General features: G+C 41.2%; 2 protein-coding genes across 2 annotated transcripts; both read left to right on the top strand.

Moving 5' to 3' along the window:
• Nucleotides 1–2,821: 2,821 nt before the first annotated feature.
• On the top strand, nt 2,822–79,658 carry LOC129694163 (low-density lipoprotein receptor-related protein 1B-like). Its single transcript, XM_055630884.1, has 50 exons — nt 2,822–3,766; nt 4,408–4,776; nt 6,207–6,329; nt 6,404–6,520; nt 10,223–10,342; nt 11,672–11,809; nt 13,614–13,785; nt 14,829–15,047; nt 20,383–20,501; nt 20,573–20,712; nt 22,963–23,104; nt 23,431–23,574; nt 25,012–25,134; nt 25,840–25,962; nt 28,288–28,659; nt 30,922–31,044; nt 34,751–35,035; nt 36,944–37,069; nt 37,811–37,982; nt 38,600–38,824; nt 39,679–39,797; nt 39,878–40,017; nt 41,371–41,512; nt 43,300–43,422; nt 43,784–43,906; nt 44,317–44,685; nt 44,925–45,047; nt 45,858–45,974; nt 46,056–46,181; nt 50,102–50,288; nt 50,865–51,089; nt 51,981–52,099; nt 52,180–52,319; nt 52,865–53,006; nt 55,341–55,490; nt 58,360–58,482; nt 59,617–59,739; nt 61,041–61,415; nt 64,587–64,790; nt 64,867–64,989; nt 66,468–66,785; nt 70,308–70,479; nt 71,538–71,759; nt 72,326–72,444; nt 72,517–72,656; nt 72,926–73,067; nt 74,030–74,176; nt 76,622–76,729; nt 76,984–77,064; nt 78,707–79,658. Exons 1-50 carry the CDS (start codon nt 3,646–3,648, stop codon nt 78,787–78,789), a joined length of 8,298 nt encoding a protein of 2,765 aa, XP_055486859.1. The 5' UTR covers nt 2,822–3,645; the 3' UTR covers nt 78,790–79,658.
• Nucleotides 79,659–85,217: 5,559 nt separating this feature from the next.
• On the top strand, nt 85,218–99,574 carry LOC129694154 (very low-density lipoprotein receptor-like). The gene is given in 15 exon segments (XM_055630875.1): nt 85,218–85,248; nt 86,291–86,410; nt 87,815–87,937; nt 89,854–89,976; nt 90,451–90,819; nt 91,658–91,780; nt 91,858–91,971; nt 93,899–94,018; nt 94,101–94,226; nt 94,630–94,801; nt 95,078–95,302; nt 95,619–95,737; nt 95,808–95,947; nt 97,965–98,106; nt 99,408–99,574. Coding segments are annotated over 15 exon segments (2,214 nt in total).
• The last annotated feature ends 10,306 nt before the right edge of the window (nt 99,575–109,880 follow it).

The following is a 109,880-nucleotide window of genomic DNA, read 5'->3' as shown; positions in this document are numbered from 1 at the left end:
TGTCCAGATGGCATGCAATTGATTGAAAATGGAAATCGGTGTATAAATGGTAAATAGTACAATTAATATGAATAGCATTGGATGTTACGGCTTGGCTTCCACCAGGACAATGGGGAAAGTGCATGAGAAATCAATGTGCAATTGAATTGGAATATGGTCCCTTATTCAAACAAACTTTTGGGTGTAGTAATTGAAGGCTCTCATAGATAATTTATCATGCTTCAGTGCCTAGGACATTAAATACTCCAAGTTTAAGTCTGCATCTGGATGAGAAACTGGCCTAACTTGAAGCATAATGGACTGCTGATCTTTGTAAGCTGTTCCAACAGTTTGATGTAAGCACTGTTCAATAGTTGAGCACTGGTCAAATTGTGGGCTGGGCCAGTTTTTGCTGGGAGCATACGATATGTGTAAGAAGGAACTGCAGTTGCTGGTTTACACCGAAGATTGACACAAAATGCTGGAGTAACTCTGCGGGACAGCATCTCTGGGGAGAAGGAATAGGTGACGTTTTGAGTCTGGTCCCTTCATCAGATTCTAGTAGTCTGATGTTGGGTCTCGACCTGAAACATTGCCTATCCCTTTTCTCCAGAGATGCTGCCTGACCCGCTGAGTTACTCCAGTACCTTGTGTCTATCTTCACTGGGATTAAATACTTTGGGTTGACTTGGCACGTGCCAAGGTATTATTTCACAACAACCATGGTCATTGTATTATTTCAGGAATCGCATTAAGATCTTGTTGGAAACCAGTCATGTTGAAGCCTGGAATCTGAATTTCCTCTATTTTTAAGCAGAATTAATTATTTTGTAGATGGTCCTAATATACTTGGTATTGGTCTCTCCACAAATCAAATTTGGAAATGGCTGCATTTTAAATAAAAATTAAACATTAATTATTCATAGCTTTTTTGAAAGATAGGCAAAGACCTCAAAGACACTTGGTATTGGTCTCTCTGCAAAACATGCAGAATCAAATCTTTAACTATCCTGAAATTTGGAAATGGCTGCATTGGTTGGTATAAGATTAGATCACATGGGATCCAATTGGAGAAATAGCTGAATGGATAGCACATTGGCTCCATGGAAGGAAGCGGTGGGTAATAGTGGAAACTTGCTTCTCGGACTGGATGCCTGTGACGAGTGATGTGCCTCGGGGTTCGGTGCTGGGCCTGTTACTATTTGTCATCTACATCAATGATTTGGTTGAGAACGTACAGGGCAAGATTAGCAAGTTTGCTGATGATACAAAAGTTAGTGGTTTTGCAGATAGTGAAGATGATTGTGAAATATTGCAGTGGGATCTGGATCGATTGGCCATGTGGGCGGAGGAATGATTGATGGGATTTAATACAGAGAAGTGTGAGATGTTGCATTTTGGGACGTCGAACAAGGGCAAGACCGACACAGTAAATGGTAGGAATCTGGGTAGTGTTGTAGATTAGTGGGATTGAGTAGTACAGGTGCATGGTTCCTTGAAGGTCGAGTCGTAGGTAGATAAGGTAGTCAAAAAGGCTTTTGGCACTTTGGCCTACATCAGTCAGAGTATTGAGTATAGAAGTTGGAAGGTCATGTTGCAGTTGTATAAGATGTTGGTGAGACTGCATTTAGAATATAGGCACCATGCTATAGGAAAGATATTGTCAAGCTTGAAAGGGTTCAGAAATGATTTACGATGTTGCCAGGGCTAGAGGGTGTGAGCTATAGGGAGAGGTTGAGTAGGCTGGGTCTCTATTCCATGGAGCGCAGGTGGATGAGGGGAGATCTTATAGAAGTATACAAAATCATCAGAGGAATAGATCGGGTAGATGCACAGTCTTTTGCCCAGAGTAGGGCAATCGAACACCAGAGGTCATGGATTCTAGGTGAAGGGGAAAAGATTTAATACGAATCAGAGAGGTAACATTTTCACACAAAGGGTGGTGGGTGTATGGAACAAGCTGCCAGAGGAGGTAGTTGAGGCTGGGACTATCCCATCGTTTAAGAAACAGTTAGACGGGTACATGGATAGGACAGGTTTAAAGGGATATGGACCAAGCACAGGCAAGTGGCACTAGTGTAGCTGGGACATTGTTGGCCGGTGTGGGCGCGTTGGACCGAAGGGCCTGTTTCCACTGTATCACTCTATGACTCTATGTCACTTGTGTAATTATCCTATCAAGTGAAAATATCCTTTGTTGCCTTGTCTATTAAATGAGGTGCACTCTGGTGTGTTCTTGCAGCCTTTGTTTTTAAAAGGTTTTGTTTGGGGAATGTCTGGGAGGGAATCTTGACTACACACAGCTGTAATTCACTTAATGGATAACGTAACCAGTTTCATCATGAGTTGCGATATGTATGCAGCTGAGAGGTAACGTAGTACCGGTGGAATTGAGATGAAATTGGTTTAGCCAGAATGCATAGGATGACTATCTACCTAGATTGAGCAAAGACACCAGTGGGGAAACTCAGTAGGTCAGACTGAATCTGGCAGAAACTGAACAGTTGACATTTTGGCTTGGGACACTTCCATTTCCCTACACAAATGCTGCCTGACCAAACTTACCTGCCTGTTTTGTAAGTTAAAACCGTAATGCTTTATCCAAGTATTTAGTGGAATGTTTCCTCTGTTAGCTTCAAACGCCACTTGTGGGGCATCGGATTTCATTTGCCATAATGGGCAATGCTTACCTAGTAAATGGAGGTGTGATGGTGATGTGGATTGTCAAGATGGATCTGACGAAAGCCCAGCACTCTGCAGTAAGTTTCTTGTGCTGTCGCAACATATTTTGTGGCAGCTCACAATTTTCAACTTGGGAGAAAGAAAATATTTAACATTTTTGATTTCTGGGGTAATTCGTGCTATTTTTAATCGCATTCATTTTTTACAATTTAAATTAATTTGCTCTTTCAATGGTTTTATATGACTACTGTTTGACGTTTGATTTTTAAAATCCTTCCCAAGCTCTTCGGGACAGTTCAACCATGTTAATGTTTGGTTTCTAAAGTTTGTTGGGTCCCTTTGACTCCAATTATTATTGGCTTGGCTGCCAAATTTTCAGGTATAAAAAAAAAAAGTGTATTTATTGCTAGAAGCTAACGACCCATACTTTCACCTTGTTTAGTTTATTTTAGAGATACAGTGTGGAAACGGGCCCTTTGGTCTACCGGGTCCGTGCCGACCAGTGATCCCCGCATATTAACACTATCCTACACACGAGGGACAATTTTTACATTTAACAAGCCAAATAACCTACGAACCTGTATGTTTTTGAAGTGTGGGAGGAAACCGAAGTTCTCGGAGAAAACAGACGCAGGTCACGGGGAGAACGTGCAATCTCCGTGCAGACAGCACCCGTAGTCTGGATCGGGCCGGGTTCCTGACGCTGTAAGCGCTGTAAGGCAGCAACTCTACCGCTGCGCCACTGCGTCTGTTGACCAGCTCCAGTGAGACTCTTCAATGAATTTAATGTCTTCAAACTGAACACTAGTCCTAAATCTAGATTTCTAGTACAAGGAGATGAAAGAAAACAGAGGACATTGAATTTAATAAAATTTTCCTGTATATCACTTGGGAGATCGGATTGTAACTTAATGCATTTGACAGCATTTTGAGAATGGGTTTGGTCCGTACATCTACGTTTGTTTTGTGTTGCTCACTCTAGACATGGATACCTGTGCTTTTGATGAAATCCACTGTGGCCCAAGGTCATTTAGTTGTATTCCAGTCTCTTGGAAGTGTGATGGAGAGAAGGACTGTGAAAGTGGATATGATGAAGAGGACTGTGGTAAGTAGATTTAAAATTCTCCATGACCTCTAAACATTCACAGTAAATGTTGCGCTCGTAAGCTGATCTGCACCAGATCTATTCAGTATATTTCTCTTGTTGGCCAATGTTTCTCCTATAATTAGTGGTGGGTATTTGGAACAAACTTCCAGAAGAGGTAGTTGAGGTGGGACTATCCCAACATTTAAGAAAGAGAGAGACAGGCACATGGATAGGACAGGTTTGAAGGGATATGCTCCAAACGCAGGCAACTGGGACTAGTGTAGCACAGACATGTTGGCCGCTGTGGGCAAGTTGGGCCAAGGGGCCTGCTTTCACACCATTACTCTATCACTCTATAATTATATCACGATGTGCTTTCTCCATTCATTATGACCTTTTGGGGCTCCTGGGCTTAAGGAGGTGCTTTGCTATTTCTTTACCCTTGTGATTCACTGGCTAGGTTTTATCCTCTTTATAGAATCCCCCTCCAGGCTATAGTTTCCGATCCCTGACTATTTGGTACTTTCTAATGTGTAGCCCCAAATCTTCTGGCAGGCACTAGCGATTTAAAATCGCTTCAAAATGTTTTATGTCCATGCACAAGTCTTCAAGAAACTTGATTGTGTAGAAAGATCAGTTAATGTTTTAATGTTTTTCAGGCAATCTTTCTTGCGGTACAGATGAGTTTACTTGCTCCATTGGCAGATGCATTTCTGTGGCCTTTGTATGTAATGGTGAAGATGAATGTGGCGATGGCAGTGATGAACAGGATTGTCCTACGCATTCCTGTGCTCCACATGAGTTTCGTTGCACAAATTCTGAATGTATCCCTTCCAGTTTGGTATGTGACAGCCGTGTAGATTGCACTGATGAATCTGATGAATCGTGGGCGCAGTGTAAGAATATTCTTGCTCCTGCAACCTGCTCTCCTGATGACTTCCTTTGTGGTTCTGGTGAATGCATCCACCATCGCTGGTACTGTGATGGTGATACGGACTGTAACGATGGAAGTGATGAAGTCAACTGCTGTAAGTGGTTTAACTTGTATTTTCTTTGAGTGGTAATGACTAGGATGACCCATAAATTCGAGCTCAAGCTGAAAATATAAATAGATTTGTGCCACTGGAATTGATTCCTTTTTTAGAATTAAGTGAACACATAGGTAAATTTAGCATCACTAAAGTGGCAGTCCTATTCCTGTTGTATAGTATCATGACTTAAGGTCATTCAATATATGCTGGCTTCCAGAAGAACAGTTCCATCCCCCGTAGCCCTAGGTTATTTTCCCAATGCCTATCAATTTTGCTTTGGCTCCCTGCATTAACTGGACACTGCATTATCCTTTAATTTACCAGTGCATCGAAACATAGAAACATAGAAATTAGGTGCAGGAGTAGGCCATTCGGTCCTTCGAGCCTGCACAGCCATTCAATATGATCATGACTGATCATCCAACTCGGTATCCCGTACCTGCCTTCTCTCCATACCCTCTGATCCCCTTAGCCACAAGGGCCACATCTAACTCCCTCTTAAATATAGCCAATGAACTGGCCTCAACTACCCTCTGTGGCAGAGAGTTCCAGAGATTCACCACTCTCTGTGTGAAAAAAGTTTTTCTCATCTCGGTTTTAAAGGATTTCCCCTCTATCCTTAAGCTGTGACCCCTTGTCCTGGACTTCCCCAACATCGGGAACAATCTTCCTGCATCTAGCCTGTCCAACCCCTTAAGAATTTTGTAGGTTTCTATAAGATCCCCCCCCTCAATCTCCTAAATTCTAGCGAGTACAAGCCGAGTCTATCCAGTCTTTCTTCATATGAAAGTCCTGACATCCCAGGAATCCGTCTGGTGAACCGTCTCTGCACTCCCTCTATGGCAATAATGTCCTTCCTCAGATTTGGAGACCAAAACTGTACGCAATACTCCGGGTGTGGTCTCACCAAGACCCTGTACAACTGCAGTAGAACCTCCCTGCTCCTATACTCAAATCCTTTTGCTATGAATGCTAACATACCATTCGCTTTCTTCACTGCCTGCTGCACCTGCATGCAGCATTACATACAGCATTAGAAGAAGCCCTTCAGCCCATAGCATTAATACTGACCACCATCTGTTAGTTTGAGACAGTTCGACACTAGTCAGTCTTGAAGAAAATGATAGAACTGGCTCAATGATTACATTTAGTTTAACTCTCATCACTTCTTGACTTGAGAGATACTCAAATTACACTAATTTATAATATGAGGCTCATTCATCAGTTGAGCTTACAATTAGTTTTCCTTATGGCAGAATATATCTGACCTAGGTTAAATGGTGGGGTATTGTAGGTAGAACGGCCATCTTCAGTATTTTTGCTCTGTTCTGGATTTGGTGGAAGTGGGGTGCACGGTTGTCAGATGTACCCAGAATTTGATTCTTATTGTTGAACAGCCTGTATGCAAACATGTTTTGTATTTTTAGCTTCTCTGACATGCCGACCAGATTACTTTCAATGTGGTGATGGCAGATGCATTTCACAAAGCAAGGCATGTGATGGGTTTAAGGATTGCTCTGATGGTAATGATGAGCTGAATTGCAAGAATGGTAAGTATACAACGCAACTGGACACACGTTAACATGCTTCTCAAAAATTCTGACATGCTTTATTCCCTATCAAGAATGCACAGGTCCCAATGACTTTAAATGTCAAAGTGGAGAATGCATAGATCAAATCAAACTCTGTAATCGGCATGCAGATTGCAAGGACTGGAGTGATGAGCCTCTCCAGTTATGCCGTAAGTATCCTCATACAACTTTTATACTTTCTCTCAACCAGGAATACCAACTCTATCCTCTGCATTGCAAGACTTTGAAACTATCTTTATCTGCACGCATCCTACTTAAGCAGAGTCTGAAGAAGGGTCCCGAACCGAAACGTCACCCAATCCTTCTCTCCAGAGATGCTGCCTGTCCCGCTGAGTTACCCCAACTTTTTGTGTCTACTGTTTAAACCAGCATCTGCCTCTTCCTACACATCTAAATCTACATGTCCTAAACCTCTCAAGCACTTTTACCATCTATGATGTACTTTAGAAGTGTATTGTACTTTGTCACCCCAATGCCTGAGCTACAATTGCAAGGAATAACAACAATCTCCAGATGCTCCTAGCCACCCAGTTTTATTGGCAAATCCAATGATTCCAAAAATGGATTCTCGGGTGAAGCGAAATATATAGGTGCAAATTAACGGTTGTAGGCAGTGTGGCTTTATCGGAGAAATGTGAATGTAAAATGTTGACTTTGAGTGAGGGTTGGTGAGAATTTGGTCATCAAGGTTGAGGGAGCAGCAACTTTTCTAACAGTCAGACATTAAGCAACCTTGATCTGACAACCTGATATTGTTGCCAAAGACTGGGTAAAAAAAACACATGTGAGGAACTGAATTGGGCAATCTATTCAGGTTATGGCCTATTTTAGTTTTGGTGATACAGTGCGGAAACAGTCCCTTCGGCCCACCGAGTCCGCACCGACCAGCGATCCCCACACATTAACACTACACACACTAGATATCATTTTAGATATAATTTATTACCACACAACCAGGGTCGGTGGGAATTTGGGTTGTCAGCAGCGATACAATAATAAAGAACACACAACCACACAATAAAACTGTAACAATAACATCCATCACAGCATTCATCACTGTGGTGGAAGGCACAAAATTTGGCCAGTCCTCCACCATTTCCCCCCCGTGGACAGGACCAGAGTCCAAAGTCAGTCCAGGATCAGCTCTTCCTCATCGGAGGACAATTTACACATATACCAAGTCAATTAACCTACCTACCTGTATATCTTTGGCATGTGCGAGAAAACCGAAGATCTCGGAGAAAACCTACATGGTCAAAGGGAGAACATACAAACTCTGTACCGACAGCACCTGTAGTCAGGATCGAACCCGAGTTTCTGGCACTGCAGGTGCTGTAAGGCAGGAACTCTAGTGCTGCACCACCATGCTGTCCACCTGTAAATGTGGTTCTCGTTGGTTAAGGTCATTTTCATTTTGATGTGCACGATGCTGATTAAACTGAATAAACATCAGCGTTGCATACCCATTTCTACTCTGGATTTGTCTTGGGCATCAGTTTACCTCCATGATTCGTATTAGCAGTGTCACCTTGAGCATACAGTTTGTTCATTTAAAGAAATTAAAGGCTCTAAACTAGACGAGATCTGATTGGAAAGCTGAATTTGTCACAATCATAGATTCCATTTGCAGAGTCAATTTCACACAGTTACAGGAAGGATTGTCATGGAACACATTTCGGTATGTGTAGGAAGGAACTGCAGATGCTGGTTTATACCAAAGATAGACACAAAAATGCTGGAGTAACTCAGTGGGTCAGGTAGCATCTCTGGAGAGATGGTGTTTCAGGTCAATACCCTTCAGACTGGCAGACACATTTCAGTCTTCTGTTTTGTGAAATAGCCAATGCAAATGTGCAGGTTATCAAAGTTAGTGACCAGTTCCTGGGGATAGTCATCCTCTACCTGGAAGTCGCGTTGGAACCTGTTCAACAAAAAAAATGTCCTCTAAAGGGCCTCACCCACTTTGGCGTTATTTGCGCGTCATTTACGCGACATCATTTACATATCACGAAGTGACATAATTTCCGAGTCATGCGCACATCGTAACGCGCACCTGACGCGCATGGCGTGCATTATAGATACATAAATACATATAAAATAGGTGCAGGAGTAGGCCCTTCGAGCCTGCACCGCCACTCAATATGATCATGGCTGATCATCCAACTCTGTATCCTGTACCTGCCTTCTCTCCATACCCCCTGATCCCTTTAGCCACAAGGGCCACATCTAACTCCCTCTTAAATATAGCCAATGAACGGGCCTCAACTACCGTCTGTGGCAGAGAATCCACAGATTCACCACTCTCTGTGTGAAAATTTTTTTTCCTCATCTCAGTCCTAAAAGATTTCCCCCTTATCCTTAAACTGTGACCCCTTGTTCTGGACTTCCTCAACATCGGGAACAATCTTACTGCATCTAGCCTGTCCAACTTTAAGAATTTTGTAAGTTTCTATAAGATCCTGTACGCAATACTCCAGGTGTGGTCTCACCAAGACTCTGTACAACTGCAGTAGAACCTCCCTGCTCCTATACTCACATCCTTTTGCTATGAATGCTAACATACCATTCGCCTTCTTTACTGCCTGCTGCAACTGCATGCCTACTTTCAATGACTGGTGTACCATGACACCCAGGTCTCGCTGCATCTCCCCCTTTTCCTAATCGGCCACCATTTAGATAATAGTCTGCTTTCCTATTTTTGCCACCAAAGTGGATAACCTCACATATATCCACATTATACTGCATCTGCCATGCATTTTCCCACTCACCCAGCCTATCCAAGTCACCTTGCAGTTTCCTAGCATCCTCCTCACAGCTAACACTGCCCCCCAGCTTTGTGTCATCCACAAACTTGGAGATGTTGCCTTCAATTCCCTCATCCAGATCATTAATATATATTGTAAATAGCTGGGGTTCCAGCACTGAGCCTTGCGGTACCCCACTAGTCACTGCCTGCCATTGTAAAAAGGACCCGTTTACTCCTAATCTTTGCTTCCTGTTTGCCAGCCAGTTCTCTATCCACATCAATACTGAACCCCCAATACCGTGTGCTTTAAGTTTGTATGCTAATCTCTTATGTGGGACCTTGTCGAACACCTTCTGAAAGTCCAGATACAACACATGCACTGGTTCTCCCCTATCCACTCTACTAGTTACATCCTCGAAAAATTCTATAAGATTCGTCAGACATGATTTACCTTTCGTATGACTTTGTCCAATGATTTCACCACTTTCCAAATGTGCTGCTATCCCATCTTTAATAACTGACTCTAGCAGTTTCCCCACTACCGATGTTAGACTAACTGGTCTGTAATTCCCCGTTTTCTCTCTCCCTCCCTTCTTAAAAAGCGGGGTTACATTAGCTACCCTCCAATCCTCAGGAACTACTCCAGAATCTAAAGAGTTTTGAAAAATTATCACTAATGCATCCACTATTTCTGGAGCTACTTCCTTAAGTACTCTGGGATGCAGCCTATCTGGCCCTGGGGATTTATTGGCCTTTAATCCATTCAATTTACCAAACACCACTTCCCGGCTAACCTGGATTTCATTCGGTTCCTCCATCTCCTTTGACCCCCGGTCCCCTGCTATTTCCGGCAGATTATTTATGTCTTCCTTAGTGAAGACGGAACCAAAGTAGTTATTGAATTGGTCTGCCATATCCTTGTTCTCCATGATCAACTCACCTGTTTCTGACTGCAAAGGACCTACATTTGTTTGAACTAATCTCTTTCTCTTCACATATCTATAAAAACTGACTGCCCAAGTGGGACAGGCCCTTAAGTCCTTAACAGAATCTCTGGCTATGAAGATTGTCAACAGTGAAGTTAAAATGTTTTCTTTTTTTGCAGACTTAAATGAATGCTTGGAAAACAATGGTGGTTGTTCCCACATTTGCAGAGATTTTGTCATAGGTTATGAATGTGATTGCTCTTCTGGCTTTGAGCTGATTGACGGAAAAATCTGTGAAGGTGCGTTAATTCTTTACATTCGCAGCACAAGGTGACTTCTTTTAAACATGACTATTTGGCAATCCAGTAATTGGATCATGCAAGGCATTGATGTTCTGAATATGCTGGATATCGGGCAAAATTCAAATCCAGTAAGAACAAGTTCATCAATGTGTTCACAACCTCCACTAAAATCAGAAGCCATCCATTAACCAGAAATACAACTGATGTAAGCATTAGAACTGGCCAAATGCTGGCTGTTCAGCAGATGAGCAGGTTTCCTGCCTCTCAATCCATGTTTAATGAAGTTATTTAAGACATTTGGTGAACACCAAAGTTCCCTGAGTAGCAACTTGATCCATGCTGTGTGCTGAGACCAATGACAAGTCAAGTTTATTCGTCACATACGCATACGAGATGTGCAGTGAAATGAAAAGTGGCAATGCCTGCGGATTGTGCAAAAAACTACAAAACAGAATGGATCAGAATCAGTAATTGCATATTTGTGGGAGAAAAAAAAAGAAGAAACAGCAATTTAAAAAGACACAACACAACAGTAAATTGGTTCAGTAAGTTAGTCCCTGGTGAGAGAGTTTACAGTCCTAATGGCCTCTGGGAAGAAACTCCTCCTCATCCTCTCTGTTTTCACAGCATGGCAATGGAGGCGTTTGCCTGACCGCAGCAGCTGGAACAGTCTGTTGCTGGGGTGGAAGGGGTCCCCCATGACCTTGTTGGCTCTGGATTTGCACCTTCTGATATACAGTTCCTACAGGGGGGACGAGTGTAGTTCCCATAGTGCATTTGGCCGACTCTCTGCAGAGCCTACTTGTCCTGGGCAGAGCATTTCCCAAACCAAATTGTGATGTTTCCAGACAAGATGCTTTCCACAGCCGCTGAGTAGAAGCACTGGAGGATCCTCAGAGACACTCTGAATTTCCTCAATTGCCTGAGGTGGCAAAGGCGCTGTCTTGCCTTGCTCACCAGTGCGGCAGCACTGGAATATACTTGCATCTATTGTCACTGAAATTGGTTCAAAATTCTTTAATTCACTGACAAATGCAAAGTGCCTTTTGTATGGATAGCAGTAATTCAAAGGCAGCACTTCCTCCTGAAACCAGAAAGGTCTAAGTTGGGAGATGTTCTTTGGTGTCGTACCTTGTGGAATACATTCTAATGTATTGGATTGAAGGAAGTTTTCAGAAATAATCTGATAGTTGGTAAGCATTTTGTATTTGCAAAAAGTCTGTATCTTGTGTATTAAATTTGTTAACAAACCCAGCGTAGTTTAATTAATAAAAAATACTATTCGGATGTCTTAAAAAATTATGAATTTTGTTTTCAACTCTACAGATATTAATGAGTGTGAAAATCCTGGCATCTGCAGTCAAATTTGTATTAATTTGAAAGGAAGCTACAAATGCGGATGTTTTGCAGGATATCACTTGGATTCTATTAATCAAGTCTGCAAGGCAGTAGGAGGCAAGTATTGTTAGCTTTTAACCAGTAATGGCGATCAATAGTATTGTGCCCCACTCGTGTAGTTATTGCAGATTGAGAACTGGCCTGAGATATTTCTGATATGCATGAGGTGGAAATTGTGCCCTTATTCCCATCATTTCATGCAACATGCCAATTTGTTTTAAACTTGTAGACAATGGAGTTTAAATTAGTTGGGGGGGAAAGGTCTTGGACTAAAATTGAATCAACAGGTTTGAATTTAACAGCTGCGGAAGAGCATTTTATATGGGCAAGGCTTGTTACTTGCAACATTGCTAGGGTGTATAAATATTTCACTAATTTTGGCTTGAGACTTTAAAAGCAACTTCCAAGAGATCAATTATACTAACTGTTGATAACTGTTCATTTTAAATACTTTAAACTATTCTAAAACTAAAATATACATAGCACTTTCATCCTGATTTCATTCATCGAATCAAAGTTGGTAATGAAGGAAGGGAAAACCTAGTATGGGCACCAAACTAGATATTGTAAGCAAATGCAGTTTGCTGTTGAAATTCTACTAATTGAATTGAAGCTTGTACTTTATGTGGAGCATGTCTGAAAGGTTCATTCCTAATCTGTTGTAGAAGCTTTTTAATCAGATATATGGCTCAATTATATTTAATTATATCTCTCTGGAGCTGCACTTGAACAATGACTGACAAATTGTTTTTGAAACTTAGCAGCTGTTTCAATGGAAAATAATTAATTCATGATCTCTCAGCACTACAATTGTTTTGCTACCATGTCAGAATGGGTGGTGTAAAAAAAAAAACTCAGTCCAAAGAATGACTTGAGTTCAACCGAAAGTTAAGGTTGGAAACTCCAGCTAATGCCCAAAGAGAATGTTGCTAATAATGGTATGATCCTTGAGTTTCAAAGGACCTACTTGGAAAAGTGCTGGAGGAAACAAGTGCCAGCGCAAGTGTCAGAGATGGAGAACTAGTGAAGTGCAGTTCATAAATGTTAGGAGCAGAATTAGGCCATTTGGCCCATCAAGTCTACTACGCCATTCAATCGTGGCTGATTGATCTTTCCCACTCAACCCCATTCTCCTGCCATCTCGCCATAACCCTGACACTCGTACTGATAAAGAATCTGTCAATCTCCACCATTTTTTAAAAAATATATAAAATAAAAATATTTTTTTAAATCAATTTACTGCCTCCACGGCCTTCTGTGGTAAATAATTCCACAGATTCACTAACCCTTGAAGATTGAATAAAGGGTTTTGAAATGTAATCATCTGATGTTTTGTTTTTCCAATGCAGAGTAGACCATTCAGTGAATACTAAATGGATGCACTAGATTTGGAGAGTTCAAGTAGATCATTGCTTCATTAAAAAACACTGTTTGAATGTCTGGATGGTAGGAAGGGGTGAGGTCAAGGGTGGTGGTGGAGGGGAAAGACTTGGTCGGTGGAGATGGGAGAGCAGATCCACAAGTAATGAAGGAAAAGGTATCCGCAATATTTGCATGGAAGGTTTCAGTAGAAATTACAAAGGATGATCTGAGCTTGGAGGCCAGGACCCAAAACACTCTTACTCTGTCCAGGAGTAGGTGGTAAAATGTAGTTGAGGGTTCAGCCAACTGTAAGTGTGGTTAAAAGAATCTCTTCAAATAGTATTTTTGTGGTTACTATGACTCTTGGTCCACAAAAAAATCCACCTACCCGTTGATTGTTGGGCCTCGAGCTTACCAACATTATTATTTCCGACTTTGTGTACACATTAAAGGTTGTTCCTGAATGTACTTTGTATTTGAAAAACAACTTGAATGTGGTCCTGTCCAGGCAAGGAACCTTCCTTGATCTTCACAAATCGCTATGACATCCGGAAGCTAGGATTGCATAACCAGGAGTACACACAGGTTGCTACACATCTGAGAAATGCTGTAGCACTGGATGCTGATATTGCAGAGGGGAGAATCTTCTTGGCTGACGTGGGTCAGCGGGCTATCTTCAGGTAATGAGTTCTGAAATTACTGCAACTAAAGGTTACAATGCCTAAGTTTGCATTCAAGACATAGAAACATAGAAAATAGGTGCAGGAGGAGGCCATTCGGCCCTTCGAGCCAGCACCCCCATTCATTGTGATCATGGCTGATCGTCACCAATCAATAACCCGTGCCTGCCTTCTCCCCATATCCCTTGATTCCATTAGCCCCTAGAGCTCTATCTAACTCTCTCTTAAACCCATCCAGTGATTTGACCTCCACTGCCCTCTGTGGCAGGGAATTCCATAAATTCACAACTCTCTGGGTGAAAAAGTTTTTTTTTTTTTTCCTCACCTAAATCTTAAACGGCCTCCCCTTTATTCTAAGACTGTGGCCCCTGGTTCTGGATTCGCCCAACATTGGGAAAAAATTTCCAGCATCTAGCTCGTCCAGCCCTTTTATAATTTTTATATGTTTCTATAAGATAACCCCTCATCCTTCTAACTCCAGTGAATACAAGCCTAGTCTTTTCAATCTTTCCTCATATGACAGTCCTGCCATCCCAGGGATCAATCTCATGAACCTACGCTGCACTACCTCAATCACAAGGATGTCCTTCCTCAACTTAGGAGACCAAAACTGTACACAATACTCCTCCAGATGTGGTCTTACGAGAGCCCTATACAACTGCAGAAGAACCTCTTTACTCCTATACTGAAATCCGCTTGTTATGGCCAGCATTGTTCCTTGTTCCTTTGTACTTGGCTAATATGTTCATATTCAGAAAGCAAAGTTGATGATTAGTCTTTCCTGATCTTAACCCAGTTTTGGAATGTTCAATTAAAGTTTTGACTATTTAATATTGCAATAAAACTCATGTTTCTGAATGTTTGCCCTTTAATTTAAGGCTACAAGTCTAGATCTGCAATTCAGTCTGCAGCTTAAATTTTAAAACATCATTTTGTGCATGTAAAAACATGATTATATTTTAACGATACTATTGAGCTTGATCCTGGCGCTAATTAGGCAAAAGCAACTAAACTTCATGTTTTGTTTTACTTTTCATCCTTAGTTTGTCCATGCATGAGGGAAAAACTGCAAGTGCTTCAAGAATTCTTGATGTTGACATTCCAAGGGGCATTGCGGTGGACTGGATCTATAAGCACATTTACTGGACTGACCATGGTGCTAAAACTATATCTGTGGCCTCATTTGATGGCGTTCAAAAGAAGATACTCTTTAACACAAGCCTAGGAGAACCAACGTCTGTGGCAGTTGATCCACTGTCGGGGTATTATATCTTGAACATGTTGTCTTGGTATTTTTTTAAAAGTCATTTGAATCTCAATGGTTTATTTCGGGATGGGTGGGTGCAATTGGGTGAAGGGGATATTAAAGCAAACAAAGTGCAAGTAGTCATCACTTTATGGGGAGTTATAGGTTATTTAGTCTTGTTTGTCCATCATTATATCCATGTCGCCTCCCTACCAACCAATATGAAACAGTTTTCATACATGTCTGTTTCCAGGTTTTGTATATCAAGTCATAGATATATATCAAATATTGATCTAAATTAATTTCTCAAAGGACTACTATGCCAATCGAGGCCAAATGTTTCCTTTCCTGCTAAACACTGTTGGCATTGATTTAATAGCATGGTTGGAATGGCTATCTCATGTGTTCACTCAGACTAGATGAAAGTTCCATTGCCTATCCAGGTCCCAAAAAAGTCTCTCTTCGTGCTTCTAATGGGTGTAAAATGAGGCTAACTGCGTGAAGATGGGGGTAGAATGCCAAGATTAGGCCTAAGGGGTTGGACAGGCTAGATGCAGGAAGATTGTTCCCGATGTTGGGGAAGTCCAGGACAAGGGGTCACAGCTTAAGGATAAGGGGGAAATCCTTTAAAACCGAGATGAGGAGAACTTTTTTCACACAGAGAGTGGTGAATCTCTGGAACTCTCTGCCACAGAGGGTAGTTGAGGCCAGTTCATTGGCTATATTTAAGAGGGAGTTAGATGTGGCTCTTGTGGCCAAGGGGATCAGAGGGTATGGAGAGAAGGCAGGTACGGGATACTGAGTTGGATGATCAGCCATGATCATATTAAATGGCGGTGCAGGCTCGAAGGGCCGAATGGCCTACTCCTGCACCTAATTTCTATGTTTCTATGTTCAATATCCCTGGTATGGGTAACAAAGCAACAATTTTGATATTCCATATACAATGTAGGTTCACCATCAATTTTCTGGCAACTGATGGTCCAGCACCACATTTAATCCTGACAAAATGTGAGCCCCCCCCCCCAATCTCTCCAGAGGACCCCCTGAAAATGTGGCACATGAGCAGAAGTGGCAGCCAATCTCGATCTCATCAGGACTTGATTAGTACGAGTGTCGGGGTAATGGAGAGAAGGCAGGAGAATGGGGTTAGGAGGGAGATATAGATCAGCCATGATAGAATGGCGGAGTCGACTGGATGGGTTGAATGACCTAATTCTGCTCCTATCACTTATGACATTAAGATTTCCGTGGCTGGTAGGTTGAATTTGCCCCCTGTGGCCGGGGCTCTGGAACTCCAGCCAGAACTGGTGGACCCGTTCCCATCGCTTACTTCAGAAACCAAATTTGCGGGCCGATATCTTGCCCCTTCCCCCGGTGTCTAGGCTGCCCATGCAAGAAATGCAAGTTATGCTGCAATTTTATATCGAAGTCACCTGACTGACTACATGAAGAGCCCGCCAGTCTGCATGCGCGTCAATACGTCAACGCATGGCGCGAGGTTTGGCTGGGGGGGAACGTTGGTCTCCCCAGCGGTAAGTTTAAAAACCTTTTAAGTAAGTGCAAATGTGCACAGGGAGCGTTTTGTGTGATGTAACTCCAACGTGTCTCTAGGTTTTTTACTATGGAAAAGCCTAGGGCAAAACCAAGACAGGCCGCTGTGAAACCGGCAGCAGAAGACTGCAGGAAGCCGGAGGCCGCCCATTTCTACCTTGGTCTCTGGCAGCTCTGGTCTGCACAGCTAGCTCTCATTCGGCTCCTAAAGGGAACAGCTTGGCAGCTCCGAAGGGGGGAAAAACCAAAGCAAAATCGATGAGACCAGTCCTGTCGGACGATTCAGGCCAGAAGGATGCTGCTCTCACATCTATGACAGATGTGATTGGCCGTTTGTCTCAGTTGGAGCATCTAATGGTAAAGATGCTGGAACATAATATGCTCCGTGCTATGGAGGCATACACAGACAGTTCGACTCAAATGCCTGTGGCAAATCCTGGTTGCTATATTCCTCCTACTCGGTTGAGGAGAGTGTTGGAGATCAGTATGCAGCTGACTCGGAATATGAATATGTGCCTGAGTCCCATGCTGTAATGCATGATGTGCGTGAATCGCATAAGGCAGAGTTGCCCGCACTTGCCTCTAAATTTGCTGTTGTCTCGGGGACGGGCAAGCCACTTCAAGAGGAGTTGGCCAGAAGCATCAGCTACCTCACTTCCCACCAGCTGAAGGAAGAGATTATGGTGGAAATGGCTGGGAGATATCCCAGTCCGGAGAATTGCAAGACCTTGAATGTGCCCATAGTTAACGCCACTATTTGGGAAAACATCGGGTCCAGTGCGTGATCCAGAGAAATGAAGCTGCAACGGATCCTGAGGCTATTGTCCGCAGGTATTACGGCCTTTGCTAGGTCGGTGGATGAGGTTCAGCTGTCAGAAGCTCAGCAGGATGCAATGGCACTGCTGTGCAACGCTCATTTCGAGATCAACTGCTTCCGAATAGACAGCATTAAGCCAGAATTGAATCCCAAATTCGCACATTTATGCAGGACCAGCAATATTCAGCCTCCTAAATTCCTCTTCGGAGAAGATTTGAGTAAGTGGGTCAAGGACTTGCAGGAGGAATTAAAAGCTGCTGGCATGATCAAGGCATCCTATATGGGCAAGACTCCCCTCCTCCGGTGATATCACCCCTACGCCTCAACCAGCAGGAAGCGGTTCTCTGAGGCTGGTGGGAATTTCAGATTTGCTCAGTTTAAACCCAGTCGCATGTCTTTTTTAGGCCAAGGCCCATCTCGCCCATCCTGGAAGACGCGGCAGCCTCAGTTCACAACAGCTCAAGCTTTCAGAACAAAGGGGAAAAGACCGAATCGAAATTAGGGTCTGCTGGCCCTGGTGTTAAACCACCTAGAACCTTTTGAGGTAGGTGGGTCTGTTTCCATCAGTCACATGGGGTGTGCGGAGGAATTACAAGTCGGTGGCAGGTTAAGTCTGTATTTGCACAAATGGCGTCAGATAACCTCGAACCCGTTTATATTGCACGGTATAATGGGTTTCAAAATTGAGTTATTGCCGAATTCATTTCCACTTAGACAAGATACGCCGAGTCGGGCTTATACTCGCTCCTAAAAAGACACTTTGGATATGCAAGCAGAAATACACGCGTTGCATAAAAAAGGAGTAATTGAGAGATCAGTTCATGAAAAAGATCAATACATCTCTAACATATTCTCGAGGGAGAAGAAAAATGGTGGATGCTGTATCATCCTTGATTTGGCAAACTTCAACTCGCATGTGCAGTATAGACATTTTAAAATAGAGAATTTCCATACTACTAAGCAGCTAATTTCCGACGGTTGCTTTATGGCATCCATCGATCTCAAGGATTCATATTATTCGGTTCCGATTCACAAGGATCACTGGAGATATCTGAAGTTTAGTTGGATGGGGCAGCTGTGGCAATTTAAGGTGTTACCTAATGGTTTAAGCTCAGCCCCTCGGTTATTTACCAAACTGCTTAAACCAGTGATTGCCCTGCTTAGAGCTGAAGGACATATTATTGTGGGCTATATAGATGATATTCTGATCACCGGGAGAACACTGCATCTTGCTAAGCTAGCTGTTTCAGCTGCCAAGCTCAATTTTGAGAATTCGGCAGGTGGGGGTTTATCCAGCCGCATGGATCCATTATCGGAATCTGGAGCGTGCAAGGTCAAATCCAAATAGATGAGTTGATTCAACATTGCCCTGCACTAGTAAACCGAACAAGGAGGAGTTACGCTTTAGGCGTAAATATGGTATCCATTATCTGGAAATGCTGGCAGCATTTTATGCCTTGAAACCTTACTGTGGGAAGCTACATGATGTGCATATTAGACTTCAAATGGATTATCAGTGGCATGTGTTAATCACACAGTGGATGTAATCACTGCAGCTTGGCGTGATGGCACTAAGAAGCAGTACGCCTCGTATATTAAACAATGGGAGAACTTTTGCATCAAAACGCATATAAGTTACTTTATGGCAGATATAGCTGATGTGTTGGAATTTCTTTCAACCTTATATTTTGTGAAGAAGTTAAGTTATAGCGCTATTAACACTGCTCATAGTGCTTTGTCATCATATTTAGTGCTGGGCTCTGGACACCATTCTGTGGGTTCTCACCCACTGGTATTTTTAAAAGAAATCTTCCTAGGCCCAGATATCAGGAGGTATGGAACGTTAATATAGTATTAAGACTGCTTTGCAGTTGGGCACCAGCTGCATCATTATCTTTGCCCCAGCTCACCTACAAACTGGTCATGCTCATGGCGCTCATTTCAGCACAACGAGTTCAGTCTTTACAGAAATTGAGGCTGGATAATGCGGTTATATCTGATAATAAAGTAACCTTTTATATAGATTAATTAATTAAGCAGAACAGATCGGGTGCGCTAGGCTTTAAATCTCACTCTACCAGGTCTGCAGCTACTTCGACAGCGAGTAATATGGAAGTTCTGCTGGATCACATTCTTGCGCCAGCAGGATGGGCCGAAGTGCGAACTTTTCAGACATTTTATAATAAACCAATTACCAGCCCTAGTTTATTTGCTAGCAGAATTTTAAGTTGTGTTAATTGAATCAACTGGTTATCCCTGATGTGAAGGGACAGTTTTTTTCCATTAAAGCATGGATATGTTTAAAAATTAACATGCTTTCAATGAAGTACGTTTCTTCAACCATGTTTGGAGCAGTGTGTCTGCATGGAGACTGGTTCACTGCATGAAACCACAGAGCTTTGAAGGCTTCACAGAGTCACTCACGTGACTTCGATATAAAATAGAAAGATAAAACGAGAACTTACCGTTTGAAGTTTGATCTTCATTTTATGAGAAGTTGAAGTGAGGGAACACGTGCACTCCACTCCCAACCCTACTTCTCATAAAGATCATTTGGTAATTCTAAGGTCTTTAATCTTTCTATAGCTTAAGTTCAGCAACTAGTCTGTGGTTTCATACAGCTGCTCTGAAGATTGGTGCGCATGCAGGCTGGTGGGGTCTTCACGTATTCCCTCACATCAACTTCTCATAAAATAAAGATCAAACTTCAAACGGTAAGTTCTCGTTTAATCTTTCTAGTTTAATTTACATTTGATAATTTTGTTTCCAGAGTTCCGTGGTGTTTTAGAAACACGGAGAGAGATAATTTGTGGTTCAGAGTTGTATTGTTTTATCATTATTGCATGACATCTGTTGGTCCAGCAAAACATAATATTGCCAGGCTCTGGAACCAATGGTGTCGGAAAATCACTGGTGTACTTGTATAATGTGTTCATCTTGATTAAATTTCATGGCAAATGTTTTTGCTTTGCTTTGCAAGGTTTATTTACTGGTCAGATCTTGGAGAACCACCGAAGATAGAAAAAGCTGGCATGAATGGCATTAATAGGCAGCCTTTGGTTACCACAGAGATCGAATCACCAAATGATATTGCACTTGGTAAGTGACTGAATAGTTTTCTCTCTTCCCTTTTAATTTTGGCAAATGGTTAATAATTTTCTTCACCACAGATCTTGTGAAAAGCTGTCTCTATTGGGTTGACTCAAAACTGCACGTACTGGCAAGTATTGACTTGGATGGACAAAACAGAAGAACGGTGCTCTTCTCCTTTGAATTGCTTGGTCATCCTTGTGCTGTTGCAGTATTTGAGGCAAGTATTGAATCAAACAGAAGTTTGGGTCTAAATATGTTTAGGACATTTGTACATGTGTTGATTAGTGGTGATGGGTGTCAAATGCTGGAGTAACTCAACAGGTCAGGCACCATCTCTGGTTAAAATGCACAAGTGACGTTTTGGATTCGGACCCTTATTCGGACTAATTAGAGTGGGAGCGGGGGGGAGATCTGGAAGCAAAACAGGACAAATTGGGACTGGCAGCAGATGGCTTTGGGCAAGGAGGTTCCCTGATGAGCTGATTATTAGCTAGAGACAGGTGAGAGGCTAAGAGGTAGTTGTGAACCGTGGAACTGGTTAACAGACTTTTATTGGATGGTGGAGGGAGGGGATGAGGAGAGGAAAGGTTTGTAGAAGTTGCCTAAGATCGAATAATCCAATGTTCATACCATTGGGCTGTAAGCTATCCGAGTGGAATATGAGGTGCTGCTCCTCCAGTTTGTGTGGCCTTACTCTGGCTATAGAGAAGGCCTGGACAGAGATCAGTGTGGGAATGGAAAGTATGGGACATTCCCATACTGATCTTTCTATCCTGGGCTGCCTCCATTGCCAGAGTGAGGCCACATGCCAACTAGAGGAACAGCACTTGGGTAGCTTGCAAGCCAATGGTATGAACATTGATTTCTTCCATTTTAAGTAATTTCTACAACACTGACTGGCGGCATGGTGACGCAGCGGTAGAGTTGCGGCCTGACAGCGCCGGAGACTCGTGTTCGATCTCGTCTATGGGCGCTGTCTGTACGCAGTTTGTACCTTCTCCCCGTAACCGCGTGGGTTTTCTCCAAGACCTTCGGTTTCCTCCCACACTCAAGACGTATAGGTTAATTGGCCTGGTATAAATGTTAAAAATTGTCCGTAATGTCTATAGAGTAGTGTTAATGTGTGGGGGTTGGTACGGACTCGGTGGGCCGAAGGGCCTGTTTCCACACTGTCTCGAAACTAAAGTAAACTAAACTTCCCCTTCCCTCCCACTACTAAAAGTCCGTTAACCAGCTCCACAATTTGCAACTATGTATCCGTCTTGGCCTTGCAACTGTCTCTAGCCAACAACCTGACTATTGGAGAAATGCCTTGCCTAAAGTCAACTATTGCTGGCCCTGATTTGTCCTGTTTTTTTTTCCCTTCACATCCAGTTTTTCCCCTTGCTCTCCCCTACTACAATCAGTCTGAAGGATCCCAACCAGAAATGTCACTTGTCCATTTTCTCCAGAGGTATTGCCTGACCCACTGAGTTGCTCCAGCATTCTGTCTCTTTGGTATAAATCAGCATCTGCAGGTCCTTTTTATTACATGGTGTAGATGAGCGATTGGCATGGACAGGAAGGTCTAGTTTCTGTGCTACCCAAGTGATTGTGCCAACACTTGTAATGAGGACATGGACTATACGCCAGCTTATCTAAAATCCAAGCTTAGTAATTATTTTACTGGTAAGCTTTAGTCTTGCCACAAATTAAAGAATTTGCATGATTCACAATATTTTTTAAAATCGTACACAAAGAAATAATGGGCAGTACAAATTGAATGTTATCCTGCCATGTTTGTAAATATTAAGTGCCATATTTTTGAAAGTTTATAATTCAAGGATGCAATAACTATGACAAGAACAAAGCACTTGCACAAACTTCCAACTAAAATCTATCAATGGCTTGCATAACTTGCACTTGAGGTTTTGGGTCACTTTCTGCAGGGAATTTGGAAACATTCCTTTAATGAAAGTAAGCAACGTAGTGTGGTATTGGATGGGTATGAAGTGTTATCTTGAAATGAAGCAAAGACCAGCAGTTACGAGATTGCACCTCTGCACTTTAGTCCATGGGCATCATCAACATCTTGTAGAATGACTTGCTAAGCTATTCAATCCAGCCATAAATTATTGTGCGTGACAGGCACACTCCTAGTGGTTTAAAAGCAAAGCTTGAGTTAATCTTGATGTTAGAAGGATGGAAGGATAATAAGAAGTTTGAGCTGAAGCATTTTATGAGCTGAAAACATATCTTGTAAATGTGGATAGCAGGACTAACAATGACTGGCAGGGATGGTCAACACTAGGATGGAATATTAGGTACCATTTCTGGTGTAATTCTGCTTTACATTTTATCTTTCTAGTTGAGCTCTTTAGCCTACATTTACACAGAGCTTTGTTTATTGCTAGAGATTTTCTTCAACTCTTGTGAATGTTCTTAGCTGTCTCCTTTGGTCTGAATACAATGTTGTTGCATGTTTCAGGATCGTGTATTCTGGGTTGATGTAGTAAATGCAGCCATTTATGGAGTTGACAAATATACTGGAGGAGATGTGGTGACTCTAGTTTCCAACCTTTATCAGCCTCAAGATGTCATTGTTTATCACCCATTAATGCAGCCAACTGGTAAGAAACCTGTCCCAGGTCCCTGACTGTTTTACCAAGGTTATTAACTGGTACAACATCTTTGGCACTGCTGTAGCAAAATTGGGATTGACAAAGTGGATGATTTTGAATGATCAATTCAAGAATGTTCATAGCAATAACCTCATATGGCTGGTATTATTTAAAAAAACTTGCTCCAAAGAGGTGAATTCTGCCTCAATGCAATCAAATATTGAATATTTGTATGGTCTATAAAATGGGGTATTGATATAATATACACCCCTCCAGAGATGACGCTTATATTTCTAATCACAATTACTGACATTGAAATGTTCTTGCTCCCACAGGCAAAAATTGGTGCAATGAGGAACTGGAGAATGGAGGTTGTATATACCTGTGCCTCCCTTCTCCACAGATTGATCAGCTCCCAAAATACACCTGCGTCTGTCCATCTGGAATGGATGTGGAAAATGAAAGCCAATGTAAAGCAGGTGAACACTGGTTTGAAGTCTGCACATAGAAACATAGAGAATAGTTGCAGGAGTAGGTCATTTGGCCCTTCGAGCCAAATATGATCATGGCTGATCAGCACCCCATTCCTGCTTTCTCCCCATATCCTTTGATTCTGTTAGCCCTAAGAGTTATATCTAACTTTGCACACTGCTGCAAAGGAGAAATTTAGTGGAGGAGAGTTCTGTGATGATTTCCAAAATTGGCAGAAGAAAAGATCAAAAGCTTTAGTTTAATTTGCATGAAGGGAAAGGACATTAAAAGTAAATCAATGGATTACTGGCCCAGTGAGATTTAGTATGAACCAACCCAATTGAGTGGTTGCATTCTTAAAAATGAAATTGTGAGCTGAACATCCTCTATCTTGCTTTTTCAGTTCTGAAATTATTCCAGGATTCCTGCAAAGGAATTCAATATTCCAGCTTTAGTTGGATTCAGCTTTTGCGTTGTTCAATAAACCTGCCTGATATATGCCTGCCTAAGACCATCAGTGGTGCACTTGGGTTAATAAACTGAGCAGTGGTACTCGAATGTGTGGTTTTATAATACTTCACAATGCATTCTCTATTGGGAAGATATTAATCTTTGACAAGGAAGACTTTATATGCTATCTTAAGTTTGCAAGTGCATTTAAAAAAAAGACTTCCTATTACTCTGTAGCATATGCTCAAGCATCCTTCAAGAGTATATTTTTAACAGTAAACTGGGCAAAATGAATGAAGTTACAAGTTGTTGATGGTTGGAGAAGGTCAGATTAATTTTGTGGGAAAGAATGTATTGTGGAGGAAGCAGAATGAATAGTGTAAAATGCTTACCACACCTGTACCCCTTCCAGATTCCCTAGGAATAAAAGTTGTCCACGTTCTAGGCACCAGGAGAACTGCAGATGATAAAACCAGGTTCAACCCACTTCATGAAGCTGGCATTGGGCAACAGCATGACTTGTTGACCACCTTTGTTGGGATTGCTGCTGTCAACAGGGTGGCCTTTTGCTCAATGTCATAATTTCTTGTGCAAATATTTCTGTAATTTCAAACTCTGCAGATGCAGCAAATCTCTGAACCTAAAGATCTGGCTTCAATAAACTAATTGAGAAATTACCACTAGCTAAATTCTGCAAGTACTTGTGTTGGTTACTTTAAAGACTGCTTATAAAAAGCTGTGAACACTTAGTGAGGCTGTGTTACTGAAATTGAATATAATTGTCGACATCAAACTTGAAGATTTTGCAAGACCATTCTGATACTTGTAGGAACCTAACTGTAGATCAATGCATAAACCCTACTTGTCAATATACTAAGCACTAACCTTGATAAATTAATGTGCAAGATCTGTTCTAAAAATGTTTTTAACTGGGTCAATTTTTTTGGTCAAGCATGGTCAGCAGAGCTTTAAAATGGCTTTGTGTTTTTCGCTAGCAAATATTACCTGTCATGAGACTGATTTTCACTGTAATGATGGGCAGTGTGTACCTAGTAAATGGCAGTGTAATGGCAATTCTGACTGTGACGATGGATCAGACGAGGCCCCAGAAATCTGTCGTAAGTTTTTGATCTTATTTGTATTGTGCAAGTGTTTCTCTTGGTAATCATTGAAATATTCACAAATTTATTGAAAGTTGTTAAAATATTGTTAAAGTAAATTGTATACTTTTAAACTATAGTTATTCTTTTACACAATCTTGGCGCAAAATATTGCATTTGAATTGGACCCTGTCCATGCAACTTTGTTTGATGAATGAATTACTGTAACCTTTTGCCTGGGAGACTGGTGTATATATCTTCTGAAAACATTGCTCAAGTTTTTGGATTGGAAGTATGGGTGCCTGCAGTAGTATAACATTTGTATAGTGAACTTCTCTAATAGCAAGCAGGCAATAGTGTATCTTGTCACACAAGGTTTAACTTGGATTTTTATTTCTTGCAAGAAATGAAGATTTAACTTTTATTGCTAAAAATACCACTATGGCCCAGATTTGGTTGGAATTAGAAATGATTAGTAACTGCTTGTAATCTTTCCTTGAAGTACGTATGTTTTTTGTACTTCTGGGTGAACCTGATACTGGCGATGTTTGGTCAACTGTCTTCTGGATAAATCATCAAAGTATTTAATATTAAAGCTAATGCTGAAACACTCAGCAAGTCAGGCAGCACCTGCAGAAAGAAATTGTTAATAATCCCTTGGATGGAACTAGTTTGTCTTTAACTGTACGTCTCTGGATATTGGCTAACTGCTCTTTGTTTTAGATTTGAAAACCTGCCGGATGGATGAAATCAGTTGTGGCAATGACTCCCTTCAGTGTATTCCTGTTGATTGGAAATGTGATGGTGAAAGAGACTGCAGTTCAGGCAGAGATGAAGAGAACTGTGGTAAGTCAAAAACTACTGACCTTAAGTCACTCTGACACTAACTAGAACTTAGCTTACAAGTGCTTGTTAAAATCACTGGAGTGAAGAAAAATAATTAAACAAAATCTATACACTTTGGGCTAATTAATGCATACTGTTTTAAGGCATAATATAGCAAATGTATATCATGGATACAAATTATACCAATGGTTTCTCACAAAATGGCACCCAAGCTGTATATTACTGCACCCAATTACCACATTAAATTGGTTTACTCTAATACCCTCCTCTTGAAAAATATCCCCCCCCCCCCCCAACCAAAATTGGAAAAGGACAGGTAGTTGGAAGATGAACCTTAATTCAGGGCTGTAGTTGAAACTAACTTTTAGACAATAGACAGTAGGTGCAGGAGTAAGCCAGCACTGCCATTCAATGTGCTCATGGCTGATCATCCACAATCAGTACCCCATTCCTGCCTTCTCCCCATATCCCCTGACTCTGCTATTTTTTTTTTTTTTTTAAATAAGACGAAAAAATTCTATCAACATACTTGTTTTCAACATCTTGGACAATCTGGAAAGCAAACATGAATTAGGAACTGGAGTAAAGTACTCAGTCCTGCCAGCCTGCCTTGTCATGAGGACATGGCTGATCAGCTATGCATTCGCAACTACTCACAAGAACCCTTCACTCATTTTGTCCTTTTTGATGATGAGTTTCAAAGACTTGTGACCCTCAAGTCACATGTCTTTTGCTTTGCATGGGTGACACCTTGAATTTAAACACCAAACCATTTTTCCAGAGGAAATATTGTCCTCATTTGCCCTATAAATTGCCTTCAGGGTCTTGTTTTAATCATGTTGCCTCTATTCCACAGTTTGAGTCAGTCTAATCTTCTAAATATTAGGCCAATCTTCTAAGCTATTTCAGCCATCCTCATGAGACTATACAGGAGCATTCTCACTAAAGTCCTCTAAGTATGCCCTCCCCCTTCAAATAACACGTATCACTTTTCTTATTTACCTGATGTACCCACAGAGTACCTTTTTATTTTAATCAAAACCCTCCATGTGAATTCTGCAGTCTTGCCATTTGAATAACATGCTGCTTTTTGCATGCCACTATGGACAATTTTACACTGTCCTGGGTCTCCTCCATTGCCAGAGTGAGCAACACCGGAAATTGGAGGAACAGCATCTCATATTCCGCCTGGGTTGCTTGCGTCCGGATAGCATGAACGTTGAATTCGCCCAGTTTTGCTAGCCCTTGCTGTCTCCTCCCCTTCCTTAACCCTCGAGCTGTCTCCTCCCATCCCCCCCGCCCTCGGGCTCCTCCTCCTCCATTTTTCCTTCCTTCTCCCCCCCCATCAGTCTGAAGAAGGGTTTTGGCCCGAAACGTCGCCTATTTCCTTCGCTCCATTAATGCTGCTGCACCCGCTGAGTTTCTCCAGCATTTTTGTGTACCTTGGACAATTTTACATGTGGCCTTGTATTTTACCATAGCTTTGCTCTCTCTCAACTAACCTATTTGCAAGGTGGGTAGAATCTGTGGATAAAATGTTTCTGGTCAATGATCTATCTCTAGTCTGAATGCGAGTATGTTGAGTTCACTAGTGTGGAGCATATAAAGGGATTTGTGATGGGGTCAAGACCATGGTTGTCTAGAATATAATATATATATATTTTGACTCCATTGAGTTCAGCTAATAGACAAGAATAAATTAGGAACTGAGGTGCAAAGGACAAATGCTGGCAACCTAATCAGAATACTGGAAAGAGCCCTGATCTTCAACTTGCTTTCCTACTAGTCAGAAGTTTAGTTTAGAAATGCAGCACAGAAACAGGCCCTTCGGCCCATCGGGTCCGCGCTGACCAGCGATCCCCACTCATTAACATTATCCTACACCCACTAGGGACAATTTTTACATTTACCATGCCAATTAACCTACAAACCTGTACGTCTTTGGAGTGTGGTAGGAAACGGAAGATCTCGGAGAAAACGCATGCAGGTCACGGGGAGAACATACAGACAGCACCCGTAGTCGGGATCGAACACTGGTCACCGGCGCTGCATTCGCTGTAAGGCACCAACTCTACCGCTGCGCCACCGTGGCCTTTAGCATTTAGTAGGCATGCCTTTCCTTAAACTTTGGAAAAATTGGGGCTTGCCGTGCAACACGTTTTATATTTTGTCAACTAGAAAGACTTGTTTGTCTTTCCTGTTAACCAGGTGATCTTTTATCCAAGCCGATTGGACTGATCTCAAATTTCAGATTGAATACCATCAAAATTTAGAGGAAAGACCTATCAACAATACACTAAGTTTGTATCCATTATCTTGTTTCAGGCCACCTTGCATGCAGTCGGGAAGAATTTACCTGCTCCAGTGGAAAATGTGTTTCCATCCTATTTGTCTGCAATGGTGAAGATGATTGTGGTGATGGAAGTGATGAAAGAGACTGTGTTCCATCTCGTTGTGGCCCACATGAGTTTCAGTGCAATAGTTCTGAATGTATTCCCTCGGGTTGGGTATGTGATACCAATGCTGACTGCAATGACCAGTCTGATGAATCGCCTGAACACTGTGGTTATATCGCCCTTCCCCCTGTGACGTGTCCTCCTGATGAATTCCAGTGTGACTCTGGTGAATGCATTCACAGCAAGTGGCACTGTGATGGTGATACAGATTGCAAAGATGGAAGTGATGAAATCCACTGTGGTAAGTAGCTCTATTATGCCATGTATTGGTCCAAATTGGTTGTGGCTGCCTCCCTGTTATGGAAGGAAATTGTAATTTTAGCTCCCCTGCTGATAATAATATGGTGAAAGATGTGTAATTGATATGGTAATATTTCGAACAGTGCTGGAGAAAACTAGTCCCTTTCAGTTCTAACTTGGCTTGTTTCCACAGTGCATTCTTTATTCAGCTAATTCACTATTTTGCCAAAATGACCACAGTCTTCCATGGGTCATGCAACACCTGAAGTAATAACTTATGGGCTGCTCCTTGGTATCCCCAATACCCCCTGACCTCTGAATTTGGCCATCTTTCGTTTCTGCAATGTTGTATTATTTTGCAATTGGAGTATCAATTTAATTGATCTTCCTAATAGCATTGCATTTGGCACCAATTGTATTTCCACCTTTTAACATAAAACATTAAAAAAAATAGCAAGGGAGGACATCTACCTTTCAAGCCTGCAGTTATTCAAGATGCTGACTTGTCGCTTGCATCTGAGAGAGAAGTTTGATCTGCTTTCCAATGTAAACTCTTGCAGGTAGCCCAGATGGAGGTCATCACTGATGGGACTAGAATTAGGCCATTTGGCCCATCAAGTCTACTCTGCCATTTAATCAGGGCTGATCTATCTCTCCCTCGTAACCCCATTCTCCAGCCATAGACAATAGGTGCAAGAGTAGGCCATTCGGCTCCTCAAGCCAGCACAGCCATTCAATGTGATCATGGCTGATCATCCGCAATCAGTACCACATCCCTGCCTTCTCCCCTTATCCCTTGACACTGCTATCTTTAAGAGCTCTGTCTAACTCTATTGAAAGCATCCATAGAAACAGCCTCCACCGCCCTCTGAGGCAGAGAATTCCACACTCAACTCTCTGTTAAAATGTTTTTCCTCATCTCCGTTCTAAATGGGTTGCCCCTTATTCTTAAAGCCTTCTCCCCATACCCTCTGACACGCATATTAATCAAGATTCTTTCCCCATTTAGAAAATAGTCCACACCTTTATTCCTACTACCAAAATACATGACTCCGCACTTTGCTACACTATCTGCCCACTCTCCCAACCTGTCCAACTCCTTCTGCAGAGTCCCTGCTTTCTCTACACTGCCTGCCCTTCCTCCTATTGTCACATCATCGGCGACAAAGCCTTCAATCCCTTCGTCCAAATCATTAATATGCAAAATGGAGAGTAGCGGCCCCAGCACCGACCCCTGCAGAACTCCAATAATCACTGGCAGCCAACCAGAAAAAGCTGCCTTTATTGCCACTCTTTGTCTTCTACCATCCAGCCAACCTGTTCCTCATGTTAGTATCTGAAACTTGTTTCTGAACTTCCTGAAGGCAGTCTTCAGTCACTTAGATTTGGTTGTAACAGGCTCACAAGCTTTTGTGAGAAGTTGGGTTATATTTCAAATTTAAACCAAGTGAATTTTGTAAATGTTGTTTCTTGTTTCTGGTTAAACAATACAATTTTCTCACTTTTGGAAAACTAGTGCCAAACCAAGTTTAATGAGCACCATAATTTTAGCTTATCTGGAGTTAGTGATCTCTGTCCCCAGGGAGGTAAAAGTTAAATTAATTTTGAGATATTAGAAAACTCAAGGTGTTAAAGGTTTATGGGGAACTGTCACAGAAATTGAGGCCAGCATGATCATATTGATTGGTGGGCAGGCTTGAAGCCATGTAGCCTACCTGCTATTTTGTTCTTGTATCAGGTACCGAGGTCTAGTCGGAGGTTCAGAGGGGATAGAGCCTTCTCTGTTGCTGCTCCGGCACTCTGGAACACCCTGCCGTTGCACATCAGACAGGCCCCCTCACTGTCCATCTTCAAATCCAGTGTTAAAACACATTTGTACTCCCTGGCTTTTGACCATGCCTGAGGCGTTGCTTCTGTTTGTGGTGTTTTTGATGTTTCTTTATTTTACATGTCTTTTCCTACTATTTCTTTTGATTGTTATTTTTGGTGTGTATTAACTTTTTTGTCAATGATTAGTGATGTACAGCACTTTGTTGCAGCTATGTTTGTTTTTAAAGTGCTCTATAAATAAAATTATTATTATTTATTATTTATCAGTTCGACTTTAAACAACAAAGTTGGCCTCTGGATCTGAAACTAGGATCTGAAACATCGTTGGATCTATTGGAACTAAACTGTTTCAGTTAGCTATGAAATTTCAACCAATTAGTACCTAACATTGCCTTGCATAGGATGATCTTGCAAATGCTCCATTTGGTTTCAGCCCCGCTAACATGTGGACCAGATGATTTCAGCTGTGGTACAGGTGGCTGTGTACCTGGAATTAAAATGTGTGATGGCTTTAAAGACTGTATTGATGGCAGTGATGAAGCCAACTGCAAGATTGGTAGGTTGCTAATGCACTAAAATAACAGCTATTGTGTCTATTGATATCTTAAAACTGAATAATATCTTCTGCAATTAGATTGCACTGGCCCAAATGACTTCAGATGTCAAAGTGGAGAATGCATAGATATGTCTCGAGTTTGTAATAAACATCAAGATTGCAGGGACTGGAGTGATGAACCTCCTAAAGGATGTAGTAAGTATTACATCGGATTTGGAATGAAATTTCTGTTTTTAGAGTTGCCAAGTGAATTTACTCAAACTAGGTCATCTTTACATGCAAATGCTGTTGGGTTAAGATTTCCATTGAAGCTAAAATTAACATGCAGTAAATTATATTCTAAGCAGCAGGCTTTCTCTAAATATTCCACATTAAGTTGCAGACAGTTGTATTCCAGCCTCTAATTGTTGCCATTCATTTTGCATCTGTGCCCAGAATAAATTAAAGATGCTTGAGATTGCTGCTTTTTCCAGCATTACCTTTTGAGCTCGGTTTTGAACTATTTGAACAAGATTAATTGGAACAGAAGTTCTAGAATCCTATTCAACTCGGCCTGTTACAATAAATTTTGGGTGTTCTTGTATTGAAGCTCTTGCTGCATAAAAACGCTTCTGTCAGGCTGCTCATAGACTGAAGCCTTATGTTCAACACCATCCTCTCCTCCATACTTGTTATCAAGCTCAGGGAATTGGGTCTCAACATATCCCTTTGCACCTGGCTCCTCTATTTCCTTATCAGCAGAGCACAATTAGTGTGATTTGGCCACATTTCCTGCTCAAAAACCATGAGCACAGGGATGTCTAAAGGCTGTGTACTCAACCCCCTGGTCTACTTTCTCTATTCCCATGACTGTAGCCAGACAGTTCCAACTCCATCTTTAAATTCACCAATCACTACACCACTGTTGTTGGATTCATTACAGATGATGATGAATCTGAGTATAGGAGGGAGATCGATTGTCTGGTTGGAGAACGTCCTAGCTCTCGATGTCGGTAAAACCAAAGAAGTCTGAGGAATTACAAACCTGACTTCATCAATGGGTCAATGGTCACCAACTTCAAGTTCCTGTGTGTGCATACATCTGTCCTGCACCCAACACATTGATCCACACAAAGCTCACCAATGCCTCTACTTCCTTAGATTGAAGAGATTTGGTATGTCAACAAACACTCTTGAACGTCTACAGGTGTTGTTAGTGAGGCTGTTGACTGATTGTGTTATGGCCTCGTTCAGCAACATAAATGCCCAGGAATGAAGGAGATCACAAAACAGTGGTGAACTCGGCCCAGACCATCATGGGCACTGACCTCCACACCTTCAAAGGGATCTGTAATAGGTGATGACTCCAAGGCAACCAGCATCATCAAGGACCGACACCACTCTGGCCATGTTCTCATTTTGTTCCTACCATTGAGAAGAAGGGATAGGAGCCTGAAAACTAATGTCCAGGAACAGCTTCTTCCAAACAACCACTGGGCTAATGAACACACTCCAAACTCCAACTAAATTATAAACTGCCATGAATGCATTATGACTTTGGATTTTAATTTTACCATATTGTTTTAATAAACTTTTAGTTTACCTACTGAGTATTGTTTACAAACCTGTCATGCTGCAGCAAATAAGAATGTCATTGTTCAGTTCCAGGACAAATAACAATAAAACACTCTTGACTGATCAGCCATGATCATATTGAATGGCGGTGCAGGCTCGATGGGCCGAATGGCCTACTCCTGCACCTATTTCCTATGACTGCAAGCTGTAATTCTTGGGGGGTTTTAAACTATAGGTTCTCCATATTTTAATCTGAAATTGATTAAAAATGAAAAATGTGAAATCCAAAATCTATTGAATCCACCAAACATGTATGCACAAATACTTTCTGCCCAATTTTTGTTGCAAAATGCTTATCCCAATCATTGGTCTCTGCATCAATACCAGGTGGAAGGTTGCTTATATTTGCAAACCTTTTGGACCTCCTATCAAATCCAGTTAAAAATCTTTTTTTTTTTTTGTTTTATTGCTCTGGTTGGAGGTTGCACTAATGAAGACTTTTTGCATGTCAGAACAAAATGACTTTTTGGGGTAAATAGATGGTTTTACACTTCTTCTTCTTTTCGTGTCTTTGAAGCTGGTTGGTTATATGACAGTTTCCCATTCCTTTACATAGTCCTTTGTGTTTTTATTGAACACTGCAAGATCCTTTGGGCTGCACTTGTTGGGTAGTAGGGGGCAGACAAGGCAGTGCTGCATTGTATGATCCTCTTCTCCACATTCACAGGTGGTTTGGCCAGTTTTATAGCCCCATCTGGCCATGGCAGCTTTTGATCGCCCTGTTCCTGTTCTCAGGCGGTTGAGCATCTTCCACTGGACCCATGGTGCTTCTGAGCCCGGAGGGAGGGCTTCAGAAGGAGGGATACCCATGTCAGTAGGAGGGGGGTCGTCCTCAAGCCTTTTTGTCCATAGTTGGAGTCTGGTTTCTTCCCGTGATGCTATTAGGGGCTGGACATGGCTAAGAAAGCTTCTCCTGGACTTCAGCCGTTGGGCCGGGGGTACACGTCCGTAGAGGAGGTGGCGTTCATCACTCGTGGCCTTGGTCATCTCTACTGGGCTGGTGACTTCCCGTCTCACATCAGCAGGGGCAATGCCAGCGAGGAGGTGCAGGTTGTTTATGTTGGTGGGCTTCAAGCAGCCAGTGATTGATCGGCAGGTGTTATTCAACGCTGGGTCTAGTTTCTTGGCATGGGATGATCTCTCCCAAACAGGACACGCATACTCCGCAGAGGAGTAGCACAGGGCCAGAGCAGTAGATCTTAATGTGTGTGCTGTGGCTCCCCATTTGGAGTTGGTCAGCTTCCGGAGGATGTTATTTCGGGAGTTAACTTTCAGTTTGGTGTTTTTGACGTGTTCCTTATAGGAGAGAGTGCGATCCAGTGTTACACCGAGGTAGACAGGGTTGGTGCAGTGCTCAAGAGGTGTTCCAGACCATGTGATGTTAAGGGGTCTGTTTGCTTCCCGGTTCCTGAGATGGAACGAGCAGGCTTGGGTCTTCGCAGGGTTTGCGTGTAGGTGGTTGCGCTCGTAGTAGAGGTGTAGCTCATCTAGGGCTGAGGTGAGATTCGCTTCTACAGCTTCAAACGTACTCTCTTGGGATGTTACACAGAGGTCGTCGGCGTAGATGAACCGCTCAGTGTTCTGGTCCATTGGCTGGTCATTGGTGTAGATGTTATATAGTAGTGGAGCCAGCACACTACCTTGAGGCAAGCCATTCCGTTGTCGTCGCCAGCGACTTTGCTTGTTGTTAAGGACAACATAGAAGCGCCTATCTTTCAAGAGGGCTCCGATGAGGTCCGTGAGTGCCAGGTCTTTGGTATTCTCCAAGATCTTTTTTAGAAGGAGGCGGTGATTCACAGTGTCATACGCGGCAGACAGATCAACAAAGATGGCTCCTGTCACCAGTCCTTTCTGGAACCCGTCTTCAATGTGCTGTGTGAGATTCAGAAGTTGACTTGTTGTGGATTTGCCAGGTCGGAATCCAGCTTGTTGAGGGATGATGGCTAGTTCAGCGACTGGGGCAAGCCTGTTGAGGATTAGGCGCTCAAACAGCTTGTACGGGTGGCATAGCAGGGAGATTGGGCGGAAGCTCTTTGCATATGTTGGATCTTTACCGGGTTTTAGAAGAGCGATGATTTTGGTTTTCCTCCAGATCTTTGGGATGTTTCTTGTCAGCATGCAATTGTTCATCAGCTCAAGGACCCACTTCCGTGTCAGAGGTCCAAACTGCTTGATCTCCTCTGTGAAAATATTGTCCAGGCCGATGGCTTTGCCAGTCTTGAGGGCTTTGATGCTGATATTGAGCTCTTCAAGGGAGAATGGCTCAGTCAGTCCGGTGTTTTGGGAGAACTGAAGTCGGTCTGCCTTTGGTCTTGGCTGTTTGGTGGTGGATTTCCCGTTGAGCAGCAACTGATATGCAACTTGGTTGGCCCTGGTGGTATACTGTTGATGTGTTGGTGTTGATGGGTCATTGCTGATTTTTCGGATGAGGGTCCATGCCTTTCTGCTGTTTTTTGCCATATCAGTTGTCTCCAGTAGAGTTTGCCATTTCCGCTGGTGGCATTCTGATAGGGAGGTCATGAGTCTCTCACCTACTTCCATGGTGCTTTCAGCAAAGGGGTCAGATTTGTAGAGCTGTTGGTATTGCTCATCGCTGTTTAGAGTGTCAAGGCCGGGGATGTATTGAGTGCGGCAGCCTCTCGGGATGCTCTTCCGGGCTGCCTGGTGCACTAACCTGGTGAGGATTTGGTAGTTTTTGGGGTCCGCTGGAAGGTGGGCGATCTTCCCTTCAAGATCTTCTTGAAAACCAGGCCAGTTCGCTTTCCCAAAGTTGAATCTTCTCTGGAAAGGAACTGTGGCTGGGGTAACTGCAGCATTGACTGTAAGGCCAATGGGGCCGTGTTGGGTTTTTGGCAGTGGTTTTACACTAAGGGATTGGAATGGGATTTAAACTTAGTAACTTTTCTACTGCTCTAATGTAAACATTAAGTTTGTTCTTTCTGCTATTAACGTAATGACAAATTGTTCTATTCTGATCTGAGGTGGATGGAAATCCAATATTTTGATGGATTCGAAATTTGAATTTGTAATACTGCATTTCAATCAGTTGTCTGATTGCAGGATAATGATGAATTTGACCTTTCCATAGCACAGCAACTCATTTCATTTGGTATGTCATTCATCTTTAAGCATGTGCTTCCACATCGGTGCAGTGATTTACTGCAGCAAGTTGAGTCTTAATAACGAAAGAAAAGATTATTGTGCACCTTGAAGGATAAAGGCAGCATCTGGAAGATTACTTTTGGGTAGCCCTATATCCTTATTTGAAAACTTGCACTTTCATGCTCCCTAGGTCAAAATCTTATCCAATAACAAGAGCAGAGTAATTTAAGGAAGGACGGTCTTGCTGTTGAGGGAGTGCAGCATAGGTTCTTAAGGTTAATTCCCAGGATGGCGGGACTGTCATATGATGAAAGAATGGAGCGGCTTGTTTTCACTGGAATTTAGAAGGATGAGGGATTATCTTGTAGAAACAAATAAAATTATTAAGGGATTGGACACGCTAGATGCAGGAAACATGTTCCCGATGTTGGGGGAGTCCAGAACCAGGGGTCACAGTTTAAGAATAAGTGGGACATTTAGAACTGAGACGAGGAAAAACTTATTCACATAGAGTTGTGAATTTGTGGAATTCTCTGCCTCAGAAGGCAGTGGAGGCCGATTCACTGGATGCATTCAAAAGAGAGTTAGATAGAACTCTTAGGGCTTGCGGAATCAAGGGGTATGGGGATAAGGCAGGAATGGGGTACTGGTTGTGGATGATCAGCCATGATCACATTGAATGGCGGTGCTGGCTCGAAGGGCCGAATGGCCTACTCCTGCACCTATTGTCTATGTATATATGTTACTGAGGATGATTTGAGATAGTTTACTGCAGACAACTTGGACAATTTGCAAATGGTGACCTAGCCGGGAGCTGCCAACTTGAATTATTTAAATAGGACTCATCATTAAACAACAAACTATCCCAGAGTAGTTTGCATTTGGCCTGGATTACCAGAATTTCCCACCAGTTTTGAGGGACGTATAAATGCACATTGCATCAGGAAGAGCAAGTGAGCAATTACCTGACTTTATTGTTTCTGCAGATATAAATGAATGTTTAATGAACAATGGAGGTTGTTCTCATACCTGCATAGATCTCTTCATTGGGTACAAATGTGGATGCCCTGTGGGCTTTAGACTGTTTGCAAGGGACTGCATAGGTAAGTTGTTTGTGAACATGTTTTTACAAAATTTCAACGTCTAAAAAGAATCGAGTCAAACAACGTTTATCTACCTTCAGACATTGATGAATGTCAAACTCCTGCAACATGCAGTCAAATTTGCATTAATTTGGAAGGAAGTTACAAATGTGAATGTCATCAAGGATATCGAATGGATCCAGCTACTGGGATTTGCAAAGCAGTTGGTAAGTGCAACTTAAACTGATATAGGTAGCTTCAAATCCTGAAACTGGCCTTGATCAACATCAGTTAATTTGTTGTTTTAATTTGTTTCTAGCTATGGATAGTTGTCCATATTTGGGCAACATACTATTTGAACAATTTAAGTATTTGATACAATTTAGGTGCGGGAGGAAACCTTGTAATATAAAGTTCCATGGGGCACTGTTTCCATTCACTGGAATGATTGTTTGTAGCAGTTGATTCATTTTAATCCCTTTTTCTTGAATTGGACAAATGTATTGATCTTCAGGGAAGTCAAAATAAGCAGATGGTGGTACATGTCCAAATTCACCATGTTATGGAAGTTGTAAGCGCTTACCCAGCTCTTTGAATTTAAGTTTTTTTTTAACTTGGGTTGACTCAAACCTGATTTTTTTTTTTTTTATTTTTTTTTAAACTAGCTTTTTGATTATAATTTCCTATTTTCTACCTTAGTGTTAAAAGTTCTTGAGCTTTTGTTCTTGCACAGGATGAACATTACTTTTAAACAAAGATGCTTAGCAAATTAAATCTGCTATCTGGTTTAGGGCTGGCTAAGAATCATGCTTGATATACATGCAACGTTGTATCTACCAAATTACAGTTCTAATACAGCAGATTTGACTTTCTAATTTTTAAAAATGCCGTTTGACCTTTCATGCACTTATCTACATTGGTTTGCACAGCATCAAATCTTTAATTCAATTATTTTTAAATTATCACAGGGAACGAGCCTTATTTAATCTTCGCGACTCACCATGACATCCGGAAGCTGGGTCTACGTCACCAGAAGTATACAGAGTTGGCAGTGCAGCTGAGAAATGCTGTAGCACTGGATGCTGACATTGCAGAACAGATTATCTTCTGGGCTGACTTGGATCAGAAGGCTATCTTCAGGTATTTAAACTATTGAATCCTAGACAAACACAAACTTGTATTTATAGAGCAACCAGATGGAACTTTTGGCATGAATCAAGCACTGGTTAACGTATAGTGGATATTGAATTTTATTTTACGAATGACCATCAGTTTATCTCCCTCCTTAACACCCACCCCCCTCCCTACCTGGTGTGGCACAGCTATCCTTGACACTCTTACAGACATAAGAACTGCTGATGCCAGGGTCTTGAGTAAAGCAAAGCGCTGGAGTAGTTTAGTGGGTCAGGCAGCATCTCCTGTAGGGCATGAATAGGCAACTCTTCGTGTCGGGCAACTCTTCGGGTCAGTCTGAAGTCGGGTCCTGACCCGAATCATCACCTATCCGTTTCCTCCAGAGCTATTGCCTGACCCGCCAAGTTACTCTAACACCATTGATTACTCAATACTTTGCGTCCTTGACATTAGTGGTTTGATTCTCAAGTAGTGTGTTTGTGTATTATGTACAATTCAATGTCAATTTTGCATGTCTTCCCTTTAATTGCTTGCATAATAACAAAGTGCTCTTTATGCAGAAAAACAATTGTTCATTGAAATTATTCCTATCTGGTTTAATCTGTTTAAATTTTCCTGTTTAGTGCACCCATCAATACATGGGAAAGTGGAGCTGGTGTTTCTTTGGTGGTCAGGAATATAGACACCCCCATGGGGATTGCTGTGGACTGGGTTTACAAGCATCTCTTCTGGACTGACCGTGGTACAAAAACAATATCTGCTGCTACTTTTAATGGGAGCAAAAGACTAACCCTCTTCGATACTGACCTGAAGGAGCCAAGTTCTATTGCAGTTGATCCGCTGTCAGGGTACAGACCTTTTCACCCATAATTTGTGCTTGAATGCATTAAACGCAATAATTTTAAAATTTGTAGTGAAATTTGTTGGCAGCTGTACTTGGTATACCAAACTTGATTCTACATTGATCAGTGTGTAGAATGCAGCATACAAATAGGGAAAGGTGGACATTGTACTAGAATGTGTGTAGAAGTCAAAAACAATAGCACTCATACTTTAGCTGATTGCAAATGTGTCTGAATTATATTTAAAAAAAAAAAAAAAAAAAAAAAAAAACCTAACCTAGTTTTACCATTTGATCTGACTACCAAACCATATGCTCAAATGAACATGTTGGCGTAACTTCCAAATCTACACTGAAAGTAATAGTGTAACCCTTAACCGAAGATAGACACAAAACGCTTGAGTAACTCAGTGGGACAGGAGAAGGGTCTTGACCTGAAACATCACCCATTCCTTCTCTCCAGAGATGCTGCCTCTCCCGCTCAGTCACTCCAGCTATTTGTGTCTCTATTCAGTGTAACGCTTAAGTTCCTGTAAAACTTAAGTTGGATAAATCAGAGGTGAATTAAGTTGCTGCCAGTTGAAAGCAGTGATTCCCTTGAATTTAATGGGTCACTCATTTAATATTCAACTAAAATGTTTTGTTAACAATTCTTTCAGTTGTAGAGCAAGCTTCTACATTTTTTCATGTAGATACTTGAAGTGGCTGGGCTCTTTATCCATGGTAAAGAATGCTCAAGGACTGAATGGCCTGCTCTTAATGTATATAAATACGTTGAAGTAAGGTGCATCTTTCTGAATTTGTGCAAACGTCAAATGTTTGATATTTTAATATAGAACCATCTTCTGATATGCTTTATAGGTTTGTTTACTGGTCAGACTGTGGTGAACCAGCAAAGATAGAAAAATCAGGAATGAATGGTGGTGATCGCCAACCTCTGGTTACCAAAGAGATTCATTGGCCTAATAGCATTGCACTTGGTGAGTGTTTCGATGAAACCGACTTGTTTTAGGCCTCTGCATTGACACCTAATGAATGTGCTCTTGCCCTCTCTTGCCAGATCTTGTGAAAAGCCGTGTTTACTGGGTTGATTCCAAACTGCACACATTGTCCAGCATTGATCTGCGTGGTCAGGATAGAATCACAGTGCTGCATTCGCGGGAATTTCTTGCTCATCCTTTGGCACTTTCTGTATTTCAGGCAAGTTTGAATGTTGGCAATCCTGTGTGCTAGTGGGGGATTGGGTCGAGATGTACTATGCAAAGTAGATTTTTGTGAATAAATACTATATGCTTTGTGTATAACATTTTAGGCTAAAGATATTCGAAGCTTGTTATAAAATTGAAGCATCATCCACTGCAAATAGTGATATGTAATCTCTTTCTACTAACTATGAAAGTCATTGGAGCAATAACAGACTAGAGGAGTGTTTAAGAAGGAACTGCAGATGCTGGAAAATCGAAGGTACACAAAAATGCTGGAGAAACTCAGCAGGTGCAGCAGCATCTATGGAGCGAAGGAAATAGGCAATGTTTCGGGCCGAAACCTTTGGGTCTGAAGAAGGGTTTTGGCCCGAAACGTTGCCTATTTTCTTCGCTCCATAGATGCTGCTGCACCCGCTGAGTTTCTCCAGCATTTTTGTGTACCACAGACTAGAGGAGGTTGTGTTACATGGCTGAAATTGTGGGTTATCTTTATTTTCTCACTTGAAGGTGTGTGTTGATATTGGTTAACAACAATCTAGTTTTTAAAAAATGCCATGTTTTGCATCTTCAAATGACTGCTCTGAAGGCAGCACTGTTTCTGGACCAAGACCAGACTTGAGTTGGCAATGATATTGGCAATGCCTCCCTGTGGGGAGGAAGCATAAGTAGGAGCATTAAGCTGTCCAGAGCCAAATGTTCCACTTCTAGAAGTAATCATTTCATTTATTTCAAAGTGATTTGAAGGGTCTGTCTTTGACCTTTAAAATTGTGCAAATTCAGTTTGGAAAACCAATTGGCATGCTGTGGTTTTCTGACAATTGTATGATGGGGTAGTGCTTTAAACGGTTCTCTGGAGGTTGTGATTTAAAAGTAACTCCAATACCATGTTGTGATTTGAGTGGAATTTGCAACTAGAATCGTACATTGAGCAGACAAAGTCAGAGTAACTCAGGCAACATCTCTGAAGGATAGGAATGGGTCCTCTGACTCTCAGTCTGAAGAAGGGTCTCGACCCGAAACGTTATCCATTCCTTTTCTCCTGAGATGCTGCCTGACCCACTGAGTTACTCTGGCTTTTTGTGTCTATCTTCAGTATAAACCGGCATTGGGAATATATTCCTATACATCTTGTACATTGAGCAGTTTGGTTCTTGCAAATGTCTTCATTGTGTAGCCCCTTAATGATCTATGCACCATTATTTTAACTTAATCTTAAGCATTCTGATTTTGATCTACGTGGGTAATAAAACTTGTGCAATAAACTATTACTCAAGTAAATTTGCATGTACAAGGTTCGCTTGATATTTTGGATAATGTCCTTGAAGTAACTGGAAAATGTCTTCTCTAGGATAATGTCTTTTGGATTGATAGGAAGAATGAAGCCATCTATGAAGCTAACAAGTTCAATGGACAAGACCTTGTAACGGTGATCTCTAAGCTGAATAGACCTCAAGATCTTATTGTTTATCATGATTCAATGCAGCCATCAGGCAAGTGGTTTATTATATGCAAAGTCCAAATGAGAATTGATTTTGATTTTAAATGGGCTTTGGTGAGGATTTTAGACCTCAACTGGACTAAGTGGGACCCGTTGGGTCCCAGCATCACACGGTAGCGCTGGTCACCAACGCAATATTCCACCTCTCCACCAATTCCAATACTGCTCGCCAGTGGGGGGGGCTGGGGGGGGGGGGGGGGGGGCTGTCTGTTGCGGGCTGAAGGTACTGGTTTCCAGAGGGCTAGTATAGACATTGTGGGCCATATGGATGCTTAGGCAGGCATCCAACTGTTGCAACGATTTTAAAAGCCAAGCCAAGGCAAACAATTGGGCTGCAGACACTCAACAACCAAAATTCATTTGTGAACACAAACTTGTTAAAAAAGGAGAGGCAAACAATTGGGCTGCAGCCACCTGACAACCAAAATTCATTTTGTGAACACAAATTTTTTTAAAAGGGCTGCGGCCATTTTACAGCCACATCGAGGGGACTCATCGTGGAGTAAACGTGCATTCAGTGTTATTCGCAGCTCAGAGAGCCGTGACCCTCTCGCTTCTTGGGTCTGGCAAAGACTAAGTGAGGCATGACACTTCCTGGTTTTATAGTTCCTCCTCCTGCCACCAGCGGGGGCAGCAGAGAGAATGGGGAATTTTGTAAAAACATTAATATCTCTCTAATGTTTCATCGACGGAAATAATCCTCTGCACTCGTATGGCGGAGGGGGGCTCTGAACGAGGTGGCCAAAAATGACGGCCGTGGGTGGCGGCGTTCTCTTGGAAATCGCAGCACAGTCGGCCAAAAGCGGTCAAGATCAGAGATAGTGCTATCCTATCTTGCTTTGGTTTGTAGACATGGCTGCAAGAGCACATTATTCCTTTAATTTGTTACAAGTTATGGGTGCATAGCCTTTTGCTAATATAACTAAGTTATAAATAGCCTGACTGAATAGTTTGTCAAATGCTGTAAATTGGCTATAATCTTAATGTAACGGCCAATATCAGCAAAACATTTTGTTGGGCAATACCTTGAACTTTGGAAATGTTCGGTTTGCTATATACTGCAAATTAAAGTGGTTGGCTCTTTTGTAGGACGAAACCGGTGCAAGGTGGATTCAAAGAGCAGAACTTGTGAATACCTGTGTATGCCTGCACCTCAAATTAGAGTTTATTCAGAAAAATCTACCTGTGTGTGTCCTTCTAGCATGATACTGGTAGATGGACATTACTGTGGAAGAGGTAAACGAGTAATCTACTAACCACTTGAAATTTAACCAAATGTAACTGTAATTCCATGAAATCCCCTACCAAGGAATGTCACAGAACATAGAGCACAAAACAGTACAGCACAGAAATGGGCTCTTCATCCGGCAATGTCTGTGCCAAGCATGATGCCTTGATGTTTGCACCTGATCCATAATCCCTCTTCCCTGCATGTTACAATGTCTACTTCCATTAACTTTGTTAATTGGACCCCTTGTCTGTATTCATCTTGCCAGGCAATGGGAAGCAGTACTGGTAACACATAGACGACTTCAGTGTAATGTGAAGAGTTGTCCACTCATTCTGCATAACATGCCGCCTTCCTATTTGTAGCTGAATAGCTTTGACTAAATTATCTTCATCCACACTCCTATTCAACTTGGGCTCCAAGCAAAACTTAAGACCCACTTCACAATTCTAGGAACCAAAATCCCTTTGAGTGTCATTGGTCATTAGTTGTAGTCTGTGGAATGTATTTTATGGAATAAATGTGGATTGAATGCTTCTGTATGTCTTCAGCTATTGTGACTTGCACCTCATCTGACTTTGTATGCCTCAGTGGACAATGTGTGCCTAACAGATGGCAATGTGATGGTAAAGCTGATTGTGAGGATGGATCTGATGAAAATTCAGAGACTTGCCGTAAGTATTTTCCTAAATGTACCTATGTAACCTGATTTTAACAGGGTATTGTAAAAAAAACACTTTTTTTTTAAATGCGGTGTTCAACTTTTGGTGATTTACCGGTCTTGATAGAAATTTGACAGTGACATCTTAAAAGTGCAGTTAAATATGGAAATTTGCTGCCAGTGATTCCTCATTTCAGCATAGTTTTGTCTTGCTGTAATCTGTAGTTTTAAATTTCCAATTGATTCTTACTGTAAAATCCTTAATGTGTTTCATGAGGTGTAATGGTGATGTCAAGGCCAAGTGCAATGTTAAATGATGCAAATTGCTTTTTCCATCTGATGTGCATGTTCATACAAATGGCTTTTTATTTCAGACAAAGAGATTTGCCAAATCCATGAAACCAGCTGTGGCCCTGGATCTCATCAATGCATTCCTCTTTCTTGGAAATGCGATGGAGAAAAGGATTGTGGTAATGGCAATGATGAGGAGAATTGTGGTAAGGACTTGGAATAAAACCTTAGACACACAAAGCTGGAGTAACTCAGCAGTGTCAGGCAGCATCTCTGGAGAAAAGGATTAGATGTTGTTTTGGGTTGAGACCCTTCAGACTCAAAGTCCAAAACATAGTTTGATATCCAAGTGTCTGGTATTTAGTGTAAAATTTCCATTTGTGATTTTAAATGTAAATTAAAGTAAAAATGTTAGAAAAGCATAATCAATGAGGTGGCAGCTATTTTTTTGAGTAAATGTTTTGAGTCTGACCTTTTGTCACAACTGTAAAAGACAGTCACTAGTGAAGGGGGTCGGGGTGCTAGCAATGTAACTGTTCTTTTACTTAATTCTAATTTTGAAATTTTGAATTACTCCATGATAAAATTACACTGCTTTTCTAAAAAATTGTTCCAGGTATTCTTTCTTGCAGTCCAACAGAATTTATCTGCTCCGGTGGCCGATGCATATCCAAAGCTTTTGTATGTAATGGTGATGATGACTGTGGTGATGGAAGTGATGAGAAAGGTTGTGCTCCACTTTCCTGTGGCTCGCATGAATTTCGCTGCAATAGTTCAGAATGTATCCCATTGAGTTGGGTATGTGATGGCAATGCTGATTGTGTTGATCAGTCTGACGAATCCCTGGGTCGGTGTGAACACATCCATCCTCCTCTGACTTGCTCTCTGAGTGAATTTAAATGTGGTTCAGGTGAATGCATCCATACTCATTGGATCTGTGATGGAGATACCGACTGCAAGGATGGAAGTGATGAAATTAATTGCCGTAAGTATTTAAGTATTTTGGTATTTAAGAACAGTTCGGTTCAGGAGAAACTACTAGCTAAGGGGGTGGGAACAAAAAGGTGAAAACAAAGCAGGGAACAAAGACTTTGGTCTTGCTGCAGTTTGTGTTGAGACACCAAAGTCTGATTTTTGGATGGGGTTAACTTGCAGTGATTTTGATTTGGATGTAATGTTTTGAACTTGATGGAATGCCCACATTGAGCTAGTTTTATTTTGCAGCTCCTCGTACGTGTCGACCAAATCACTTCAGATGTGGCGATGGTGTCTGCATTCAGAATCGCAGGAGATGTAACGGACAAAGGGACTGCCCTGATGGCAGTGATGAAACTGGCTGTCAAAGTGGTAAGTGCATAACTTATTTTGGTAAATTGTAAGATTACCTTTTATTTTGCTGCAATAAACTTGCTTTTCTCCAGCTGCAGAGTGCACAGGACCCAACGACTTCATATGTGGAAGTGGAGAATGTATTAATATAACAAAAGTGTGCAATCAACATCAGGACTGCTTGGATCGGAGCGATGAGCCTACCAAAGAATGTAGTAAGCAGTGAACTGGTTATGGTGCAAAGCTTTAATTGCTGGTGTTCTGGTTTTAAACATTCCCCAACAGTTCAATGCACTTGACACACAGGAAACAACAAGTGCTTTGACACTCCATAAGTTAAATTCAATTAATTTGTGCTTTTTACCAGATGCTCTATGGTCTTGATTTTAACTCTTGTTCTTATCCTTGAAACAAGTAGATGTTGGCATTGATTAATGCAGTTAAGTGTATATATTATAAATTTATTAAAAAATGAAATGTATCATTACTAATTACTCGTTTGGTGTGGGATTTTGAAATTATCACTGAGCATTGTTGGAAGAGTTTGGATGTAAATTTTGCCTGAACTGCCCAGATGAGCGCATAAATGATTATTCACTTTTTTTTTATAATTTAGTGCCCAGCTCTACAATATCCTTTCATCAGTGAGGAGAAATGTAGAGCAGATGGCAATTGGATCCTTTGGAAGCCTTTTGAGGTTTACCTATAATTCTCCGCAGTATTTAATGGTTAATAATGAATTCCCCTGTGGAAACTTCAAAGAGCAATTTTTTTTTGCTAGTGATTCATCAGGGAGATTTAGTGTGTTAATAGAAAAATGTTTTTCAGATGTAAATGAATGCCTGGTGAACAAAGGTGGCTGTTCTCACATCTGCAAGGATCTGGTCATTGGCTATGAATGTGATTGTCCTGTAGGTTTCAAATTAAACAAGACAACCTGCATTGGTAAGTTGGCTCTCATCTCTTCCACAAGTGATTGGTCACCCATTCTATAAAACTTAAAGGCAACTGGTGTTTTAATCACAGATGTTGATGAATGTGGAGATCCTGGAATCTGCAGTCAAAAGTGCATCAATTTGGAGGGCAGCTTTGTGTGTGAATGCCAAAGTGGATATCGTACTGATCCAGTCAATGGAACTTGCAAAGCTGTAGGTAAGTGTTAATTTAAAACTCAAGGAATAGTGTTATTTAGAGATGCTGCGTGGAAACAGGACCCTCACCAAGTCCATGCTGACTAGTACACTTGTTCTATCCTACACACCAGGAACAATTTACAGAAGCCAATTAACCTACAAATTTGCATGTCTTTGGAAAGTGGCAGGAAACCGGAGCACCTGGAGAAAACCCACGCGATCAGGGGAAACATTGAAACATAGACAATAGGTGCAGGAGTAGGCCATTCAGCCCTTCAAGCCAGAACAGCCATTCAATATGATCATGGTTGATCATCCAAAATCAGTACCCCGTTCCTGCTTTTTCCCCATATCCCTTGATAACTTTAGCCCTAAGAGCTAAATCTAACTCTTGAACATCCAGTGAATTGGCCACCACTGATTTCTGTAGTGGAGAATTCTACAGATTCACAACTCTGGGTGAAAAAGTTTTTCCTCATCTCAGTCCTGAATGGCCTACCCTTCATTCTTAAACTGTGACCCCTGGTTCTGGACTCCCCAAACCTTGGGAACATTTTTCCTGCATCTAGTCTGTCCAATTCCATAATTTTATACATTTCTATTCTCCCCTCCGACCCCCTCTCGTCCTTCTAAATTCCAGTGAATACAAGCCCAGTCGACCCATTATTTTATCATATGTCAGTCCCGCCATCCTGGGAATTAACCTGGTGAACCCACACTGCACTCCCTCAATAGCAAGAATATCCTTCCTCAAATTAGGAGACCAAAACTGCACACAATATTCCAGGTGTGGTCTCACCAGGGCCCTGTACAACTGCAATAGGACCTCCTTGCTCCTATACTCAAATCCTCTCGCTATGAAGGCCAACGTGCCATTTGTTTTCTTCACTGCCTGCTGTACCTGCATGCTTATTTTCAGTGACTGGTGTACAAGGCCACCCAGGTCTCGTTGCACGTCCCCTTCTCCTATGACGTTCAGATAATAATCTGCCTTCCTGTTCTTGACACCATAGTGGATAATCTCACATATTTCTACATTATACTGCATCTGCAATGCATCTGCCCACTCACCCAACCTATCCAAGTCACCCCGCAGACTCGTAGCATCCTCCTCACAGCTCACACTGCCACCCAGTTTGTGTCATTCGCAAACTTGGAGATGTTACATTTAATTCCCTCATCTAAATCGTTAATCTATATTGTAAATAACTGGGGTCCCAGCACATAACCTTGAGGCACCCCACTGACAGGAAGAACATACAAAGTCCATGCACCTCACCTGTAGTCAGAATCGAACCAGGGTCTCTGGCGCTGTGAGGCAGCAACTCTCCCACTGTGCTGCCCAATAGTAAACATTGGCAGTTTTAGATTTGCACTTCACCAAAGATGAAAACTGTATTGGTCACAATAGGCTTGGTGGATTTTGTGACACAACCACAGGTGCTTGAATCTGAAGCAAAAACTGCTGGAGAAACTTTGTTTCTTAGACTGAGACCTTGCATCAGAAATGGCCCGAGTTCCTCCAGCAGGCTGGTATTTGGTGTTTTTGGTATTTAGGCTGAAAGTTGCAAGTTGTATCCACAGCAACAGGAGGAAGACAGTGCCAGAGTAGCTCAGCAGGTTAGGCGGCATCTCGGGAGAACTTGAATAGTTTTTAGAATTAGATTCCTTTATTGTCATTCAGACCTTTCGGTCTGAACAAAATTATGTTGCCTGCAGTCATACACAGAACCAATAAAAACAAAACATACAATAAACACAAATTAAACATCCACCACAGTGAGTTCACCAAGCACATCCTCATTGTGATGGAGGCAAAGTCTTAGTCTCCGTCTCTTCCCTCCTTGTTCTCCCTCTGCGCGATCGTTCAGAATTCTGATCTGAAATATCACCTATCCATTTTCTCCTGAGATGCTGCTGCTCCTGCTGAGTTACTCCAGCACTGTCTCTTGTAAACCAGCATCTGCAGTTGCTTGTTTGTGCGTTCCGCTGCAACAGGGCGCTTCCAACTTGTAATTGTTCTGTTTTGCAGAAAACGTTCAATCCTATTAATCTTAGCACAGGTGTACTTGATGATCAGTACCCTTAAAGGGGCTGTCCCACTGCGGCGACCTAATCTGTGAGTTTAGAAGAGTTTGGCCTCGACTCAAACTCTCAGCATGGTCAACACGTGGTCCTAGGAGGTCCTATGAGGTCACGTGTATGTGTGTGTTTTTTCCAGGCGAGTGTCGAAGACAGTTGCTGAAACGTTGTGTCAGTGGGCCCCATAAGTATCAAATAGTTTGCAAGGCCCTTAAGTAAGTACATTTATTGGCCAAGTATTGGCATACAAGCTATTTGCCTTGGTGCTCCACCCACAAGTAACAACATGACACAGTGACAGATACGAATGACTTGGAAAACACTAAACATTAATAATAATAAAACATTAATGAAAAAACACCATTGATCAAGCATATGAACCAACAAAATAGCTTGCAAGTAAACAAAGTTTTAAACCTCACTGGCCAGAGCATCACTTGTTCTCTCCCCCCCAACTCCTCAACCCAAATCTATTTAATTTGAATCTATTTTATGCAATTTCTGCTTTATAGTAGGCTATATTTGATAGACGGATCCAAGAGCTACAGAGTAAATTAAGACGGATCCTTGGTTAATATAAATACATATCCTGGACTAAAAATCACTTTCTACAGCATACCTGTGCTGGATTTCCATGTTTTGCCTACAGTTGGAATTTTGGCCAAACTAGTGTTTAGTGGGGTAGTTTTCTGTCCATATATCAACAAATCAATGCAGAGGGCATCAGTCCCTCTTCTGATCTGCCATTCATATGCTAATGACCGATCTTTTGCCTCATTTTCCTTTTGGCTCCTGTTAGCTTCTCTGAGATTTGAATATATTTCGAGGATCTATGGTAGACTAAAATACCAAAGCTTTACATTGCTCAAAAATAACCTCTACTGAGTAAGCTAACACATTGTCCCATATTTTATTCCAGCTTTATGATGCAGCTTCATTCCTCTATTGATTTTTTGTGTCAACTAAGAGTTTATGCTGGTTCTACTCATGTAGTCTTTCACTAGAATAGTCAAACCTTGAATAATCGGTGCAGTGCTCATCTTTATCCACTGTAAATTATATTATTAACCCAGCCAACATTCAGCTCTCTGATAACATTGAATGTTAGGTAAACATTTCCTCAGTTTTGTACAACTTCTGAAATGGCTCTTGTCATAGGCAATTTTCAATATTTTTCGGTAATCGGAGGGCATTGCTTTTGATCATTTCTAATCGCTAGATTCCTGGCCTACTGACTAATTACTGACAGTTAAGCAATTTGGCTATCTCTTGAATTATCACTCTGCACAAATTGGTACCCCATCTGAGAATGACTCTGACTGTGGGGGAAATGTCCTCTTTAGCAATGCATACTTTGCCTCCAAGATCAACACTAATTTTGTCCATCTGTCCCCTGGCTTTAACTCTATATTAACTTGATTCAAACATCAGCATTTTCTCATTCAGTACAGCAAGGATTGACATTTCATAAGGTAAAGGGTTAATGTCACAAAATAGTTAGCTTGCAATGTCTTTGAAATGAACTTTACCCATCACGATCTTTTGAGGAATTATGCAATTATGCAAATGTTTTAGGGGTACATCAGTCTCCAATTGCAAAACAATATAGGAATAAATACCTCGGGCACTTTTCAATATTCTGTAAAACACTTTGAATTTGCATTTCAGTTAACTGATGTCTGCAGAGCAAGTGGAAGGTCTTTGGGACTAAAATTTAACAACCAATTTAATTTAATTTGCCACTTCACTGATTTCTCGAGTTGCTTTTATCTGTATTCTCAAAGGAGAAAATACTTTGGTCCCAAGGTGAGTGTCAATGTATTGAAGCTTTCATTAGACAATTTTCTATATTTAAAGATCTACGTTTTGCAGGTGAACAACCTTACTTGGTCTTCACCAATCGCCATGAAATCAGGATGCTGGGATTGCGTCACAAAGAGTATAGACAGGTGCTTGCCCACCTGAGAAACGCTGTGGCACTCGATGCTGATGTTGCAGAGAAGAGAATCTTCTGGGCTGACTTGGGAGAGCAAGCAATCTTTAGGTAATTCAATGCAAAATTCATCTTGATGACCTCTTGTAGCTGTCTGTGTGCAAAACTGTCTCCAATTTAGAAACACGAGCTGAAACATTTGCCAATACTCTGGTATGTAGCCAAAATGGTTTAGATTTGGTGCACATTTCGATATTTAGTTTATTGAAATTTGTAACAAAGTAATGTTATTGGTATTTTAATTGTACTAATCTTGAAGTTTTGTATTTAATTTTGGCTAGTATTTTTTAATTGTCATATCCATGATGTAAACTGACCTGGACAATATTCAGTGGCACGTCGGTAAATAAGAAACTGATTGCATTGGCTTAAATTTTTCTCCTATTCTTGAGCGGGTAGGGGTGAGTCAATTGTCTTTAATTATGGAATGGAGTTTTAACAAAAACAAGCTCCATGTTAATGGTGCTTTCTACACAATTATGCAAACAATTTGTGTTCATTCATCTACAGATTTGGGGTGTTTAAAGATTTTTTTTAATGCACATAGTTGGTGGATGAATAAACATGATCAGCTTAAATTTTCTTGATGTTTGTATGAAGTAATGATTTAATCATTAACTCCTTCAGTATGCTAATGGGTGGCCACAAAGGAAAAGCTGACTCTTCCAGAATTGTAAACAACATTCGTATTCATGTGAGGATTGCAGTGGACTGGATTTATAACAACATATACTGGACAGACATGGGTGCTAGAACCATTTCTGTGGCAAGCTTTGATGGAAAAAGCATGAAGACTCTGTTTGACAGCAACTTGAGGGAGCCAGCCTCTGTAGCAGTTGATCCACTATCTGGGTATGAAGCTTGCTTTTAATATACCATATGATATAGTACAGTGAGTGGGCCAGATGAATATTCTTTTTAATTAAAGCTTTTAGCTCTGATAACCAAATTCTAATTATGCAGAGTGAATATTTAAAACTGATTTGCAGCACTTTTGTACTTGTTACAGGTGTTTACAGAAGCTGCTGTATTTTGTTTCTTGGCACATTTTGTATGCCTCTTTAAATATTTCCAATTACATTGATTCTGATCACTGAGGTGAAACATTTTACCATCCATTTTAATTTCCCTCCATAGTATTGAAGCAGATTTGGTATTAACAATCAAGCTAATTAATGCATCTGAGAATTTGCCGAAATATGCAAATGTTGAATGTTTCTAAATGAATTGCTGCTAAACTGGCATAAATATGATATTGACCAAATAATTGCCTGCACTGTAACCATTGACTCATCATTTCTATGACAAGGATGCATGCAATTCCAGCTGAAACTAAAATGTGCCCTAATGCCAGAGCATTGTCTCTATTGACACAGGAATAAACAGAATAGCAATCATCGTCGAGCCTTCCCCTCGAGGTTTTCTTTGATCTATAGCTATTTTGGGCATATTTCTAATGGAGGCCAACAAGTCTGTTCTATTTAAATCATGCTAAGCTGGAGAATGTATTCATTTTGATTTGCATTGGAGTTTAATGTATTTTTTAGAAAACTTGAGCTGAGACATCTTGCGTTATGTGTGCAAGCACCAATTTAATCTTGCAATCTTAAGACATTGCAAAGTACAGTTACTGTTAAAAGTCTGCCTAGCTAGACGGGGTACTTTAATTTTAATTGCAGTACAATATACTAAATCAATTATGAAGTATTGATGTGCTCTTTAAATTTGCACTTTATACTTAAGGTATATGTATTGGGCAGACCGGGGTGAACCAGCAGTAATTGAAAAAGCAGGAATGAATGGTATTGATCGCAAACTCCTTGTGACCAGAGGCATTCAGTGGCCAAATGCCATTGCAATTGGTGAGTAGATTTGTATGTATGAAAGTAGACGTGAGAGTCCAAACCTTGGAGCCTGGTTTATTTATTCCAACTTGCCACAGATCGTGTGAAAAATCGACTTTATTGGGTTGACTCAAAGCTGCACACATTGTCAAGTGTGAACATGGTTGGAGAGGATAGAAGAACTGTGCTTTCTTCACATGAATATCTTGCTCATCCTTTTGGTGTATCCATGTTTGAGGTAGGTAGAACCCGAGGTAAAGGAGAGCAGTTTGAATTTTGGTAGGAGCAGAGGTGATGGTATTCATAGTAAATTGAGTGCCTTGTTTGGATGCATGAGACTTTGGCAGAAACTTGCTGCCTTCTATAGGAACACGGGTGCAGGTGATCTGTCAATGAAACTGCCACTACAACACATGGACAATGGTCCTTCTTCTCTTGGCTTTGTTTGCAATGTGTGCCTGACCATGGCTTGCAATAAAAACACAACCTGAAAACACTTGTGGTCTTTAACCACAAATCCTAACTTTTTCATTCCATGTTTGTTGCCTAACCTGCACTTCCAGCACATTGTCTTTATTTTAGATTTCCTGTGACTAGTGTTTCATTCATTGTCGGAATTGAATTTTGTCCTAAATATGGCAAATTCTGGCTACAAAGTCCATAAATGGCTAGGTTATTGCCTGTTATTTGGTGCAAAGAACAGAACTTGCCATTTGACAAAGGTGACTCACGGTGATGAATTCATTGTATTTGGTTGATCTGAATGTTGAAATCCCATTTTAGGATGATATCTTCTGGACCGACTGGGAGCATAATGCTGTATATGGAGCTGACAAATTCACAGGCGAGCATCTGGTGACTTTAGTCTCCGACTTGAAGGAGGCTCAGGATATCATTGCCTATCATGCACTAGCACAACCACCAGGTAGGATGCTTGGTACTTTCTGGAAAAAGATTCATGGTAACGCCCATGGTAATTATCCTGTGGTTGGATCAATTCTAGTTGAACAATAATGGATTAGAAATATGCTGACTTGATAAGGACATTTGGGGAGGGGTTGGCCGGCGGCCACTGCGGAGGGTGCGGCTGGCGGTCCCTGGCACGTCGGGGAGCGGGTTCCTCGGGAGTTGGAGCAAGTTTGGGCCGGAGTTGCCACTGCTTCTCCTCGCTGGCTGTGGGGATGGGGCCGCCGGTGTGCCCGGGCGGGGATGGGACACTCGGGCGGGGGGGGGGGGGGCATCGCGCGGTTCAGTGGTGGTTCAGCAGCGCTTACGGAGCCGGGGACCCGGGGGCGATCCTGACTGCGGATGAGGCATGGGTCTGTGTGAGCACACCAGCCGAGAACATCTCTCCCCTGGCTCCCACTCGCATCTGCCCCCCTCTCTCACTATTACACCCCACTCTCCCGCTACCTGGCACCCCCTTTCCTCAGATTAAATATTTTTACATGTAAATTATGAATAAAGATAAGAATTTATAGACCGTTTATACAGCCAACGCTTTTTCTTTATGACTAATGACAAATCGCATGATTCCATGCGTTTTTCGGAACACTGAACACACTTACTGTAGATAGAAGCAGTGCTATTAAGTATATGCTTTGTTGTTATGACTGCTATTGTTTTGGGACAGTATGTTCCTAATTTTCTCTTTCAATCATTACTTGCTTGACAGTAGCCATTTGTCTATGACCGTGCTGTGATAGCCACAGCAACCTTTCAGTAGTAGAGCAGCATGCTTGAGCAGGTTGTGAGAGAACATGGGCCCCATTGGGATGGAGCTTCCAAAGGAGCTTCCAAGCCACCTCAAAGGGTATTTTCTTTCAATTTACCCAAAACCCATTGGGCATTCTAAGGCTGAAAAGTGATTTAGTAATATCATGCATCTTTCTGGAAACTCATCTAGATTTAATTCAGTCATGTCTTTGGGATTAAATTACTATTTAGGATGTTGGTGGGCTGGTGATGATGCCAATGCATGTTAAGGAGACATGATTAGACTCTGCTGATTGTTGCCATCTGACTTGGCAGTGTTCATTTTTAGGATGGGTTATTATCTGGACTGCGATATATATTTTAAGCTACCTGTATTAAAACTAGGATAATACAGGCAATTTGTTGTGTATTTGTGATAAACGTGCTAAGTGGCATATTGTGATTTTTTTTTTAAACCTTTTAGCAGCACGGATGCTGCTTGCATTTTAATTTGAATCATAAAGCTATTCAGCTGCACCAATTATGACTGACCTTTTGTTTATTTGTTAATATGCAAATGAATGGGTTTTAATTAATTTAAATTACTTCAATGGATCAATTTGTACCACATTCACTCGTTTCAAAAAAATCAATTTGAGCAAGAATCTCAAAGATAAATGAAACATCGATATTTTATGACTTAAGCACAAGAGGTTCCTGGATGGTAGTCACTGACAACCAAAGGGGAGGGAGAGAAGGGGTTGTGGCACCCATGAAATAATAATGCAGTGTTCCCATTTTGACCAATGTGCAAAGGAATATATGAAATGTCAGTAAAATCTATTGTAAATTTAGATTAGTAGCTGCAAGATTAGTTTCCATTTTGGTGTGGAAAAGGGGCGCTGAATCTGGGTATCACTGACAAGACTGCAATGTATTGCCCTTAATAGTGGCAAGTTGCTGCAGGCCTTTTGGTAAAAAAGACTCTCACACTGCCAGTGTTCTAGGCTTTGGACCCAATGAAAGATGGTAAGTTAAGATGTGCTGCTTGGACTATGATCCACATTTGAATCCCTCCAGTTGGTAGATTCATGGCATAGGGAAGCAGCTATTGGAGCAGCCCAAAGGAACATCTATAATGCATTTTTGTGGATGTGCGCCACTGTTCACTGTTAGATGTCGTATCGATCAAGCAGGTTTCTTTTCTGGGTGCTTGAGAAGCACCTTTAAGATATCGGCAGATAAGTAATTTGAAGCATGATGCTGTCTCTCTCTTAAACTATAGAATTTGTGCCTCCCCAACTTTGATCATTGGTGACTTTTCCAGATGCTTGGATGGCTTGCTGCCAATGCAATTTAAAGTTGAGGGGAGACTATTTGTTGCCATGAGTATTGCCACTTCCCCATGCCGCAATGTTCATCTTGTTGCATTCAGTGGTGGACTGCTTTAAGTGGCAAAACTCACCATTGGTCAGCATAGGTATTTTCCAAATGGATGCAGATAGTTGGGCCTAGGATTTGCTTAACAGGATTGCTTCCTGATTTTGACTTTTAAACTCTACAGGCAAAGATTGGTGTAATGAAAACTTGAAGAATGGAGGATGCACATACATGTGTCTGCCAGCTCCTCGGATAAACAGTCGCTCTCCAAAGTACACTTGTGTGTGCCCATTTGGGATGGAGTTGCAGAATGATGGACAGCTTTGCAGAACAGGTATGAAAATGGTTTTCCTGTTCAGATTTCTGCAAAGAATTGGGGGAAACTAACGGTCTGTAGCACCCCTTGTTTCATGTCTCTAAATATTGATGGTCAACCATGGCTAATGCATCTAGCAAAGCATCAAAATTAACATTAAAAGGAAGAGTTTTCCTCAACCATGATGTTTGAACTGAAGATCACATTATAGATGTGCTGGTTTTCAATAAACACTGTGAGACTGGATGGAATCTTTAAATAACAGGATTTGGGAAACTGAGAATTTCATATCCACCAAATCCTGTTATGTAGTCTCGAGCAGTTCTTGACCTTTGATTCCGTATCACTTATCAATGTGTTTTGGTCCCCATCGCTTGGAGTAATGTGGACTGGGATTGTCAATAATTGTTCCTATAGCAATTAGTCACAACCAGCACAGTATTCACCACTCAATACATCCCAGATTTCTATGGCTCGTGAAGTCTGGAATATACCTTGGTCCATCCATGTTTTGTCTCTATTTGGAGCGTAGCTGGAATTTCCAGTGATCCACTGAAGAATCCATCCCAATCCTATACCTGACAAACCTAGTATCAGATTAGAATTTCCATTCCTTTACCATGTCTGACAGGTATAGGATATTCTAATCCAATGGATATTCCAGCTAAAATTGGAAGGAAATAGAAGTAAGCTTGTTTTTTAGTGTAGTTAACCATTTTTTAAGCAAGATTAGTTCAGACTTAATGGTTTGGCATGGGTGGAAATGCTGCCCCAGCTTTGGTCCCCTAATTTGAGGAAGGACATTCTTGCTATTGAGGGAGTGCAGCGTAGGTTTACAAGGTTAATTCCAGGGATGGCTGGACTGTCATATGCTGAAAGAATGGAGCAGCTGGGCTTGTATACTCTGGAGTTTAGAAGGATGAGAGGGCATCTTATTGAAACGTATAAGATTATTAAGGGTTTGGACACGCTAGAGGCAGGAAACGTGTTCCCGATGTTGGGGGAGTCCAGAACCAGGGGCCACAGTTTAAGAATGGTGGGTAAGCCATTTAGAACGGAGATGCGGAAACACTTTTTCTCACAGAGTTGTGAGTCTGGGGAATTCTCTGCCTCAGAGGGTGGTGGAGGCCGGTTCTCTGGATACTTTCAAGTGAGAGCTAGATAGGGCTCTTAAAGATAGCGGAGTCAGGGGATATGGGAAGAAGGCAGGAATGGGGTACTGATTGGGGATGATCAGCCATGATCACATAGAATGGCGGTGCTGGCTCAAGGGGCCGAATGGCCTACTCCTGCACCTATTGTCTATTGTCAAGGCTTCCTTCTGGGGATGGACCTCAGCCTGAGGTCTGCTCGGCCTCATTACCTCGGGGTGGGAAGATAGGTTGGTTTGTTTACTCAAATGGGAACAGTTGGGTAAATACAATTTTTACCATGAAGCTAATATTCCTAACCTCAGTGAATGCGCATCATTTAATTTTGCCCACTTTTTAACTTGGTGTGAATTGGACCAACTTGCCTATTGTTTCATTTACAAGTATATTCAAGTTAATGGTTATTTCATATTTCAGTGGGAGATTGGATTTTAGCAGCAGTAGCATTGGCTCGGGTTTTAATCTGCCAGATGCCTAAAGCAAGCCAGATCCAATTAGCATCAATATCACTGACGTCTGGCCACCAAATAGTGCAGTTCAAGCATGCTAAATATTGCAAAATTATACCCATCTCTAACTTATGTTAGTGACCATAGGCATTCCTTCTCTCCAGAGATGCTGCCTGACCCGCTCAGTTACTCCACCATTTTGTGTCTACGAACCAATAAAAAATATCTTCAGTCAAGTTTGGGTGTTTCCCAAAAATCGGTCACGATTGCATAACAATCCGAACTGAAAAGTGTTGGTCATTGCTTGACACCTCAGAAGCTATACCTCTAATCTGAAAAAGCCAATGCCTTCACCGTGGCATGGAAGCCAATCTATAAAGAAATTTGCAAGCAATTTCCTTGAGATAACCAGGCAGAGACCAGCAGCCATGGATTGTTCTCTTCCAAGGATCCTTGCTATTTGGAGGAGGGTATGGAAAGCAGTCGCTTGTAAAGTAGCTGCAATGACCTATTAAAATACTCTTGTGTGCTTATCCAGTGTCAGTTAATCAGACCTGCTCTCGTTTCATACCCAGCAGTAGCTTCAGAGCAAGAAGATGTTAAGATGACATGTTTAAATTGGCCCACTATCTCAATTCATCTTTGCTCTCTACCCTGGGCTGAGTCTGCTGGTAGAATGTATGGTCAAATGTGTTGCCTTCTGACCTTTGCATTTCAACGTGCATGGTAAATTATATTTGCTATGCAATGACTATTGGCCAGTAGCAAGTAAGATTGAGTCCTTCAATATCCAAAATTTAGTTCCATATGGAGTATTTGAATGAAGATCAGCAGACATGTGATATTTTGCAAGTTTCTATAATTCCCTCTGAACCTTCTCTACCCAACCCCACCGTGTTCTAAATCTGCTTCATGTGGTATGTGCAAGTTGATTTGTCCTAATTTTGAACCTTATCCTTAGAATACCAAAAATTTGCCTGAAACTTTCTATGAATGCCACCTTAGCCCAGTACTTATCAAGCCAAGCTATTCAACTACAGCAGAAGAAAAGTTTGGTAGTCAAATCTGTCATCTTTTTTCTTTTTTCATTAATGACCATTCTTGCATCGGCTCAATCTAATGGAGTAAATTATTGGGGGGAGGGATAACTAGGTTGAAGATTTTGCACAAAAATCATGAAATAACTACTGCACAAATGCATTGCTGAGGAATTGCATATATGTCAGTAAAATTAACTTCTAGTTGTATTGGATAGCATGAATGATTTGCACGTGTCTATTGTCCTAGCCAAAGCACATTGTGCTGCAACAGAATTCCAATGTCAAGATGGGCAATGTATACCACGTAGATGGCAGTGTGATGGTAACGCTGATTGTCGTGATGGATCTGATGAAAGTCATGAAGATTGTTGTGAGTACTTCATTTTGGTATAATTCCTAGCTCTCATTTAAATTTTTGCTATTGTGGATTTATTAACATTTTCCGTAATTAATCTGTGTGGACTAGGTGACCTGAAAAGGGTTGAGATTTACAGAACAATTCCACTGGTGCTTCCCATTGCTGCTGACATCTGTCAAACTGTCCCTGATTTGCATTTCTTTATTCTTAAATCCACCCAAATGAAGGACAACATTTAGGAACCTCTGCTTAATGCACTGAAATTGCCCCAAACATCATCCCGATGCTTTTTGGCTACTTCATCTCTGGTAGTTTTTCAACACGGTGATCGTAGTTCGACATTGAAGACTCAGGAATGTGTATTCAATTTTCAAGATATTTTACAAGTTGCAATTGCCTGACATTGGTTAAACTAGGGAATTGGATGTTTTTGAAATTCAGCTATTGAAAGGGTCTTTTGGGGACTGATTATCCCTGTCCTTCAAAAATCAGTTCTGATATTCCAAAGATCTTGTAAAAACTATTTATAGTTTAGGACGGCATGGTGGTGCAGCGGTAGAGTTGCTGCCTTAGAGTGCCAGACACCCAGGTTCAATCCTGACAGTGTTGTCTATACGGAGTTTATACGTTCTCCCCATGACCCACGTGAGTTTTCTTCGGGTGCTCCGGTTTCCGCCCACACGCCAAAGACGTACAGTTTTGCAGGCGAATTGGCTTGGTAACAATTGTGTTGGATGGTGTTGGTGTGCAGTATCGCTGGTTGGCATGGTCGCAGTGGGCTGAAGAGCCTGATTCTCAACCTAAATAACTGAAACTTTTTAAGTATTGGTACAATGTATTTAAATTCAAACTTAATTGATTGCACTCCAAATAAGTAGTTTAACTGAAACTTGGTACTTATTTTATCCACGAGTAGTTGCTCTACTCAACAGCCAAAAATCTGTTGCCTCCCTTTGATCTGGTATTTTGTTGGTTCACATGCTTGATCAATGGTGTTTTATCATTAATGTTTTATTATTATTAATGTTTAGTGTTTTCTGAGTCATTCATAACTGTCACTGTATGCCATGTTACTTGTGGGCGGAGCACCAAGACAAATTCCTTGTATATGAATACTTGGCCAATAAACTTACTACCTTATTTCAGATCTGAGAAATTGTCCCACTAATGAAATCAAATGTGGCCCTGGTTCCCTTCAATGTATTCCGGCTTCCTGGAAATGCAATGGACTGGTAGACTGCGATGATGGTAGTGATGAAGAAAACTGTGGTAAGTTGGTAAATTTTCTCATCTAATGCAAGATCTCTTTACCTGGTTCTTTCTTCCTTTCCTGGTTTGTCCTATTTAAAATCAAGGTTGCACAATCAAACTTTCTGGCACAGCTACTTCAGTTATGCAAAGTGTACTTTCAAATTGTGCCATTTGAAATTCAACCCATTGTGTTAAAATGGTTCAGTCAAATTTGGGGATAAATAAGAAAATGATCTCATACAGAGTTTGAATATTTGGGTTGTGGACATTGAGGATGGGTAGATAGGCTAAAACCTCAGTAAAATGGTGAGGCTGAGTAGTTTGCAAGTCATTTAATGTCTTGTTACATCTACATGGGACAGTCCTGTAGAGACTAGTTTCATTTAACTTGACGGGGAGAACCTTTATTGCTGAACTGCCAGTCAATAACAAACTTTGGCATTAAGTTTTATTTTGTAATGAAACTGTATAATCTATTGTATTTAAATATTCAGTGCTAAAGAGCAAGGTATTTGCAGACATTGTCTAATAATCGAGATGGCTAGAGAATCTATTTGCAAACGGAAACATTCTCCAATAATTGAGAGGGGTAGATAATTTCAACTAATAGCTCTGCAGATCTGTTCAGGCTGCTTCCACCACCCCCAACACATTTCCTGGTAAATGTAGCAAAATGATTGGATTCCATGCAGCGCAGGTCAAGAATTTTGATTTTAGTTGTTACAGGAGTGAGTTCTGATATTTCCACTCTTTGCTAGTAGATGGATTCCACATCATAATGACTTAACACATGTAATCTACTTTAAACTTTCCTTAAATGTGTTTGAAGACTAACTGCCACTTAATACATCAGTTGAACTCATATCCCCCTTATTTGAAGGCCCTAGTATCTCTAAGAAAACAATTATTTAAACTTTGTTCTTCCTTTTTGAGTTAAAGAACATAAACTCAAATTGATTCCTGGCATGAGGGGATGCTGCTTCCACCTCCGAGCTTAGAATAAATGTTAATCATGCGAAAATACAGAAGAGGGTCTGAGCAAGCCACGATGTGGCAACTGGAGCTGTGTCTGGGATTGGGGCCTACTCTTGGCGTGAAGGATGGCCATTTGCAGACGAGGTTGGATTTCCTATCACAGCTGGATTGTTTGACTGACTTCCTGCTTGATCATTCATCGAGTTGGTTTTATCATTAGATCTTGGAACTGATGAAATAGTATATGTAGAGGGATGAAGTTACCATTTATGTTCAATGGTAAAGCAGTTTAAGGGGGTTGTAGTCTGCATTCCTTAAGTGCGAGTTTCTTTTTTCTTTTTCAGGTCTTATTACTTGCAGCTCGGGGGAGTTTACTTGCTTGAATAGCAGATGTGTCTCAGAGGTGTTTTTATGCAATGGTGAAGATGACTGTGGTGATGGAAGTGATGAAAGAGACTGTACTCCACCAATATGTGGCCCACATGAGTTTCAATGCCTTAATTCTTCGGAGTGTATATCCTCGAGTTGGATATGTGACCAGAGTGTTGATTGTATTGACCAGTCTGACGAATCTCCAGCTACCTGTGGTATTACAGCAGCTCCAGTTGTCACCTGTCCTCCAAATGAACTCCAGTGTGGTTCGGGTGAATGTATCCATCCACAATGGTACTGTGATGGGGATACTGACTGCAAGGATGGAAGTGATGAAGCAAGCTGCCGTAAGTGACTCTTCAGTTGTCCTGATTCTTATTGCATTTTGACCAACAAGTTGGAGCATTAAAGAATAATAGAAATCGTGACACTTTGATTGCTGTAGAACTACCATATGTACGGTAGGCCAGCACGGTGGCGCAGCGGCGCAGTGGTAGAGTTGCTGCCTTACAGCACATGCAGCACCGGAGACCTGGGTTTGATCCCGACTACGAGTGCTGTCTGTATGGAGTCTTGTACGTTCTCTCCGTGATCGCGTGGGTTTTCTACAATATCTTTGGTTTCCTCCCGCACTCCATAGACGTACAGGTTCGGTGTATGTGTAAATTATCCCGAGTGTGGGTAGGATAGTGTTAATGTGTGGGGATCACTGGTTGACCCGGACTCGGTGGGCCAAAGGGCCTGTTTCCATGCTGTATCTCTAAACTAAACTAAAGCCAGTTTCTAAACTCAAGTGCTCAGACCATTGCACTCGTTGCCAATTTTCTTTCTTTCTCTCTTGGATGGATACATGTAGTGAGGGCTTTCTGGGTAAGATTCTGTGCTGCAACATCCCGTATTTTTGGTAATCCAAGAGTTCACACAAAGGGTGAAATGCCACAATCTTACAACATTTTGTCTCTGTTTTCACACGTTATGCTGCGTAATGTTTTGATGCATGATGTGTAAAAACAGAAACTAGAATGTTAGTTGATTTAATACAAGGAAATGTTGCCTACAATCACTTTTATCATTTTGTCAGGCCCCATTGTTTCAAACCTGCTGGTTGACATCAGTGGTACAGTAGTGTTTTCTAATGCATGGCTGTTCACTACATTTGTGACATGTAGGACTCAATCATTATACTATTGCTGGACTCTAGGTGGGAATCCAGACCTAGCATAGGATCTCAGATCCATTTAATGTGGATTGTGAGGCAAAGAAATTGAGTTAATTTTAAATCTGAATAATTTAACTGCAGTTTTACAGCTTTAATGTATGAATGTTAGACGCTTGAATGGTTACAATCGCGGTTACAATCGCAGTTCCAATTCCAGTTTGTTTTCTGAAAAGGTTGAGTGTTTTTGGACAATGCGTCTGCATGCCTGCCTATGGCTCCAGCGGCTGGAATTTGAGCTGCATAGGGCCACCTTGGCATTTTGTAGCAGGACAAGAGAAATCATGCCTCGAGCATTTCTCCCTACCATCCCCCCCCCCCCCCCCCCCCCCCCCCCCCCCCCCCCCCCCCATCCATGGAGGTCAGTAGGTTGAATTTGGCACCATCAATACCCCAAGACAAGATAGGTGGGTTGGATTAGGATAGGTGGGACCTGTTAGCATACTGCTGCATGCCATTATACATACATTGAAGTTATGGAGGAGAACGGAAAAGGTAGGTATGGTGTATGTTTTATATGTGGATTTTAGCAAGGTTTTTACAAGGTTCCTCATAGTAGGCTAATCTGGAAGATTAAGATTTATGTGATCCACAATGACTTGGTCATGTGGATTCAGAATTTGCTCAGTCATAAAAGATAGAGGGTTGTGGTGGAAGGAAGATATTCTGGCTGAAGCTCTGACCAGGGATCTGTGTTGGGACCTCTGCTTCATATGACCTGGATTTAAATGTAGGTCATATACCACAGAGGTCCCAACACAGATTTAAATGTAGATAGGTTGGTGAGCAAGTATACTGATAACACCAAAATTGGAAGAGTTGCAGGCAGTGAAGAAGGCTGCCAAAAGATACAGCAAGATATAGATCAGCTGCAGAAATGGGCAGAGAAATGTCTGAGTGTTTGAGGAATGCAAGTGTAATCTATTGCACTTGGGGGGGGGGTTGAATGTAAAGGGGAAGTATATAGGTAATGGCAAGGCCCCAGATGACTTGATGATTTATGCAGAGAGAGATTGACGTGGAAAAGCTTTTCCCACTGAGAGTAGGGAAGTTCAAGGGGACATGACATGAGAATTGAAGTTTAGGGGTAACATGAGGGGGAACTTCTTTACTCAGAGAGTGGTAGCTGTGTGGAATGAGCTTCCAGTGAAGGTTCGTTTTTATCATTTAAAAATAAATTGGATAGTTATATGGATGGGAAGGAAATGGAGGGTTATGGTCTGAGCGCAGGTATATGGGACTAGGGGAGATTATGTGTTCGGCACGGACTAGAAGGGTCGAGATGGCCTGTTTCCGTTCTGTAATTGTTATATGGTTATATGGTATATAGGTAATTGCAAGGTCCCTGATGACATTGATATGCAGAGAGATTGTGGTGTTCAAATTCATAGCACACTGAAGGTGGCAACACAAGTGGATAGGGTAGTAAAGAAAGCATATGGTATGCATGTCTTCATTGCCAGGGGCATTGAGTATATGAGTTCGGAAGTCATTATGCAGCTCTATAGGACTTATTTAGTTAGATCATATTTGGAGTGTTGTGTGCAGTTCTGGTCACATCACAGGAAAGCTGTTAAGGTTTTGGAGGGGTTACAGGGGAGGTTTAGCAGAATGTTTCCTTAATTAGAGGGTTTTAGCTAAAAGGAGATTTTGGATAGACTTTGATTGTTTACTCTGGAACGTTGAAGATTGAGGAGAAACTTTATCAAGAGTATATAAAATTCTCAAAGGCATAGATAGGATAGACAGTGAGATCCTCTTTGCCAGGGTCAAAATGTTCAACGTTAGAGGGCATAAGATAAGAGAGGAAAGCTTGATGGAGATGCACTGGGCAAGTTTTTTAGGTTTTTTGTTGCCAGGGATGGTGATGAAGGCAAATATGATAATGGCATTTAAGAGGCTTTTAGATAGGCACATGGAAGTGCAGGGATGTAGATCAAGTATAGCCAGATAGGCTAATTTAACTTGGCATAATGTTTGGCACAAACTTTATGGGCCACAAGACCAGTTCCTGTGCTGTATAAAATGGTTACAGAATTCATTTCTGCCAATTGGTAAAGTACAAACTGGTAATGGCATGATGGGAACAACATCTGGAGCTACTGGTAAATTGAGCTGTCTTGTAAGTGTAATTTAAGGTATTTTTTCTGATTTGCAAATATATCAATTTTAAATGGAACAAGCAGATTTTTAGCTCTGGAGAAATCCACTGGATATTGACCACAAGGCATGCTCTCATTTCCTTCAAGTTTTTAAGTCGAGTACAACGTTATCTTTAATATCAACCATTTATCCCTGTGAGAAATGAAGACAGAAAATTGTGCAAAAGTATTTATTGCAAATTGTGTGGTTGTAATGCATAATTGTGATTTTCCTTTTTCTACAGCTCCTCGAACATGTCGACCAGATCACTTTGTGTGCAACGATGGTGAATGTATCGCTGGAAATAATGAATGTAACGGAATTGCTGATTGTGCTGATGGTAGTGATGAACTCAACTGTAAAAGTGAGTGCTTAAATATACTGGAATTATGACCTAGAGTATCTTTTAAGTACTCACACTTTTTTGTTTCTTTTCATAGGTATGGAATGCATGGGATCACTGGACTTCAAGTGTCAGAGTGGTGAATGCATAAATATTGTGAAAGTCTGTGATCAACAGCAGGATTGCAAAGACTGGAGTGATGAACTCCAGGGAAAATGTTGTAAGTGCATTTGGGAGATGCTGGTTAATCTGGACAGTTCTGCCATTGGTCTCTTTTGACAAAGCATCGAGCCAGAAGTTAAACCCCCCCCCCCCCCCCCCCCCAAATCCTCCCAGAAAAATGGAGAGAAAAAAAACAGTACCCAATTATTTGTCAGTACAGTTTTCTGTGAAGACGTTGGATTTGGTTCACACCATAGCCAAGTGACTAATCCAGTAATTACACAATACATCTGCATGGAGAACAAAAGGTTATTTCCTAATTGGATTGTTTCACAATACCAATACATTCACTTATTTGGTGGCTTTCAGTATTTCTTTTGCCTTCTTCCTATAAGATTAATAATACTGCCAATTGTCCATCAGGATTTATCAACAACTGCAGCAATGATATTCCAATAGTTTTAATCTGAAACTGACGAGCAAGTAATTTATTTAATCAGACCATATCCTGCAAGTTCCATGTTGATTTAAAGTCAATTATGCCCAGAGTTGGTATTCTGCAGTGCCAAATAGTACTTTTTAGTAAATATTACCTTGAATATGATGCTTGCAAGTACTTGTTACATGATATTAAAGTGTGAAGATTGCTGAATTATTCCACAAGTTGTCAAACTTGGAATAAATATAAACTTGGGTGAGCATGGGAGAAAATGTTATTGCAAATCTAACCCTCACATTGTGAACTAAATTTATTTTGGCTAGATTTAATCTTGTAGGTGAATTGTTGCCAAATAGTCAGTGCACTGTTCTGACTTGCAGTTAATTAGTACTTTACCTTTAGTGCTTTAAATTACATTGTTTTTCCTTCATTCTAACTGAATAATTTAATCAGAGGACAGATGTGGATGAAACAGATTTGAATCCAGCTCTGGCTTGATTGAATGTTAGATTTGAGCTCAACGTGGAACAAGCTAATTAAATCGGTTTTGAGACAATGTGCATGCACTAAACTACCCTTAGTTGATATTAAAGGCATCCTTGGCCCCAAGGATGATTTGACATGTAAAATGTTAAATCTGTTAGATTATGGTCTCGGTATCAGCGGCTGTTTTGCAACTGATCTGGATATTTTTGACATTAAAACATGGCCACTGAAAATTAGTTGCGTTTTTTACCTCTACCCTGAACAGTAGAAATAGTAAATCAGTATTGGGGTAGGATTTTAAATGTTCTGGACAACATCTAGGAATGGTGTCTATCGAAAGTAAAATCTGGGAATGGCAGGTAGTTGGCTGAATGCAAGTCGATCTTAAGCACATTTCTGAAACTTCTAGTTCTTGGGAACTTCTTTGTGAATGTCCACTGGATTAAGAATTTCTAGAAGTACATAAGTTCTTGAGCATTAGCTCTGAGTTCAGTTTCTCAATGGATTTAAACGGTGAACAGTATAATATATGCAATTTAAATTCTAAGGTTAATTCATTGTATGGATCCATTGTAATCCTGAGTGGAATTTATTTTTGTTTCCCCCCAAAGATGTGAATGAATGCTTATCAAATAATGGAGGGTGTTCTCACATCTGTCAGGACCTTGTCATTGGCTATGAATGTGACTGCCCTGCTGGTTTCAGATTGGTTAATAACACATGTGAAGGTAAGCTAAACCCATTGGTTGACTACGACATGGTGTATGAAGGGAAGCAATTAACAGACGTTGATTTATTTTTAGATATCGACGAATGTAAAAGTCCTGAAACATGCAGTCAACTTTGCATTAACTTGGAAGGAAGCTACAAGTGTGAGTGTCATAAAGGATATCACATGGATTCAACTGATTGGGTTTGCAAGTCAATGGGTAAGTAACTTTTAAATGACAATAGCTAAATTAACAAATTTGGTCCCTGCCAAGGATGAGGTTTAGAGACACAGCGTGGAAATGAGCCCTTCGGTCCACTGAGACTGCAGCAACCATCAATTACCCATACACTGGTTCTATGTTCTCCCAGTTCCATATCCAACACACTAGGGGTAATTTACAGAGGCCAATTAACCTACAAATCTATACATCTTTGGAATGAGGAAACTGGAGCACCCAGAGAAAACTCACGTGGTTACAAGGAGAATGTACAATCTCCACACTGACAGCACCCATAGTCGGGATGGAATCAAGGTCCATGGTGCTGTAATGCAACAGGTCTACTGCTATGCCACTGTCATCCTGCAGTAGTATTTAAGATTATCCAGCAGCATGTTTAGTCTGGAGAGAAATTGTTGATTCTGTAGTGTAAATTGGTATTTGATCAACTTAATCTGTCTCTACTCACCGTTGTCATGAGGATTATTCTGTTTTTCTGCCTAAATTATTGTCAGCTTATCGGTTGTTTTAAAAAGTATTGGAGGGGGCTTGAGGATGGTGGGAGAGACTGGCATTGCTCATTGTGCTTCTCTGGAGCACGAGTAATAGGTCGTGTTGAGATTTTCCAATGTTGTGAACTTGACTAATAGCATCATAGTCAGCAAATTAATCTTGCTTTGCAAATGTATGTTTGTGTTGCAAATTGCATAATGTGGCACTAGTCCCTTTTTTTTTTTGGACTTCCTCTCTAGCCATGAAATTAGCTTTAAATGGGAGCTTGCCTGTCGGGATACTTATAATAATTTAAAAAAACAACATTTCAATTTGGGAAGAACCAATTCATTCTATAAACAGTGAACATAGCACTGGACGGACATTTGGTGAAGAGCAGGTAGTGGGGAGAGATTTCTAAATGGGGAGAGAATCCAGAAATCGGAGGTGCAAAGGGCCTTGGGCGTGCCAGTGCAGGATTCCAAAAAAGTTGATCTGCAAGTCGAATCAGTAGTAAAGAAAGAAAACTCAATGTTAGCATTTATTTCAAAAGGGCTGGTATACAAAAACAGGGATGTAATGCTGAGACTCTATAAGGCACTGGTAAGGCCGCATTTGGAATATTGCCAGCAATTTTGGGCACCATATCTGAGGATGTGCCGGCTCACGAAAGGGTTCATAGGAGATTTCCAAAAATTATCCCAGGATGGAGTAGGTTAACCTATGATGAGTGTTTGTCGACACTGGGTCTGTACTCGCTGGAGTTTAGAAAAATGAGGTGGGACCTCATTGAGACGTACAGAATAGTGAAAGGGTTGAATAGAATGGATGTGGAGAGGATGTTTCCACTAGGAGAGTCTAGGACTAGATGTCATAGCCTCAGAATTAAAGGATGTTCTTTTAGGAAGGAGATGAAGAGAAATTTATTTTGTCAGAGGATGGTGAATCTGTGGAATTCTTTGCCACAGAAGGCTGTGGAGCCAAGTCAGTGGATATTTTTAAGGTTGAGGTAAATAGATTCTTGATTGTGATTGTGGACTTTGGAAGGAGTAGGATGGGGACCCGTTTATATCAACGGGTCGATGGTTGAAAGGGTCAAGAGCTTCAAATTCCTGGGCGTGCACATCTCTGAAGATCTTTCCTGGTCTGAGAACACTGATGCAATTATTAAGAAAGCACATCAGCACCTCTACTTCCTGAGAAGATTACAGAGAGTCGGTTTGTCAAGGAGGACTCAGAGACTTCTACAGGTGCACAGTAGAGAGCATGCTGACCGGTTGCATCGTGGCTTGGTTCGGCAACTTGAGTGCCCTGGAGAGGAAAAGACTACAAAAAGTAGTAAACACTGCCCAGTCCATCATCGGCTAAACCTCCCTTCCATCATGTATCGCAGCCGCATCAAAAAGGCTGGTAGTATCATGACCCACACCATCCTGGCCACACACTCATAGAAACATAGAAATTAGGTGCAGGAGTAGGCCATTCGGCCCTTCGAGCCTGCACCGGCATTCAATATGATCATGGCTGATCATCCAACTCAGTATCCTGTACCTGCCTTCTCTCCATACCCCCTGATCCCCTTAGCCACAAGGGCCACATCTAACTCCCTCTTAAATATAGCCAATGAACTGGCCTCAACTACCCTCTGTGGCAGAGAGTTCCAGAGATTCACCACTCTCTGTGTGAAAAAAGTTCTTCTCATCTCGGTTTTAAAAGATTTCCCCCTTATCCTTAAGCTGTGACCCCTTGTCCTGGACTTCCCTAACATCGGGAACAATCTTGCTGCATCTAGCCTGTCCAACCCCTTAAGAATTTTGTAAGTTTCTATAAGATCCCCTCTCAATCTCCTAAATTCTAGAGAGTATAAACCAAGTCCCTGCTACCTTCAGGTAGAAGGTACAGGAGCCTGAAGACTGCAACAACCAGGTTCAGGAATAGCTACTTCCCCACAGCCATCAGGCTATTAAACTTGGCTCTGACAAAACGCTGAACATTAATAGCCCATTATCTGTTATTTGCACTTTATCAGTTTATTTATTCAAGTATGTATATATTTATATAATGATATATGGACACACTGATCTGTTTTGTAGTCAATGCCTACTATGTTCTGTTGTGCTGAAGCAAAGCAAGAATTTCATTGTCCTATCAGGGACACATGACAATAAACTTACTTGAACTTGATTAGTACAGGTGTCAAGTTATGGGGAGAAGGCAGGAGAATGGGGCTAGGAGGGAGAGATAGATCAGCCATAATTTAATGGTAGAGTAGACTTAATGGGCCGAATGGCCTAATTCTACTCCTAACATTTATGAGCTTATATTAAAAGAAGTAATGAGGAGCTGCAAATGCTGCTTAATGCACAGAAGGACTTGAGGTGCTGGAGGAACTCAGCACGTCAGGCAACATCTCTGGAGGACATGCATAATGATTTTTTTTTTGGCTCAAGCCCTTTCAGACTAATTTCATTGGACACACCTCCCTGCCCAATAACACCACTGGTCTTGATCTCCAAGAATAAGATACCCTTTGGGTATTTTGTAATGAAAAGAAGTCCTGCAAATGCAACTGAGTTTTCACTGACCTCTAATTTACATAACTTCAGCAAACAATTTGTCTGTGTGCAAGAAACATAGAAACATAGAAATTAGGTGCAGGAGTAGGCCATTCGGCCCTTCGAGCCTGCACCGCCATTCAATATGATCATGGCTGATCATCCAACTCAGTATCCCGTACCTGCCTTCTCTCCATACCCCCTAATCCCCTTAGCCACAAGGGCCACATCTAACTCCCTCTTAAATATAGCCAATGAACTGGCCTCAACTACCCTCTGTGGCAGAGAGTTCCAGAGATTCACCACTCTCTGTGTGAAAAAAGTAAGAAGTGCATTTCCTTGCACATATATAAATTCTGATCCTGTTCCGCACTCTACATTGTACCCATAAAACAACGTAATAATAAAGAGAATTAATTTACAACTTAATGACAGCCTGCTATTGAGGATGATTTTTTTTTTCTGAATCCTGCAGGGACAGAGCCTTTCCTGATCTTCACTAATCGCTATGATATCCGGAAGCTCGGACTACATCACCAGGATTACACCCCACTACCTCTGCATCCAAGAAATGCCATGGCACTGGACGCAGATGTGGCAGAGCAGAGAATATTTTGGGCTGACCTGGCACAACAAACAATTTTCAGGTAACAGTTTTGAACTGATTTAAAACAATTTACTAAATTGTTAACATTTGCGATGGGCCACAGGAAAACGTAACACCAACATTTTACAGTAACTTGACAATGAGACTTGGATTTCAATTATTTTCTCCAGTCCATGATGCAGTAATCTTTCCAGCTGGTATACATCATGTGTTAACGAAAATGTAGATTGCCATTCAACACTACTTTAGTTGAAACGGATGTATCATAGTCTTACAGCTCAGAAATGAGCGCCTCTGGCCTATCTTGGCCCTGCTGACCAGGATGTCCATTCACGTTAGTCCCATTTCCCTGCATTAGGTCCATATCTCACTCTACCTTTTGTATCCATGTACCTCTCCGAATGCATATTAAACATTGTAGAATGGAGATGGACAATCAACCTCTAACTGAATTCACCTGCTGCTTTCCAACTCTTGCCCCACTCCTGTCACCACGTTTGACCAGCTATCTCCCAATTACATCAGTCTTGAAGGGTCCTAACATAAAACATTGTCCGCTTCCCTCCACAGATGCTGCCTGACTTGCTGTTCCTCCAACAGTTTATCTGCTCAAGATTGCAGCATCTGCAGTCATTTGTCATGATTTTGTGTACGTCAAAGTCCACCCCTCTCCCTCGACACGCTAGGGGAGCCCATCCAACCTCTCATAATTTGGGCCCTCCAGTCCCAAGTCATTCTGGTGAATTTTTCCACGCCTTTTTACTGCTTAATGATATCCTTTCTACAGCTGGATGACCAGCTCTGAACAATATTTTTGTGTGATGTCACCAACTACTTGTGCAGTTGGAACATAACATCCCAACTCCTGAACTCAATGCCTTGATCATGAAGGCAAGTTTATCAAATGCTGCCTTCACTGTCCTCTCTACCTGTGACACCATGTATATTGAGAACACTTTGTCATGCAATTATTCATACCTTCAACTAGTGTCGCTAATCTGGCATGTCTGTAATTGTGCAAAATTGTTTTCTGCATTTCAAAGTAACGAGAAGCACCTACAAATGAATAAGTCTCCAATTTACATTATGTTTGTGCAGTGTGACCTTTGATAAATGGGAACACCCAACGCTGGCCTCCAGAATTAAGGTTCCGGGCTTCCCTGCAGGAATTGCAGTAGATTGGATCTACAAGCATATCTATTGGACTGATCGAGGTGAAAGGACAATATCTGTGGCCACTTTTGATGGAACCAAAAGGAAGGTTCTTTTTGACACAGACTTGCGGGAGCCATCATCTATAGCAGTTGATCCAATAACTGGGTACTGTTTTGTTTTTTTGTGCACTGGTGTATAAGGGAATGAATTGATATTGTTTTATTTTGTAGAAAAATTGCACTGAGATAAAAAGGCATGTCTTATTAAATGGCAAAGGAGGCATGAAGGGCTGGAGAGACTACTTGAGCTTCCATTGTAGTTCAGCATGAATGACTGCAGTATTTCTAATGTACAATAATCATGCTTTCGATTTTTTTTTGCTGTATGATGAGTTATTAATGGCGGAATATTGCCTTGGCTGTGTGATGAATTTGTTCTGAGGAAATGGGAATCTCTTGCTGTAGAATCTATTCTGCCAAAGGGGGTATCATTAACAATTTTGGGAGAAAACAGGGGGATGTTAGAAAATTAAATGACAAAAATCTACAACTATCCCATGTGAGTTTCAGTTTGCAATTATTTACAAATTTGTTAACGTAGATTTTCTATATTTCACGGGAAATGTTTGATGAAAATTTCCAATGGTTTTGCAGAACTGGATGCACTTGGTATTAATGAATAGTTGAATCTGACGGTCAGTTCTAGCCATTTAATTTGGTTTTTTTTCTCAGGTTTGTTTACTGGTCGGACTGTGGGGTACCAGCCCTCATTGAAAAAGCAGGAATGGATGGTGCTGACCGCCAACAAGTTGTTAGCAGAGAGATTGAGTATCCAACTGGCATTACACTTGGTAAGGACATTTCTTTCAGGAAACGTTTCTCCCTGCATTAGAATGGTTTAGTCATTGAACATTTTCCCACAGATCTTATAAAAAGTCGCTTGTATTGGGTTGATTCAAAGATGCACATGTTATCAAGTGTCGACCTAAACGGTCAGGATAGAAGAACAGTGCTGTGGTCACTGGAATTCCTTCTTCATCCTTCTGCAGTTGCTGCATTTGAGGTAAAACTTCCCACCTTGAGAATAATTTAGATTTATAAAATTCCAATGTAGATTGATTTGTCAATAGTACAACAATCTAAGTAAAAGATTTCAACGTGTTGGGCATATTAATGTAATTTCAATTTTTAAATCTATGACCCTTTGAGAAAAGAATGCTAACTTTAAATTTTACATTTGCAACCTGAATAAAATCAATGCATATTCTGTGCGTGTGTAATGATCTGATAAAAGCTTGGTCCCTATTCAAAGTACAAATTATTTTGTTCTAGGATACTGTCTTCTGGACTGATGAGGGGACCAAAGCAGTTCATGAAATTGATAAATATGGAGGAAATGATGTGGTCGTATTGGCCTCCAACCTTCATGAACCTCGGGACATTATAGTTTACAATGAACTGTTACAACCACTTGGTATGGTTTACCTTTTATCATGGCTTTGTGTACCTGAATTCATTTCAGTCAGTTACTTGCCTATTGAATTATGGAATTGTGAAAATAAAGACTTTAGTCTTTGGCCCAAACCTAATCTACCATTTGGTAAGATTGCGGTTGAACTTCGCATTCCATTCCAAAGCCATAATGTGCTGCAAATTCATTATTTTGACCAGCTATTAGCTGGTTATGAAATCGCATCCAAGATATTGGTATTGACCATCCAATAAACTTGCTATGGCATCAAAATAGCTAGCTGTTAGAATATGAATTGGGTAATCAAATCTTTGAGTTGAAACTTTCAGCAAATGTACTCCACCAACCTGTTAATCAAACTTGCTGTAACATTGAGGTGTTGCCTGTAATAATACTTACTTCCTTTGCACCACCTTTGCCATAAGTCTTGATATTGGATAGAGAACTTTAGGAAAAAAATGTGAGCTGGTTCATGATGTGCTCTCCCTTCATTAGAAGCTTGCAATTCCCTGGTCTGGTTGGGGATAACCAGTCTGGGTCTCTGGAAATTGGGTCTGGGTTGTGAACCTAACATTGTCTGGATGCCTTCCCCCCCCCAAAAAATCCCTGTTAATTGAATTTGAGGTGATGCCAGTCATTAATATTCACTGATTTTAATGGTTAACTGACACTTGGGCAGGAACAACTTTTACCTCCTTGAAGTTATGCCCAATAAAACCAGCAATCCTGAAACGGTGTAACTTGACATAGGACTCAATTTGATTAATTGTCTAGACCATGCACGTGTGTGAGTCTGGGGCTGCCGACAGCTGAAGCAATGGCACCAAATGGAACCTAGTAAAAGATGGCATGGTTTGACCCGTGTTTCTAAAGCATTATTGCTAGCCGGTGATCTGATGGCAAATGTGCTGCAAATACAAAGTACATTTTGTACTTATAGATTTTTTTTCCCTTTTTGTGCTCAGGTAAAAATTGGTGTGGCAAAAATAGGAATGGGGGCTGCGAATTCATGTGCCTGCCTTCCTCATTGTCTAACACAAAGTCGTTGAAATATACCTGTGTGTGTCCACTTGGAAAGGAGCTGGAGCCAAATGGGCAGCGGTGTAGAATGGGTATGAAATATATAGTTAATCTCTAAACTTTGCTTCATATTTATTTCTCTTGAAGCCTGTGGTCCATTCTCAAGTTCAAGATGTTGATATAATCAGTGTCTGCCATTTATTAAATTGTCCTTTCAGTGAAATTACGCTAGGAAAATTTTACTGATTAGATTCAATGAAGCAAGTGAAGTAAAATTTAAGTTATGTGCAATTAGAACATGTGAAGGGAGAAATTCAATAGAAAAAGTTTAAATCAGCAAAAATCCAATTGAAAGTTTGTATTTGTCCAATAACTTTGGCAAAATTAAGATGCAGTTGGAGGGCCTAAGGTCGTGTTTCCTAGCTGTAGCTCTAAACTAAAACAATAGACAATAGGTGCAGGGGTAGGCCATTCGGCACTTCGAGCCAGCACTGCCATTTAATGTGATCATGGCTGATCATCCCCAATCAGTACCTGTTCCTGCCTTCTCCCCATATCCCCTGACTCCGCTATCTTTAAGAGCCCTAACTAGCTCTCGAAAGTATCCAGCGAACCGGCCTCCACCGCCATCTGAGGCAGAGAATTCCACAAACTCACAACTCTCAGTGTGGAAAAAAAAGTGTTTCCTCGTCACTGTTCTAAATGGCTTACCACTTATGCTTAAACTGAGGCACCTAGTTCTGGACTTCCCCAACATCGGGAACAATTGCCTCTAGCTTGTCCAAATCCTAATTAATCTTATATGTTTCAATAAGATACCCTGTCATCCTTCTAAACTCCAGAGTGTACAAGCCCAGCCGCTCCATTCTCTCAGCGCATGACAGTCCCGACATCCCGGGTATCAACCTTGTAAACCTACGCTGCACTCCCTCAATAGCAAGAATGCCCTTCCTCAAATTAGGGGACCAAAACTGCACACACGACTCCAGGTGTGGTCTCACTAGGGCTCTGTACAATGGCAGAAGGACCTATTTGCTCCTATACTCGTCCTCATGCTATGAAGGCCAACATGCCATTCGTTTTCTTCACTGCCTGCTGTACCTGCATGCTTACTTTCATTGACTGATGAACAAGGACCCCCAGATCTCGTTATACTTCCTCTTTTCCCAACTTGACACCATTTAGATAATCTGCCTTCCTGTTTTTGTTACCAAATTGGATAACCTCACATTTCTTCACATTAAACTGCATCTGCCATGCATCTGCCCACTCAGGAAGCCTGGATCGCCTCAGCACAGAGGGAGAACAAGCAGGGAAGAGACAGAGACTTTAAGACTTTTGCCTTCCATCACAGTGAGGATGTGCCTGGTAAACTCACTGTGGTGGATGTTAAATTTGTGTTTATTGTGTGTTTTTGTTATTTTATTTTATCATATGTATGACTGCAAGGCACAACATTTCGTTCAGACCTTTGTTACCAATTTCCACCCTTTCACTTCCACCTCATCCACTGACTCCCCTTCAAACGAAGGAGATGCAACGCCTGCTCTAGCTCTTCCCTTTCCATTTTGGAAAGAGACCAGTGTCCACAACAAGCAGGATCTCACAACTATGACCACCTGGTTTTACTAGAATCTCATTTATTTCGTAGTTTCTCTATCCTCTGAAGGCAGCTTCTGCACCATGCTTCTGACAAGTCTCTTTTTACTAGAAACTCATTTATCACGAGCCATACATGCATCAGTTTTTCAGTCTCTCCTATCAAAGACATGTTCTCTGTCCTCCTCCTCTCACCCGTGCCTTAATTTGCTTATTTCCAACTTTTCCATCATCTTAAAACCCCTGCCCCACTTTCACGACCTAATCTGCCGAGTTTCCCCTTGACTCGTACTTGCAGTATGGTCACCACGAGGTCGTAGGAGGTCTTCGTAACTCTTCCTCATGCTCGTGAGTGGTCTCCGCGTACTCGTGGCCTCAAGTAGGTCGCAACGTTTTTTACCGCCTGATAAAAAAAAGTCCATGCGTTTTTTTTTAAAGTCGGCATAGAAAAAATGTATAATTTTTACTCGTAGGTAGATCGTAGTAGCTCGTAGTAGGTCATAGTAGGTCGTAGGTAGTCGTAGGTCGGTAACTGGCCCGAGGAAAAAAATGCGAACACGACATGCGATCATGTGATCATTTTCCGCTCGTAGCTAGTTGTAGTTGGCCTTAGGTGTGGAAGACTGAGGTCCAGGGGGGTCGTAGGAGGTTGTACACGTAGTCGTAGGAGGTCTTTTACTTTGGCGAGTCAACACAACATTTTTTTCAACTTGTCTAGGGTCTTCTAAACTCGTGGATTAGGTCGTCCAAGTGGGACAGGCCCTTAAGTCATTGATGGAATAAATTTATTTGGCCTGCACAGGTGCTGTCTAGCTGCCTGAATATTTTCTACAGTCGATTTTTTCAACCATGTGTGCCTTTAACTTAAATGTCATGCCTAGTCATGGCTTTGTGTACTAATGGATTTGGATGACGTTTGAATATTGATTTATTTACAGCAAAGCAATATAAAAGTGTTGCAGAAACAACAACCTTGGTGTCTACCTTAACCTCTACTTCTAAACAACTGCCTTCTAACTTTCATACAACAATTACATTAACTGAAGGTAATGAAAATGAACCTGTTTTTAATTGAATTTGCACTGGGAAGCCATGATCAGGGCCTTTGCTACATTGTTTAAAGTTTTTGCTGTATGTTTCTCCAGTTTTAGCAGAATAATTGTGTTATTCAGATATTTCATTCTAGCTGATGTTATTATGTTTAAGTTTAAGTTTAGTTTTAGTTTAAGTTAAGTTAAGTTTTGGTTAAGTTAAGTTTTACATTTAGTGAGTTATCAAACTTACAATCTGTTCATAACAGGTAAAAATTCAAGTGTTACCCTTGATGAAGACCACAAACCCATGAATGGCTCTGAAATTGGTTGGATTGCACTTGCTATTAGTAAGTATTTCAAAATGGGGAATACAATTCCTTTTAACACTTGATTTTGACCACTGTGGGGTTTATCCACATTACAACAGAAGTGCTGTGCATCTTAAAACGAGAAGATGGGTAAACCTTGAGGGCCTGATTGGGTATATCTGAGAACGCTGGGAAACTAGAGAAATTGCAAGATCCCTGGCTGAGATGTGTGCATCATTATTGGCCACAAGTGAGGCGCTGGCAGAACGGAGGGTGGCTATGTGCCTTTAAGGGCTGCAAATAAAACCCTAAGAACTGTAGACCAGTAAACATGTCATCTGTGGGAGATAGTTACTGAAAGGAATTCAGAGGAGTAAGATATATCTGTTTTGGAAAGAGGGTAGATTGGGATGGTCAGCATGGCTTTGTGCCTGGCAGATCATGTCTCAAATATATTTTAAAAGTCACCATGAATATATATTGAGATATTTAAGATACTGCATGGTAGGCTGATCTCGAAGTCTAGATTATATGGGATCTAGGGAGTGCTTGCTAATTGGTAAGAAGAAGAGGGTGATGCTGGAAGGTTGTTCTTCAAACGGGGGGCATGATTAGTGGTGTGCTTTGGGTTGGTGCTGGGCCTGTTATCTATCAATGATTTGGATGAGAATGTACAAGACATGGCTAATAAGCTTTCAGATGACACTATAATAGGTGGAAGTATAGACTGAAGTAAATAAAGAATTACAATGGGATTTTGATCAGCAGGGTAAGTGGGCTAAGGCATGACACATGGAGTTTAATGCAGATAAGTGCTAGATGTTGTATTTTGGGAAGTCAAACCAGGGCAGGGCCTCAGTAAACAATGGGGCCCTGGTGAATGTTGTAGAACAGAAGGACCTAGGGGTACAAATACACAGGTCGCTGAAAGTTCCATCGTGGGTAGAAAGGGTGGTGAAAGAAGGCTTTTGGCATGCTGGCCTACAGCAGTAAAGACAGTACAGACATTGGGATGTTATGTTACAATTGTTGTAGATGGTGGTTGGCCCCATTTGGAGTAGTGTTCAGTTTTGGCCACCCGCTGCTACAGGAGAGATGGCATGAAGCTGGAAAGTGCAGAAAAGATTTGAGGATCTCAAAGAACTGTGTTATAGAGATGTTGAAGTGAAGGCTAGAATTATATTCTTTGGGTCATGGAAGACTGGGGGTGATCTTGCAGATGTATATAAAACCATGAGGGCCATAGATAAGGTGAATGTGTTGTATTTTACCCAGGATAGGGGAATTGGGCACTAGAGGGCATGGGTTTGAGTAAGGGGAAAGATTTAAAAGGAATCGGAGGGGTGATTTTTTTGTATATGGAACAGTGAGGCGGGTACAGTATATTTGAAAGATTACTGGACAGGTGAATGAATGGGGAAAGGTTTAGAGGGATATGGGTCAAACATGGACAAATGGGATTGGCATTTTGGTTGGCATAGATGAGTTGGGTTTAAGGGCCTTTATGCATGTATGGCTGACTCTAAAATGGCACTATTTTGCCAACTTCCTACATTTGTTAATTGGAAGAGGAAGACTACATCCTAAAGTTCAAATCCACCCATAATTCTTCGAGCTATACGTTTAACAATCTCGGTCTATGAAGCTATTCTTTCACTAATATTGCCTCTTTATTTTTCAGTGCTTGTGACTATGTTTGTTGCAGCTGGCTACATTAAATGGCAGGAGTGGCAAAGGAAGATTCAGCAAAGCATGAAACTTTGAGAATCCAGCCTTTCAACGTGATTGATTGCACAAGGCAAATAAAAACAATTTTTTTACATGTTTTGTCGGTGTTTACTTGCTGAACGGTTGGTGAAACATAGTATGGATTTTTTTTTAAGTGCAAACTTGGGTTCTTATTCCACTGGGTTGAATCTTCAAAACTGATTTTGAAAGCAGTAGGTAATTTTGAAAGCAGTACATGTTTTCAGTTTATAAATCGCATAGACAATGATCCTACCAATTCACACAAATTGCGCTGACTAATATTTCCAAACAGAATAAAATTATAGGTGCCTCAATCTTTGTCATTTCTCTTCCATTCCCACTGACTCTCCCTTTATCCAAAGTGAGAGGAAGGAAAACTGAACTGATTCCAATCAGATGTACAATATATCTTTTTGGAGTATGCTTCACTTTGTATGGCACTCTTATGGTCACAAGTGGAGATTGCATTGTTGGAGGCAAATTTAAGTTTAAGTTGGCAAGTTTCCTTCCTTTTAATGAGGTAGGCATTACTTCCTTGGCCACAGCATCAATGACTTTGGACCAGATCAAATTGATATCCAACTTGGGATGTTTAACTTTAACCATATTTCTGGGGCTCTCTGAGCTGCCGTATTGAAATGTAGTTTATTTGCCTTGAAGATTCAATTTCATTGTCACATGTACCAATTAAGGTGCAGTCAAATTTGAGTTGCCATACAGCCATACTAAGTAAAAAGCAAAAATACACAAGGCACATAAAATAAAGTTTAACATAAACATCCAACACAGTGGAATCAACATCCCTCACTGTGATGGAAGGCAATAAAGTTCAGTTATCTTCCTCCTTGGTTCACCTGTGATCGGGGCCATTGTCGACAGTCTGCTGATCATCCGGATGATCGAAACTCCGGTGTCGGGACGGGTCAGAACACTCTGCGGCATGGAGCTCCCAAGTCGGCTGCTTCATACCGAAGACCGCTGCTTCATGATGTTAAAGTCCACAGGCCCCACGATCGGGGCTTCAACACTGGCGATCCTCGGCAAAAGACCCTAGGCTCCGCAAATGTAAGTCTGCACTGCTTGTGGGGCTTGAAGCACTGGGCTGGCCTCTAGGAAAGGCCGCACCACTACACGTTGTAGATCACAAGGGGGGGGGGGGGGGGGGGGGGAGATGAATCTTCGTCAAGGAAAGAGCCTGAAAAGGGTTTCCCCGATTTCTCTCTCTCTCTCTCTCCCCCCCCCCCCCCCCCCCCCCCACCACCCACATAAACATACCAAGAGACATTAAAACAAACAAGCAAGACATACTTAAAATAATAAAAACAGCGAAGGGGCAAGACAGACTGCTGGCGAGGCAGCCATTATGGGATGGGTATTCCTGCAATTGACATTGCAATAAAGGAAGGGGTTTCATAGCCAGATGACAATCACCATACCGATAGACAGCAGGAGTCTTTAATTCCTGTACCTGAATTTTGATGGCAGCCGTGGATGTGTTAAGAGAAGTTGGAGGACAACAAGAAATTGACCACAGATAATAGACCACGGATAATTGAGAGTGAGGTGCCACCACTGTCTTCACACTACAAAATCTACCTAATTCTCAACTGTATCCTTCTGAGAGAACTTTGCCACCAGACATAGACACAAAAAGCTGGAGTAACTCAGTGGGACAGGCAGCATGTCTGGAGAGAAGGAATGGATGACGTTCAGTCTGAAGAAGGGTCTCAACCCGAAACATCACTCATTCCTTCTCTCCAGAGATGCTACCTGTCCCGCTGAATTACTCCAACTTTTTGTGTCATCTTTGGTTTAAACCAGCATCTGCCGTTTCTTCCGACACATTTTGTTCGCTGCCAGACGGGCAGCCAAGCCATGAAATCAAATTGTTCTAAATTTCAAGTGTGCCAGCTGTTGGGAATAAAAACAACCCAGAAACATCTTGCCCACCAGGTTTCCAGATCAGCTCTTCCTGCTTCAAACCCCCATCTCTGTGAATATCTTAACCCTAAGATGAGTGACTGGAGGCCAGAAGGAATAGTGTATTGCCTCTTCAGATTTGTGGAGAATAGTTTCAATGGTCAATGCAATGATCCACACAATTACCAAAAGGCCAAGTCTGCATGCTGTAGTCCACACAATGTACACAGACACAACCTCACTAGTGGCAGAAAAACATAACATTTCAAAATATGAAATGGCATTTTTATTGCTAGAGGTGATAAATATCTAGATTATGAAGCCAATTTAACTGTCTGGCCATAAAATGAAAGGAATGTTTTTAAAACACCCTTGGCTCACAATGTGTGGATGTTCCTGATAATCTGATGTTATGTAAATATGTAGCTAGGTATGAAAGCATTTGGTTATCTTTGGGAGAATCCTACAAAGAGTACCAATTACCAGAATATAATTTGTAAACTATTTTGCACAAGAGAATCTTCAATTTAAATAATTAAATAGGTTCAAGATTACAGCTACATTTTCAAAAGAGGCAAGATGAAGGAAGTTCAATTCAAAGGAGGACGATGACCAAATTTGTGTAACGTATAAATGTCAACTATTGAGGAAAGAAAAGGTTTCCAAAGATGAACAACCCGACTCATTTATGTTAATATATCTAATTCCATAGACAATGTTAAGAGAGAAGTGCTGTGACCAATTGATGGTAAAATAAGTCTTCTTGCGTAGGGCGTGCACAGCCTAAACATAGAAACATAGAAATTAGGTGCAGGAGTAGGCCATTCGGCCCTTCGAGCCTGCACCGCCATTCAATATGATCATGGCTGATCATCCAACTCAGTATCCCGTACCTGCCTTCTCTCCATACCCCCTGATCCCATTAGCCACAAGGGTCACATCTAACTCCCTCTTAAATATAGCCAATGAACTGGCCTCAACTACCCTCTGTGGCAGAGAGTTCCAGAGATTCACCACTCTGTGTCAAAAAAGTTCTTCTCATCTTGGTTTTAAAGGATTTCCCCCTTATCCTTAAGCTGTGACCCCTTGTCCTGGACTTCCCCAACATCGGGAACAATCTTCCTGCATCTAGCCTGTCCACCCCTTAAGAATTTTGTAAGTTTCTATAAGATCCCCTCTCAATCTCCTAAATTCTAGAGAGTATAAACCAAGTCTATCCAGTCTTTCCTCATAAGACAGTCCTGACATCCCAGGAATCAGTCTGGTGAACCGTCTCTGCACTCCCTCTATGGCAATAATGTCCTTCCTCAGATTTGGAGACCAAAACTGTATGCAATACTCCAGGTGTGGTCTCACCAAGACCCTGTACAACTGCTGCAGAACCTCCCTGCTCCTATACTCAAATCCTTTTGCAATGAAAGCTAACATACCATTCGCTTTCTTTACTGCCTGCTGCACCTGCATGCCTACCTTCATGACTTTGTACCATGACACCCAGGTCTTGCTGAAATCGGCCACCATTTAGAAATAGTCTGCTGTTTTTGCCACCAAAAGGATAACCTCACATTTATGATGACTGAGTTGAGCTTGTTTCTATTTGATCAATTTGTTTTTGCAAGTCAGTTATTGCAAGTCGAAAAAGTGGAACACAGGTTACAATCTCCCACCCCAGCAGATAAGTGAATTTGGACTGAGAAAAATAAAATGAACTGGAGGTGGTGATGAGATTGAGCACGTTTCCTTTTTACAGTTAGCAAATAAAATGAACACACCGTCTCATCAGCAGGTGGACTGTAGCAAATGTACTTGTTCTCTGAAGCAGTTCTCAACCCATGTGTAAGATATAGTGCAGAATACATAATCATTCATGTAATTAGCTTATTAGTAATCACACTACCTGCAATTTATTCATTTTAAGACAGGACGAGATAATGGCTTGGCTTTATCTACATTTTAAAAAATGTTTTAAGGGTATGTTTTCTCCATTTCTGGTATGATTTTGAATTGGGCATCATGTGACATCAACTCATAATCTTTATATTCAAACCTCAGTAAGACTAGATGCTACCCAGTCATACATACACAAGAATACAAATAGGTTTTTTTTCGTGGTACAACTGTTAAAACATTCGTACAGATGTTGTTATATTCTAATCTAATTAAAAAAATTCAGCTGTCACTCTTCACTCTCTAGTATCATATTCAAGCACAATGTTTTCAAGAGAGAGTTAGATCTTTTAGCTCTTAGGGCTAAGGGAATCAAGGAATACAGGGGAAAAAGCCAGAATGGGGTACTGATTTTGGATGATCAGCCATGATCATATTGAATGGTGGTGCTGGCTCGAAGGGCCGAATGGTCTACTCCTGCACCTATTCTCTATGTTTCTGATATTTTTAGGTTTTTAATAGGTTCATTCCTAATTTACTCTGCTCATCGTGCCTTTATCAATTACATTCCTTTATCTCCCATCCATAGGCCAAACACAGACAGGTGGGACTAAGGTAGATGGGGCATGCTTTTCAAAACATTTTCATAGTCACGAACATGACCTTAAACATTCAGTGAGGTTAGTTAGTTTTGTTAAAATAAAAACTAGACATTTCAACGCAACTTCAATATCACATTAAGATGAAGCGCAACACAGAGTACTGGAGAAACTCAGCGGGTCAGGCAGCATCTGGGAAGGAATGTACAGGTGATTTTTCGGGTCCGGGGTCGACCATTGCCAGATGCTCGGGATCTGTCGAGTTCCTCAAATACTTTTAGTTTTGATCAAGATTCAGATCAAACATCTGCAGTTTCTTGTGTCTCCATTAAAATAAAACACACCTTCATGAGTAGGAGACAAAGTGCTGTCAACTGAGACTGAGTTGGCTATAGAGTTGGCTATCACCACTCGCTCATTTCCAAATGAATAATCCAAATGAGAGTTTTCCTCCAATCCTATTAGATTAGGAATAGTGGGGAGAATGGGTCTGATGTTTCCAGAGTTGAACCACGCTTGCGAGAACGCCTGTACCGTGCACTGGTAGGTAATCAGCAAGGTTGCTTTGCCCACGAGAAAGAAATAACAATATTCAGGTTCACAGTCATCATTAATTTGCCTTCAAGTCGCCATGCGAAGGCAGCGGAAGGTCGGCATTTGTTTAACTAAGATTATTAGGTCGGAATCAATCAGCCAATCGGTTGCTCGGAGTAATAAAGGAAACAGGGATAAGAGTACATCGCTGCAGCAGTTCTCCACGTTTGTCTATTCACTTTCTTCAGTACAGTTAGGCCGGGAAGGGGGGGGAAAAAAACAACTATTTTGAGCGGACTTTGGGTTCCTGCTTTTAACCTAAGCAGTGATGATTCCATTCCGTTTAATTTTATTGCTGCTTCTCCTAGCAAATTTAAATACAGCCAGATTTATGAATGGTGAGTAAGCTATTTTTAGTTTGTGAGTATTAATCTGTGGGAGACCTGCTTCAAGGAGTATGCGGATTATGTAATGTTCAATTTAGTGGAGGCGAAGAAAACATCACTGCCGTTTTGGTGTTCTAGTACCCAAGAGAGGAGAACACACGATTTAAAGGTTTCATTTAATTTTTAAATGCCGGATTAAAGCACTTGTTATTGCAAGCGCGTTTCTAGGATCCCACCTTCCCGGATCCAAAACCTTTTCCTCTGCTCCGTGGTACATTCAACAGCCGCATGAAGCAGCTGCATTTAGGCAGTCGTTATAAACTCAGCTATTTGTTTTTGTTTTTGAAAACCTAACTCGCTAAAGACATAGATGCTGCTTCACCCGTTGAGTTTCTCCAGCGTTTTTGTCTACCTTCGATTTTTCCAGCATCTGCAGTTCTTTCTTAAACAAAAGACATCCGAGAAATCCGTTTACCACAAGAACATTTCCTTTTCCTGTTTCCATCTGTCAAAGTTTTTCAATAACCAAGACTTCAATTACTTTTTTACTTGGGCCATATACTCAATGCATGTATACTGTTTTCCTTTCTGAACAAGTTGAATGTTTTAGCTTGCGGACAGTCTTCGTTGCACTTCTGCTGTACACATTTTCTAGAACGGCTTTAATCTCGAATTGTGAGTTGTTTAAGATTTCCATAATCTTCAACTCGTAATAGCAGGTGCGATCGATCCATGATTCGTGGACGGGAGAATATATTTTTTGAATGTGCTATCCAATGATTAGGTGAAATTAAGTAATATTTTCTCTATGCTTGACCTGATGCAGCACTGGTTTAGCTCTCCCTGGATCAGTAGTAACTTGAGCAATTCTGATTCATCTGGTTCAATTGCCGTGAACAAGATGATTTGTTTGACGTTTTTCTATGACTATGTAAACAAGCCCACTACTACCAAGGGAATGCTTTACTATCTTCCTGAGACGTTTAACCCAATTTGAAGGTTGCAACGCTGTTTTTATACGTCAAAATCCAACTTGGAATTTTCCTCAAATGTTAATAACTTCCCTTCAACTTTACGAAGCAGCCTAGTGGGTCGGCTGAAACACTGCCTTGGTGTAATGGGCTTCCTTACTTCTGAAGGAATTCAAAGTAACATTAGCAAATTTGCAGATGACACAAAGGTGGGTGGCACTGTGAACTGTGTGGAGGATGCTATGAGAATGCAGGGTGACATGGACAGGTTGGATGAGTAGGCAGATGCAGTTTAATGTGGATAAATGTGAGGTTATCCACTGTGGTAGCAAAAACAGGAAGGCAGATTATTATCTAAATAGTGTCAAGTTGGGTAAAGGCAAAGTACAACGGGATCTGGGGGTCCTTGTCATTAGTCAATGAAAGTAAGCATGCGGGTAATGCAGGCAGTGAAGAAAGCGAGTGACATGTTGACCTTCATAACACAAGGAGTTGAGTATAGGAGCAAAGAGGTCCTTCTGCAGTTGTGCAGGGCCTTAGTGAGACCACACCTGGAGTATTGTGTGCAGTTTTGATCCCCTAATTTGAGGAAGGACATTCTTGCTATTGAGGGAGTGCAGTGTAGATTCACAAGGATAATTCTCGGGATGGAGGGACTGTCATATGCTAGGAGAATGAAGCGGCTGGGCTTGTACACTCTGGAGTTTAGGATGAGAGGGGGTCTTATTGAAACATATAAGATTATTAAGGGTTTGGACATGCTAGAGGCAGGAAACATGTTCCCGATGTTGGGGGAGTCCAGAACCAGGAGCCACAGTTTAAGAATAAGGGGTAAGCCATTTAGAACGGAGATGAGGAAACACTTTTTTACACAGTTGTGAGTCTGTGGAATTCTCTGCCTCAGAGGGCGGGGGAGGCCGGTTCTCTGGATACTTTCAAGAGAGAGTTAGATAGGACTTAAAGATAGCGGTGTCAGGGAAAATGGGGGGGGAAGGCAGGAACTGGGTACTGATTGGGGATGATCAGCTATGCATTGAGTGGTGGTGCTGGCTCAAAGGGCCGAATGGCCTATTCCTGCACCTATTGTCTATTAATCCCTCTGAAGTATTTTGTCTTAACTCTGAGTTAAAGTCATTGGTTGCTATCCATTGCTAAGTATGCTTTTGTGTAATGAATCCTAAATCAGCATGCATAACTCATTTTCTTGCCTTTGCTTAAGGTTCAATTGCTTCCTGCAATGCATCACAGTTCCAATGCGGAAATGGGCGCTGTATACCATTACTGTGGAAATGTGATGGTGATGATGACTGTACTGATGGAAGTGATGAAGTGGGTTGTTGTAAGTAATTGGCAGCTGGATCATCTGTGAATTAATGTACCCAAGCTTGAACATAATTAGGGGAGGTGAAAGAGAGCATGTGTTGAGTGGAAATGAAAGTCCATAAGTTCTAGGAGCAGAATTAGGCCACAAAGCCCATGAAGTCTACTCTGCCATTCAACCATGGCTGATCTATTATTCTCTCTCAACCCCATTCTCCTGCCTTCGCCCCTTAACCCCTGGCACCCGTACTTATCAAGAATCTGTCAATCTCTGCCTTTAAAGTTGCCTTGTGCTCCACAGCTGTCATTGGCAGCCTCTTTTTTAACATTGATCTTTACAATTCAATGACCTTGTTTAATGGGCAAGGAAATGTAATAGAAAGCAAATGTAGAACTTTAGTAACCCTGGGCATGTAACATGTGTAGAGGCTGCTCAGAAGTGCAGCAGATGAGAGGTCATTTGAAAAAATAGCAAACTCTTAGCAGGTAACTTAAAGCAACATCTAATTGGGAGTGAGCTATTTAAGATTTAAACTTGCATTTGTGGGACAGCTGATCTAGATGCTAAATGTATTCTAGACTGATGATCTGATATTTTAGTTTGAGCAAACCATCAGTTTGAAAAGCACTTGTAGTGTTGTGTGTAGCATTATGGAGTGTAAAGGAAGCGACTGAAGTTTGATTTATTGCATGTATAATAGATGTGGGCTGAAAGGCCTGTTCATGTGCTGTACTGTTCTATGTCTTTTTTAGAGTCGTACAGCATAGAAGTAGATCCTAACTTGCCCATGCCGACCATGATGCCCCATCTACACTAGTCCCACCTGCCCTTTGTCCCTCTAAACATTTCCTCTCCATGTACCTGTCCAAATGTCTATTGGGTCCTTTGTTCTACTTCAGTATGACATTTTGAAGTAATGAAACACCCAATATTTAAAACTTGAAGCTGACGGCTTCACATGATTCAGATTCAGATTCAATTTTAATTGTCATTGGCAGTGTACAGTACAGAGACAACGAAATGCATTTAGCATCTCCCTGGAAGAGCGACATAGCAAATGATTTGAATAAATAATAATAAGTGTCCGGGGGGGGGGGGGTGATTGGCAGTCACCGAGGTACGTTGTTGAGTAGAGTGACAGCCGCCGGGAAGAAGCTGTTCCACGACCTGCTGGTTCGGCAACGGAGAGACCTGTAGCGCCTCCCGGATGGTAGGAGGTTAAACAGTCCATGGTTGGGGTGAAACTGTAAGGTGAAATTTTGTAAATTTAGATCAAACAGTATTATTGGGAGTTCTCACTTTTTAATAAGCGACTGCAACTAAAATGTTGATTTGGGTGGTTGTGTGGAGAAATGATTGGTGTATTAGAATGGTTAACTTGCTATTTCAACTATTCCAATGATACACAATATTCTTTCACAGCTCAGGCCACTTGTGGAACTTCTGATTTTGTATGCCGCAGTGGCCATTGTCTGCCAAGCAAATGGCAATGTGATGGTGCACTTGATTGTGAAGATGGGTCGGACGAAAGTCCAGATATCTGCCGTGAGTATAATACTTGGCCAAAATGAAGCTTTCTTGCTCTTGTTGAACACAATCTGAAAATGGAAGTGGGGATAGCCCTGGCCCCTCGAGCATGACCCACTATTCAATTGTCTCAGCTGATCTATCCCAGGCCCTGGCTCCACTTATACCCCTCAATCCCCTGATCTTTCAAATGATCCACTTCCACGATGCTTTGAATGACCTAGACTCATGCTCTCTGGGGTAATAATTCAAAGGTCTCGACCCGAAACGTCTCCCATTCCTTCTCTCCAGAGACGTTGCCTGTCCTGCTGAGTTACTCCAGCATTTTGTGTCTACCTTCAATTTGAAGTTGCGTTGATCTGCAGTTTTTTCCCACACATAATTCAAGGGATTTATGCCCTTTACAAGAAATGTATTTGAGAGTCTGGGTTCCTTATCTTGTCTTAACAACCCCCTATTTAAGGCACTCCAATTTCAGATGTTTTTGTGTCTCCCCTGTCACTTCCCCTCGGGGTTCTGAATGTTTCAAAATCTTCCTTCACTTGTCTGAAAGTCAAAAAATTCCAACATTCACTACCAGCTGTAGAAGATTTCTTATCTATCTTAAATGAGTGACTCTTTATAGAACATAGAAACATAGAAATTAGGTGCAGGAGTAGGCCATTCGGCCCTTCGAGCCTGCACCGCCATTTAATATGATCATGGCTGATCATCCAACTCAGTATCCCGTACCTGCCTTTTCCTATACCCTCTGGGCCACAAGGGCCACATCTAACTCCCTCTTAAATATAGCCCAACTGGCCTCAACTACCCTCTGTGGCAGAGAGTTCCAGAGATTCACCACTCTCTGTGTGAAAAAGTCCACCCTCATCTCGGTTTTAAAGGATTTCCCCCTTATCCTTAAGCTGTGACCCCTTGTCCTGGACTTCCCCAACATCGGAAACAATCTTCCTGCATCTAGCCTGTCCAACCCCTTAAGAATTTTGTAAGTTTCTATAAGATCCCCTCTCAATCTCCTAAACTCTAGAGAGTACAAGCCGAGTCTATCCAATCTTTCTTCATAAGACAGTCCTGACATCCCAGGAATCAGTCTGGTGAACCGTCTCTGCACTCCCTCTATGGCAATAATGTCCTTCCTCAGATTTGGAGATTCAAACTGCACGCAATACTCCAGGTTATTCTGAAGTGTTGAACCTGGTTCTAGATATTCCACCCCAGGGGAAGATCATCCCACCTACTATCAAACTCCATTACGGGTCACTTCCTTACATGACTAATCCACCACCCATAAATCAATCTACAGCTTTCCCCCACATTTGCAAGATTATCCTGAATGGAATGGAATACTTTATTGTCACATGTGACAAGGCACAGTGAAATTCTTTACAAATAGTCGCCATATCCGGCGCTGACAAAGATACAAAGTACCCACGCCGGCTCCTCCTTTGTCCCCCTCCCCCCCCCCCCCCCCCCCCCCCCCCCCCCCCCCCTCACTCCGGGTCCTCCTTTGTTCTCCATGCGCCCCCTCCCCCCCCACCCCAGAATATTTTGTAGATATAGTCTCATCAGAGTCATATAGAGCCACACATCATCACTCTTCTCGATATCCTCTTGCAATTAAGATAATTTTGTGCTTTGATTTTTCCAATTGCTAGCTGTACTTGCATGTACAGCGATTGTGTACACTGTTCCGGATACCCAAATCCGTAAAACAAAGTCTAAGATTTGATTAAGCCATTCCTTGCCTATATTGTATTGTTATCATTTTATGACACTACAAAATTGTGCAGATTCTGGTCAAGAATTGGAATATTATGCATCTACAATTATTGTTTGTCCTTATTACTTGCACCAATCTAAAATTTTGTCTGGAGTATGTGAGGGGTCTATGATCTGGTGGAGATGGTCTGATTAACCACAAAGCTGTTTTCCAGACATGAGAAGATGTCACCTGAATGAAATCAGCTGTGGCCTTGGCACTACTCAGTGTATTCCTGCTTCCTGGAAATGTGATGGTGGAAGGGACTGTGAGAATGGCAGTGATGAAGAGAACTGTGGTACGTCATAGCTTCTGTTTTTAACAGACCGATGAGATCTATTTATACTGCTTCCCATGCTGAATATGTAACACTAGATTCGAGTGACTCACGGCAGACTGGACTATTGCAAAACAAGGAATATCGGCATATTCTTGCTCACTTGAAGACTAGCTTGCAAATTAAATCCATTTAACACTCTTTTAGTTGTGCAAATTTACCAGTATCCTTTTAGCACAAGTTTGACTTGAAATGAAGGAGTGTGACAATGAATGCAAAACAAGCACTTTAATTATATGCCAAAGAGGTGTAATAGGCCTAAATTTCTGCACTGTAAGATCCTATCCAGTGGAAATTCCACATAGAGCAATTGCAGTTGAATGCAAATGTTACAAGTTGTTTGTATATTTGGGTAACACGAATCACTATGGCTAAGGATTCACTGTATTCCCATAATGATTATGACTAGTAAAGCCAATTCTAATGTCTTTTCAGGCTCTTTTAATTGCAGTATTTTTGAGTTTACTTGTTCCAGTGGCAGATGCATTTCCAAGATATTTATCTGCAATGGTGAAGATGACTGTGGTGATGGAAGTGATGAAAAAGGCTGTGTTCCCCAATCCTGTGGCCGTCACGAGTTTCAGTGCACTAATTCTGAATGCATCTCCCTGAGTTGGGTCTGTGACAACAATGTCGATTGTGCTGACCATTCTGACGAATCTCCTGAACGTTGTGGGAATACTGTTCTTCATACAACCTGCTCTCCCGGTGACTTTGTATGTACTTCTGGTGAATGCATCAATCAACATTTTCACTGTGATGGAGATGGTGACTGTAAAGATGGAAGTGACGAAGTTAATTGCTGTAAGTAACTTGGAGACATTACGGCTGGATGTATAGTGAGGAACTGCAGAGGCTGGATTAAACCGAAGACAGACACAAAAAGCAGGAGTAGCTCAATGGTAAAAATGAATGGGTGACATTTTGGGTTGATACCCTACAGACTGAGAGTCAGGGGGAAAAAAAGGGAGAGAGAGACACACACACACACACACACACACACACACACACACACACACACACACACACACACACACACACACACACACACACACACACACACACACACACACACACACACACCACCACACACACACACCCCCACAACCACCCCCCCCCACACACAAACACAAAAACACACACCCCACCCCCACCCCCCCACACCCACACACCCCCCCACCCCCCCCCCCCCCCCCCCCCCCCCCCCCCACCCCCCCTTTCCCCGACTTTCAGTCTGAAGAAGGGTCTTGATCCAAAACGTCACATTCCTTTTCTCCAGAGATGCTGCCTGACCCGCTGAGTTACTCCAGCTTTTTGTGTATGACTGGAATGGTATTAGCTGGCAATTTCAATTTCTCTACTAAACAATGAGCATGGACAGTTTTCTTTAAAATTATGTTTAACAACCAAAATCTTGTCCAAACCTAAACATCCCATTTCAAATGACATGAGTATTGCATTTTAATGTAAATTTTGTTTTAAATCAGAAAAAAACTTTTTAAATGTTGAGTTTTAATCTTGAGACATTTTTTTGCAATAATATAATATAAGTTTGGCACAAAACAAAATCCATAGAAAAGGTTAATTACAAGGTTTTGTAAATGTATTATCTTTGTAGACTAACATCTTTATTTGCCTTAAGCTCCTCGAACATGTAGACCAGACCGTTTCAGCTGTGGTGATGGTAGTTGCATCCCTAGAACCAAAATATGTAACGGAATTACAGACTGTCCTGATGCTATCGATGAAATTCACTGCGAAAATGGTAGGTGCATCGTTAATATCTCTACAAATTTGTAACTCTTGTATTGGATTTGAACGTGTTTCTTTTTCCTAATTTAGAGTGCAAAAATCCAAATGAATTCAAATGCCAAAATGGAGAATGCATACCGATAACTAAACTCTGTAACCACAAATGGGACTGCAGAGATCGGAGTGATGAGCCTTTCGAATGTCGTAAGTGGAAGTTTGCAGCCTTGCCAAATGTTTTTTCCTTATCTTCTGTCAATATAGACGGGAAAACTATCTGCTTTACCTTTTTCCTATTGTTTACAGAATTTTGAAAGCTTAAAGTCCAAGAATATGCAACTGAGAGGGACTAGGAAGAGAACATTGCAGTATTTCACCAGCAGAGACTCATAACTTGATGTTCTGTTGGGAGAAGCGAAGCAAGTTGGGAGATGCAAAGCAAGAAAGCGTAGTGATTTTCAGTTGTAATCTAATGCCAAGTAACTTGAGTATAGTAAATATGGTGATTTTTGCAATGGGCTAATGTCCCACTCAGAATCCGGAACATAGAACAGTACAGCACAGGAACAGGCCTTTTGGCCCACAATGTTGAGCGGAAAGACTATACACGTTTACAATCGAACCGTTCACTGTGTACAGATACAGAATAAAGGGAATAACCTTTAGTGCAAGGTAAAGTCCGATTAAAGATAGTCCAAGGGTCTCCAAAGAGGTAGACAGTAGCTCAGGATATATCTCTAGTTGTTGATAGGATGGTTCAGTTGCCTGATAACAGCTGGGAAAAAACTGTCCCCGAGTCTTCTACCCAAATCATCCAAAGCTTCTTGTTCTGAAATCCTGCCTTTTACTCAGTAATTTAGTGGTGCAGCTAGTAGCCTCATGGCACCAGAGTCTTGGGTTCATTCCTGACCTCGTGTGCTGTCTGTGTGGAGTTTGCATGTTCCCACTGTGACTGCATGAGTTTCCTCTAGATGCTCTGAGTTATCTTTCACATCCCAAATGTGTGTGTTTATATGTTAATCGGCCTCTGGAAATTCACCATAATGTCAAAGGAGGAATGAGAAAGTGGGATATCATGGAACTAGTGTGCCTGAGTGATATGTTCAGGGTGGACTTGGTGACCTGAAGGGTCTGTTTCCATGCTGTATCTCTAAACTAATTCAAGACAAATTGCTCTTGCTCCAATTACAGTTTTTGATTGCACTTTCTGCCCCTTATGATACTTAATTTCTTTCAAGATGTTTTGACATCCTCCTCTCAACAACTTGGTTAATTTTCTGTCTGCCATGCAGTGAATTTGGTCGTGCCTCATTTCACAAGGATCACTCCAGACGACTCCGAACACTCCTGAATTTCCTCTCTGAACAGAATTACTTCTCGTAACTTGCTGCACCTATTCTTGGCATTGCTTTCTAGGACTAACTTTTACTCCGGGATCCAAACTGTACATATGTCCCTTCTTGGACAAAGGGAATTTGAGTTGGGAAGCAAACCATCCAATCCCACTTGGACTTTTACTGCTTGATAAATTCTGTCTTCCATCTTTCTAACTTGTTTACCCTTACCCTTAGCTACGGTAGAATTGGTTTAAACCCTTAGCTACGATGCCAGTTGGCCTGCCTATGGCAACTGCACTTGTTCAGATGCAGCCTGTTGGTCTTGAACTAATGGTTCCTGCTATAACTTGTTTTGTTATCCAATAACTCTTGGATTTGTTGATTGGCCTTGCCTTGTGGCTACTGCCAGTTGATTGTACAAAAATATTGTTTGTTCATGATATGCTTGTGGTTTAATTTCCCAGGATGTAGAGTATTTGTGTTGACAGTGACCACCAATCTGTCGATTTTTTTTAAAATTACCAATTCATTATTTGCAAATTAAGCTGGATGTGTGTGAGACCAAGAGTTTTAAGCAGTAGTTGCAGTGTTGCAAGAGGACCATTTAAAACTTTGAGACGGCCTGTAATGCAATCGGATGATTGAACTCATTCTTTCAAGTTGTGATAGTTCAGATGTTGTTATTAAAAGATCAAATTGACTAATAGTGCTTAATAGATTGCATTCCATTGAAAACATTAACTGGACTTTATATGGATAAAGTGATAAACCCCTTCCCATCCACCTCTTTTCAATAGGAATAAATGAGTGCTTGGTGAACAATGGTGGTTGCTCTCATATTTGCCGGGATCTTCCTATTGATTTTGAATGTGATTGCCCTGCTGGCTTTGAGCTAGTTGATGAGAGAACCTGTGACGGTAAGTAAGCTGGCGCAACTCCCTCCCAACATTTGTATCTCCTGGTCTGTGAATGGGGGGATAATACTGCTTTCTCCTGCAGATATGAATGAATGCCTGAATTCTGCATCCTGCAGCCAGATTTGCATCAATTTAAAAGGAAGTTATAAATGTGAATGCCTTGGAGGGTATCACATGGATGCAGCTGATGGTACATGCAAGGCTGTAGGTACGTACAAGTCAGATACTGTATTCAGATGACCAGCTATGAAGTTTCGGTGAAGCTGAGATTAAACTGCAATAATGATGGATTTAAAGAAAACTTGGGCAACCACACCACCTCTTCCATTTTTTTTTTTGATCCCCGAAAAGGTCAGAGATTGACGTCTGATGCAGTCCTAAACAATAGCCAAAAGACCACGATAGACCAAAGGGCCATCAGTTACATTCTATTGCCAGGATTGGCCTATAGAATCCATTAAGCCTCAATGTTGTTCTAATGCTAATTTTGACCGAATCACTCAAATGTCGTGAGCCATTGAAGTAATGATGAAAGCTCTTTTGGATAGCAATGGGTTTTAACTGTTTAGTATTTGCATCAATACCCAAAGGCTGTATTTGTCTTTCTTCAGGCAAAGAGCCTTACTTGATCTTTACAAACGGCCATGATATTCGCAAGCTTGGATTGCATCATCTCGAGTACACGCAGGTAGCCATGAGGCTGAGAAATCCTGTAGCACTAGCCGCTGATGTTGCAGAGGAAAGAATATTCTGGGCTGACTTGACACGTCAGGCCATTTTCGGGTAAGCAGAATAGGAAAATGGACAGAAGATGGCTCTACATGTTGTTTAAAATGTGGTGGTCATTGCTTCAGCTGACCTGTATCCTTGGACCAAATGCAGGCTCGGCACAAATATGTGGTCCTAAGGGCTAAGTTCTGTGTTATTCTTTGTATGTAATAGTGCATTTTAAATTGTGTTGCCACAGTTCCACACTACAGAACTGCATTATGTTTATTTTGACTATGGTAAATGTATTAAATTTGCAGGCTGCCACTTATTTGCTTTTGCTTTTCACAGCATGTCCATGAATAAATATCGGGGAATTCCTGGTCATTCTTTACTTGTTAAGAATTTGAGCATTCCCACGGGAATTGCAGTGGATTGGGTCCACAAGCACATCTACTGGACTGATCGCGGTGCTAAAGCAATATCTGTGGCTACAATGGATGGATCAAAATGGAAAACACTTTTTGATGACAACATGACAAAACCAGCCTCTGTAGCAGTTGATCCATTATCAGGGTATATTATTTTTCTCTTTATCAGTGCATTTTCTGATTGAAAGGGAGAGATTAAAAAAATAATAATCTTGCATATGATTGAACAAAATGTAATAGGGTGAAGATTTTCAAATAGTGCATGGAGGAGTAATGAAGGATGTGTTTTATGTGATTTTGTTCATAGCTGCACCTATCCATTATACTGTAATTTGACTGGCTGCATTTGAATTCAATTGTGTCTTGTAAGCCTGTCTGCAGGTTGATCATTTATCATTCGCTTTCTTCGTCAATTGTTTATTTCAAATTTTGTCCAAGTAAGAATAATTTTACATTTTTAGATTTATTTACTGGTCTGATTGGGGTGAACCAGCAAAGATAGAGAAAGCAGGAATGAATGGTGTTGGTCGACAGATCTTGGTTGACGTGGACATTCAGTGCCCAAAAGGCATTGCACTTGGTAAGATTCTTACTTTTTTTAGCACCGCCTGTACTTGTAAGCTCAGATTGACACTAATTTTCTTCCCCAGATACTGTGAAGAGTTGTCTCTATTGGGTTGACTCCAAGTTGCACACATTGTCAAGTATAGGCCTGAATGGACAGGATAGAAGAACTGTGCTTTCGTCACCAGATTTCCTTTCGCGACCTTACCGCATTGCAGTATTTGAGGTAAGACTTCTGAAATATTTTGTTCCAGTTGTCAATGATCTGCCTCTCATATTTATTCACAAACTCCATTCCAAATAAGGATCCAGAGCTATTCACAGAATTACACTGTATCCCCGTAATATGCATTCATGCAATTCTTTGTCAGTACTCATAAAACCTCATCACAAATTGGAGTGAATGAAGGAATTTCAATGAACGTGACAACAGGTACTTTATGTAGTGCTCTGCAGTGTTGTCCAACTCCTGCTTCCCAAACCTGGAACCTCTAGCAGTGAAGTTCCATCCCTTCTACCTACCAGAAATCTGCCTCCATGACTGTTCACAATCCTGCGCCAGGCAGATGTTTGGCTAGCATTGGAGCTGCACATCATAGTCAACTAATGCCAAAGTACATGCAATGTCTTGTCCATCATAGCCAGGAACGTCAAGGCTAATTAGAAGAAATTTCCAAACCGCCACCAGCCCATTTCCTGCAATACCAGAGGATCAAATACACTTGACCATTGCTATGCCACCATCAAAGATCCATATCCCTCACTTGGGAACATGGGGCTACCTGGCTGTACTCCAAAGGAGATGAGTAATAGACGCTACCTGGTCCATCACTGAGACTGACCTGACATCCCTGCCACAGAAATATATCAACTGAAGGAGCTGCCTCAAAGGCAGCCAAAGGAAGGACAATCTCAAGTGCAGCGTAGGTTTACAAGGTTAATTCCCGGGATAGCGGGACTGTCATATGCCGAGAGAATGGAGCGGCTGGGCTTGTACACTCTGGAGTTTAGAAGGATGAGAGGGAATCTTATTGAAACATATAAGATTGTTAAGGGGTTGGACACATGTTCCCGATGTTGGGGGAGTCCAGAACCAGGGGCCACAGTTTAAGAATAAGTAATAAGCCATTTAGAACAGAGACGAGGAAACACTTTTTCTCACAGAGAGTGGTGGGTCTGTGTAATTCTCTGCCTCAGATGGTGGAGGCAGGTTCTCTGGATGCTTTCAAGAGAGAGCTAGATTGGGAAGAGTCAGGGGATATGGGGAGAATGAACGGGGCACTGATTGGGGGATCAGCCACGATCACATTGAATAATGGGCTTCGAAGGGCCAAATGGCCTACTCCTGCACCTATTGTCTAGTAGGCTTTTGTGTTGACTCAAAGATCCATAACCAAAGGCTATTGGGAAGAAGGCACTCCTGAAAACAATGACCAGTTCAAGAATGGCTTCCCAACAACCATCAGTTTCTCCAACATAACACTAACCATAACCTCACCAACTATGATATTTGGTTTTTGCACTATTATGCTGGCCTGTTATTAAGTTCTTGTGCAGTTTATATGTATTGATTTAAGCCTGTTGAGTTGCAACAAGTAAGAACAACATTACTTTGTTGGTACATATGACAATTCCATTCTACTCTTAAACATTTGACTAAGTAGTTTTGAGTACATAAAAATCTGATATAAGCAATCTGGTTTCTCCTCAGTATTAAATAAAGGGCTGCTGGTATTGTCCTCTGGTTGATAGTCGGGAGACAGCCAGCCACAAGATGTCAGGGCGACATCAACTTTGGAGGGGAGTAATATGGTTTATTCTGTGAAACTTGTACTATGTGCCCCTTAACTTAAGTTTTAAGCAACACACGTTTATCTCTTAGTTTGGCATTAACTCTTTTTTTTTTAAATTTGCCCACTTCAATTTTCATTAAATGTGGGACCTGAAGTTTTTATTTTAACTTCCTGAGAAGGAAATGCGAAAACATATTTAGCAGTTAGAGGCATCAGATTATTGGTCCTTGTTATTTTACCTGAAATAGTCTTTCATTTCTCAGCAGGTCAAGCGCCATTTAAAGGAATATTGTCGCTGGCATGTAACATTCCCCCCTCCCCTTACCAGCCATAAGCTTCTTGTGAGAAATGTGTTTTTAAATGTTATCCTTTACTGTGGATTGCATATGGTGCATTAGACATTATACATGATAGACACTTAAGTCATCTGCAGATTCTATTTAATTCCAGGATCGTATTTTCTGGTCCGATGAAGACACTGAAACTATCTATGGAGCTAACAAGTTCACAGGAGCAGATCTTCAGACTTTGGTTTCTCATCTTCAGAAATCTCCCGATCTCCTAATTTATCATGAGTTGATGCAGACTCCGGGTAAGCAGTTGGATCTAATGAGTTATCCTTGACCTACCAGCGTTTGGTTTTTGCCTCATTTTATCCTTCTAAAGTGCCAATATATTGTACTGCTACAGTGCATATTTGAGATGATTGACTACTTCTTTGTCGCAAGCCTCATCAAAAACTTTAATATTGTTAAACTTGGCATTGTTTCCAATGTCTTCTTTGGAGAATCGGGCATTCCGCAGACCAGTGTTTTAGGGGTTTAATGGATATGATAAATAAACGTGGCTGCCAAATTCGGGACCATATTGGTGGGGTGCTGCTGGTAGAGCTGCTGTCTCAGTGCCAGAGACCCCGGGTTTGATCCTGACCACTGGTGTACTCTATGTGGAGTTTGCACAGTATCCCTGTGACCATGTGGATTTCCTCCAGGAGCTTGAATTTCCTCCCACATCCAAAACATACAGGTTTGAAGGTTGTTGCCTTTGTAAATTGCCTTTGTGTAAGGAAAGGATGAGAAAGTGGAGGAACGTAGAACTAGTGTGGATGCAAGGAATGCAAATGCTGGTTTATATCAAAGAAAGACACAAAGTGCTGAAGTAACTCAGCAGGCCAGGCAGCTTCTCTGGAGAAAAAGGATGGATGATGTTTTGGGTCGGGAAGAGCTGGATGTGAGATAAGACCAATCAATACCAGCCACAACTGATCTCTGGCAAGACAGTGCCTGAGGTCCATTGTTGGCTGCGAGTCTACATTTGGTCTTGTCAATGTACAGGAGCCCACATCGGGACAACGGATGCATTTGATGAGGTGAAAGGAGGTACATGTGAACCTCTATCTAACCTGAAAGGACTGTCGGGGTCCTGACTCCACCCAGATCCTTCAGCCTACAGAGTTCCTGCTGACCACTGATCCCCCATTCACACTAGTTCTATGTTATCCCACTTTCTCATCCAATTCCCAATACACTAGGGGCAATTTTAGTGTCCAATTAACCTACAAACCCATACATCTTATAGATGTGTCACAAAGAGAGAACATGCAAACTCAACACTGATAGCATGTGAGGTCAGGACTGAACCTGGGTTCTGGCACTGTGAGGCTCTACCAATTGCGCCATTGTGATGCCTTTAATAGATCGTGGAATAGAGGGGTGTCTGAAAATCTGTCTGAGGATTTTGGGACATTTGTTGCAGGACATTTAAAAAAGGATTGTAAAGTTAACTTGCACGTAATAAAAGGCTATCTATCTATCTATCTATCTATCTATAAACTTGATCATTGCAGTAAATTATTATACCTGACAAATTGCATTGGGACACTTTATTTTGCAGGTAAGAATTGGTGCAATGAATCATTGGATGGTGGTTGTGAATACATGTGTCTCCCTGCACCTCGATAGGGGGATAGTTCCAATTCTCCAAAAACCCATTCTTGTATAGTGTGTCACAGAGAGAATGCAAAAAGTGGAGTGATGGGCGAACCGGTTCTGGTCGAATAGGCTAATTAATTTTTAATTTGGCATGCATTTAATAAATTGAATATCTTGTTGCAATCTGTCTGAGGATTTTCAAATTTCAGTGACATTTAATTGTCAAGGCAATATATTAAAAAAATCTATCTATCTGGTAACTCTTATAAACTTGGTCTACTTTTGCAATAGTTATTAATCGAATGCATTGGGTACAATGAGTACAGGTAGAAATGCAATGAATATTCTGTTTCACTGTCTCCCTGCACAGATGGATAGTCCCTCTCCAAAAAGCTTGGAAATCCTCGGGAATGAAAGTGGAGAAGTGTGTCGAATAGGTAATTAACCTTTTGGCTGACATTTTTAATTGCTATCTTGTTTAATGCAAACTTTGTTAGTGCAATATTTAAAAAAAATCTAACTCACTGTAAAATTGTGCTTTGAATAGATATTAATCATGCATTGCAATGAGTAGCAACATACTGTAGAAATATATTCTGTTTCACTGAACAAAACAGCATAAAATGAATTTGACTTTAAGCACGCTTTTAATGCTAACTGTGGCTTAGGATCTCTTCAATGCATTCCTGTCTCGTGGAAATGTGATGGTGAAAAGGACTGTGCAAATGGTGGTGACGAGGAGAACTGTGGTAAGTGATTAGAGGGGTTTGCATCTTATCTGCCCCTATTGCATTAAGATCATTCTGCAATCACTCTATTTTACTGCAAGTAATCATCTATGAAAAAAAAATGATCCCCCCAATTTTAAGTTGACGTGTACTCCAGTCACAATACTAAATTTTGGCACAGTCTAGAAGTTGTGAAGTCTTGTTGCAGTTGTATAAGACGTTGGTGATGCCGCATCTAGAGTATTGTGCTCAGTTCTGGGCATTGTGTTCTAGAAAAGATGTTGTCAAGCTGGAAAGGGTACAGAGAAGATATACAAGGATGTTGCCAGGGCTAGAGGGTCTCAGCTATAGTGAGGTTGAGGAGGCTGAGACTCTATTTCTTGGAGCGCAGGAGGATGCGGGGTGATCTTATTGTGGTGTATAAAATCATGAGAGGAATAGATCGGGTGGATGCACAGAGTCTCTTGCCCAGAGTCGGTGAATCGAGGACCAGAGGATGTAGGTTTAAGGTAAAAAGATTTAATCGGAATCTAAAGGACAACTTTTTCTCACAAAGAGTGGTGGGTGTATGGAACAAGCTGCCAGAGGAGGTAGTTGAGGCAGGAACTATCCCAATATTTAAGAAACCGTTAGACAGGTACATGGGCAGGTCGGGTTTGGAGGGATATGGACCAAACATAGACAGGTGGGACTAGTGCAGCTGGAACATGTTGGCCGTGGGCAAGTTGGGTCGAAGGGTCTGTTTCCACACCGCATCACTCTATGGCTCCATGACTCTTTAACATGTTAAAGTCCAGCACCAATGTTGTCATGTGCCATTGTAAGCAAGCAAATCCAAAAATTGTTTCCAATTCTTAATGTCATTATGGATTTGCAACCCTTTTGCTACCGGAATCCTATCTCTAAATGTGCAATGAATATGTTCTATTGACTGAAATTGGAGATTCCATATGAAACTGTAATGTTTTTTGTGTCATTCTTAATTGTTACTGTATGTCGTGTTTCTTCCGAGCGGAGCACCAAAGCAAATTCCTTGTATGTGTACGTACTTGGCCAATATTCATTCATTCAAATTGCAGTGAAGGCTTTTATTTTGGGAAATTTTCCACAAGGCTGCAGCTTCAGTGAAACTACACTGTAATTATCAATTCTGAATGAGTCCTAAGTACACTCCAAGAGCAAAAAATTCATAGCACTTTGTTCTCCTCAGGCACTTCAACTTGTAATATTCTGGAATTTACTTGCTCAAGTGGCAGGTGCATTTCTCAATCCTTTGTTTGTAATGGTAAAGATGATTGCGGTGACGGAACTGATGAAACAGGCTGCACTCAATCAATCTGTGGATTACATGAGTTTCAGTGCAGTAGCTTAGAGTGTATCCCCTCAAGTTGGTTGTGCGACAACAACATTGACTGCACAGATAAATCTGATGAATCGATGGAACACTGTGGCCGCACGCTGTCTTCTGTTCCTTCTACCTGTTCTTCCAATGAGATCCTCTGCAATTCGGGGGAATGCATCCATCGCCAATGGTACTGTGATGGAGATAGTGACTGCAAGGACGGAAGTGATGAAATCAACTGTCGTAAGTGAAAACTATTTACTTTGGCTTTGTTTGGGTAATCAATGACTCCAGTGTTGCATTTGCAGAAATGCACTGACAATTTTTGGTGGGGAAATTGGTTAACACTTGGACATTGGAATGTGTATTAGCTTTGATTTAAATTTAGATTTTTTTTATTTTTGTTAGTTTAAGGTGAGACACTTTCTAAGCTAAAATTACCCACTAGAAAAAACATTTCTTCACAATACCAATTGTCTTTTTAAGCTCCTCAAACCTGTCGACCAGATTATTTCAGATGTGGTGATGGTTCCTGTATCCGTGGAGGCCGTCAATGTAATGGATACAATGACTGTGCTGATGGCAGTGATGAAATTAATTGTAGAAATGGTAAGAATGTAACGACTTTTTATGGCTAGAAGAGGATTTGTAATTGTGAAACTTTTTTACCATTGTCTGGTGTCGATGTTTTTCACTAATGGCAGGAAAAAGACATGCGACCGGCCCTAGTGTTTGACTATTGGTTAAGCTGTGGGTACTCGCTAATCAAAGTGCACGTGAGCACTTTGCCAAAGATAATGCAAACTTATAACCTTCTGGATTGGATAGTATCACTGACAAGTAACACTTTCCCCACTAGTTCACAAAAATGTAGGAATATAATAGATATGCTCAATTTGAATTGCTGGATGAACAGGGATCTGGGACACTGTTTGTTTCAGTGGATAAACATGAATATTTCAGCTACATCGCCAGTGAATATAGATTAATTAGCGCAGTAAACAAATGCTTGATCTGGTATAATACAAGCTTAATGTTCTGATCAAATTTCCTTTGCCTCAAATGGGCAAATTTGATCAAGTGGACAATGTTCAAGATTGGAATAAGAAGGGATAACTTGTTGAATGAAGGAGTGAAAGCAGAGACTCTAGCCTAAAGAATGGAAAGTAAAGGAGGTCTTGAATCTGGTACTATTTGAAGGGAATTGTTTACAAAATTTTGAAACATAGTAGAAAATTTACAGGAGTAGGCCATTCGGCCCTTCGAGCCTGCACCGATTCAATATGATCATGGCTGATCATCCAACTCAGTATCCCGTACCTGCCTTCTCTCCATACCCCCTGATCCCCTTAGCCACAAGGGCCACATCTAACTCCCTCTTAAATATAGCCAATGAACTGGCCTCAACTACCCTCTGTGGCAGAGAGTTCCAGAGATTCACCACTCTCTGTGTGAAAAAAAGTTCTCCTTGGATATAAGCTGTGACCCCTTTTTGTTCCCCAACATCGGAACAATCTTCCTGCATCTAGCCTGTCCAACCCCTGAAGAATTTTTTAAGTTTCTATAAGATCCCCCTCAACATTTCCTAAATTCTAGAGAGTAAAAACCAAGTCTATCCAGTCTTTCTTCATAAGACAGTCCTGACATCCCAGGAATCAGTCTGGTGAACCGTCTCTGCACTCCCTCTATGGCAATAATGTCCTTCCTCAGATTTGGAGACCAAAACTGTACGCAATACTCCAGGTGTGGTCTCACCAAGACCCTGTACAACTGCAGTAGAACCTCCCTGCTCCTATACTCAAATCCTTTTGCAATGAAAGCCAACATCTATTCAAGTTACTGCCTGCTGCACCTGCATGGACTGGGACAGACCCAGGTCTCGCTGCATCTCCCCCTTTCCCAATGCCACCATTTAGAAATAGTTTGTTTTGCCACCAAAATGGATAACCTCACATTTATTATACTGCATCTGCCAAAACATTTGCCCACTCACCCAGCCTATTCAAGTCACCTAGTCTCTAGTGCAGCTAACACAGTGTCCGCAAGACTTGAGATTGCCTTCAATTCCCTCATCCAGATCATTAATATATAACAGTTGGAATATTGAAAAGGACCCGTTTATCCTACTCTTTTTCCTGTTTGCCAGCCACTAATGGCTGCACATTACTTAACGTGTGAATAAGTTTGTTATAATCTCTTTGTGGGACCTTGTCGAAAGATCCAGATACACCACATCCATTGGTTCTCATCGTTATGTTTCTCAACTGACATCCTTGAAAATTCTAAAATGCTGATTTAGAAATATGCTGACTTTGTCCAATGCACCATCCATGTGCTGCTATCCCAGAATAACTGACTCTAGCAGTTGTCCATGGTCAATAATTCCCCATTTTCTTTCCCTCCCTTCTAAAAAGGGGTTCGTTTGTACCCGAGAATCATTAAAGAGTTTTGAAAGCACTAAGATCCACTATTTCTGGAGCTACTTCCTTAAGTAGTCAATGATCCGAGATGTGTGGAGTACTCAGAACTATCTGGGGTCACAGATTTTCAATTCCTCCAACTCCTTTGACCCACGGGCCCCATCAGGAATGAAGGTTACGTTGTCTAGTTTTGTGGGTGATGCTCTTGTGCAAACTATTGGTATATGTTGTGTTCAAGAAGGAACTGAAGAAGGGTTTCGGCCCGAAAAATTGCCTATTTCCTTCGCTCCATAGATGCTGCTGCAGCCGATGAGTTTCTCCAGCTTTTTTGTGTACTTATTGGTATACATTGTTGGCTTTTGTAGGGGAAATTAATCTAAAAGATGCCGCTGGAGGACAGAGCATTGAAGTTGAAATTTTGTGTTTGTTCTGCAAAACTAGCTATTCGTGCGTCACAGTAAGACTTGGATTCCAGACTCCATTATTAACAGTTGGAATATGCAAATGTTTTCCCTAGTGCAGACTAATGGCTGCACATTCTTAACAGTGAATAGGCTTTTATAGTCAAGTTGAGCGAATGCAATGATTTATTTGATGATCTCAACTGAAAGTTGAAAAGTAAAATGATAGAAATATTTGTGCACCATCTATAGAACCAGAATTGATGTCCATGGTCAATGGACTTTTATCAAGCAGTTCTGTAGAGATCATTAAAGCACTAGATCACTACAGGCTAGAATGATCCCGATGTTGGAGTCCAGAACCTGGGGTCACAGTTTAAGAATAAGGGGTAGGCCATTTAGGACTCAGATGAGGAAAATCTTCTTCATCCATCTGTGGAATTCTCTATTGGATGGTGGTGCTGGCAAGAAAGGGCTGATTTGGCTTGGGTATCGCGAAATGAATCTACCCATTTTTCTAGGGTACTGATTTTAGATGATCAGCTATGATCATATTGAATGGTGGTGCTGGCTCGAAGGGCTGAATGGCCTACTCCTGCACATATTTTTCTATGTTTCTATATTCTATGTTTCTAGTTTAATTCTATTATCTCCATGGATGCTGCCAGAATTGGGCATTTTAACGACTTTGCTTTTTCCTGAACTGTGGAATCTGACTAGGGTGGTGACATCATGTATTACACCTCTGGGCATGCAGCAGATGTGGTTTTCTAGGCAATAGATGCACTTTACAATTACTCTTGCAGGTTCAGTGTGTACCATGCCAACGCACTTCAGATGCCAAAGTGGTGAATGCATAGACATCATCAGAGTCTGTAACCATCATCAGGACTGTGCAGATCAGAGTGATGAACCCTCTGAATGCAGTAAGTGACAAATTGGGGTTGTATAAGATGGGAATGTTAATGGTTAAATACTGTACTCAACTTAACTGCATCATGAGAGCCCAAAGTAAAGAACAAACAATATTTCTTCCAGTGAGTAATTTAGTAATTAGTTCCTTTTATGTTGACCAGTGGCACCTCAACCCGTATTCCATGCAATTTAAATTCTAAAGAGCTCGAGGCAATAAATAATGTTTACAATTTTTAATACCAATATTTAGACCATTAAATTGTTTTCTAAACTGTATAGTTCTGACCATTGTACAAAAATATGAGAATATTAATACGCAGGGAATACAATACACTAGTGGGCCTGCCACTTCCTGATCATGTATTACCTGAAACTGCTACATGATCGTACATTCGGGCACCTATTTTTTATATAAACTCCTTTTGCACTTTGTGCTCTTATACTTAAGTTGCTTTAAGCTGAATTTACTATACTCTGTTTTAAGATGTCTCTTTAAAAAAAAAATTGCCTTTATTTTCTTGTTACTAAGATGTGCACATTTTAAATGAAAAGATTAAAAAAGGTAATTAGTCTTTAAATAAAAAAGGGTAATTAAACCTACAATCTCATCAAAAAAATATCTTGTCACCTTGTTGGTTTATTTTTTCTTATTGAAACAATGTTGTCCATCTTCGATTTATCTTTACTAATTTGTCCACATGCTCTTGTAAAATTTTCATTCAGCTGCGTCAAAATTTTCATTCGCTTGTCAAACCATGGATGCTTTGCTGTTTCCACAGACAGGATTTTAAATGCAGCCTTGGCACTTGTTTATAGCACTTCTAGAATCCTTACAAGTTGTCTCCAGCTCATTACTTGTGACAGGTTGTGGAAAATCCAAATTTGTTATGTACATATCTGCTAATCTAGATCTGCAAAATGTACCAAGTAATACATTTCCTTTAACCATTGCTTAATCCACATTGTGTGGTGCCACCCCACCCCACAAAAACCTTTGTGGATGTCATGACCTACTTGCTGATTTACTGCTTTCCATGCTGCTTAAGTGAGATGGTGAAGTTGCACTAATTGGATCACTGCACAACATCATTCCGAAATATTCTGGTTAATTATGCATTGCCAGGAACTAATTGGATTTCTAGCTAGGAGTCGCTGATTTTGATTTGGAAACTTGACTAAGTGCATCTCTTACTGAAGTTGTTCCCCTTAACGTAGCAGGGGTTGGGTCCCCCTGTAATTTTTACACTTTGAAATGCAGACCTGTGTTTAGATATCCAATCACTGTCCCTCAATGGGAGACAATAGACAATAGGTGCAGGAGTAGGCCATTTAACCCTTCAAACCATCACTGCCATTCAATGTGATCATGGCTGATCATCCACAATCAGTACCCCGTTCCTGCCTACTCCCCATATCCCCTGACTCCACTATCTTCAAGAGCCCTATCTAGCTCTCTCTTAAAAGTATCCAGAGAACTGGCCTCCACCGCCTTCTGAGGCAGAGAATTCCACAGACTCACAACTCTCTGTGTGAAAAAGTGTTTCCTCATCTCCGTTTGAAATGGCTTGCCCCTTATTCCTAAACTGTGGCCCCTGGTTCTGGACTCCCCCAACATCAGGAACATGTTTCCTGCCTCTAGCGTGTCCAAACCCTTAATAAACATATGTTTCAATAAGATGCCCTCTCATCCTTCTAAACTTCAGAATATACAAGCCCAGCCGCTCCATTCTCTCAGCATATGACAGTCCCGCCATCCTGGGAATTAACCTTGTGAACCTACGTTGCACTTCCTCAATAGCAAGAATGTCCTTCCTCATATTTGGAGACCAAAACTGCACACAATACTCCAGGTATGGTCTCACTAGGGCCCTGTACAACTGCAGAACTCTTTGCTCCTATCCTATATGTTTTTTTTTTGGTTTTTTTAATTCCTGCGCAAGCAATATTTTATAATTTAAAATCTTCTGTAGAACTACTAAAACAAGCCACAATATCCTGATTACTAGAGACTGATTAGAATGTGAGCAGTTTCATGTTGATCTGACCTATTTGATTTTGTGGCTTCAAGTGATCATGCTACATTTTTGCAGATGTGAATGAATGTCTATTGACGAATGGTGGATGTTTGCACATTTGCAATGATCTCATCATTGGCTACAAATGCGAGTGCCTTCCTGGTTTTGAGCTGTATGACGAGAAATTCTGCAGAGGTAAATTTTCACCATATTTTAATTATAATGCTTAAAGCCTCGGATGTTGAGATTGATGGGTTAATTGTAAATTCCCTAATGTATCTTGACGTGGGGTGCATTGGTAGCGATGCAAGAGAAATGAATGTAGATGGGTATTTAATGGTTGGCACAGATGTGAGTTGCAGACCTTATTTCCTTTTTAACACCAATAACCATGAATATTGGTTATCTGTCTCTAGATATTGACGAATGTCAAAATCCTGCTGCCTGCAGCCAAACTTGCATCAACAATGTGGGAAGTTATGAATGCCTATGTCACAAAGGGTATCGCATGGATCCAGTGAAGGGGAATTGTAAGGCAAAGGGTAAGAAGAACAGATATTCAAGCTTATTTTAAAAACTTTTAAGGCACTGCTCGAGTAAAAATTAATTACGTTAAACACTACCTTTTCTACCACAATGAGGCACCATTGTTGTTACAGTTTTGCTTTTAGAAAGCTGACTGTCTTGGACAAAACTGTTTACAAATGTAGTTGGTATGTTTAAAGTGGTCCTCTGGGAATGGGATCTATTTTATATGAGTAGTTACTGGTATGCCAAGTTTTTAATGAATTATTTATTGCTATTGTAATTTGGAAAAGTTAATTTTTTTTCCCTGCTTTGACTTCAAAACTTAACTTTTTGTAGGGGAAGAGCCTTATTTGGTTTTCACTAACCATCATGATATTAGGAAAATTGGATTGCACAAAATGGAGTACACTGAGATAGAGTGGCAATTGCGTAATGCTGTAGCAGTTGATGCTGATGTTGCAACACAGACCATGTTCTGGACTGACTTGACACAGCAAGCAATCTTTAGGTATGTTTCCGCTTTTAAATTTGAACCCTTTCAAGACTTGACTGATCACAATACGGCTGACAAATAATGTATTGAGATGCCTTCCTTTTATCTAGTAGACTTGTATTGATTTGGTGTCCAGATCAATTATACCACAATGTTTGATTAAAAGTGTTTCAATTTATTCTAGAATTGGAAAATTATGACATGACATAATTCAGCCCAGTGTCCAGTTTTTTTCTGGGGGGGAGGGGGAAAGTGGGAGAGGAAGAGGGAAGAGAGATGGTGGGAAGGGAGCAGTGTCGCCTAACTTTATCCAACTTCAGAATGTGACAGCGCTGATAACTTAAAGTACTTGCATGTGAGGGTTCAGCCATGATAACCCACGTCCCCCACCCAATGTTCCAGACACACAACAATTATTTTCTTTTGTACTTTTTGCTGCTTTAAAATCGATGGGTATATATTTAAAGCAAAGTTTTGCACATGCTAGAACTTGGCCAGCATTTATTCATTTTGATCTGAAAATGTGATTACTCCACATGCATGCTGAGTATCTGCTGCATTTTGGTAACCCGGTAAATTGTAATACCTTGAGTTCTCTTCTGCCTTGATTCTGCCTTGTCTCTTATCTTCTTGCCCCGGGCCGCGGAGTTTGAACCGGCCCGTTCGCGGAGCTCTGATTCGGCCGCGGGACTTGCTTACCATCACCCGGCGGGGTCACAACATCGGAAGCCTGGATCGCCTCAGCGCAGAGGGAGAACAAGGAGGGAAGAGACAAGGACTTTAAGACTTTTGCCTTCCATCACAGTGAGGAGGGCCTGGTAGACTCACTGTGGTGGATGTTAAATCTGTGTTTATTGTGTGTTTTGTTATTTTATTCTATGTTATGACTGCAAGGCATGAAATTTCATTCAGACTGTTTTTACTTTATTTCTTTTTCAAATATGCACAGTATGGCATCATTATTTTTTAAATATATACCGGTAACTATAATTTTCCATCCTCCATCTCCTCTAGTGCAATCTTTTCTTGAAAGATAGAAAATAGGTGCAGGAGTAGGCCATTCGGCCCTTCGAGCCAGCACTGCCATTCAATATGATCATGGCTGATCATCCAGAATCAGTACCCTGTTCCTGCTTTCTCCCCATATCCCTTGATTCCATTAACCGCAAGAGCTGTATCTAACTGTATCTAAAAAAATATTCTATCATGTAATGTGGTCTAATTTTTTTTTTAACTTTTCCATTATAAATTCAAATCTTGTATTCTATGCCTCTGCCAGTTGTAATCTGTATGCTCTTTCCTACCTTGTTAAGATCTTTAAGTTGCAGTCAGAAAACTTTGATCCATGCCATCCATCCTGTTATTTGTAGTTTTCTCGTTGAATCTCCCAAATGCGGTCTTGCACTTCATTAGATTAAATTGCATTTCTCATTCGGCTCATGGTTAGATCTACATGTCAGCTTTCCTCAAAGCAGACCACAAATATTTTTATCATTTGAAAACTATCACGCCCATATGAATTAACATCATTAATATTCATAAAGCAAATTGACTGAGCCTTGTTCTTCCATTAGTAATGGCCCCAGTCACAAA

This window comes from Leucoraja erinacea, chromosome 3 (assembly GCF_028641065.1).
Source record: "Leucoraja erinacea ecotype New England chromosome 3, Leri_hhj_1, whole genome shotgun sequence".
NCBI classification, from domain to species: Eukaryota; Metazoa; Chordata; class Chondrichthyes; order Rajiformes; family Rajidae; genus Leucoraja; species Leucoraja erinaceus.
This window is presented reverse-complemented; position numbering and strand designations above follow the sequence as displayed.

Excerpts from the sequence above, each read along its gene's own strand:
- LOC129694163 (XM_055630884.1), top strand. The coding sequence starts at position 3,646 with ATGGATACCTGTGCTTTTGATGAAATCCACTGTGGCCCAAGGTCATTT. Across the intron at positions 4,777-6,206 it reads AAGTGATGAAGTCAACTGCT|CTTCTCTGACATGCCGACCA; the intron begins GTAAGTGGTTTA and ends TTGTATTTTTAG. Across the intron at positions 77,065-78,706 it reads TTGGATTGCACTTGCTATTA|TGCTTGTGACTATGTTTGTT; the intron begins GTAAGTATTTCA and ends TTTATTTTTCAG.